Source organism: Phaethon aethereus (assembly GCF_964289735.1).
Source record: "Phaethon aethereus genome assembly, chromosome: 2".
Lineage (NCBI taxonomy): Eukaryota > Metazoa > Chordata > Aves > Phaethontiformes > Phaethontidae > Phaethon > Phaethon aethereus.
The window spans coordinates 117,089,211-117,233,389 of record NC_138582.1 but is presented as its reverse complement, the minus strand read 5'-3'; the positions used below and the strand labels follow the sequence as shown (position 1 = coordinate 117,233,389).

The window sequence follows — 144,179 nt, the reverse complement described above, 5'->3', positions numbered from 1 at the left end:
TTACACTTTGCATCATGAGAGAGAAAAAGTCACTCATTTAGACATTGACTCTTAACAGTTCACTTCTACTAGAGATTTCAACATTCTTTTGGAAGCAGATTCACACAGATTCATAGGACACTAACTGCATCTCTGAATTTGTTTTTAACACAGAAGAGTCCATCTGTGGAGCAACTGTAGCGTGATATTCCAATAACCTCTTTCAGCCATCTGATCTGCGTACTAAAGGACAGTTTCAGGCCCAGGCTTACAAAACTGGGTGCTTTCACATCACACAACCATCTTTTGGTGTTTCACAGAGCTGGTAAGATCATACTGAGTGTTGGGCATGTTCTGATCCCATTCCTGTTTTGCCGGGCTGCTGCAGCACAGGTCACAGTCTTTGCTGCCTGCTGTTGCCTTCTCCACCAATTGTTGCAGCCAAGTTTTATCTGTCTGCCCTTATGTTTAGGGTCCAGACCAAACATGCCATGCAATCTATGTGGGCTAAAGAAACACTCCATAAACGTAAAGCCAAGAATTAAATTATTTACAAATGAAAGAGTTGTTATGAGTCTGGTTACAATCATGCTAAGACATATAGTCCAAATTAGCCAATTATTGCAGCTCATTCAATAACGATATAATTAAAACTACTATACACAAACTTAATATTATCTATGCCTTTCTCTGGTATTGTGCTCACCCTTCCACTGGGCTCAGAAGTCAGTAACACCAGTCTTCTTTAGAAAAAGCAAGGGTTGGTTATAGTAAGGTGTCAGCATCCCAAGTCCTTTGCTGTGATTACAGTGCTAATATTTATGATTTCTTCTTCCTCTTTGTCAGGAGGAGAATGATGTTGTGCATTTCTTTCCCCTCACTTTAGCTCTGCTTGCAGTCATTTTTATATGTTTGCTAACAGTCTGTTAACTTGTCTGTTCTTTGTTGACCCACAGTTCTGTGTTATATCTCAGTTTACGTTACCAGTTTTACCTATGTAACAGACTTGTTCTTTGTTCTATTTGTTAATCCACAAAATCGATTGACTCAACTTCAAAGGCTTCATTTTTTTAGTGACCTGCGGTTGACAGTTTGTGGTTTGTGTCTACAATTTTGAGGCCTCTGGTATTGTCCTGTGCTTGAATTTTCAAGGCCTCCACTATTATCTTGTACTTGTATTTTGGGAGGCCCAAAACACTGTGTTTTTTCCCCACAGCTTTCAAGCTGTGGTTTCCAGATAATTTAACTGATGTTTTATTACACAGCCTAAGCATGTGGAGCCAGCATCTACTTGTTTTGGCACTATCACTGGTACATTATTAAAATTACTTTGTAACTGGGCAGACCACCTCTCATTTCTTAGTTTATTCAAGCATGACCGAAAAGTGCTGCCACAAGGCTGGCAGAAGAAAGCCCTATTAGAGGATGCTAAATTGATTTTTTTACACACTCTACAAGTGACATATAGGAGCACAGGCCATGCACAAATCTGCATAGATACAGACTGCACTAGGCAAGAACGTGTTTTCTCTATCTATAATGATATATCTATCCTTCCATTTCTTTATCTATATAGTCATAGCATCATAGAATCATTTAGGTTGGAAATGACCTTTAAGATCATCGAGTCCAACCATTAACCCAGCACTGCAAAGTCCACCACTAAACCATGACCCTAAGCACCACGTCTACATGTCTTTTAAATACCTCCAGGGATGGTGACTCAAACACTTCCCTGGGCAGCCTGTTCGAATGCTTGACAACCCTTTCAGTGAAGAGTTTCTCCTAACAGCCAGTCTAAACTTTCCCTGGTACAACCTGAGACCATTTCCTCTTGTCCTATCGCTTATTACTTGGGAGAAGAGACCAACACCCACGATGACAGCAACCTTCAAGCACAAGTAACTATGAGGGAGTGTTCCTGGATGTCACTCCCAGCAAAACTAGCATAATGGAATAAAAATATAAATGCTCCTAGCCCACCATTGGAAAACATTATTTTTGTGTGTTTGGCATGAGTTTCATCAGCCCAATATCAGACTGCCTTTCGCATTTCAGTCAGAGACACTCCTTGGTCAACATGCTTAACTAACCCTTGCTTCATTGCTGTATGGCTGCTACGCTAGTCTTTCTATATTAAACTCTTGAGAGGGGCAGGGAAAGAAGAAGGTCTAGAACTGTGAGTTTCCATTCATTTCTTTTCAGTTACCTAGAAAGAAGCTGTTGGTAACTTGACATACGGGAATTATGTTAAGCTTAAAGAGCTGCAAACTTTGGATAGTTTTGAAAAAAACTATGGTTAAGTGGGAACAGCTGTTTTGCACGGAACTAACAGATCAGCTACTTTAACGAGAGAAAGGCATCTTCCTGTTTAATGGAGGTGGCAAGCAGAACCAAGAATCTTTGCCTTAAACTTTGTAGACTGTATTTTTCATCACATCATTTCTGTAGTTTCTGTGACCCGCTAATAAACACTGGAGCCTTTTTAGGCAACCAGTGTTCCACTGGAAAGTTGGCAACTCGGAGGGGACATACCAAGGGCAGATGCTGGCACTGAAGCTGAATTTGCCTATTTTACTTGATACGCTGGGCATCGTTTAAATGGGAATTGTTTTATCAGTCACTATATTACGGAGGCAAAAGTCAGGAAAGGAATCTGCTTTTGTAAGGGAAAAGCTCTTGCAAATTGATCACTGACTTAAGAATATAGCCAAAGCTCAGAAGGAGGAATTTCCTGCAGCTATTAAAAAAAACCAAAAAACTGGCTACCAGGCAAAGAATCTAGCCTTGATCCCTGCTAAGTGAGTAGCAAAACTCCTGCCAACTTTGATGACAGTAAGACTATAACCATTAGGGGTTAAGCAGCAGTATATATATAGATTTAATACATGAGGAACGTCCAATCTGGAATAATTATCATCCCTCTAATAAGGGGTTCAAATTGCAGCAATCCTGACAGCCTCTCATCTGTCAAAAATAGATAAATAGAGAATTATGGATTTCATTGCATCTGGCTGTTTCTTATGAAACCAAAGTCCTGCCAACTCAGCTTGGGCACAAGCGATCCCACAAAGGGTGGTATGTTTTGTAAGAAGCTGGGAGACTGCCCAAGGGTTGTCAGCCAAAATCTCCCTTCCCTACTATTGTTATATAATGTGCTGTTAGCATCTCAGCACTCCTACTACTCACACAGTTTCCAAATACGCTCAGTCCTTACTCAGGCAAAGTCCCTTGAAGGCTACATGAAGCTTTGCCTCTGTAATGACATATTTGGGGCCTTCTATTAACAGAAGGGACAACATGTCAGTGTATAACTGGAGATACAGTGCTGTATCAATAGTGTACTACAGAAATACATGCCCATTCAAGAACAAGAGCCTGGTTCTTGAAAAAATGTCAATGGCACTTAATACAAAATGGGTGGGACTATATACAGTTATTTGTATTTCTTTATGAAGACTAGAAAGCAAAGGGCAAAAATGTGTGAAAAATGTAAGCTATTGAGTGATTTCATGTCTCTGAATTCTTACATGAGTGCAAGTAATGAAGAAAGATGAAAGACAGATTATTTTCACTCAATGGTGGCTTGAAGAGACAGTAAGCATTACACTTCTGATGGAATGGGTGACTTTACCATTACAAACTCCAAGTAATCAATAAGACAGTGTCACCAGAGAAGAAGGAGGGAGTTCATCCATGCAATCAACTATCAGAGGCTTGGAGGACAGAATTTACAGAAAGGAAGACTATCATTCCTCCTGTAAGTACCAGCTTATCAGATAAACCCAATAAAAAGACTTGAATGCTTAAAATGGGATGTAGCCTTACAAAAGGACTTCAAACTAAAGCTGCAGTTCAAATAACTTGGCTCAACTGCTGTCCAACCCTAACTGCCAAAGACACTTCCTTGATTAGCTGTAAAGCTTTCCTCCAAGTGCACATTTTTGAATATTCTGGGTAGCAACCTAGTCTTTACAGAAACAAACAATTCAATGCTTAGTTCATACCTGTGCTTGGCTGAGATCAAAAACTTTTATATTCTTCTGCCCAGTTTTCCTAAAGGCTTGCCCCTGTGGACATTTACAGCGTCTTGAACACTGACAGGATCAGGACAAAACGCAGCTGTAGCCATCATGTTCTCTCAGACATTTGCTCCCTCACTCCCTTTATGTGATGACATATAGCAGTAAACACCATGTTAAAGGTTCAGGTGTGTAGGAACACTTTTCACTGCTGAGCAGTGCCACTGTAAACATGAGATTAATCTGACAAACTTTTTAGCAGGGCGTCCTCTCCAGGGAGACCTTTTGCATCCTTTCAGTACTTAAAGGGGGCAAGATGGGGACAGACTTTTTAGCAGGGCCTGTTGTCATACGACAACGAGTAATGGTTTTAAACTAAAACAGCATAGATTTAGATATAAGAAAGATTTCGATTTAGATATAAGGAAGAAAAAATTTTTAGATATAAGGAAGAAAATTTTCACCATGAGGGTGGTGAAACACTGGCATAGGTTGCCCCGAGAGGTGGTAGATGCCCCATCCCTGGCAACATTCAAGATCAGGTTGGATGGAGCTCTGAGCAACCGATCGAGTTGAAGACTGAGCCCTGCTCATTGCAGGGGGGTTGGACTAGGTGGTCCCTTCCAACCCAAACTATTGTATGATTCTATGATTCTATGACAAGCCTGAACTAGGAGCACAATATTGTCGCCTGGTGCAATGGTGCTAATCAAGGCAGAAATGGGCTTGGGCCCCTGCTTACAGAATTGATTTTGTATCTTACAGAAAGAAGTACTTTTTCCAGTGTTGGGATGGGCATCCCTCTTAGTGTACTCGCAACCAAGTTCAAACACACTTGTCCTTCTGACCCCATGAATCTCAAATTGTTTTCTCTACTGCTTCCAAAGAGTGGAATACGAATGGTGGGTGGCCCCCACCAACGCAGCCATTAGCCTGATGGTTAGGGAATTTTTCTCCTGGTGAGACAGGAGCCACCATCACTGAATACCTAAAATGAGGCAGGAACCGAACCCAAGTCTCTCATTTTCTAATTGCTAAGCTAGTATACAAAAGAAATTGCCAGCACTTCCACTTCAAACAAAAATTTTCATTTCTCTGTAAGAAAGGATGTTGGCACCTCTTCACAGATGAGGTTCCCATGTGGTTGGAAGTGCCACTGCTGTTCTGAGGAAGGCTTCCTGGAGGTCAGAAATAGTCCAGATATTAGACTCACTCTCTTCTGAACGTCTCCTATCAGCTAGCTTCAGGCAGCCATGGGCTGGCCATGCTGGATTTAGACGTGCTCTGCTCAGCCTGCTGTGTCTTCTGGATTCCATTAGGAGGTGTTTAGCTTCCCATGGAGCCTAACACTGGTTCTGGATTCCTCTTCTGTGCATAATATCTGACGCATAATCAGAAACAGATCCTGGCCCAAACCTCTAGCCAGCCAAAAATGGACAAAAACAGATTGGCTGACATTCCACCAGGGTTACACTCTCACAGGCACACTGATGCCCATGGGATGACATAGATGTAAATTAATTTGGCCCCAGTATTATCACTTGTAGTTGAAACATTCAGTTGTTTATAACAAAAATAAAGTTGTAGTGGATATTATGAAACATACAGGCCTTTCAGATACTTCACACTGCGACAGCAATTAATGTTTCTGCTTAGATGTTTTGGTAAAGCTGGAATTACAATGCCATGACAGTCAGCTCTTATGGTAAGACAACATTTCCCCAAAAATGAACTTCTTGAAATCTCTGAAGCACTACATTGAAATAAAGGGGAAAAAACTGACACAACTTCAAACAAATATCCTGCTAGGTGCAAGGAACCAGATCCTTAGCTAATATAAACCCTTTAAAGAGAACAAATTTAAGCAATTTACTGGTACTGCAGATCTGCACTCCAGAAAAAACAGAACCGAAAATAGCGATTACTTTTTTCCTACTCCCTCCTTCTTCACAGTTCATTTTGTTTTGATCATTCCTAAGGACTAATACAAAAGCAATTTTCTTCTTGGGTAAGTGTGCAACAGTCCCAGGAATCTGGGGCTTTTCTCAGCAAAGGAGGAAAAAGAAATTTTCGAGCTACGTACAGCTTTAAATATTCTACTAAGAAAAATAGCTAAGTACTTCTGAGCTAGGTAATGAAGTGATAAAGTTCATTTCTATGATAGATGAGGAAATGCACTAGAAAATTACTTGTATCAAAGCAAAGAAAGAACACATTTAAGACACTGTGGCTGAGCAGATTTAGGTACCTATCTAATTTTACCTTCTCTGTGCCCCATTAATTTACTGCAGTAAAGAGTATTACACAAATGCCCTGATCTGCTCAGAAATTAGGGCCTGGACGTACAAACCACCAGGATGCAAAGAACGCAGCCAAGCTCTCATTGACTTAACAGTAAGAAGAGGGTAATATACCATGGTCTGTCCTTCTGCTTCCACTTGCAACCCTACATCTTCTTATCTTCTGATGAGACTATGCACTTAGTTCCTGAATTTGTGTCAATTATTCTGTCAAGGCTGAATTAACTGAATCTGAGGTCATCTAAGCCAGGCCCTTACCTGGCTGCAGACTGGCAGAACTCTTCTTACTTCAGCCAACCTAGGACAGTCTAGGGTGTACAAAAGTGAGACTGGTAGGGTTTCTGGAGAACTCCTATTCTCTTCTGCTATTGCACACATCCCTCCCATAGAATGCCATTCATAAACTGCAAACCTCCATCTTAGAATTAATTAGGTTTTCTGTCACTGTCCTAATGCAGTAGAAAGCTGTTCCAGGGTTTGACTACTCTGTTGGTTTGAAAACGTGAAGTAAAAAGGCACTTGAAAAAAATAACACTGGAATGAAAGGGGGGCTAAAAAAGTCCATTATATCACTTGAGTTTGCTGCCAAAATAAAGTCTCTATTTAGAAGGCATCAGCCCAGCTGGTACTTAACTTCTAGCAACTATTGCCATTTCTCTAAATAGAGTGAAAAATTTATACTGTGCCTCACAAGTTCTTTCAGACATGTAATTGCAACACCTCAAAGTATTTCTTCTTCCTTACTTGTTGCTTGAAGACACATGACCATGTAAGGGACTGACTGCAATTTGACATGTTACCACACGCTAGCAGTGTCACAGCAGCAAATCTCTTGGCCTCCAGCAAACATCAATTCATCTGCTTAACCTGCTCTATAGTGGAATACCTTAAATCACATTACCTCCCATTTGCCTCTTAATAAGCATATACACACAGATATTTAACTCAGATTAGCACATAAACTGATTTTGCTGCTGAGTCTTTAAACAGGAGGACATGAATTCTGCACCTTGGGTCAACTGCTGTGATCTGCCATTTCAAGAGATGGCAACAACTCTGCCTCTTCTTCCCAGGTTAGGCCCAGAGAAAGGCTACTAATAAAACTCACGAAAGGTCCACCACTAAGAAAAACACACAAGCTAACTACAGATCCATGGGATGAATGAAAAAGTTTTTCTCACAATTTACATGCCACCTCAGGACATCTCAGCCAGATGGGTATGCTGGAATTAGTATATGAAGGGCAGAAGTTGTTTTTTTTGAGAAGTATATTTGCAAGATTGTGTCACTTTGTGCTGAGTGTTGTTTTGTGGCAGAATGGTCACTGCATCCTTTCCAGTGCCAGCAAACCTACAAAATTTGGTGTGTGGAATAAAAATCTTCATCAATATTGTATATTAGTGGCAGGACATGCAAAAGCTACATTATTTTGTTTAAACCTTAAAATAACCACTAAATCCTTATGAAAGACTGTGATGGAAAGTTTCCCGGGATCTGAAGTTACAATGGCAGCCACCTGGCTGAATGCAAGTGAGAAATGAAGCACGTGCTCTTTCATCACAAGTAAGTAAGGCTTTACCAAGAAGAACATAAAATAATATTAAAGTAGCACTTGTGTAATAATATTACATTGTTAAATAAACCCTAAGATTGATATTTCCCTTGTAAAAGATAAGTTTTTTAATGACTGTGTTCATCTTACTGTACTTTAGAACCACAGGGTGCTGTAATAATAACTACCAGCAAACAGCATCCTTTGCCTTTGACACGCATTTTTGAAGCACTAAGATCATCAGTTAAAATCACTTTCAACTCCTGGACTTTTCCCTAATACACATTTTTTGCGTTTCCTTCAGCTCTTAAGCAATCCCAGAAATCTCACATGTCCTTGGACTTCAGCATGAGGCTAAAGTAGCGATTTAAGCTTTGCCTTCCCAGCCCTGACCTACCTCCATTCCACATCCTGCAACAGAAAGATCACGGCTGGGGCAGGAAACTGCAAAAACCTGGGGTTAGATTCGGCTCTCGAGGGGTGCTTATGTGCTGAAGAGGAAGGAGTTGCCCTTTGCTAGTCAGGCAGCTCTGGACATGGCAGTGTGGCCCTAGCAAGGCTTCACTGGGCCTGTGGCTAAACCCTGCCCCATAACCACCAACGTGTACCTCCCGTGGCACCAACCCACCTGTTAAAAAAAGCAAAAAAAACCCCAAAAAAACAACAAACCAAACCTGTGCCTTCTGGATGCTGCTAGAATCCCAGCCCTGACCTCCTCCTCCTCCCTCCATCCGCACATATTTTAGCCTCTGGCAACCACGGCCTGCAACCACCATGATGGGGGCCCTCCTTGCGCACCCAGCTGCCCTCCCCTACTCCCAGACGGCCCTCAGCTGCATCCCCAACCCTCTCCGAGGCCTCGGTGAGGGAGGCAGCCCCCTCCGCCCACCTCTCCGACCCGGGCCACCTGCCCCCCAGTGCCTCTTCGCTGGCGCGCCACCATATTCCCCCAGACCCATCCATACCCCACCTCAGCCCCGGTGTGTTAATGAAAGTGTCACGGAAGTGTTTTTCTCTTAATATCGGTGTTTTGAGGGCGCAACACCCCATACGTCAATTTTAAATCCCCGGGAAGGGTGCGGGGCGCGGTGATGCGCGCGGCAGGCAGGCTGGGAAGCCTCCCTGCTTGTCTCATGGCGGGCCGCCTGAGGCGGCGGGCTGCGGGAGAGGTGAGCGGGGCGGCTGCTTCTCCCGCCCGGGCCCGGGGAATGCGGGGGGAATGAGGGGAGGCAGCGGCGCTCTGCGAGCGGAGGGGGCGCTGCCCGGCCGGGCTGCGCCGCCGCCGCCGGAGGAAGTCCGCGCTTGGCCGGGCGCGCCCCGCCCGGGAGGGGAAGTGAAACCGAAATGCACAGCGTGGAAGGCGGGGAGGGGACGGGGCGTCGTCGCGGCCTGGCCGTCCGCCGCGCCGATGTCCCACAGGGCGCGAAGGGGGCAGGAGGAGGAGGAGGAGAGGACGGAGGAGGAGGAAGCGGCGAGGGTCAGCCAGGCGCGGCCCAAGAGCCATCCGGAGCCTGCGGCGAGCGGCGGCAGGACCCAGGACCGGCATGAGAGGAAACGGAAGAGGCAGGAGGCGCAGCAGCTCCAGAAGCTCCAGCACCTGGAGTCTTTGTAAGGAGCGGAGGAGGGGGAGGTTGCCCAGGGCTCCTGCCCCTGCCCCGGGGGGCCGGAGGGCGCGCAGGCCCCGCGCCCTGCCTGGCCGCCCCCCGCCCTGCTCTGAGCCCACCCCGCCGGCGTCTGGGGCTTGTTTCCAGTGCGGGGTTGGGGTTTTAGTAGTTGTATTTTGGTTTGGTTTTTTTGTAATTTTGTCCCTGGCCCCGCGCCAGTTCCGTCACCTTTTTAGAAACGTCTCCCGTTTTGATGCGTAAGCGTGCCCGCCTTTCAGTCGCGTACCTGTCGGGTCTCTCCGCGCCGTGCCGGGCAGCGGTGGCCGGGGAGTGTCTCTGGCCACCCGAAAGCCGCCGCCCGGTGGGTTCCCGCAGCGCAGGCTTCGGGGCCATTTCCAAACCTGCTGCTCAGTGACTTCTAACAATTTGTTGGGGAAATACGGGTCTCTTCCAGGTTCCTAGAAGTCTGGGAGTTGCGGCCTGGAGGCAGAGGTTGTTCAGCCGGTTTCCACTAGAGTCGATTAAAAGACAAAAAAAAAAAAAAATTAAGATAAAAAGGTTTGAGATCTGCTCAATGACTCCATCAGTAGCCCACGGTGCTCTGAAAGGTTAATGCTATTTCACTGAAACGGGTTTAATGGAACAAAGAGATCAGAAGGTTCACAAATACATGATTTTTTCCCTTTCCAAGTGAAAGTAAAAATCTGTTATAAAACACACTAAACAGCGCTCTTACAGTTATTGTTATAAAGACCACTTCATAGAGTCTTGGCATTCAATTCCTAAACACATCTGCTTTCTCAGTTGCTGGGCTGTATGTAGCACCTGCTTGCTGTTTGGATTTTAATAAATTTTACATCTACTCTTAACTCCAGAGGAATGCTGCAGGAAGGATGGTACTTTGGTCAATAAGGTTCAGTCTTTAGGTTTAAAACACAGAAGAAGGTGAAATTATTATTATATAATAGGTTTGGCTGGTAGAGCTAGATGTAAGGAACGGTCCGACTTGACATTTTCAGCTATGTCAATGATTTGGCAATGCTGGAGTAAAGAAATTTGGATCAGTGAGATCTTGAGGAGGGGTGCTACAGAAAAAGAGGAGAGAATTGTGCTTTTATGGTAACTGGAGCTGAATTGGATGTACCACACATCCCTGTAAAGCAGTGTGATGAAAGTTGTTGTTCCCCCCCTGGCCCAAGAAGATGAATCTGAAGAATGTTTGCAAGAGATGCCTGCGGTGATATGACAAACACTATGTCTCAGTCTGCCTGCATCCAGGTATTCATGTTCTGCTGATTATTGTTCTTAGTGATTATTGATTGAGTAAAATTTAAGGGAGAATGTGAGGTGAAGGTTTTAACTCTATACCATTCAAATACTGTATTTTCTCAATTTATTTGTCTGTGCTAAGCTGCAGAATAACAATATTTGTGTTGCTTTTCAGCTATGAGAAACCACCCCCAGGACTAATTAAGGTAAATATATTGCAATAAATTTTTAGCATTAGGAGGGATTGTCATACAACCTGTCTTTTAGCCATTTATCTTAAGTGTCTAAGTTACCTGTATAAATTACAGCAAGAAGTAGGTGCTTCCAGGGGAAAACTCAAAGCTCTTCAGTTACAAGCCAACCTCTTTGACTTGGTGAATCCAGAGTGAAATGCCCAGAAACAGATAGGATGATACCGGTTCTTTCATCCTCTTAGCACACAGACTTAATGCAGTATTTAAGGGTGCGGATAAAGGGGAGTCATTTATGGTAAAGCAGATTTTCAGTTTGAATGACACCTTTTCAGGATTCTTCTCCATTGCTTATCCTCAAATAATTGTATAAAAATACTTTCCTTTCATAATGATCATTGCTTTTGCCAAATTTATATACCTAAGCCATAATGTAGTGCTTTTAACCTAAAAAATACTGCTCTGTGTTGTAAAGGCTGTTTTTAATCATTATGTCTTGTTAGCAGGAAGAGGAAAAAGAAGTCTCTGCTTGTCTGTTAAGTTTTCATTTATATTATTTATTTAAGTTACTAAAATAAAAGAGAACGAATGGAATTAATATGGCAATAAAGTTCAGACTGGAAAATTCAAGGGTGAGGGGAAAAAGAAAATTACTCAATGCTGTTAGAAGGGTCAGGTATTTTGGATCTTTTATGTGTTACAAGAAAAAGAAATGTTACAGGGGAAATAGGTTCCATGTTAAGTGAATGCCTGCATGCTTGGCGTATTAATTTTTACAAAGTTTAAAAAAAAAAAATGATTGTATCTTATATCTTATTTACCGTTATCTTTTTCTGTAGGAAAATGAAACAAAACCAGAAGACTGCATACCTGATGTACCAGGCAATGAAAGTGCACGAGAATTCCTGGCACATGCCCCAACAAAAGGGCTTTGGATGCCTTTGGGAAAAGAAGTCAAAGTCATGCAGTGTAAGGCTGAAAATATTCCAGATGTCATTGGACCTTCATACAGCCATCTGTTTACTCTGGGGGAGGGCAGAATGTCTGGTGGACAGATGACAAGGTCCAGGTAGATTGTCATCAGATAGACTGATATAAAAGCAACCAGTACCCTGTAGGCTGTAATAAAATGCATTTTATAGACATTACATTTATCAACATAATACTTGTATCTATTTATTTGCTTCAACAAATTGAAAATATTTTCCATAAATATGATGCTTTTTTTTTTTCCCCCTCCTTCTGATCTGGCTCAGAGATGCAATTCACTGCTGCTTCTTTTTTTAAAGGTTGGAGGTGTAAACGTTATGGACACAGAACAGGAGATAAAGAATGTCCATTCTTTATTAAAGGCAACCAGAAATTGGAGCAATTTAGAGTAGTGAGTACAAATACTGTAGTATTATTGCTTGTATTTTTTAATATTGATGGTGCATAATCTTGCAAGTGAAAAGAAGCCTGTTAGGTGATGCTTTATTAAGGACTCTTCCTCTGTCTCTAGTATAATATAGATGCCGAAAGTCTGCTAATAAAGGAGGAGCTACAGATGTGGTTGGATGTTTGACTACTTTGTAGAAAATCTACTCTTCATGAGGAAAATTACTAAATTTTTACATTTCAATTGGAAATCTTCAAGAACCTATTTCAACCATTGTATTCAGTTTTTGTGATTAAAATGTCAACATAACAAAAAATGTTTAGTCAAGCTTGAGCTGCCCACGTTACAGCTGCTTCAAGCCTTCTGCTCTCACTGTGAACAACCACATCATGAAGCCTGTTGTCTAGGTCTGTAATCCAGTCATTGTCTACAAGTCTGATCTCTTGCTGCATGAGGCTCTATCTCAGTTCCACAGATTCTTGCTGCGTGACCTCTTCAATTTTTTCTGTTGCTCTGCATTGTTAAACTATATTTCAAGCTCTCATCAATTTGTGTCTTATAGCCTCATTTCTATCCTTGAAAAATGCAATCTGGACTTTGTCCAACTGGAATGCTACTGCAAAGAGTATTTTTAGCCCACTCCCGTGACCAGATTGCCTCTATTGTTCATTTTTCCTCAGGCTTCTTCTCTGTTGCATCAAGATCTTGCTGTATGTCCAAGGCCTTTCATGGTGCATTCCCAACATCTTTCATTTGCTACTGACATTTTAACTTCCACCCGTAGTCAGCATCTGATACATCCTCTCTGTTGAACTTCTTTGCTGAATCTTCCAACAGAAATAATCACTCCATTTTTTTGCTGCATGCTTGCACGGCATGAACTCACCTTAAGTACCGGCAAAGTTTATTTGCTGCTTTCCTTTGCAACGATTTTTTTCTGCAATGCCTGTTTAATTTAAAAATAACTGATCTAGATACCAATAATGATAGCACATAGTATGTTAGGACAACTCACAACTTCATTATCTGTTTTTCTTATGTTCCTTGCACCTGTATTCCTGTGTTTGTATCCAGGTTTTCAAAATATGCTGTAAGGGCACAGCCCATTATTTTGAACTTCAATATTCCTTCTATGTCTAGCTATTCCTATAGTATATGTATGGGGCTCTTTTAGCTAATGGTGATCTGAGAGGGAGAGAGGTAGTATATGTAAGGAGAGTCCACTTCATTGGTGATATAACTAGATAAGCTTTTCCTAAAGTAAAAAAACCAGTTAAGATTAATGATGTCTGAGACTATACTTGTGAATTAAGAGCTCACTAACTGTATTTCATCTTTTGATAAAAGCCTCTTGCATTGGGTTGCTTTGGTTTATTTTTTTAAGAAATACAGCAGTCAGTGATAAATACTTTTCTTTATCAACATTAGATTTTCTCTTTTCCACTTTAAAGGCACATGAAGATCCAATGTACGATATAATAAGAGAAAATAAACGTCATGAAAAAGAAATGAGGTATGTTTCTGTAGTAAACTGCATTTTCAATTTGTTTTTCATTTTGATGCCATGATACTAATGTATAGGTGAAGTTCTGATATAAGCTACCCTCACCAACTCAGAACATTTTTTTTAATGGCCATTTCTTTATGTTGGCAGACACTAATGCATTTCTGCTTTCTCAATAATCACACAGTAGTACTTCCTACCTCTTTAATTCTATTAGCTTCTGTATTTTTTCCCAAAACAAAGTTTAAAGGGGAGTCATATTCACTTACGCCATAATATTCAGGTACTTCAGTTTTGGTTTAGGCCTAAAAAACAGTTTGATTTTTTTTTTTTTTGTTCTCTTTTACTGACTTCACGGAGATACTTTCTAAAATTTGCAACATCACAGTGCCTTTGGTAGACATGAAGGAGTGGATTTAGAAAGCTAGTTCTAGGCACCTGATGTTGTTCCTTGTGTGAGGTCATTATTCAATATATAAAGCAGCAGAGTTCTTTAATGCTTTCTTACTTGAACTGCATCAATGAGATAACTGACCAAACTATAGGTAGCCCGTAGAGTAGTACTGCTGCTGTGGGTGCTCCAAATCTTCAGGATACTGAAGACAGCAATAAAATAAGCAGATAGTTTGTTCCCATTTGCCAGTAATCCATGAAAGTTCAATGGAATAGTGCCTGTCAAATACCTCTGCATCTAAAGTAGTCAACTCTATCAGCTTCTCTGGCATCATCTCTGTATCAGCAGGGCAATGAATTTCATAATATCATAATCCCAATATGCATCTGAGTATGGATAAGCATAGAACTTCTTATGATGGTCTGGCGATAGCTGTTGCCTCGTTATTTTGCACACATAAATATTGGGCAATAAGCTAGTCTGTCTTTGATATCCTGTGGGGTGGGAAGTCCCTGAGAACAGACCATCTGCTCATCTCAAAAGAGGTTGCTTTTATCAGTCTGTGAAAACTATAACAGGAGTGTAATTTAGCAAAAGAGGAAGTGTTCCCCTGCCCTTTGCATGCAGCTCCCATTTCTCAAGCTGGGAAGGAAACAGATGAAAGCTAGAATAAATATTAAAGGTAGAGGGAGAGCTAGAAAAGATTCTCATTCACATTTTTTAAACTCAGGATACAGCAACTGAAGCAGCTCCTGGAGGACTCTACCTCAGAAGATGATGATGATGATAGTGATGAGAGTGATGAGGATGATGAAGATGCCAGCAGTTCCACTTCCTCAGAATGTAGAGATAAACACAAGAAAAAAAAGAGAAAGAAGGAAAAGAAAAAAAAAGAAAAGAAAAAGAAGAAAAAGAGAAAGCATAAATCATCTAAATCTAATGAGAAGTCGGAATCTGACTGACAGCAGTCGCCTGTTGTGTGCTCATTGACCTCTACTTGTGAGCTGCAAGGAAAGATCCAAAGAACGAGGAAGAAACCACCAGAAAGGGCTTTATTAAATTCAGAACATACAGGTGGATACATACAGCATCGTACACTGGCTGTCCTCTTCTGCCCCTCTGCAGTGCTGCAGCCAGAAAGAGCCACATTAAACAATACTCAGTCAACCATAACTTTATACTGGAAGACCTGCAGTGACGGTCATCCGTCTTGGTCAAATTGGGCCTCTGCGTTGCCACATGTGACTATCAGCAGAAAGCAGTGACTACCAAGGTATTGCCAACAAATTTGCAGAATTCAGCAGACTGTCTATTGAAGTGTCTTTTCTCTATGAAGTTATTTTATTGTATACAATGCCTCATTGTAATGGGACTGCAGTTTGCACCATGTAGAGCACTGACAGTTCACTTAGAGTGCTTATAATAAGCAGGTTGTACTGTATTTTTTTTTTCTCTGCATACTGCCTATGTGTTGAAGTTCATTGTACTTATCCTGGTAGTGGCAGCTAGAGAAATAAAGAGCACTGCTGAAGGGGGGAAAAAAGTTAATCAAGGGGATTTACTTTAAGACAAAACTGCAGTGCCAGCAAGACTTGTTGGTTTGTTTTTTTGTGTAGCAAAATCTCAGCGTCATTGCCATTAATGCGCACAGTTCTGCAATACCTAAAGTGTTCTCCAAAGTGTGGGAGTGGGAGCCAAGTGGAATGATGTTAGATTTCAGCTTTATTGTAAAGAGGTGATGGTTTTAATTATTTAAAGAGGGGGGGTTCATGTTAGAAATGAAAGAAATTAATTTCTACATACAGTTCAGTATCAGTTGTTTTGATACATTTGAGTGTTTTTTTCCTTTTAAAAAGGCTTGGGGAAGTAAACTTCAACTTATTTATGTTTACTAGAATTATTTTATGTAATAATATTTTATGAATCATCCCACAAGAATATAAATGAGTAAGGCTTTCAAAACAGTTTTCAGCTATATGCATGTAAGCCACAGAACAGTAGTAAAGGACTTGTAAGCAGCAAGAAGGGAAAGTTTTGTGTACTTAACTGACATTGTGGACTGACCACACTTTTCTTTTAAATGATCTTGCACGGCAGACTTGACTAGAAAGATTAAGATAGATAGCTACAAACTGCACTAGAATAAGCATCTCTTCTTGAAACATCAAGGTATAGTGGTACAAAGCTGCAATGTGAGGACATAGATGATGTGTATTGGTACTCTGCAAAAGGAGGAAGGAAAATAGATTTGCTTTGAAAGGACTAGGAAGGACTTACACAGAACTTAGTCTCTGTGCTTATGCTTATATTGAAATAAAAGCATGATAAAGCTCTAACATTAGTAGAGTGAGCATTAACAGTGAAATCAAGGAACCATAGACTAAAATGAATTGAAGACTCTTGTTTTTTGAGAAGAGGACAAGGTAAAGTATACATTAAAATGTGTTTTCTCCCTCCTACATGTCTAAGTCTTTTAGTAAAAATAAACGCCCATTCCTTGCCAGTCATTGACAGAGTAGTCAAGGCTTACTTATAAAAAGGTTCTTTATCTTATTCCTAGAGCTTGAATGTGGAGTTGTGTTTTATCCTCCAGTATTATTTAGCAGATCTTCCAGTGATGGGATTTACTGATGACTCCTGATAGTTCCCTGTATCAGCATCATCATCAACAAATTCAAAGCTCCTGGCTCTTCCACCAGAAAAAGGTTTAATGGCTGAAATAGCATTGGTGATTGTTGGACAGATGCTGGAAGCCACAGCTAGTGGCATTCCAAGAGAATTCTCACTCAAGTTTGTCTAGAGCAGAGCTAACCTAAAGATATTTTCAGTTACTTTAGCTTTTGTCAGTTATTCTTCTGAAGTTCAGTTCAATAAAAACAAACTCAGTTTTTCCTTAGTCTGTCATCCCATTCCTTGTTAATGGGTCCTTCCCATTTTATCTACCAGGGTTTACCATTTGAACAATCAAGAAAAATACTGTAAGATACCATCTCTAACTTAGATCGAATGCTATTTAATAGTTTGTTTTAAGATACCAAATCACTGTTCTGTACCAGACTAAATGTCTGTTTAACCCAGTATCTTTTTCTACTCATGGTCAAGAGTAGATGCTTACACAGAGCAGTGCAAACTCTAGTGGCATTATTTCTGTGATTACACCAAAATGCTGTCTTGCTTCTACTGCTTATAGCACAGGAACTCTGAATCATAGGTTATATTTTAGTGTTTAGTAGCCTTGGATGTATTTTTTCCTACATCCAGTCACTTACTGTAAATTTTGCAGTTTCTTTCTTTCAGCAAGGAACTCCAGAGCTTAATTAATACTTAGTGAAGAAACATAATTTGCTTTCAAACTGCTCCCTACTAGTTTAATTTCATACACTCCAGTTCTTGTAATGGAAGGCATGTGAACAACTGATTCCTATTCTTTTTCCCCATATCATTACCAGTTTTATAGATCTCTATCCTATCCCATACATAAAGATTTTATTAGTTCTCTACTGAAACTCATAAAAGTAGAGCCAATTTCAAAATTAAAGCTAACAGTTCCAATAGAGTAAGATTTTGAGTAGTACTGACTAGAAGCCAGTGCTGGAGTGCTGAGAAGCATGATTCATTTCATCATTTAGCATTTTAAACAGTGCCAAAGCTGGCATTTAAGAGACTCCAGGTCTTTTAGAAATACATAAACTAGAAATACCAACACCCATTATAAATTAATGGAAAATGATTCTACATAGAAGTAGATCCAGCTGTATTCTTAAAAGACTGATGAGCCTTACTTTTTAAATCTTAACTATTGAACTATTTATGTTTTTGTTCAAAGAACCATTTTTTTTCCTAGCAATCCTTGCCTTCTTTGTAGACATGTGCATTTCCATTTAAAAGTTCTGTTGAAGCCTGAGTGATAGAAATCGCATAATTGTATAGTCCCATGAATCTAAATAAGTGTGAAATGCAGCTAGAACATACCTCATAGGCAAAACAGCTTAACAGATCTTTAGCTCCCAGGTCTGTTTATCTTAATATGCTAAACCATTCTTCACAGAAAGATTACTTCAGCAAAAATACTGACATCTGTGTTATTTCCTTGGCCACGAAATTACTTGGGGTTTATAGTTTTGTTGACTGAGATGACCAGTGGCAGCGAGTCAGGGGAATCTGAGGACTTTTTTTTTTTTAAAACAGTGGATTTTTTTTCTTGGTACACCTACAGTTAGCATGCAATGAGTGGGTTTTGCTGTTGGCTCCTGTCTTCTGTTGTTTTATTTTAATAGAAAGACCTGTAATTAATCTTTTCCAACACAAGGCAGAAATCAGGACATTGTAAAAGGGAAAGCTTTATGCCATGCAGATGCTACCAAATAGAAAATTAAAATATAGAATTAAATCCTGGCAAGCCAACATAACCCACTGGCTCCACTTCAGCGGTTACACTGCACCCACTTAGCAACAGAGGTTTTAGTTAGCTACAAATAATGATTTAGGAATTCCAAGTCGCAGACAGTGAGTCTGTCCAAACAAAGGTCCCAGTGTGGCAGTCTCAGAGGCCTCTGAGGTTTGTTACTGGTGTGCCACGCAGCTAATAGATTCTTCAGCTGCCCTGCAGTAGATGCTGCAGAAAGCATGTAAAAGTTTCAAAGGCGATGCAGTGCTGCTGCAGTTACAAGCTCATAATACTGCCAGCACTGCAGTTAGTTACTCATCACTGGGCAATCTAGCTTCTGCGGTAACAAAAGTTGACATGTATGTGCATCTGTAAAAATGAAGTCTCAAATGTCACTGCAGCTAGTTACCTGGCTGAATAAAGAGACTGGACTTTAATTCACAGCCTTTTAAAATGCAGTTTGTACTTCACAACCTTTCTGAACATTAAATACAGTAGTGAGCCAGTTGACTTAAGATGCAGTCCACAAATCCTCTGTGCTGCTGAGTGAAGAAAAAGCCAAGTAGAAGATTTAGTTTTAAGGTCACAGGACTAGTACAGAGTACACCACATATAACATTAAGGAGTATTTCTGGAGCACTAGAACACTCATGCATACTACTTTAAGCATTGGTGTGGATCCATAGCATGGGCACACTACAAGATTTTAAGCAATTAGTTTAAAATAGCATTTGTTTTCAGATAAAGAGCTGTCTAAACACTCCTATTGCTACTCCCTCACATTCTTGGGAGCTAGCATCACCAGGCCCTAAACTGCTGCTTACATCTGGGTGGAAAGCACTGACGAGTGTAAGTCCTGTAAAAGGATGACTAGTGTGATCGTGGGAATACCTGTGAAATATTAGCCATTCCCAAAAATAAGCATGCCATCTAACTGTGAGGTCATGAATATTCCTTTAGCGGATAAGCAGCAAAAGACTGCTTGTTAGGTCAGCCAGCAAATTGGCTTAGCACTCAATCCCAAAGCTACACTCAAATTCAGGGAACAAGAAAATCCTTACCCAAGAAGTCTCAGTTATAGCTGAGGATTACTCTTTTGATCATCACACAGTTTTCAGTTGAAGATATTCTGCCATTCCTATCAGAATAAAGTCCATCCCACTGTAAAAGCAGCAGATTCCTATATTAGATATTCAAGAGCAGGAGTCCTATATTTTCCAGAGTACTAAGAACCTCCATGCTTGAAGTAATTCTCTCCCTCATTTTATTCTTTGAGGTACTGATTGGAACAGGTTTTGTGCAGCACAAAAGCCAAATAAGAATTTGTATTCCTTATTGCAGCACTTAGGGTAGAGAAGAAATAAAGACTTGGCATCACAGTGTTAAAGTGAATCCTTTCCCCTAACAGCTTGGGGTTAAAGAGCTATTGTAATTATAGCCTTTACAAGTAAGCAAGTGCTATTAAAAATAGCAAGATCAAGGATCACTTAGGTAGGGAAACCTCAATATTCCTTACTGAGGTAGAACAGCATAACCTCAGTTACAGGTCAAGCTAGTAGTAGGTAAGTACAAAACTTGAATGCAGTCACAGGAAATGCTACTTCCATCCATGTAGATTATTCTAGGGCACAGACAGGATAGAACACTGGGAGAAGAGGCAGAAGGTAAGTCCTGCCTGTCCATTCCTCCCACCCTTTATTAAAGAAAAACTGGATTTGTTTTGTTGGGGTTTTTTTGTGTGTGGTTTTTTTTTTTACAGTTTCCCTACCTTTTTCACTCAAACTATCACTTTATTTGGGAATCATCCGAGAATGGCAGTATCATGTTTATTCTTCTCACACATTAATACTAGCTTTCATAGACATGAAAAAATATTACACATTTTTGAGCCAACCTCACCTAGATCAGTCTATTTCCATTATTCATAAGATAGCTCAGTAGAGACCTAGTTTTATCATCTTAGTTCTAGAAAGAGATTTTTCTGTAGTGAGTTGCCGGGGACAGCATTAACTGTAATAGAAGTCATCAGTAAGAAGTCAGGGAACAGGGCACACCACTGTTGTAAAAACTTCTGTTTCACCTTCAAAGTCCATCTCTTCAGTTCAAGGTCTCCATACAGGACTCATGAAAGTCTCCACAGAAAAAGAAGGGGAGGAGAGGGAAACATCACATCAACTCAGTGCTTTAGTTTTAGTCCTCAGTCATGAATTTGAAGAGAGTAACATCTGAGGAACTGCCTTGAAATTTCAACTCAGTACTTGACTTGATACAGCTTTAACTATATTCCTTTACACTTCAACAAAAACAAATCCAGCCAAAAATCCAGCTGATGGAAGGGAATCTTGTACCTGTGTCCACATCATATAGACAAACTGAGGATGAGATGACATTAACAGGCTTCACAATCCTGCAGAGCTCAAGAGCAGGGCAGCAGTAAATGGTATGCTGTAGTAGTATCGATGCACATACATCCCTATAAGCTCTTTTGCTTCCATGTATAGATGGAATACAAGAAGTCTCAAAGTGCAATTCTATTACATTTATTATTTAAATAGTGGATGTGCTAGTTGTAAAAAGGTGACTTTAGTGTTAAATACTTAATTCCATTTTAATAGCATCCCCAGTCTTTACAGTGCTACTCCTTACCCTTTAGGAGTGCACAGCAACTTACAAAATATACAAGAGAATAACAACTGAGTTTTGGATTTATGCAAAACTGATACATGTCTTTCCCCCACTCTTGCCCCAATATCTGCAGTTATCTTCTCTTAGAAAGGCACTTCCTTGTTCCACACCCTAAGAAAAAAAGATTAAGGTATGCATTCTCCTTGCACATAATATACATCAATTTGCTTCTAAAGTTCTATTACAGGAGAGGACACTGATGATTGATATTAGAACTATATACTCCACTTCCCAGCAAGGATAAATTCTGCAGGAATGGTGTTGGACTTCCGAATATCCCAGTTTAACAGATAGATCAGAGTTCCATATCAAACTCATAGCATACTTTCAGTCCGGACTTGAAACTACATTGTTGAATGCATCCAAGAAACACCAATTATTACTGGGGCAATTAAAAGAAACATTTTGGGATAATGCAAGTTTCGTAGATGCTTTTACTAAAAAGGATCAGCAATTAAAGGCTTAACACTGATGTTTAAATAATCTGACTTCAGGACTGACACCAGTTTTGACTAATAAGATGTTTCGTCTAAGTTTTTGTTTCAGACATTGCAAATACATGGAATTGTAATCCTTTGTTTAATACATGAGTTAAAGACCCTCTCTTTCTCATATATTTCCTGACTGCATATTCAAGTTAGCTTTACTATGCTAGTTTGTTCTTTTCCAGAAGGAACTCTGATCTTTTGGAACTTCTTGTATGTACTGACCCTTTTCAATTTATAACCTTTCCAGACTCTCCCACAAATGCATAAGAGCATATTCATTATTGAACCTACTAAACATTTTCCTCTCATTCTTTTTCCCTACCTTCCTCAAAAGCAGCAAGAAGTTCCTACTCCATAAAGTTAAGTTCTTAATTATCTACATGCATTTGGTGTTCTATCAAATTACAATATTTTGGCTGAGACAGACCTGTAGCTTAAAGAAAAGGATATACTGCAAAGTGACACAGGACCCAACATTTAAAAAAGAAATTGGAACAACAGTTTGAAAAGAGGCTAGACTAAAATAATGGGTTGTTCCCCCCCCCCCCCCAATAAAGGGAAGGAACTTAATCTGGTCAATGCTACAATGGTATTCATAGCAATGAGAGTAAGTTTTCAAAGTTTAGCTTGCTTTTTTTCCTCATCTTGTCTCCGTACATACATAGCATTCGCTATTATTTCACAAGCTATCCAATATCCTTGCAGTTCAAACCAAGAATCATTACTCCAAGACAGTAATGAAAAAATGCTTGTAAGTTTTTTGTAGCTCATCACTGTACTAACCTTTGCGTACGCTGCTTTTAGGCATCTCCCACACTTCTTCCACCTCACATCTTGTGTCTCTGCGTTTTGAAGGTGGCTTGCCTATTCTTTTCTTCTTTGGTTTAACCAAAGGTGGGTGCCCTAAATAGCAAGATACAACTGGTGTTATTTCTCCACAGCATAGTCTTAAAGCAAATTTAAGCTTGTCTTTCCCCAGCTGGTCTGTAGTGTTCCTTTTTCTCCCTTTCCTCTATGTGCCCATTTTAGTGGCAGATAAAACTGACATTATGTATATCAAGCAGTCTTACATGTCTACAATATTTAGTCACTATCTAACCACAGTTATGGATGCATTGTATTTTGGGTCATAACTTGGTTAAGTGTTAATGTGGCAAAAAAGAATTCAGTGAGTTGGATAATTCTGCTCTAGTTCATTTTTCAAGTGTTCAAGACTAGTTGATAGCTGTCCAAGTGACTCAACTCACCTGTTGTCTTTAAAAACCTCAATTCTTCAGACCTGTTAAGTTATGCACCACAGGTACACAGTTCAAGAAGTCACATTTAGCATGTTATTAGTGCTAAAGCAACGTATCATGTTTAGCCAAACTCCCTTACTTGCAGGGCACTTTAAGTTGAAGAAACCAGTCCTAAGATAGCAATATTTTTAAAAGGATGTAATTTTACTAGCACTTCTGAAGCATCCATTGGCATGAACAGCATTCATAAGAAACAGATTCCTTCTTCCTTATACTGAAGGTGATAGCTTCTTCAAACTACATAGCTTGGAAAAGGAAGAAGAGAAAGCAAGGAGTAACACAAAGGCCAAACATCCTCAGTATGCCACATCATCTATGACTTCAAAGAAATAGAAGGGACATGCTGAAAGTTAGAAGTAACAAAATTTTAAAACTATATTATTTTTATGAATTGTTGTAAGGAGCTAAGAATGATGCTGCTAAAGTAGAGTGTTTTCAACTTCTCTAGAACAGGCTAGCATAAAAAAACCCACAACATTTTGAAAAAGTCTGTGAATACAAAGCATAGAAAACCTCAGTGCAGGATGCAAATCCCAAACCCTGACATGCTCAAGCAGGAACACAATGCAGAGAGAGAACTCTAAGGAACACACTCTAAAGAATAGTCTACTGGGCTGTTGATACAGGAAACCTGATGTGTATTATCACTGAACTGAAGAGAAGCAAGTTAGTCTGTTCTGAAGGTAACTTCACATTCCATTATTTGATAGACTGATCCTGTGATTCTTGAAAGCACGTGACCCAGGAGAGTAGTAATACTCAGACTACCACAAATTCTATAGTTGTTCCAACAGCACTTACACTAAGAAACACCTTTGAAGGGTGTCTAGAAACAAAGCTGAACACCAAGTAGACCTTAATTGTAAAAACAACATTCTGCTTCAGGAGGAAAGAAAAAGTAAAAGGTTAGATTCCAAATCTTTGTTAGAATGACTTTGATTTGTTCATCTTTTTCTTAACCACATAAAGATGATTTGCACTCCAACATCTTTTAGCAGTAGTGTGGCAACAGTTGGTCCATGCTAGTTTCTCTGAACATTGGCCTATGTAGCAATCACACAGGACTTCCTATATGCTCTACTCATTCAGATTAGTAACTGCCACTGCATGTGCACTAAGCATTATCTGGGTAAAGAATTAATACTACAGTTTATGGCAGTGGCAACTTTGCACAAATAAGGGCTTTGCTTGGCCACATTAAAGCATTTGATGCTTTGATTTCCCACTATGCCTTTAAAAAAAGTAGCTATAATGCATCCTTACTCACATCCTTTGAGAAGGATATAAATATATCCAGATATGTAGTGACTGACCGGCATTTTATCAATACCAAAGCAAAGAAAATTATCATAGACTAGTTTGGGTTGGAAGGAACCTTTTAAGGCCATCTAGTCCAACTCCCCTGCAATGAGCAGGGACATCTTCAACTCAATCAGGTTGCTCAGAGCCCCGTCCAACCTGACCTTGAATGTTGCCAGGGATGGGGCATCTATCGCCTCTGGGCAACCTGGTCCAGTGTTTCACCACCCTCACTGTGAAAAAAAGTCTTCCCTATATCTAGTCTAAATCTACCCTCCTTTAGTTTAAAACCATTACCCCTTGTCCTATCACTAAAGGCCCTGCTAAAAAAGTCTGTCCCCATCTTTTAGAAGCCCCCTTTGAGTACTGGAAGGCTGCAATAAACTCTCCCCAGAGCCTTTTCTTCCCCAGGCTGAACAACCCCAACTCTCTCAGCCTGTCTTCATAGGGGAGGTGTTCCAACCCTCTGATAATTTTTGTGGCCCTCCTCTGGACCCGCTCCAAACAGCTCCATGTCATCCCTGTGCTGAGGGCTCCAGAGCTGGATGCAGTACTCCAGCTGGGGTCTCACCAGAGCAGAGGGGCAGAATCACCTCCCTTGACCTGCTGGCCATGCTGCTTTGGATGCAGCCCAGGATACAGTTGGCCTTCTGGGCTGCGTGCGCACATTGCCAGCTCATGTGCAGCTTTTCCTCCATCAGTACCCCCAAGTCCTTCTCAGCAGGGCTGCTCTCAATCCCTTCATCCCTCAGCCTGTATTGACACCAGGGGTTGCCCCAACTGAAGTGCATTAGTTTGATGATCTTCAAATCTTATCCAAATATCATAAGCTTGATGGTTTTTATCATATCCTTTTGAATGTTCCTTAAGAACAGAAACACATTAAGGAAACAAGTTGTACCTTGTTCTTTGCTCTCGGCTGAGGGTGAGAGACTACCATGTATTTCGCCAGTATATTTGGGTTTAGCACCACTTCTAATCCAATACTCTTCAGGTGGTATCCTCATGTTCTCCCTTAACAGCCTTCCTAATAAAATAAAGTTGATTTAAGGTCAGTATTTATTTTTGCTGATGTTAATATACTGTTTGATCCACAAATCAGAATGCAAAGCTAGCTACTGAATCTGATTCTAAGTCTATTAAAATAAACATAGTTTTCTAGAGACCACACTTGACAAAAGTTACAAGCTGCTTTAAGTTTACAGATTTTGTACAAAGAAAATAAAGTTTAAGAACACTAAGCCTGTTATTAGAAGTTGATCACCCTGTGTTAGACGCCTTCCACGATATAAGACTGTACTAAAACAGCAGCCACTTACTAAAGTACCCATGTAACCAGTTATGAACCCTGACTGATAACTCTGCTTATTCTCAGTTCAGGTGAATCCAATTTCTACCAATATATAACTTTGATTAAATAAAATGTTCTTTTGCAGATCATATTTAATACAGTTTCACACTGATTTTTATGAAAATACAGCAACGCTTTTGTTGCTAAAAGAGAAGCAGCTACAATAAAAAAAATGTTTGACTCTTCTGCAGAGGAGAGAGGTTGGACAGGGTATGGCCATCAGATTATAATGAACTTAGTCCTGTTTAATCTACCCAACACAAGTCTGTGATGGGAGAGTCAGAATGTTTATATAAATCTAAATGCAGAGTTCCCAAGATACTATTAATGGTAAATGGTAGTTCAAATGATCTTAAGCTTTTCAAACGAATAAGTTGCCACTAATGTCAGAAAGGCAAGTATATCAAACCTAACTCAAAGGAGAGTTTCTGAAAAACTCTGCTGGTTGTGAAGACACAGAATCCTCATGCAATAAGTAAAAAAAAAAGTACAGCAAACTCCCTCTGCCTCAAAGAAAATATTCTGCAGTACTTCTGGCTCTAAGCCAAACCTGAAGCTACAACATTATCCAGTCTTCCCAGTGGTTCAAACTACAATTTGAAGCTGCAATTAGGTAGTCTTTGTGTGTTCTATTAAGCAGCCCTCTGTCCTCAGCAATTAGCTTACCTCCCAAGAACTTCCGTAGCATTCGCTGGTGTTCAAGGCCTTTTCTTGCCGTCGGCTTTTTTCGTCCATAATACCCATAGTCACTGTATACAACTTCATCTTGTTCTGTCTCCTTTGGCTTGTAAACTACATCAATGTTTTCACCAAACCCACTCCTAGTTTTTATTTTCTCTTGAGCAGGCCAGCTAATTAATTGAGCTGGTATAGCATTTTTAGGTGGTTTCCAAAGCACCCTCTGGCCAAGTTGGTAGAAACTTCCTTTACTAGGCCTCAAGATTCCATATGGAGTGGCTTCTTGAAAGAAATATTCAATTTCATCCATGTCATCATCCTCCTCCTCCTCCTCCTCCTCTCCATCTTCATCCTCCTCTTCTCCCCTCACAGAGTAGTCTTCAGAGTCCTCAACTTCTAACAGACTCTTAACTGCTTTTTTCTTGAGAGAATTGATTTTTTTCCAACTAGAAGATCTATGAATGGCTCCCACCTTTCTACCTTTACTGGAAGCCTCTTTAATCTTCATGGTTGAAGAGTTTTTGATATCTTGGTCATTCAAGCCATTCACCTGCTCCCTTCCTACCATTTCATCTTCATTAAGGGACCCACCACTTTTAATTTTCTCTCTCTCTAGGCCCTCTGTACTTTTCTGGAAAGTATACATGCTTTTCTGAAGCACATAGTCAGGGACAAAATAAGACACTGGGGCATTATCAATTGATGAGCCTTCCTCTCTAGAGGACATGTCATCAGAAGAAAGACTGAGTACACTTTGACGTTTCCTTTGTGGCAAACATACATCGTAGTTGTAGTTTGTGTCCATACTGTCCAGACAAGTCAGCCAACTGTTAGAGGGAACATACTTCTCAATTGATTCTTCACACCAAATACTTTTATCTGTTTGACTTTCATTTGTCACACTGTGGCTTAGATTCATCTTTTTCTGCTGAAAACTCAAGTCACTCATTACCTCCATACTAGATGGAAGTAGTCCTGCTTGTTGAATAAAGTTGGGCTCTTCTTGAGAGGTTTTCGAGCCTGTGGATTTTTTAGAGCTAGATTTCTTGGCTACTATCACATCCTGTCTTACCACTGGTTGATCTATGCTAACAGATCTCGCCAACTCTGCAATTTGCACTGCCACAGTTTCACCTGGTGGGGTTTTTGCCCATTGACTCGTATTCACCTGCTTTTCTGCATCCAGCTTAATTTCATTATCTTGGACTTCTTTTTTTTGCACAGTTTCAATACCCTGTTTTGAGGGGAGAACAACTTTTCTCTCATCTAAGTAAGCTCCTGGCACTATTTTCTCCCCTTCATGAGGGCTATATATCATTCCTTCACATGAGCTAACAGAAAATAAGTCACGCTGCACTATGTTTTCTGGGACTGGTTTACCACTTGCCACATCATACAAAGGGATAGTTTCCTTAAAGGACTTCCACAGTTGAATAGCTGGAGAGCCACTTCCATATTCTATCCTCACTTCTTCCTTCTCAAAAGCATAGCTTCCACTAGGAAGATTTCTATACTGTGTAGAGCTGGAAGGGCTCTTGTTATGAAACTCTCTGTCTACGACAATGGAAGATCCAGATGAATCTTGTTTCTCTGAAGTACTTTCAGTCTCTGTACCTATACCAGAAGAAACACAGGCCATATTTCCTGCATCACAACCTTTCGTTTCTGTAGGGGTATCTTGATGCTTTTTTTGCTTGTTTTCAGGCTGTCTAGGATCAGTCTGTGTTTCTTTTGTCTCCATTTTTTTCCCAGAGGTACTATAGTGTCTAAATCTTGTTGCATGATAAAACATAGGGGAAGGTGAGGGAGCATTAAAATAAGGCCTTCTATTAATTCTTGCATGAATTGGCTGCTGTGGAACAAAATATCCAGGGTACTCATGGAGCGCAACAGAATAAAATGGAAAATATGGATTTCCACTTCGAAAGCCTAGACATTGGGGATACAAAAAAGTAAAGACGAGTATACCTTCTTTCTGAAATAAGTCATTCTGATTAATAATTGCTTGCAGACACAGGGACAGCTACAAGATCAGACTCATTGGTAAGTAAACCACTCCACCTGTCAATGCTTAGAAGCAAATCTGGTCAGAAACTGTTCCTTGTTATGGAACAGCTTATCTGGACAGCTACACTTTAACCAGAGCTTGGTTTTATTCCTTGGAACATACACCATTTAGCTTTCTGTACTTTTTTGCTATTTTATGGACTGTGCTATGGCATCATCTTGGAAAGAGACAGCTCCAGATAGAAGTTAACATAGGTATACTGTTTACAAGATGTATTTAGCAATATTGTTTCTCTGTGCATTTTTAAGCTTATATTTATCCATACCTCATGGATGCATGGAACTCATATATACACACATATTAATTGTTAGGTACATTCTAGAGCTCTCTATCTGTAAGATAACCATTACTTAATATTTTGCTTAGTTTCCATTCTCCAGAAACAAATGCTTTCCAGCACACAAGCTACACATTTAACTAACACTTCATAAATCAGATATTTGACAACTAAAACTTTACATCAATTCTACCTTAAACCCCCAAGAAGCTTGTTACCACAGATACACATTTGTTTCCTCCACTTCAGCAGTAATTTATTAAGCAAATCTACCACAGACAGTTCTTATTTACCTGGAGCAGGTACACAGTAAGGACTGTATGCATGACTGAGGTACCATGGATTTGGAAAAGGCTGTTGTGCTGTTGGCTGTGCATAAAAAAAGGGTCTTGTGTGGTTTGTGGAATATGATCCACTTTCTGAAGTTGAGGTAGTATTCATTTTTTTTTTTTAAACACTGAAAGAGATTAGTAGTCAGGATTAACCACTTTAAAAAACATGTGGCTTAATGATTTTTATGCTATGTCATAATTCAGCAGACATTCCTCTCCCAGCCCAATAAACCCAGATCTTTTCAGAAGAAAACTACCATCTTCCAAACAGGAAGTAGAAAACTGACATTATTATCAACATGAAAAAGTTTTTAATTTTCCTTTGCTAAGCAAGCTTTTGTATGCAGCTCTCTTTACTTCAAGCCAATCTTATAACACATTTTAAAGCCACAGGACAGTCACAGGACCAATAATTTTAATGCAGTCTGATATGCACACATCCATATTAGTAGTATTCCAGCCAATTAAAAACTATCCTTCAGTCAATTAGCCTTGAACAAGAGGCCTCAAAAAGAAAAAGGAGCAATAGAAGGCTTCACACAATCCAAAGTTTGGTGCTTCATGAAGAAAACACCTCTTAATGCCAACACATATGTTGTATTTGAGATGACAATAAGAGCTCTATTAATTCAGGATTTTTATTTTATAATATACTTAAGAACAATAACAGCTAATAAACCAAATATTTCAGTGACACCATGCTTCCCATGCTTAAACTAAATGCTGGGTAACAAAAAAAGCCAAATCCTTATGCATAAATTCACATTCAAAGCCATACAAAATTCACAAGACAGAACTTCCTCCCACACCAACATATTTCCTTAGTTAACTAATACACTAAGTTCAGTCCACTCCAACCCATGCAAGTGGTACAACCCTGTCACACACAGCTTACAAGCAAGAATAAAAGACGGCACAGAACACTTACCTAGTGATTGCACAGAAAAGCTGACAGCAGCTCAACTCTTTGGAGTTAAGCACTTCAAAGTTACAGGAAAAAAAATAATTTAATTCAAGACCTGTTACAAACTAGCACACAGTTGAGCCTAGAGTTTCAGAAAGCTTTCAGGAATGCTAGAGCCCTCTTCAGTTTCCATCTAGAATGGCTCGTCCAGCTCTTGTAAGCACTAAAAAGCCTACGAACTCCCCCTCCCTCACCTAGGCCAAAGCTCCCAGAATTATTTTGACCTTTGAGAGAGAGAGTGATGTTGGGGGGGGTGGGGGAGGGAGGGAGGAAGGAGGGAAAAAAAAAAAACACCTACAAAAACTAAGCTATTCTTTGCCCCATTAGAGCCCCTCAAAACTAAGGTCCATGCTGCTGCTGCTGCTGCTTACAGCCCAACAAGAAACTACCCACATCCTCGGCTCACCCTCTTTATGGCAGGCAGCTGCTACTTGTTCCCTCCCCCTTCCACCTGGGGCTCATTTAACAGTGATGCAGGAGCCATTTTCCATCCATGTGTGGGAGGGAGAACTGAAACACGAGGGCAGGAGTAGTGGTAAAAACCTTAAGCTTGTGTGTGGAGAACTAGCAGTCTCATCTTTTGCAGGTATTTAAGCTGTGCCCCAAAGTGAATCCAGCGTGGCCCTTTTGCAATGCTGGAACTTACGTTAAGAAAATCATGGGTGTCAAAGGGACGTACCCATCTTCTGCTTAAAACTACTGTTAAAGATGCTTTTTGTAGGGAGAAAAAAAATAATCTGACAATGCAAGGTGAAGTTTGCATACAATTTTAAAGTTTATCAGTTTCTCAGTACTGAGTAAAGGGAGCAAAGCTCTTCCATCCTAACACATCTAAGTGGACTGACCAACGTAACGCTCTTTCCATACAACAAGGGAAGCACTTATTTAAGTGAATTACATTATTGCAGTAAATTAATTGCATTAATGTAATTAATAGAACTGAAATTGATGACATTTATGTCATTAGTGTGACAGAAGTTTATGAAATGTGAGGTTGTAATGTGAGTCTGCCGTGGGTCTTTACAGGAGATGAGAATCGGAGTGGCCACTGTGCGACTTCCCATCTCTGAATGACAGAGCAGCGGTATTGGGGGAGATGGCCAGAGAGAAAAGCACAACCAACCTGCTACGCAAGTAGATGAGCGACTAGAGAAAAACAAAGAGGTGCGGATACTTGGAGACCACTTCTATTTCTAGCTCGGGAAATTCCTGTAGTTTCTGAGGTTTTTTTCTTTCTATAATGTTCGGATTAAACTTGTCCTTTGCACTGACACAGATTACAAAACGCCTGGGAAAGATTACTGATGTTGCTGTTCACAAACTTCCTACGTCAAAGCTTTTCTTTTCCACTGATGGCAGCTCTTGCACTTTGTGTGCAGGTCACTTGTGTGATTTTTTTTGTATGTTTTAAATCTTTAACTTCTGCATTTATCAGATTAAGCTTTCACTTTTTTAAAGTTAAATTCCTAGTCTTTCTCTTGGTGGATGGGCCCAAAGGGAAATAAAAAAAAAAAACCCCAAAACCTATTCCCTAGCTTTTAGAAAGTTGCCTGTCCTCAGGATTTTCCTTTCCCTTGGACCAGACTTAGTCTTCAGACGCTTCCCGCCTTCCTTGCCCCTGCCGCTTCCCTCCTGCGGCAGGCCAAAGGCCCCACGAACCTCAGGCGGCGTTTGCTCAAGGGGTAGGCAAACCTCGCCTCTGAGGCTCCCGCGTTTGGCCAAAGGCCGTTTCAGCTGCGTGGTGCCTCGGCCCACGGGAGAGCGCCCGAGAAAAAAGGAGGCGCTTGGCAGAAGAGCAGGACAAGGCCGGGCTCAGCCGCACGCCACCGCCGGCCCTTAACAGCCAGCCCCACAGGCCTCCAGGCTGCAGCGAGTCGCTCCTCCCACCAGGGGACGCTGCTTCTGGCCGGCGCGCAGGCGCACTCGCTCCTCTCGGGGGCCGGCCCCCGCCCCGCCCGCGCCGTCGGAAGGGGCGGAGCGGCCGCGCTTCCCCGGGCGCGCGGGCGTGGGCCCAGGCAGGGGAAGCTCGGGGGAGAGGAACAGGAAACGGGGGCGGGCCAAGGTGCCGGGCTCTGGCTCGCGGGCTTCGCCCCCGCCCCTCTCCCCGCTCTGAGCATGCGCAGGGGAGGCGGGCAGGCGCGGCAGCGCGGGGCGCATCGTAACGGCGCGCTGAGCGGCGGTGATGCTGTGGGGGGTGAAGAGGCGGAGGACAGCGCGCCTGCGCGCCTAGGGGCCGCCGCCTCCGCAGCCGGGGTGAGACCGGATCCTTCTCCTCCTCCTCCCCCGCTTCCCTGGCCCTCTTGCCCCTGGCCGCCCGCGCCCGGGACGCTGAGGCAGAAGAGGAAGCGGCGGTCGGAGGTTTGTCCGGGGAGGTGGGAGGGATGGCGGCGGCGGCTCCTCTCCCGCGCTCGCGCCCCACCGCACCGCGAGGCGGCGGCCGCCCTCCTCTGGCGCGGCCGTCGGCCCGTTTCCCGTCCGGCCCGACGCAGAGGGGCGGCCTAACCCCCGCTCCCGCCCCGCAGACAGCCCGCTGCCGGCGTGGGTTCCTCGGCCCCGGCGGCGCGCTCGCGGTGGGGAGGCCAGCGGGGGGGCCTCTGCGGCAGCCCGCCGCTCCCCCCGGCCTGGGCGCGGCTCCCGCACGCTCCGTTCGCGACCTGCGGCCCCTCCCGCCCGGGCAGCTGCGGCTCCGGGCCCGCTGGGCACCGGCGGAGACCCGCGGCGGCACCCTGAGGAACAAGGCGAGGTGGCGGCCGGGGCCGCCTCCGCGCCCTTGGCGGGGCCGGCTCCTGGCGCGGCGGAGCTCGGGAGAGCCGGGAGCAGGGGAGGGGAGCGAAGCGCGCCGGGAGCCGTCCCTGGCCCCCGGAGTGCGGCGGTATTGGCGCAGCAGAAAGGTGCTCCCTTCCTTAGGGCAGGCAGGGGGGCTTCTCAGAGAAGCGGGCAAGGGATTAAAGCAGCGGAGGGACGGGACGGCGCACCTGGCTGTCAGGAAGAGGGGAAGCCCCCCAGCCCGTGTTCCCTTTCTGGTGCTGTGTCGCTGCGTCCCGCAAGCAGGAGGGGACAGTAAACTCAGGCCTGTAATGGGGTGGGCAGTAGGGCTTCCAGCGTTCAGTGCACCTCTTCAGCTGAGCATCTGGGGTATTTGCAACTTTGGGGTATTTTTTTAGGGATGCTTGAAGGGCCAAACACGATGAAGTCTTCTAGGAGAGCAGGACTGTAGTGGCGTTGCCTTTTCTTATAATTGCCTGCCTTTCCTTGCCAATATGTCTTAGTTGTGTGTGTATGTATAGTATTAGTACCTACAGCGACCGAGGGTGGGCTTCAGTGTTTATACATGGATTTGAAGAGTCAAATTTCTTAGTGAACTTTTGTGGACTAAATAATATGCATTGTATAGCTTTGAAGTTAGCCATCTGCGTGCTGTAAGATTTTTCCAGTGTTTACTATTATTTAGTAGGTAGGTACCTGCTGGCTTTGCAATAACTTTAATTATGATTTAGAAATGGATTTGTGTTGTACTTAACATTTTTACAGGTTTCCTTGCAAAGCCACAGCTTGGCTTGCTACATTACTTCATGATCATAGTGGACCTGGGAGGCTGTGTTCTGCTGTGAGCTCACCTAGGGCTGTATCTAGATGAATTTTGTTACGGTAATGATTTAGGAGATCATTAAAACACACGATCAACTTAGTTTAGTTTCCCATAAATGCTCCAGGAGAAATAGGTAAGTTTTAATATTTAATATACTCAGATGTGTAAATCATATAGTCTCATGATCTGGGTACAAGCGTCACACCTCTTTCCTAATTATTTTTGTCTGTGGAGTGAAAGGGTCCCATTATAATTGGTGTTGTGTAACTAGCATCTTGCAGGGACAGACCAAAGCAGAAGAAAGGATGTTGCTGCTTATTTAGTTTTTTTTTTTTTTACTGCTTCTTGGACAGGTGGTTGTTGGGGTTTTTTTTTTTGAGGCAGGCATCTTTGTTTTTGTCATGTGATTATGAAACAGATCAGAATTGGTGCAAATCCTAAAATTGCTCTTCCTTAATTTAGTGGCTCTTGCATTTTTAGAATAAATTTCATATGCATGAATAAGAGAGCCATTATAAGACTTTTAACCTTTCAGGAACTAACTTATGGTTAAGCTACATTAATTATTAATCTAATTTATTAATATAGAAATGCTTGAATTTATAGTTGAGTATCATCATAACTTATAGTGAATGTTTGAGGGATTGATGTATACCTGTGGACTGGAATTTAAGTTGTTAAATAAAACAGACTAACTTCATTAACACACGAGAGTTTAGACTGAAAAACTTTTCTGTACATACATGATATATGGCTGGATCTTACTGGAGACATCCATGGCCCACTTTCTTTGAAAGATTAATTTTCCAAAAGAGGTCAAGTCTTTCCACAAAACAGAAACGCCCTTGGGGATGGAAACTACCTGTGCTCAGCATAGCAGGCCAGTTGCCAAGTTAAGTTGTTGGTTTATCTTGTGCTAATTTTATTTCTGAGCAGGTATTTCCTTAAGAGCAGAAAAACAGGAAAGAAACTGGTAATGAGGAGTGCATTGTGACCAAACATATTGTTAGCATGGAGTCTGACACTTCTAGTCTTTAGCTTCTGCATAGTTTCAGAAAGCTCACCTACCTCAAAGCTGTAACTCATCTCCCAAGCATAATATGGATGGAATAGTTTCCAAGTGAATAGTAATTTTCAAGATGATAACGTTGTAAGAGTGAATCAGTCCTTTGACCGATTTGTGAAATTTCATGTTGTTGCCTTATTAGAATCTTCTTGATGTCCCTGGCTTTCTGGACTGCAGTGCTGTCAAAGACACCTTTGATAGCTTTAGAAGAGAGGAAAACTTCCAAGTCTGGAACTGCTTCACCAATTACCTATTTCTTTTTTTGCTGCCAAGGTTGCAAATTTGATACTTTACTCAAGAATCTAGAGCTTCCAAACTCTTTTCTCTTCTTTGTTTCTTTCTTTCCTATCTTTGAGATCTGTTGGCTAGGTGTGTTGTTTACATAATTGATTTTAATCGTTTTTAGTACTTGTATTCCCCCTTGCTATTAGTTGGTATAATCATTTTGAAACATGTTGATTTGTACCTCAGCATATCTTTAATAGTAACTTAAGTATTAGAGTGCCTGAGCTTGGTACTTTTCATTGCTAGCTGGGAGGATTGCTATCTGTACACACGTGAATGCTTGTGTAGTTTGGCTTACGGTTGTTCAGTTCTTAATTCTGACGTCTTATTATGTTAAAAATAGTGAATGAGTCACTTCTTTAGACGTGTTTTTACTTGTGATTTGTATGAAGCTGCCCTTGGATAGAAATAGGAATTTGATTAAAAGTGCACAAAAGTAGTATTTAAAGCTTTTTTTTTTTAATTAGTTAAAACTAGATTAAACAAATTGAATGTTCAGGGAAAATAAGATTTGGTGGTTGTTTTTTTTCTTTTTCTTCCAAACATACAGGTTTATTGAAGTGTGAATTGTAGTTAGTGAAGTTAGAATTCGAGACATATATAGATGGCTGAGGATGCAGATAGGAACCTGTGAGGCTTTCGTAGATCTTTAAGTTTTTTCCCAGAATTTTATTGGAAGTTAGGTATCTAATCTGGCAGACTTCTTAATGAGATCTTCAGAAGAACTTATTTCTTTTCCTAGTATTAAAATACCTAAAAAACAAACCAAAGAATTGCATGTCTCTATATCTGTTTTGCCCTTCTTATGATTTGGAAAAAATAAAGCAAATTTGGTTTTGAATTAGTCCACTTGAAGAATATTGTATCTATATATCTTACACCTTTCCCTACTAATTAAATTTGAAATAGTCAATATACTTATTCCATGTAATACATTGAAGTATAGTGTTAACACTTCCATGTATGTAGTGCAGCATGTATCTCTGTTTATCAATCTTTCCCTGACCTCAGAAGATAAACAGATTCAAGGCAGGCAATTAATAGCCTGTCCCATAACATTTGATGACTAATTTTTGGAATGCACTCATTCAGATTTGGAAGTACATGAACAAGTGTTAAAAGCCACCTCATTAAAATTACTTAAGCTAAAAGGACTAATGACTTAAAAACAAACCCTCTTATCAACCTGTTACTTAATGTTGCGCTCCAGCTTGATAGGGAGTTACTTTGGATCACCCAGTAATAATTTGGTTTTGTTTGCAATCCAGTACTGCTGTGGCCTTCCAGCAGCTATCTACCAGTCCTGTTTTAGATAGCTGACTTCCAAGAAGTTACCCAGAAGAAAACAGTCGTTCCAGTGACGTCGTTGAAGGGGAAAGTCTTATTCATAGCAATTGTATTCAAGGATTATTTTTATTCTGTCAGTTTCAGTTCAGGATACTAAGCTAACATCAGCCATAGATCTTTTCATCCATAGATCAGAAATGTTCACCGCTGTGTAGTTATGAGAACTACTGGAGACCGTAGTGCATCCGTAGACATCTTTTCAAGTTCATAGTTCGTTTCAGTTAGCTGAGATCTAAGAGCTGTATGCCAACCAAGCACAGCATAGTGCAGTGAGAGAGATGTTGGGTTGCGACTTGGGAGAACCAAGTCTCTTACAGTCATCCTTTGGCAAGTATGTGGCTTTGGGCAAGCTGATTCTTATTTCAGTGCCTCAGTTTTTCAGCATCTAAGTGAGGAGAGTATCTCCTTTAAAACTGTCTTGAACTCTTCAGAGAGGTATGAGAGAGGTAGGTAGTCTTGCATGACTTTCCAGGCACAAAATGATGTTCCTACACCATATCCTAAGGTTTTGAACAGATTCATTTCTCTTGGGCAAATGACACTCTAAATGATGGTAAATTTAGACCAGAAATTCAGAGATCCTTGATATTTTTATTGTTCTCCTGAGGAGTATTTAGTATGGTGCCATTACAGGGATGCAACTCCTGACTTTGTGACAAATACAAAATTTTGTTCTTCAGCAAATGGTTATCATTAGCAACAAAACACAGTATGGATGTGGAAAACAGGAATTATGTACATCGTATGTTCCTGCCACGTGCACCGCCCCGGAGCACATCAAGAAAATGAGATTGTTTCAGATCAGCTGTAAACCAAGGACTCCAGCTTTGTAAATTTACAGTTCAAAGGTGGTTCACATCACATAAATGTTCTGCAACAAGACTCCTATCATCTCTTCAATCTTTTCTGCTACTGAGGGTCATACTCAAATGTTCCAGCTATTTATAGTAATTAATTTCACAGTTTCAACTTGTCTTCTCTTGAACAAGTCTGCTTTTTCAGTTATCGACTGTCAGCTGCATGCTGCCAAAAATGTCTTTAATCTCACTAGCAGGTGTATATCAATTTCTCCATGGGCTCCTTGACTGGTTCTGTTACCTAATGACTAAAACAGTGCGTATTAGTTCTGCCTTTTTTTTCCTGTTTCTGAAGATTTATGTTCTTTAAAATTGCATCCAAATAGGAAGTTACGATATCAATGACTTCTTTTGCTAAAGCTCAGTACTGCTGATGGTCTGCCTGAACAACATCCACCGGCTTGTGTTGTTCTTGAAACTTTACTCCTAAGCCAGGAAAAACAATGCTGTAGAGAGACCCAGGATACCAGTAGAGCCACGAGCTATTTATTTCTGTGGGCCTAACACACTTAGGAAGTCTGCGTGTCTCTGTAGCCATTTAAAGTTCAGTGCAAAATCTGTCAATGGATTGGGTTGCGTGTTAAGCTGTTACCAGATATCCAGGATAGTGGTCAGTGATGCAGAGACAGGATGCATGCTAATTTGGTGAAAAGAAGCTGTGACTTGAAGCAGAAGGTCATTGCTTTAGATGAGCAATCTCTTTGTATATCCTTGATATATTTGTGGTTTAGTGACTTCAGAGGTTAACTGCACCTGAAACTTCAAGGTCTGAAGTCAAGAGTTATGCTAATATCTGCCATTATAGCAGATAGTAGTCTCTCCTTCTTCCTCCCCCAAATATTAACACCTTTTTTGTTTTTCTTAATTAACTGGCTTTGCCTGAACAAACGGTGAACATTGGGTTTGACTATTTTGACTGTTACCCAGTTAAACACCCAGTGAAAACTAAGAGTTTGAGAGTCCTGTTTGTTTGTATTTTTTCACTGAAAAAGATAAAGATCAGCAATGCTAAATTAGTAGTAATTAAAGTGGCATTGATTAAGCATATCTGTTTCAAGTGAGTGAATGTTAAGACAGCTGTCTTTGAATTGTGTTACAGGCAGGGCTCTGTTGAAATAGCAGATCTTTGATATGGCTGGCAGGTATTTCTACAGCCTTCATCTTAGACTAAATTGTGTATTTCTGTATGGAATTTAAAGTATGCTGTTTCAAGTAAGGTATTTCTGCATTCACAGTGAACTGTGATGATAGTGATGTCTTAGACATTAGACAAACATGTCCCTGGTTTATTCTTTGATTTTGGAATGTGAAAGAACAGTGCAAGATTAAATAAACCTGGAAGTATTTCATAGATGTGCTACTCCGATGTCCTTTATGATGGGGATTTTACTCACAACTATCCCATTCTTAATTATGTTTTTGTGTTCACATGGAAGATAAGGTAAAACCTGATGCCATTTTTAAGAGGAGGAGGAATGTCCAAACAAGAAAGCAGACTTTGGTAGCCTGTGGTCGTAGCTTCATAACCACTCCAAAGTACTTGTTTTGACCCCTGCTATTCCAGCATTCCTTTGTTCCTATTATCTCCTTATTTTTCTTTCCTCCTTTCTGCAGCAGTCATGCTTCCCTGGCTGTATGGAAATGACTCAGAAGGAAAAAAATGGAATGTGAAATGTTAATGGGTGAAGCCCTTCTGCACAGACATTAATCAAATGAGCATTGGGAATGTAGGTTTTTTTAATCCTTAGCTCTGGTTCTGCTTGTTCTCTAGTAGAATGCCAAAGGTGAATAAATGGGTTTATGATGATGTTGAGAGTTTAGTTGGGAAATTATAAGATTGTTGAAGTAACTGCATTTATATTTTTAGCAGGCTGGTATCGATAAGCTTTAAGTAGACAAAAACACAGAGGGAGGAAAAAGTAGCTGTTTAATGTGGAAATGAAAAAAATGTTGCTATCATATCAATGGTTGAAGGAAATGTATGGATACACTCAGTGGGAAAACTGTGTAATTCTTGGAAGAGGAATGAAGGCTTACTGAACATCATTTTAACTCTCTGGCCTTAGAAGTTGAGTGGACAAAATAAATTATCTTAATTCATGAGTCTAGGTCTCGATGAGAATTAATGTACAAACTCTTCTGCTTTTCATTTCTCTTCAATACTTTTGTTTAATTTTTTTCTCTAAAAGAGTTTTAGTGCAAGCAATTAAGTACTAATTTAGAAATAAGTTTGTTGGACAATTACTTTTAAGGGGTAGCTATGAAAGCTTTTTGAAAAAAGTGCTAGTATGTAACTTAATTTTATTTTCCTGCTTTCAGTCATTCAAGTGCAGCCACTGATCACGAGATGTTACCACGGAATCTACCTCAGACTTCGCTTTTGCTTATTCATTTGCTGCATCGTAGATCTCAACAGGAGCTCTGCAGACACTCCTGAAAGTCTCTGAACAGATTGTGACATCAAGTCAAAGCATGATGACCTAATAGTAGGTCAAAGTCCGAAACATTGATTCCGCAGTCCAAGATAACACTACCTTTTTTTATTAGTATCACTTCTGAAGGATACAGACCTTCTGTCATTTCTTCCCTTCAGAAACATTCATCTGACCTTTCTCTGGTGAAAAGATCTTGACTTTTCTCTCTGGTTCTGGAAATATTAATGGAATACAGTCATGTCTACCCAGGACGAGAGGCAGATAAATACAGAGTATGCTGTATCCTTGCTGGAGCAGTTAAAATTCTTTTATGAACAGCAGTTGCTAACTGACATAGTGTTGATTGTTGAGGGCACTGAATTTCCCTGCCATAAGATGGTTCTTGCAACATGCAGCTCGTATTTCAGGTAAGTATTCAAACTAGGATCTGTTAATTCTAGAAAGTCTGTGATACCTGCTTTTGAGTATAGTATCACTTAATTGGTTAAGAATGAATGTGTTGCAGAGAGTTTTAAAGATCAATGAAGTAAGTAAGAAAACCCTAAGTATCATTACTTGCCAAGACCAAAAGAGTAAAATAAAATTCGCAGCATCTTGTGACTTACTCTGGATAGGCATTGTGGTTTTTACAGTAATTGGAAAAAAAAAAAAAAAATCACACTTGTGCTGGTTTGTTTTCTTTAGGGAGTTAATTGAGTCTGAATAATCAGTAAATTTCTTATTCTTCATACCTAATCTTTAAATATTTAAATTTTTTTATTTCCCAACGTAGGGTAGCAAGGGATTATTGAGACTTGGCTATGGGAGTTCCATTGTCATGTTTATTAGCTGTAGTTTCTTAGCAGAAGCCTTTGCTAAAAGTAGGGATTGCTGTGCAAGTTCATGGCTTCCTTTTCTGAAGCATCTGGTTTTCAGTACTCAGCAAAGAAGCCAGAAACTCTTCTCTTGCCAGAGAGTTTTGCTGCAATGCAACAGGTTTTTTTGTGTGCGTGGTGGTTTGGTTTTTTTTTGGTGGTGGTTGGTTTGTTGGTTTTTTTTCTCTTTCACCCCATTGAGATACTGTTGCAATGTTTAATTCAGTAGCTCCTACTTCCCAGGTGTCCTGTTTTTTGTCTCTTGAAAAGTTTTTGTTAATAAGATATGTCAAGTACTCCTACTTTTTGCAGATGCCTTCATAGTAAGTAAGAAGGTGAGGCACCGTGAATTTTCTGCAGTGATTAATCATTTTTTGTTGGAAACACAGTATAATTAATTGGCCTGTCTGGAAGGAATTTTGAAGCTTGAAACTAGTCTTGGTGACATCCATGCATGTTTTACCTTCCTGATGCATTGTGGCAGGATTATAACTTTTCTTGCCTGTATAATCCAGGGAAGGTTTGCAAATTCCGTTTTCTCATTGAGATGGGCTTACTATACAGAACACTTCTAAAAAGTTTTCTGTGTTTTTTCTGCTTTCTTGTCTAGAACTGTTCGAGGATTAATTTATTACTTTCACAGAAGTTTTTGTTGCTGCTGGTTTTTGTGTTAATTTTTTCATCTCAGATGAGTCTGGTACAATTTTTAGCAACAAGTATTGTGTGATCACTAGATAATGATTATTGCCGTTGGCCTTGTGCAGATGACATAGTTCCAACAGTCTATAAAATAACAGCCACTGGAAATGTGGCCAGATTTAATGTGGGTGGTTAATCATAAGGTTGGAAAACTGTCACAACTCCACGCAGTGTGCTGCATTAGAATATGCAGTCAGATCTCTTACACATACGTGTTTGTTTATTATTTATGGAATGAGTTTTTTGGCACTGGTTAAAAGAAGTATCAAGCTTATGGTTTTGTCGTGTTCTGTTTTTCTTCTCTAGTTTGGTTTACAGAAAGATGCTCAGCTTCCTACATTTAGCTGTATTATGAAAAATTGATAGCCCTGAAGGAGGCTATGGGGAGAGGGGAAAGAACAGAAAAGCATCTCTTGGCGTTATCCAGCCATTGTGTATGACTGCAGCCAGCCTACCTTGCATTTTTGTGCTTGAATGCTGTGCTGCAGCAAGCGCAGCGCCGGCACAGGCCGCTCAGCAGGGTGTAAGCATGCACTAATAGCTACTTCTTCCTTTCTATGGAGAGCAGTCTCTGCTGGCACTTGTACTGTCTTGCTTACCTTTAAAAGGCTGCATGGCAAGTTGATACTTACTTGGCCAGTTGGTGATCCCTCCTAAAATACAAGTTGCTGTGAGTTAAGAAGCTTAGAAGAAGACATAGAGGTGCGGATGGGGCAGGAGGGAATGGTGGTGGGGTGCTGTCTTTGTATCAGATGCTTCTTGCAATGCCTTTGCTTAGGGAGCGTACCTCCACGTCCCCTTTACCTCTGCAGCTGGAGGCAGGACTGTAGGGTGCACCCACTGACCCTTCTAACTTCTCCAAAATATAAGGAGCCTTGAGCTGAATTTTCAATACAACCATAAATACCAAACCTGAATTAATACAAAGCTCTTAAAAATCAATGTGTTCCATTTTAAGTACTTATGGCTGTCTTTTTTTTAAGACCAAGTCTGATAGTTTTTTCTGTCATCTCAAGTCTATGAACTTGAAGTTTACTGCGTATTATTATGAATGGTATATAAGAAATACTTCATGAGTGCTAGTCCTTGCTCCATTTTCTGAGCAAACTTTCTCCTCCTCCCAGAGGAGCGTGCTTTTTGATATGACTTAGCTCAGTCCATTGTATAAATCTGCTGCTTTTGTTTTAGAATCTAAAACGTAGCTGGGTATGTTTCAGCGGTATTTTCTGGGGGATGTTTCTTCCCTCTTATTGTCACCTAACCTAGAAAAAGTTATAAATTTCATCTTTAAAACTGTAAAATCATTGGAGTTCTGTGCTGACTAACACAAAAGAGTTTGTGTAAATATAAAATCTTCTACAGAAGGCACTGATGATAGTTTTTGAATGTTCTGTACAAATGCTTTATCCTAAGTACTAGATGGTAGCCTAAGGTAAATACTAAACACATGTAAAGAGGCAACCAAAAAGACTGTTCACCTTTTGGGGTGTAATCACTGAAGACTTACAGGTGACTATTTGAGATCACTGTACTTACTGTTGATTCTTGTCATTTTAATATGTGTATTTCTCCTCAGAGCCATGTTCATGAGTGGGCTAAGTGAAAGTAAACAAACACATGTACACCTGAGGAATGTGGATGCAGCCACTTTACAAATTATCATAACTTATGCATACACGGGTAACTTGGCAATAAGCGACGGCACAGTAGAACAGCTTTATGAAACTGCCTGCTTCTTACAGGTAGGAGTGCTTTGTTTTGAGTATGAAATAACGGCTTCTAATCTCTGAGTCATTTTTTCTTGTTAAATAGTCTTCTCTGTTTAGTCATTTCAAAATGCTCTTGTTCAGTTTGCTCAGTATAGAGAGCAGTTGCTTGCCAGATATGTTTCATGTACCCACCATCCTTGGAAGTCCCTATGGGAGGTGGAAGTCAAACAGTGCACTTAGAATCTTTAGAAAATGAGTTTCTCCAGCAGACATAATCACGTGATGTACTTGATCTGTATGGAGCAGTTGAGCAAGTCACTGCTGTATTTTTGCGTATATATAGTATTCCAGGCCTAAACTCTGTTGTTCAATGCTAAGTGCAGGTACTTTCACCTGCTGCTGGCACGTGAAGGAATAGATCGTATGCAGTAATACGTTCTTCTTTGCATTACAGGTAGATGATGTGTTACAACGGTGTAGAGAATACTTAATCAAAAAAATTAATGCAGAAAATTGTGTGCGTCTGTTAAGTTTTGCTGATCTCTTCAGCTGTGAAGAGTTAAAACAGAGTGCTAAAAGAATGGTAGAGCACAAGTTCACAGCCGTGTACCACCAGGAGGCTTTCATGCAACTGTCACATGACCTGCTGATAGATATTTTAAGCAGTGACAATTTAAATGTGGAAAAGGAGGAGACAGTTCGCGAAGCTGCCATGTTATGGCTGGAGTACAACACAGAATCACGATCGCAGTATTTGTCCTCTGTTCTTAGCCAAATCCGAATAGATGCACTTTCAGAAGTAACACAGAGAGCCTGGTTTCAAGGCTTACCACCCAACGATAAATCGGTGGTGGTGCAAGGACTGTACAAATCGATGCCCAAGTTTTTCAAGCCCAGACTTGGTATGACAAAAGAGGAGATGATGATATTCATTGAAGCTGCTGCTGAAAACCCTGGTAGTCTCTATTCTTCTGTCTGCTATAGCCCCCAGGCAGAAAAAGTTTACAAACTCTGCAGCCCTCCTGCTGACTTGCATAAGGTTGGGACGCTTGTAACTCCTGATAATGACATCTATATAGCAGGTGGGCAAGTTCCTCTGAAAAACACGAAAACCAATCACAGTAAAAGCAGCAAACTCCAGGCTGCCTTCAGGACTGTGAATTGCTTTTACTGGTTTGATGCACAGCAAAACACTTGGTTCCCAAAGACACCGATGCTCTTTGTTCGTATAAAGCCATCCCTGGTCTGTTGTGAAGGATACATCTATGCAATTGGAGGAGATAGCGTCGGTGGAGAACTCAACAGGAGAACTGTGGAGAGATACGATACTGAGAAAGATGAGTGGACCATGGTAAGCCCGTTGCCTTGCGCATGGCAGTGGAGCACAGCAGTAGCAGTTCACAACTGCATTTATGTAATGGCACACAACTTGATGTATTGTTATTTTCCCAGGTCAGATGCTTGGGTAGAAATGGCTATGCGACAAACAAGTAGATGTTTTGCTTCAGCTGCTGCTTTTGGTGATAAAATATTCTATATCGGAGGACTGCATATTGCCAGCAATTCCGGTATACGGCTCCCAAGCAGTACTGTAGATGGGTCTTCCGTAACTGTGGAAATCTATGATGTAAATAAAAACGAATGGAGAATGGCAGCCAATATCCCTGCCAAGCGGTATTCTGACCCATGCGTTAGAGCCGTTGTCATCTCTAATTCTTTATGTGTCTTTATACGAGAAACCCACATGAACGAGAGAGCGAAGTATGCCACCTATCAGTATGACCTGGAACTCGATCGCTGGTTTTTAAGGCAGCATATATCGGAACGTGTGCTGTGGGACTTGGGGAAAGACTTCAGGTGCACTGTAGGAAAGCTCTATCCATCTTGCCTTGAAGAGTCCCCATGGAAACCTCCAACGTATCTCTTTTCACCAGATGGAGCTGATGAATTTGAGCTGGATGGGGAGATGGTTACTTTACCACCTGTATAGCTCCCAAATGAGACTTGCACAACTGATTCTGTGCTCAGTTATCATGAAATAAATGGTTGTGAAAGAACAGGTCTGGAAACGGAAATGTCAAACCTGTCTTTGAGTTGTATTTTTATGCCCTACCTAACACTAGCCGCCATTCAGTATGAATCAGTGAAATGAGCAGATATGCTTCCATAATCTGAAATACTATTATCTGATAATTGAGAAACATATATGTATATCATGAGCTTAAGCATCTGACCTGTCTGAAGAATTAATTTCTAGTTCTCTGAAGTCTTGCTTCAGGAAAATTAGCTTCAGAAAAAAGTAGTTACTGTCTCTAGGACAATATCACAACTCTTTTGAAAGTATCTTCCAGTTATATTTGAACTACTTCTGGATATTATACTTTAAGTGCTAGTTCTATAATTATCAGTGTGGCCTAATTAAAGGACTGTGCTGCACTTACTTAATACTAATATCCATGTTGGTATAGTAATGCCATTAAAAGAAAAAGAAACAAATCCCATGGATCTACCTGTGGTAGGAAGGGTAGATCTTCCATTGTACGGTAACATGCAGGGCAAAATGACTGCAGGTTCAGTCAAGCTGTATTATTAGGTGCATGGATTCTATTTTCACTAACTTATACCTGTCTATTTAGAATACAGGTCTTCCAAGCAGCTGGTAGTTTACCAGGTGTGGACTTAAGTTGCTGGGCTTGCAATAGGAATTGTCAGCCCTCACAGTGCGGGTCTATGTGGAGCATTAATCAGTAAATGCCTCCACATTCTGTATTACAGTAACATTGGCTCATGTATATTACTTCCTGCTGCTGATGTATTTTTCCATTGTAAAACAAAGTTTTAGTGTGGATTAACCAGGTCTTTATTTTCTGTTAATTTAATAACAAGCATTACTGTAGTGTGATTGTGTATAGATATCCCTTAGCTATCAGGTTTTTTACTTTTGGGGGGGGGGGGGGCGGGTTAAGCAAACTGTTCAGGAATAGCCTGTGCTCTGTGTGCAGGAGAGCAGATGACTAGCGCTGCTCTGGCATTAATGCCAGGAACCACTAGCAGTAGCGGGACGCCGCCAATCTAACACGAACACAGGTGCTTTATGACAAACCTTACTAGCATGTTCAGCTGCATCATGTTCTGGCACTGTATTTTGAATGACATTAATTTATTAAAAAAGACTGAATCTAACTGAGTTTGAGTGTGCTCTCTGGGTCAAGTAGATACAGTTATGACTGTGAAAGCTGGAAATCAGGTACTGAAGTCAAACTGAGTATTATCTGGAACTTGAATTCCCGCACTATGATTTCTGTAAATCAGCGCTTCTCCCATCATGGTGTAAATTCTGCTCCACTGAAAGTGAAGAACAACAGGCACTAATGAGGTTAATTAGGTCTCCTATGCCTGAGAGCAAATTTATTTACTCAATTTCCATGACTTCTCCTTAATTCTGTTTCTTATTCCAGTAAACACAACTTTCAACAAAGGTGCCACCTATACATTTTTGTAGCTAGGTCTCAACTGGATTTACAAAGTTTTGTTTTGTATGATTATTAAAGGTTTTGACTGAAAAAGGGATTTTAGGTAAACATGCTGCATATAAAACTCTATGCTTTGGCATTTTGTACCATGTAAGGATTTATGGGACCCAGAATAATGATGGTTCCACTGAAAGAGGCAAGCTACTAGTTTTTTTAATGAAGGTGATCTAACATGTTTGCATTTACCATTACATCAACTTTTTTTTAAATACCTGAATTGCTTAGATAAGAGGGGAGAAATGACTCGGGGGAGCCTGCTGCTAGGTCTCTTTATATTGCTTTCATGTAGTCTGGGATGTGCAGTTCCAGGCCTGTTCAGGGGAGTACACATTAACAGAAAAACAGCGATACTATTTTACAATGTGATTTGGAGCATCACATACCTCTGGCAAAAGTATGAGTGGTATTCTAGTAACTCCAGCCTCAAGGGACTGCTTGAGCACAATTCTCACTTCAGTCTACTGTGTTCAGGCTGCATTAGGCAAGCCTATGTTCTTCAAGTGTAGATGATCCATAGCTAGTGAAGGAGCACAGAGGGTTTGTTCTGTTACTGACAACTTTCAACTGGAGCTTAAAGTCTTGCATGTCATTTATTACCAGAGAAGGGTGGGGGGGAAGGGTGACTAAATTGCAGTGGCTGTAAGTCACCGTTGCCTCGCAGAACTTCAAGAACTGTCCTTGATATTATCCATTCAGAAATCTCTTTTAAAATACAGACAGTCTACATGACTTCCTGCTAATCTGCATTTTTTAGATATTTTTATATTGTTTCTAGATATTATCTGCTTTTTTGTTACTTTATGTGGTCTGAAATGATGTAGTACCTTATTTAAAATTAATAATAAATACAGTACTTTGAGACAAGACTAGTCAAGTGTTGAACAGCTCTCTAAAGACATACATAGTGTTCGTTTACTTACACAACTAGTTGCTGCAGTCAGTATTCAACCCAAAGGAAAACACACCTGGCAAATACTATGCTCAAATCTGAATTCTTTCCTTGCATAATTCAAAAAGGAAACTGTGCAGGCAAAGTGTTGTCATGTGCCTGGAAATGGTCACTAGGGGCAGAATTAGAGAAAGACTTCTGTGGGAATGAAGACAACAGCTGAAAAAAATGCAGTTCTCATTTCCTAAGTAGAGCAAATATGATTAAGGCCTTCGCACAGTTCTAAACTAGTATCTTGCTACAAAGCTTCAGCCTAATACTAGCCTATTCAACCTGCCCTTGGCTTTGAAGTACATTTACATACAAGTTTCAATGGATCAACTGTGTATGACCTCAAGCTTTGCTGTATTTGCAAAAAGATTGCTTCTTTTCTGGTAGAACTGCTTTAAGTTAGTCCAATGTAGTTTCAGTTCCCCCTCCCTGAAGTAAACAAGAAGCAATCTGGTCTCTGCTAGTTTTTAGTGCATCCACTCATTTTTACAGTTGTTTAAACACATACCGAATTGCAGGTTTAATTTTTGTTCTAAGGGGGCCAGTCAGATCTAGGGCAGTGAACTGTGTCAAGCTTTACAGAGAACAGGGTCAGATGGATAGTTAATTTGGGGGGGAAATAATTTAAAAAAAAAAAAAGTCTTTAGAATTTTATCAAGATTCAAAGCACTACCTTTCAGAACAGTCCTCATTTCACATCTCAGTGCTTCTGTTTGGATGCACTAGCACCTGCCACACTGCAGTACAGCTAAGGACCAGCTGTGGACAAACCTGCAGACCACTGAACTTACTAGCAAGCTAGTGCTTTTCCTCCTCTGTTTCCTATTTACAGCCTCCTTCAAATTGTTTTCTCTTTTTGGATCTGGATTCCTACATGAAAGGAGCTTTAATTTAGGCAGACTGTGGAGTAGGCGCACCCTTAAAACCAGTTTCTTTCCACTTCATGCTCAACATGAGCCAAAGTTCTGTTTAGTTCCACTCCAGAATTATTTAAAGTATCTCACTCCTACAACATTGATCATGAGTACAACTCAGCAAGGCAGAGCTCTTACTCATAGAGCTTGTAGCCTGGAGGAGGAGCACTAGCAGACTGAATAAAATGCAGTGATGACTCATGATGCCGGGAGGCAGTCTATACGTACACCTGTACATCTTCACACACCTCCCAGGTTGGTAAATGGCCTGAACCAGCAGGTAAGAGCAAGACCTGGGTCTGTACTGAGTTACAGAAACTTTGACATAGGAGAAAGGACAAACAGAGAAGACAGGACAGGCATGAAGGTGAAAGAGTAATAGAAGTATGCGTGCTCTTCTCCCCTCCTGCTCTAAAACATACAGCTCTTCTGTGGCTTGGTCTAACTTGTAAAAGTAGGCACCTTTGTTTCCACAAGGAAAAGGTTTAAGCATTGTATGACTGCGCACCTGAAGCATTATGTGGCTTCATCTCTTAAAACAGTAAACTGTACTGAATGCATACATGCACTCTACTGCATTAAATGACCAAAGAGCCAGTAAGAAGGACAATACAAGGTACTAAAAAGGTATCTATGTAATGCAGACCTTAAAAGTCTATTCAGATTGGGTGCTAAACATAAAGCTAAACATTGATGCTGAGATTTTATTTACGAAGTGCAAGAGGTATGGCTAGCAAATTTAACTCTGAGCACATGTTTTTATTGAAGAGAAAAATAAAATTAAGAAACAAGTTCCACAATTTAAGAGCAGATATACTCTTCAGCCAGCTCGTTGGCACAGCATTAAACACATAAAAATACATATATACACAATTTATTAAGAGCAGCAGGGGTCAGTAACCACAGGTCATATTAGGCAAGCTCAGTGTGATTTTGTGCCACTTTCTGGTATGCCTGAACTTTTAAATTCTCCACTGTGTTTCTGTGTGCATTTCATCAATTATGTAAATTCAGGTATGAGAGACCAACTGAGTTTGCTTCTTCAGTATTTTCCATCTGTTTCATACAGTAGGCAAGCAATGTTATTCCCCATATTATTTTTAAGACAACAAAATACCTCTACCTCTGCCTTCACTTTAGATAACTGTTCTTCCTTCAGTCTAAACATTCTTACTCGAATTTCTTTCTTGCTCACCTGATCTAGAAAGCACTGGTACTTTCTTGGTGAGCTAGATTAAGACAAGAAAAGAAGATTTTGTAGATGTTCTCTGCTACTATCAAGACAAACAGTAATTATGCTTTCATCAATATTGGTCAGTAAATTCAGGCAGCAAGTAACAAAACCAAATCTTATTTTCTATCAGTTGATTTTGGAATAGTATTACAAGAGGACCAATGTACAGTTAGGCAATTTTGTGTACAGATGTTATGCACATATGATGTCAACTTATGGGAAATAATCTGAGTAAGGTTCACTATTTAACTGACTATTTAACCTATTTAACTGACAGAAGTGATCCATCTTCATGGTTTGTTGTGTGGGGGTTTTTTTGGTGTTTTTTTGGGGGGTTTTTTGGTTTTTTTTTGTTTGTTTGTTTTGTTTTGTGTTTTTTTTAATGAATCCAAACACTACTTCTAATGTTTGATAAAGAATGGGGTCAAGACCAGAAACATCACAGAACTAAAGCCCTGTGCTGGCTCTTTTAAAGTTGGTCTGTCCTCTACTATAGCATTAAAGACTCAAAACACCAGGAAGCAATTTGTCATACATCTTTAATCATAGTACAGTAATGTAGTGTTTCTGCCTTTAATGAATACTCTCCATTGTTGCCCTTTTTAATGAAAACTAAATACCTGCAAGAAAGTAAAATTACACCACATAAACAACATGATGTAAATTTATTTTCCAGTGTGTTTGCACAACTACTTGCATACGGTTGGAAAAATTTTGACAGATTTTAGAGAATTGCAACCGTTTTCTAGACACAAGCTTCATCTAATTCACATCTGAATGTTATTCAAGGCAATTAGTTTCCTCCTACTAGAAAGGGCAATTTACCAAATCATTCTCAGCTAGGTACAGTGACAGTTACAGTAGAAGTTTTAAAGTTTGAAATTAGCTCACTATGGCAGAGAACTGGATGTGCAGCAATTAATTTACTCAGCATCTTGATTTTGACCGGATGTCACAATCCACATGAACTATGTACTATTCTGAAGCTAAATCTACATCAAAATTTTACAGTCATACCTAAAGTTCTTACTGATGTAAGAGAGGTCTGTGACGTACTGAAGACTTCAATCAATTCACAATAAGCAGTACCCAATAGGGAATAAAAAGTCACACTAGAGGATCCTCTTGTCCTAAATTTGCAAAAAAGCAGCATCCACAATCAGTTTAGATGGAAGACAAATTTCAAAAAGGCTGTCAGTATATTACCAGCAGCTGCCAGAATCAAAACCAGATGCCTGCAAGCATCTGCTGGCAGGATGAATTTCTTAAAATAATATAGCTTTTTAAGCAGACAGAGCTTTAAACAGGCTGGATGTATTTATTTTTCAAGCAGCACAAGAAAAATCAAATACATTACTTGTATGTTCAATTATTAAGCAACTGTTTCTATGTTTAAAAGCTGCATTCACACCTTCACTTTTACAATTAAATACTGCCATATTAGTTTCTCTGCTTAGTAATAATTTCTAAGGAAATCAGAAGCTTGTTTAGGCAAAATACTAAATTTGATTACAAAGGTGCTTAAAACAAATGTACAAGGTCAAACAAGTGCAGTGTACTAGAACACTGATCTAAAAAGATAATTACACTGTGATATTTGAGGAAACTGGTGTCAGATGCGCACAGGAATTAAGGTTATGACATGAAAATGATTGATGAAAGATGCTGAACATTTTAGTCAAAAGAAATATTAAGTAAACAATACTTAGTCTTGTGGGATTTTTAGGGTTTGTATCTTGTATCTGAGACAACAGGCCATTCCTCAAATGCTAGCATATACAAAAAGCGGAGGTTGATGCCTTTGATGCCAGAAAGTGGAGAGGTGTGCTACTGTATTACCTGTAAGTCAGTTCATGCTGCACATTGACAGCCGGAAATACCTTTGCACCGTACATCATGAGAGCGCTGTAACAATAGCTTCACAGTTGACTCATTAGAGGCACTATCACCAAATTCATTTAGGACTCAGTTTGCAGTGCAGAAATGGATGTCAAGGTCTTTGAAATGGAAGTCAACTGCCTAAATCTTTCTGAGTAAGTAATAATGCTTGCACTGGAAATTTTAAAGCAGAGGGGAGGAAAATAACTTGCATTTGCATTGAATTTAACTAAAGAGGTTACAACCATTAAATTAAGAAGAGGAATATGCAAGCTTAAATTAACCTCAGTGGCTCGCAAGCCTCCATACAGCCCAAAAGTAAGTTTAAGCCAATGTCAGAGAGTTAACATACATGTTAATGAACATCACTCATCTCCACATGCTGCATGAGTCTTAATCACTGTATGAGTTTAAATCACAGTCTAACTTGCTAACAGGATGCCAGTTTTTAAAAAGATTGAAAATGAATACCAGTTTTTTATTCTATCATTTGTAAAGAAAGGAAAATACTCTTGATCAGGTTGTATGTTTGGCTCCACAAAAGAGACAGCTGGGACAGTAGGAAAAAGACTGCAAAGAAAGACCTGTCTGGTCTTCTTGCCTGTAAGAGAAATAGCTTAAAGTATCATAACAGAGTCCCTGTACAAAAGTAGCAAGCAGCTGTGCCTCAGCTTAGCACTGCAGAGGGCACCTCATTCTGCCTTTCCTCAGCTCAATATACCAATAAAAAAAAAAAAAAAGTCAGCTTTCTAATATCCCTGGCCCAGCAAGGGAGTCTGTGGGAGTAAGGGGAATGCAGAGAGCTAACAAATCAGTTATATACATTTGGGGCATAGGAGAATTCTACAGAAGAAACTCAGTTGAGGTGACAACACCAAGGATATTGAAAAGGGCTCCTTGAAGGGCCTGTTTCTATGCCTTGTACATGTAAATACCAAACACTTGCCTGGCTCCTAGAACTCACCATTGTGAGCTCCTAAGCCTAAATTTACTTAATATGCCTTAAGTTGCTGAAGTTAGTTTTATAGGTGCTTATGCACCTTTATTTAGTCTTCACTACAACATGAAGCCTGACCACTTAAATCCCAGACAGCAGATACGGTAGCCATTTCACAAAAGCAAGTGATTATTTTTGATTACTTTCTTATCTGCATGCTGAATCAGAAAGCTCTAGGCTCATCATGAATAAATGCAGCCCTAGTCTTATTTCACCACAGCTCTTCCTGCATATCAGGTATTACTTAGACTTTGAAAAGACGCAAATGTCTGTTACAGAGTTGTGGAATAAAGCAGATAAGAGCATCAGAAGTTTTAGGAGATGCACAAATACACACAGAAACCAGGAGCAAGAGCTGCAGTTCTATAGATACATTTTACTTATCTGTCAGAAGCAGTAGATGAGTAGAGCTTTAGGGGCCTTTTTCACCCTCCTGAAATGAAACTACTCAAACTAGCTATATATTCTCAGGTATTTTTTTTCTATCTAGTTTGTCCTGGAAAAAAGTAATGCAGGCTTTAAACCAGATCCTGTGTTTTTTAATTGCTGTTTGAAGCAATACAACTGAAAACTGAGTTGTTGGACAGTAACTACGTAATACAAGTGTGGTTCTTCTATTTGCTTTTCAAATGCATCTAAAGAAATTAGAACTTAATTTCTTAAAACAAATTACATTCAAGCCTTCTTGTTTATCTCTTGTACAGCTGCTACATTTTATTTGAGGAATAGAAGAAATAACCATGACTTGAAATCTTGGCCCAAAAAAGAGTATGGCAAAATGCTGATAGATACTGATGAGGCAATAAACTAAGCCTTTTGCTACAGAAAGTTGGAACATTTGATAATGTAATGTAGAACACATTAACAGCTATCATGTGGGGATGTTAGAAGGCATAGAGGCACACACATTGCAAGAAACAGGAAATAATCTCTCCCAGAATCAAGAAATGTCGGAAGTGAAATACACTTGCATACAGAAGACAACACGTGCATGTTACATATGAAATACAGCATTATGCCACATCTTTTCACACAAACTATTATATTTCTTCATACAAGGGCACAAACTGAGCCGTTTCAGTTACTCTCTCAATTGTAGTGTTACTTTCCTTATGAAAAAAAGTAGTTATCCAAACAGAACATTCCCTGAGTCAACACAGAAAATCGATATAGCTGATTTTTGTTTGGAAGAGTCTTCATAACTTCACTGGCCAAAAAAAAAAAAAAAAAAAAAAAGCCACGCACAGTTTGCTACTGTGCTAGTTTTAGGCATTCTTAGTACTTTGTATTCATATGTATGTAACTACATTGATGGTGTAATTACAACCTAATAGAGCAAGACCTCACAAAAGTGTCTATGATCCAATCCCAATTTGGGAGAATTGTTTTGTAATACTTTTCCTGAAGAATCTCTCTAAGTGGAAACCCATTCGTGTCCCAGAGTAAAACACAGCCAAAACATATGCAAAGTTATGAAGGCCTACTGCATAACATCAAGAAAATACTGATTTTGCAACTGTCACAAAGATCTGGGGACACAAAGAAAGCTAAAGACAGATTAATGCAAACAACTGTACATGGCTACAGAGGAGAAAGGAAAAAAAAACACCCAAACCCTTAAGTCAGCCACAGTCTTATTCTGCACCCTGCCAATTTTAGTTTGCAGGTAGAAGCGAGAAAGTTCCACCTGGCTTGTAACCCTTTAAGGGTTTCCACTGTATAGTTTTTGCAGAGATGCTCTCAAATCCAACCTGAAGGAGGAATCAGTATTTATACTCTGCTTACTTCTAACAAGAATTCACAAACATTTGGCTATTTGGATTGAAAAATATAACTAGTTTACATAAATACTTTCAACATCCAAGAAAATGTACAAATCTGAAGTCAAACACATTTGACTTGCAACAAGCCCTGTTTGCTAATGTCTTTATAAAGGCTCAGTTTTAAAGAAAAGTAGTCATTTCAGATACAACCAATATACTGCAAATGCCATCCCATTGTATGGAGACACTCACCATTCTTCTATACTTCTAGTGAAACCAAGTGATAACATTCCACATCTGCTTGCAACCAGCATATACCTTGTTTTGGTCCTGGGTAGTTAATCTCAACTCCTATGTTTTGGAGTGGTCTTTTTACAGCTCAGAGAAAGCATTGCACCTGGAATATTCAGCAGTATTGTGTAAAACCATCATTTAGTCCCCGAGGTTTTGGGTTGACTGTGTAAAAGTGGAAAACCATGATGACATAGCTGATTTTGCACTTGTGAAGGCTCCTCCAACTGACTGACCTGCGTTACAAAACAAAACAAAGAAGGTCAATAGTATAGTGTTATCATTACTAAGCTACTACAAATAAATATTAAAAAAAACAGATAAATAAAATCATGCCATCAGTTGTCCAATTTGGAATTTAAAATCCAAGTCCAGAGTCTCTTTCAGGAAATATTCAAAGAACTTGAACACAATAGCTCAGCAGAAATGGCCTCTGTTGTCCTTTTGCCCTGGAAGGCTTGCTAGACTTCAAGCCCAAAGGTGCTCCTTGCCGGAGTGTACAACAGCAAAAAGAGTAGAAAGACTCCAATGAAATAAAAGAGGAAGCTAAACAATTTTTGGCAAACCTACTGCAGAACAACTATCAGATTCTTCAATGGGTGAACTCACGTTATCTCGCACTTCAAGATGACAATGTGATGTTGCCCCTGTTCAAGTGCAACCACTGCTTTTCCAGAAAATTACAGACCATTGCAAAACCTGCACAAGGTCATCTTCTGATTTCAACCAGCTCTAGACAGTTTCCATTAAAGCAATATAAAAATGAGAATAGCTCAGTGAAGAAGGTGGTAGTATGGTCTAAGCATTTCCAGGTTGCATGAAAGCTTTTACCCGAACATCCCTCTTCCCACGTTCTTCTCCAGCCCACACTGGAAAAGGAATTTACATTAATTTATTTGTCTAGCTGCTTCTCTTTCCACTATTACATAATACACAAGGCCTCAATCAGCAGCTCTACTCCTCAAAATGTTGCTCTGTTTTGTATGCATGTTATAAAGTACACTTGGATTAAAACAAAATATAACTGAGATATAGGATGCTTCTTCAAAAAACAATATGGTTTAGATGCATGTTGTTTTAAATAAATTTCTTACCTACAGCTTTTCCCGTTTGTACAACATTTCGGCTAGTAGAAACCATCACGTTTCCAATCTTTTTTCCACGTTCACTGTTTTGCACTGAGCTAAACAAGAGCAATACTGAAGACTGTTAGTTGACTGACTTCTTTTTACTTCCAGGTGTAAATAGAATAGTTAAAATATTTATCAATATGCACACAGATTTACATAGTGTATATATATATATAGTTTTTATCTCTCTCTCTCTCTCCGCCCCCCCCCCCCAAAATCAAGCCCATAATTCCTGCATGCATCTCATCCACATAGATCAGTTAGACAAGCTTCTCAGAGGAAGAAAAGATACTGTCAGCAAGTCAGGAATCAAAATGCAGTGGTTCATTCTTATACAACACACTTTATACCTTTCCTAAATGTTTACCAAAATGCATTTATGTTCTAAATTACAAAGTCAGATTTGCAGTAGTTTTGAGAAGTTTTAGCTGTAATATATAAGCTTTAAACAACACAGTAAGTGTTCCTGATCAGTCATTACTCTTTTTTCTAAATAGGGTTTACTTTATATCTTGCTCTAAGATTAAATTTTTAATCAAGAACAGTTTACACTCATGCTTTTATTAAAGAAATGCAAAAAGACAACAGACTACCATCATTTGGAAAGAAAAGCACAAAAGCAATCAGTTGTACTGCACAAGTCTGATCACTTGAAAGTAATCTCATTTAGTTTTAAATTGTAACATTCAAGTCCACATTTCAGGCTTTGCAAACCCATTTATGTAAAACTTAACAACACAGCATGCCACATTCTTTTCCCACTTTCAAAATCTTCAATGTAGGTGCAAAAAGCAGAGAGTACACCAAGAACAAGTTTAGGCTTAGTTTGCAAAAGCAAGTAATTTTGATGAGTATCCAATAGCAAACTCACATCTGGAGAATAAAGGCAACTGTTGTAAAAATATTTATTATTAGAGACACACTAAGAACTACTGGTCCTTTTACATTGATTTCAGGCTACTCAGAAGAGTTAGTATCTCCTCTTTCAAACACAAAAATAGGGCAAGATTATAGACGCCTCCACATCTTTCAAATTAAGTCTTTGTAGAAAGACCATCCATTAATAATAAGAGCTGCTATCAGCATGCACCTTATTGAAGGCAATTACCTTGAGATAAATCTTGATTCATTTGCATTCTCAGTCACCATCCTGGAAATTTAAGCTGTCACTGGTCAGCAAAAGCAACAAAAAGATTCAGCGGGCTGAAGCCTGAACCTTTTTATTCCTCAAGCTGCTCTTCTATGTTAGCATGTGTTTTAGGTCTACTCACAGCGTACTGAAAGTAATCGTCTACAGTCAATGCAGGTGCAGAATCAGCAGCATGTATGTACAGGACAACGGGTAATGGTTTTAAACTAAAAGAGGGCAGATTTAGACTGGATACAAGGAAGAAATTTTTCACCATGAGGGTGGTGAAACACTGGCACAGGTTGCCCAGAGAGGTGGTAGATGCGCCATCCCTGGAAACATTCAAGGTCAGGATGGACGCGGCTCTGAGCAACCTGATCCAGTCGAAGATGTCCCTGGTCATTGCAGGGGGGTTGGACTAGATGATCTTTAAACGTCCCTTCCAACCCAAACTATTCTACGATTCTAAGATTACTGATTTACAGGCATCTTCAAGAACCAGTCTGTGATGTTTTATGGTCAACACAGCTAAGTGAGAAAACAATCTATTTTGCTTGGTGCATGAACAAGAAGAGATAGTGAACTGTAATTCCAACACTGAATTCTGGCTTCAGCTAGAACTGAACAGCTATGGGAATAAACAAGCACCACTGAGTTTTAGACTTGAATACTACAGGTAAGAGCTGAGACAAACTTAAAGTTCAGTTGAGTGTGATGCAATAAGAGGTTATTTAAAACTCATTTTAAACTTCTAAATTGAAGAAACTGAAGCATCTATTAGTGCATATAAAGTGAACTTCAAGAGTTTTGGAACAATGCTGTATTAAAAACCAGCTGATTTAAAAACCACACAGCTGTTTTCTCCTAGTAATTAGACCTAAAGTCAACATACAGAAGAATACTGATGAAAGTTTTAACAGCTTTAGTTTACAATTTAACAATAAATATACAAAAGCCTTATAATGGCAATGCAAAAAACCAGGACCCTATTACGTAAAGTCCAACACAAGATAGTGCATTAGCACTGTTTTTCCCTATTTCAGGCAAATGTTCCATCTTTAGATGTGGTGATGTTTTGCAAGAGAATATTGAGCATAGTTTCATGCACATGGCCAATTTAAATCATTATTTCGTTTAGTTCATCACAGCAACAGTTATACATTTATTAATATTTGACCACACTTTAAAAAAACATACGAATCAAGGTACTATATACTTACTGGGACAACCTTAACTTAACATCTGATACAGAGTACTGTCCCTGGAACGGGTGGCTAGAAGAGGAGGAAAAACCCAAGAAAACATTAAGTATTTATTTTTTCACGATGAATCCATATCACACAATTATTAGTTGTACTTCCCTCTGTGGCTTACAAAAAGAAATAAAATAAAGTCTTTCGTAGATATACTACTATATCAATTTACAGAAGGCTAGGTCCCAGTGACTATTCAACCTTAGATTTCTTATGAAACTACCTGTAAGGTGCCTTCTATTTACAGACCAGGTATTAACAATTAAGGCAGAAGTACCTCCTTCTGGCAGATGTCTTGGGTTCAGCTGGGATAGAGTTGGTTTTTCTTCCTGATGGCTGGTGTAGTGCTGTGTTTTGGATTTGGTATGAGAATAATGTTGATAGCAACAACCAAAAACATCAGTGTGTTAAGTAGTTGTAGTGCTTATACTAAGTCAATGACTTTTCAGCTTCCCATGCTCTGCCAGCGGGGAGATGCACAAGCAGCTGGGAGGGGGCACAGCCAGGACAGCTGACCCAGACTGGCCAAAGGGATATTCCATACCATAAAACGTCATGCTCAGTATATAAATTGGAGTTGGCTGGGGGGCGGGAATCACTGCTCTGGAACAAGCTATCAGTCACCAGGCGGTGAGCAATTGTTGCACTATGAATCATTTGGGTTTTTATGTCCCTTTATCAGTAATATTATCATTGTTGTTTCTTGTTCCTTTGCTGTCCTATGAAACTGTTTTTATCTCAATCCATGAGGGTTTTTTTCTGATTCTCTCTCCCATCCCACCTGGAGGCAGAAAGACAAGCAAGCGGCTGTGTGGTGCTTAGTTGCCGGCTGGGGCTAAACCACGACAACAAAGCAAATAAAAAAGAAAAGATCCCTTAAGTAGGCCAAGAGCTTTGTAGGTCTAAAGAAAAACCTTCTTCAGACTACAGCTGCTGACAAAGCAAAAGCGAACAAAACTCACTGCAGTAATAACCCATGCTAAACAAAACACATGCGTGGCCAACAGTGTTACTGAACCTGGCATCATCTAATCTTTGACTGAAAATATAGATAAAACAATCCAAAGTATAGAAGATGCAACATAAAACAGCCAGTTCCCCGCCAACCCCATCAATGACAACCCTGCACACAGCTATTCCCTGGACACCTGGAAGCAATTAATAATAAGCAGAACCACCTGAGAACAATTCCTGAGGAATGACAAATTTTCTATAGCTGGGAACAGCCAACAGTCAACTTGTTCAAGTTCCACTTCTCCTGACTCTGGATATATTTTTCTTCATAAAACTGTAGCCCAGAATTAGAGTAAGGTATTGAAGAACAGAAATACTCGGTTTCTGTACTTACAGAATAGGGGCCCCAAAGTTTCACCCTCAGGGCTTTATAGCAGGAACAAGGGGAACACTGTAATTCTACAAAATGGTGTGTCTGACTATGCATACTAGGAGCTCTCAGTGTTAAATGCTAAAAGAAAAAAAAAAAGTTTCCTTACCTAGAATTTACCTCTGCAAGAGCTGGATGCTTGTTGCTATTCCATACTCTGTAGTTGTGGGTATTTTTCCAGGCTGCTACAAATGCCGTACCAAAGTCTGACAAAGTCTTTTCGTTGTCTGACAAATTAAAAGAAAAATAAGCATCTGCAGCAATTCATTAGAGATGTAATACAAGACAAATTACTTTTTTTCTTGTAAAGAAAAATTAATTGTTTTCAGGCTCTTATCAAATCAAAGACAGTTAAAACTGTAATACTAAGAACTGGGCACTTCAAAAATGTTTTATTGATTTTAAACTGTCCCAAATATACAATACAAGGACAAGCGGGGGGAAAAAAAAGGCTTAAAAAAATACTTTTCTTGTTTTCAATTCATTTAGAAAGTTCTAAGTAAAGAGCTCAACTGGGAAAAAAAAAAAAAGATTCATCCAAACATAGGCCTCTCAACTTATATGCTGGGCAAAGACAGCAAAGACAAAGGAGAGAGAATAGCCACATATCAACTAAGAACAAAAACATCATTTGCATTGGTCTTGGTCAGATACACTGGGCTCTGCTGTACTATGTTATTACTCATTCACATTTAGTAAACCCCAAATTGACTCCGAAACCGCAGTATGAACTACTGTGGAATAAATTTATCATAACAACATCCCCTTTTAAACACTTAAGTAGTATGAGTTCCCAGAAAACCCTGATATTTCATATCAACCACGTAATCATGTTAAAATATTAATGTTGCCAGGCAAAGAACTTCACATCTTCCAGCCTTTAAAATCAAGTTCTCAATCCCATGTTTTCTCACAATTACCATGAACAAGATCTCATTAGTTAATTGATGTGAACAGAGAATAATCATGAGGAGAATGAAGTTAACAGGATCAGTGCTGGGCAAATGAAACACTTTCCACAAACACAGAATCTTTTAGCACAAAAGGTTGGAACATAGAGAATTCCCTCTGTGTTAAGACAAAAAAAAGTTGAGCTCCAGAAAATACAGGCTTATAAAGTCTCTAGCTGACACTTTTCACTTATGCGAATCCCTACTTAAGGCCATGGCAGGAAGGGAAAAGAGATGGAACAGCCTAAATAAACTTCCTAGGCAGTCATTTAGTTTCATGTATCCTTGAATCCATTTAGGTTCCCAAAATTAACTTCAGGTTGCAATAGAGTCTGTAAGACACACGTTTGTAAAAGTCTCATCATATATGGGGTTTCAGGTGCTTCTATTTATGAAGAAAGCTTAAAGAGAAGGAGACAGTCAAAAAAGAAGGTGTCTGAACAGCTGTGAAGTAAGAATTAGTAATAAGCTTGTCAAGGAATAACAAGGATAGGCAAGGACAACCAAAAAAGCAGCCCAAAATAAAATGTTAGGCAGAGGGAGATCCAAAGACGGGCCACAGGTTTAACGCAACACCGCAAATGCTTATTACACCCACCCTCATCTCGGTCCCTAGACAAGGTATCTGTTCTACCTGGTTGCAGCACAGCAGCAAGCAGTGCATGAAGATAAGCACTGAACTGAGCCCTGATCCACTCATCTCCTCCTTCCCATCCCGTGCCATCAAGGAAAACATCATCTCTGTTCTCAGTTACATGCTTCACCAAGTAATCTGCAAATCTTAGGTCAGCAGTTGTTGGGTTCAGGATCTTACGGAGTTCTGGATCATGGATTTGTACATGAGCATCTTCTATCTGTTTGAAATAATTCCAAGGGTAAACATTTATCTAAATAAAACTGCTTATATATACTACTATATATTGCTACCTAAATCCACAGTCCCCCAAAATATCAAGAAGGAACAAATGGCCAAAGAAATAATGAATTAATTGTTCTCAGGAAGTCAGATACTGCTCTGATACAATCAGAATCTTATTATCTTCCTGGCAATAGTAAAAGCTGCTTATTTGAGAGGATTTAGCAGGGGAAGTTTGGTGCTTACACCTATTTTCCTACGTGTTCAATTTATTAAGGTGGTTAACTATATGTAGCTATCTTAGGTTACCAAATGCTGATTATCTAGTTGTATCTATTTGCTAGAAATGACACAGTGTTTTCTTAGATACCATTTTTTTTAAACCTTTTTATTAAATCAGAAGGAAGTCAATAGCAGTGTGCTTTATTATCCCACTGCATCTGTTTCTCAGCTGCAAGCACTTATTTTTGAAGCTTTTATTACAAACTCATCAGAAAAGCCCAGGACATAAAAAGTAAAATTATACCAGCAACAAAACAAAAATTTAAGAAGTGCCCTGCAAATTCAAATATTGGCTATAAGAATATACAGAAAAACATGTATTAGTTTTGAACAGCCTATCTAATCCTATCCTAACAAGTGATACAAATTTAGTAAGCTTATGTATTTAAGAATTTATTTCATAGGGAGATAATTAAAAATTTGTGTATGAATGTGAAACTATAAAGCTATATTTAAAATGCAACCTCTGCTTCTCCCCCCCACGGTCCAGTTCAAGAAGTTCAAATGCAAAGATTCATACTTCCACAATTGCATCACTCAGGTGTTTCTGCTGACGGAACAGGATGTTGGTGGCTCCTGCAACATAGCCGCGGACTGTTACATCTGACAGGAGATGATGCTGCTGCAGTGCCATGTATGGCAAACAAAGGTAGCCCTGAAGTAATCAAGATATTTAGAGGATTAACATAAGGCAAAAAACAATTACAAAAAGGTCTATATTTCAGAGTTCTTCTTAAAAGCCAGCACATTCCACCCAGAACAAACCTTGGTTATTACAATTTCAGCCATGATTATCTATTGTTTTGCTACACTACATCTGCAAAGAAAAGCAACCAGGTTCCACATGAATTACGTTTTTCAAGAGGTTGTGTTGCCTTTCAGTCTCGGGTCTGAAACTGAAACACCATGCAAAGAACAGGAATCAAATGTGTTTATAAGGCAACAGTATAAAGCAGTATAAAACTAGAGCAAGGTCTTAGGTCAGTTCAGAGACAAGAAGTCAATGGAGATAAAGATTCATCTCTCCACTTGCATACCATGATGTCTTCTGCTAGTCCTGACACACATCATGCAGGAAAGCTACAGACTGCTATCCACATTTTGTAGGTGGAGATTCCAGGTTCCAGAGACAGCAATCAATTTTTGATAAGCATACGCATGCCCACTTTAAGAAAGAGCAGGATAGAAAGCAACACAGTGTGCTTTTTAGCCACTCCATGCTTGTAAATTAATCTACTATCCTCCATTACAACTAAAAAAAACCAAAACCCAAACATTTTTAAAAAAAGGCTTTGAGGTGAATCATTGAGAGATCAAGAAGCAGCTCTAGGTATTGTAATTTTCTTTTAAAATATAGGATCAACATACACCTGAAGTCTAATACTGATGTCTAATTCCAGCTGTTCAATTGCATAAAGCACAAAGCAATTTATTCACTAGTAGAAACCCAGAAGGGCTAACGGCATACTGGACAGAAACAAAGAGCACATGCACTTTATCACACAGTATGCGGTAATTGGAAACATATGGAAGAAAGGAGCACAACTATTCCCTTTTGTTATATTAGACACAGGGATGGCTTTCCAGATGACAAGCACTTATCAGTTGAAAACAAACAGCCTGTGTCAAAGGAGCAATGGTGCTTTGAAAGGAATCATCAACCTAAAAATGGAAAAATTTCAAAAAAATAAGGCTTAAGAAGATGGCAAAGGAAGGTTTAATTACTGTATGCTCAAGTAGCAAAGTCTTGGAAATCTTTCACTGTTTGAAGTATCAAGTGTCAGTTCCCAAATTCACATTTGTCTGTAAGTGCAACAACTTTTATTTCCATGAACAAGTTCCATTATTTTTAAAAGAGTGCAAATGAAATGAGTATTAGATGTTACAGAACTGGTATTAAAGAAACAAGTATCACAACCTATTCTTCCTTATGCTCAGGTGTACTTGGATAACGTATTATGCCATCTGGCAAAATCTTCCAATTCAGATTTGTCAGATTTATTAGTCCTTCCGTGACATGCATAAAACAACTCTGAGATGAGAGCTCTAAAAGAGATTTAAACTTTCCAGTAAGTGCTTAAACTATAACTTTGAATCACGTTTTTCTGATAACTTAGAGTTGTAAAGCCTTTTCTACTTTAATTACATTTGATGAACTCAAATAAAAAGTGCCTTTGTGGAACAGAAGGCAAACATGTAGAAACTGTCAGCTTCCTTAAAATTGTTTACTTTTCGGTTCCATGAGCTTAGTAGCAAACTAAGTTTGCACTTGTAGCCCCCTTATCAATTATTTTCTTCTTGCTTTCAATCTAGTATTTTTGATAGAACTAGACTAAATACAATTTACAAGCTATTCCTTTAATTAGACAGACCATAAGGACAAACACCAGACTGCCGATCTTTGTTGAAAAAACATTTCTAATAGTGACGTGAAGCAAGACAGGGCAATGACATCTAAGCTCCTCACTTGGGCCCATATAACGTACCCTTTCCAATGAAAGTTATTGTGAGAAGCTCAAACACGATCATCAAATACAATGTTCTGCCAGGAAATGCAAACAAGCACCTCCAAAGGAAGAAACACCACTTTGAACCTCATCAGCTTGAGGAAATAAAACTGAATCTTCTACCTTCTGGGCAAATGTTTATCTAAAAGGTTATTACATTAAAAAATAAAACAAAACAATGTATTGTATCACTTCTTTTACTGACAAAAGCATCTTTAAAAGGGATGCATTTGCCTTGTTTTTTTAATGGGAGACCAGCCCTAGTAAATGTATCTCTTGTTGTCTGATAATGCCCACCAGAGTCCTTAGAGACACTCTGGAATACGGAGTTCAGTTAGGCATCAGCACAGGCTTAAAATTCAGCAGCTCAGTACCCATGCACAGGAAAAGAGCCACAGACAAGCAGGAAGAGTTACCATGTAAAGAAGGGTGAAATTATATACTTATATTTTTGTGCGTGTGTATATATGCACACATTTATATACACATTTTGTGCATATATATACACATACACATTTATAAACACACATATATACAAAAAAATTAAGAGGAAAATATAGGCTTAGGTGTCAGCCAAGATATAGTTTTCAGAATCTTAGTTTCTAAACACTTCTTAAGTACTCTGATTTTGCCCCATATAGGCTAGATAAACAATTCTTCGGAAGAAAAGAAAACAGTAGTTACTGACACATACCACTTATTAACTACAGCGGGGCTGCAGGCTACCATAATGTAGAATTGCAAATAGTATATAAGTATATATATGAAAGAAAATGGAATGTATGTGTGTGTGGGCACACCCCTCTCAGACATGCACTCATGCTTTCCACCTGCCTAGGAACACAGTCACTTGCCAGAGACCATACTTACATGTTTTGTAGTACCCTACTGTCCATTTGGAACAGCTAACCAAAATTACTAGCCACTTCTGAAAAACAGATGTCTCTACGAGTTACCGGGTATCATGAACATTGTTTACCTTTGTAAAAATAGCCAATGGCATTCCATACTGGTCCTCTTCCAACCCAGATATCAGTCCTGGAACAAGCACCGTGTGTCCTGTATTTGCTTGGGGCTGCACAGTGATAGGAAGGCTTTCCGAGCTGATGCCTTCGCTTGGACGATTTTCAGCCTGTTCTGATGCTGTATTTTCACGTTCTCCTTCTTTCAAATTAGACTCCTCCAAAATGCTAGGATCTAAGGTCTCCCAGTCACTTTCAGAGGATGCTGGAGAAGTGCGGGAAGGAACTTTCAAGCGCTGCACAGTACCATTGGAGGACTGAGCTCCATTGCAAGTCTTCTCTGACTGGGAGAAAGGCACATTTGCTTTTTGACCTTCCAGTGAATGGTTTCCTGCCATCTTCCTGCCTCCCTTTTCCATTCCTAAGTTTGTATTTGAAGTATCAGCAGCAGACACAGGAACATAGTCATCTAACCGTGGTGTATTTTCCTGCAAGCCAACATCCTCCGATATGCTCTTTCTTGGTCTATACTGTGAGCAGTCAGTAAGACCATGTTCAATCATGCCTGGAAAGTGATAGCACGCATGAATATCAGCGTCTCAATAGAAATTTAAGTGATTGTTGTTCATTTTCTTAACAAAGTGCTCTTGTGTGCATAGTGGAAATCGCGTATTTTAAAACATTACTTTAGGGGCGAGGGTGAGTATTAAAAAAAGAACAAAACAAAACCAAAACCACCAACCAAAACCAAACCCCACACTTCCCCTCCTAAAGAATCTGACCCAACTTTTTTGCTTTGAGAAGACTGGTTAGAAGCTAAGAATTAGCAAGGTTAGGGGTTTTGGTTTTGTTTGGGGTTTTTTTGTTTGTTTTTTCTTGGGTTTTTTGGGGGTTTTTTTCTTTTCTTTTTTTGAAGAGCGCATGTAGAAGGAAGAGAGGGGTTTGTATTTTTGTTTTTTAAGGAACTTGACAGGAATGTGTGACTTATTCAGGGCCCCATCTATGTTACCCACAGGCAATACAGAAGATCCAATAGCTCCGATTAAGCATAAGAAATAAACCATAGAGTGCAAGTAGTAACTATTAGGAGATGTATACATATCCATGTACTATGTACGCAAGTCACCCATTTTTCAGGCAACACACCAACATAACCCTATTGTCACATAAGTTGTTTTCCAAATGAAACCATACAGCCAGTCTCAGTTATCACCAGAAAGTATATAGAAAGAAGTCCAAACTTCTCTTCTTACCAGGAAAGAGTGACAGGACAGTCATCAGAGCTCCCACCAATCTATTTACTGGAGAAATATAAAACAGCACCTGGTGGCAGAAGGGGAGCAGGTGGGGGGAAGAGAGCGTGCAAGAGAGGAAAAGGGAATTAGGGAGGAGAGAATGAGAAAAATAAAATTACACTTAAGCATGACAAAGATGGACAGGACACATGCAAACTATTCACGGCATTGCTTTTTATGTTATTTTATGAAGTCTCCTTACCAACAAAAGCTCTTGCAAGAGTTCCAAGTATATATTTAAATATGTCTATTGTATTCCTATATTTTATAATATCTGTAAAACATATACTTTATATACACACCTGTGTGTAATATGTATTTGTCAATCACTTGGATTTTTCTGTCAGTCTTTCAGATTTTTTTTCCCAGATTGCTCCTGGGAAATGAACTGAATGGCTGACAGAAAGAAGTTGTGCTTGGCATGCTGCATAAATTCTTGTTCATTTGTAGTGTATTAAAATCTCTGTTATATATCAAAGGGGCCAAATAATCTTCATTCCAGAATTCTGACAAAAATCTATGCAAAAACATCTCTTTAAGAAAATATATTAAAGATATGCAGATAAATGAAAACCAGGACAAATGCAGCATGCATTTATCACAAGTATCTTCCTATGATTAAAAAAAAAGAAAAAAAAGATTTTTGGAAACAAAAGACATGACTGATATTAACTTCAGTAAAGCACTTACGGCATAACATAAGCAAACTGAATTTCCTTAATTAAATCAGAGACTGGGATTAGTAAATTAGTAAGGAATTCAAAAGGGGGTGTCAAAGGCTAGCAACGAAAGAAGAAATACAAGGCAGACTGAATATTACTACTGGGGCTCCTCCAAGACAAGCCTTCAGGGGGTAAGAAAGGAAAAAAAATAAAAACAAAAAACTCCAACCCAAAATAAAAAAAACCCACAAAACCACAAAAGTCAACTTGTTTAACAATGTCATTTTTACATCCTCAAGCAGCATAACAGTAGTAAAAAAGAAAATACATGAGCATCACCAGGAATCAACAATGCGAAGGAGTGATCTAACTTAATGACTTTACAGGCCCATTTAACAGGTATATGATGAAATTAAAAGTGCAAGTTTGCAGATTTAGATTTAATAAAAGCTGTAAGCTAGGAAGACACTTTAGAAGTGACTGATGAATAGTAACTCATGTTCCACTAGTATGTGCAAGTCTACGAGCTACTGAATTGATGGAACCAGGAGAAAGACCTATACAGTCCTAATGCATACCAAACAATGTTTAATGGTACCTCAGCTAGGAATAGACTATGTATATTGTCTTGCACAATTTTCTATGTTCAAGATAGGTGAATTCAAACTGCAACAGCCACAGAAAAAGCACAATGAGAAGAACAAGCGGCTCATCTATGAAAGAATTTCATCTGACTCCAGTGGGAATAAAGAAGTCTAACTTCTTTTAAGATGCTGCTCTATATTGCATGCATGCATGAAAGATGCATAATATAATAGCAATGAACTACAACAGAAACCCTACAATAACCCTACAGGTTTAGATTCTCAGATACCATGAATTCCTAGCCAAACTTATTTTTAAGCCTACAGAAAAAATTAAGTCTATAAAGAAGTACCTTGTTTTCAAGAAATCTATTCTAGTTTAGGTTTTTGTTTGGGTATACCGCTTACTTCAGCCAAGTACTTTTCTATATTTGTTCCACCAAGTCCCCGTGCCATCTTTCCATCTATATGGGTGCACACTTCCTTACCCCTCACAACCTCATTATACGGCCTACAACATTTACATCAGCAAACTGGGTGGTCCTGGCAGCAGAAAGTCAAACGATCACCATCTGGAAGTAGTCTTCCAGCCTAATAACAGCTGAGAGGTGAAAAAAAAAATTCCTTTAGCCTGTGGAAAGGCATCAACCAAATTGCTAAGGATTAAAGGAAATCGGTCCATGGCATTCAGACATTTTTCAGCTCACGAAAATTTGCATTACTAGTGGCTTCTTGCATATTATATTTAAGGTCTTTGAACATACACATTCCCGCAGTTATTCTGGAACCTTAACATCTGCCACAAAACAGGCAGTGCCAGAAAGCCGTAACTCTTCCTTTTGAAATTGCAAGTGCTGTCTTCTTGTTTGAGCTTTGGAAAAAACCAACAAAGCAACCTGCAGGTTTATCCAATAAGCATCCAGTTATTTTCAAAACAATTTCATATGATTGAGTCACATGAACATGCTTGGGAAACCCTTCCTCTTTCCTCTTCCTGTGCATTTATGTCTTGTGGTTTGAGCAGCTTCAGAAAAGAATTGTAGCTCAATAAAGTGTTTTGTTTATTTATACCCAAATGCTGAACTGACCTGATGAAATGCTATCAGAAGTTTTTAAATAGATCAGTAGATAAAATGTTACAAAATCTTAACTGGAAAATATTTTTTCCACTTACGGTTTTAAAAAGAAAAACTAAAATAAACAAACAAATAAATAACTGTAGACTTTCAGAACATATTAAGTTATTTTTAGGAAAAAGCCTGCATATCAAGTCTTGATTACATACATTTCTACATGTGTACTCCTATTTTCTCGAGCATACCTTTTGCATAGCCTTTGATATAGCAGCCTTTAGCATATGGCTCTTTAATACAGAAACTGCATTTATTGTCATCAATAAATAATTAGAACTGTCAAGTATACCTAACTTACAGAATTAAGCCACAAGTGCAAAAGCTTTGGAGAAGCTGCTACTTCACAGAATCACAAAGGTTGGAAAGGACCTTCAAGACCAAGTCCAACCATTAATCCAGTGCCACCATGTCCCCTAAACCATGTCCTGAAGTGCCACATCCACATGTTTTTTGAACACTTCCAGAGATGGCGACTCCACCACCTCCCTGGGCAGCCTGTTCCAATGCTTGACCACCCTCTCGGTGAAGAAATTTTTCCTAATATCCACTTCTACTTTTAAAAGTCATATTTCTTGCCTCTCTAAAGATACCTAGGCTTTGCATATAGAATTAAAAAAACCCCACAACTGTTTTGATATCTGACAGATTAAGTCCTAGTGACTTTCCAGTTACAGCTAATAGGAAATTCTAATGCTCCTTCTCAGCACTCTCAAGCAGTTGGGTTTTAGCACAGCAGGTTCAGTGAAAAAAAGTGAAGCTTGGGAAACCGAAACAGAACTTTAAACAAAAATTTTAAAAAAGCAAAACAAACCAAAAAAAAGTCTGCATAAATGTGTCTGGGACCTTACAGTAATTTCACTGAAAGTTCTTGTTCCAGGGTATTAATATATACACAGAAGAAGAAAACAAATGTATCTACTATTTCACATTTGCTTGTACATTTTGCATATTCCATTTAAATTGCTAAGATAACATTGCTTCTGGGGCAGTAAGGTAGGCCAAAGAAAACACTGAGCCTAGAATTCAACAGTTTTTACCAATTTATAATGTGACTTCAGCCTGATCTAACGGATACGGCTCTTTAGATTGCCTCCTGCAGGTATCCATGCAATTCAGGTTTGAAGGACACTTCAAGCACTCATTTCCTTTGGTATACCTATTTAAAGTCCAAAGTAGAAGTTCTACTTACTCGTATCCTGTAAAGCTGTACGCTCCTTTTTAGGTACCAGAATTTCCTATCAGAAAAATTTCCTTCCTTCACGCGAGTACCTATTTGCATTACGTCTATCCTTTCCTATCTCTTATATGTTAAGCTTCTCCACTCACATTTAATCACATTTTACTTACTTTGGCTGGGATAGCTATTAATAAGGTAGAGTGTGGACAGAGTGGAGGCAAATTTGTATGTCATCACACAGCAGTTACTTTGAGCATAATTTCCCAATTTATATATGGATGCAAAGTTGTTGATATTACTTCAAATACTTTTATTTTACTTTAATTTGTTTTTCACGATTATATTCTACATAACTTCATATGAAGAAAATTTAACACTAGCATTTCTATTTCAATTACCTGCCTCAGCCTACAAAACGTTACCTTTTTCTCTAGAAGAATCAATTTAAAAAGGATCAAGACCTGAAAAACACAAGAAGGAAAAACAGTGAGTGAACTAGTGCCATATCAAAAATACTGTGCAAGCATAACCTCTTATTCAAGATTTCACGTTAATCACTGCATAACTGTCAAATGATCAAATGCATTTGACCAGTGAAAACCAGTGTTCCAATACTCCTTCTCTACCTCATCACTCTTTAAAAAAGCATTTGAGATGCACAAAGAAAAACTTGCACAAACAAGAATTGTGTAATTTGAACACAAAGCTTATTTATAACAAAGAACATGTTGTATAATTCCAGAATTTAAAAAAAAAACCAGTAAATCACATAAACATAAACTAGTTCCTCCACACAAATACAAAAAACAATTCAGCAAAATATCAAGAATAGCATTCACCTCACCTACTTTTAGGCAATCTACAGATGAGGCATCTAGATCAGAAGTGGCTGCTCAGACTGTCTACACTCAAAGAAAAACACAGACGCTGCTGGGGCATGACTGGCAGACATTTGAAGTTAAAAAAAAAAAAGTTCTAGCCCAAAAATCTACTGAGCAGGTGCAAATACACCATGAAATTCAGATTCTGGAGCTGATGCCTCTTGATGCCTCTCAGTTAATAAAAGATTCTAAATGCTATTTGTACCTTAGCTATAGGATACACATTCATTTTCAATAGTCTTTAGGAAAGAGGTGCAAATCCCCTCAGGTTTTATGATGGCAGGAGCTGCCAAATTTACAAGATACAGGGAAAAATGCTCCAACCTGTGTCTGCATGGACTTTAGCAATAATCTTCTATCGCATTCATCTGACAAGAAGCAGGAAATAGAAACAAGACCATAACTGAGATACCACTTGCACTTTGGGACAGAACTAAAGAAATGTCACACAAACCTGGAAATCTCCAGGGAATTCAGCAGACAGACAAAACTTCTCCATCTGGAACTTACTTCCACTGAAGTTATAAAGGCAGAAGGGGAAGGGAAATCAGGAAACCAGAAGGACTTGGGAAACAGTCTTCTTACTCCTAGCTCAGGTATGTCTAGACATGTTTGGCTTTTAGTTCCTCACAAAGCATTTTACTCCACAAAATAAGAGAAGGCAGAGAATGCCTACCTTGTGTCTAAAGTGAAGAACAAGATCCCGAGGAGACAGACCTGAGATATCAAAAAGGGAGCAATTATTACAGTTCAATAGCTAGTAGAGATATGAACTCACTCCTTGTCACCATTTTGCAGGGGGAGGGGGACATCCATTATGCATCTATGTGAACCTGGTTATTTCAATAGCAGAACTCATATCAAATTCTTTCTTTTGAGCAGGAGCAAGAGTTAAAGTCTACGATGGAAACAATAATAACATGAAGTCACACTCCGAGTAACTCCTGTTGGCTGCCCCACAACATTATGGAAACACTGAAGTAAATACTACACTGCACATTCAGGAAACACAGGAACGAGTCAGAGGTATCCCAAATAATGGGTAGATGAAAGCTTAAGCACCCCACACCATCAAATAGCTCCAGCTAAAAATTAAGATGATACTGTTTCCCAAAAGCTGCCAAGCAGGTGCTTGTCAGACTGTTAGGGTCAAGAGGTAACATGGCTTTCAACCAACAACTATTAGGCCTTCCTATTACGAAAGCAACACTACGTTTATTTGACATTGATTTAAATCCATTAATAAAGAAACACGTAACAGAATACTGTGCAGGCACACAGACTTCTGGTGCTTAATCTGTTAATGAACATAAACAAATTAGCTCAGGAAGGGAACATGTTGATTAGCATAACATTATCTCTGCTGCTTGTACAAAAAAGGTCACTTACCAAGATAAACTTGTGACCCTTCTATGAAAGTACTGCCCAAGGAGTTATTCATATGATCATAAAGTTCCTGTAAAAGTTAGAGCAAAGGCAAAAAAACCCAGAAGCCATTAATGGCACATAGTCCCACAAAATCCAGAAAAATAAAATTCACTCATTCAAAGATTTCAACATCTTAATCCATAAAGAAAATAAAATTTTAATAATGGAGTCAACGGAGATACAGGCTGACAATAGCACTCATTCTTGTATTTCATTACAAATCAGGAAGTTGACCCTCTGTCAGGTTAGGGTAGTTCATTTAGTTCACTTTAAGTTATTACAAGAGCTGAATAAGTGAATGACATATGTGAATGGAATATTTAAAACACTAAAGTCCACAGCCATACCCTGAAAGTTTTCTTCTGTGTGGCTAGGTAATCCTACCTTTAGGATTGAAATTTGTGAGAAGTCTTTTTCTTCAAAATACGCATGTGTAATGAGTTGCAGCTTTGCCTGAAGTAACCCATACAAAGGCTTGCAAAAAAAAGACAAACAAAAAACACAAAAACAAGTGAATAAAATTTACTTAGTCACTCATTTTGAACTTTAATCTTCTCCTGTTCTTATCTTGCAATATAGACACATTATCACACAGAGTTCATGGAGGGGCACTCCTTAGATGCTGCAAGTTAGCAGCATCTTTCTCCTGTGCTCATTTTAAATTATGATAATTCTATTTGCTTTCCATTTGCACATACCATACCATTAACTGAACATCTTTCTGGAAAAGTGCTTTCCTGCTTTAACACTGCTCCAGTGCAGCTCCAGTAGTAGTTCTTTCTTCAGCTTTAAGCACAGAAAGAATTTCTGTTCCCTGCCTATCGACCAGGCTGTTGCTAAATAGGTAGAAATAAAAAGATGTTCCTTCAAAACAAGAGTATGCTATATGTGTGACTATCTTAAAACCTCATTCATAGCTGTCAATAGCCACTCTCTCCAGTTATTATAATGACCAAACCCCTGAATCCTACTACATGAAGTTAGTAGCACTTAAGAATAATCAAAGTGCAAATAGGTAACCCGTTCCCTGACAACAGGCAGACACTTTTACAATTACTCTTACAAGGAGATACCAATTTAAGGCTGCTCACTCAAATGCCATAGCCTTCCAATTCAGTTTTACTTCAGTATTTTGTTACCCTCTGCAATGATTTAGAGAGAGATCTTTGGAGCCAAAAGTTCCAAGTAAAAATACAGAAAACAAGTAATTTTTAATATGTTATTTGAAAGTGCTTTGAGAGTTAAAACAAACATTCTTACCAGCTGACTGAGAACACAGACACTTTTCTGTACTGTTTCTCGGGTGATATCTGCTTGCCGTACTTTTAATGCCTAAGAAATAGAAGTATTACAGTATTTTTTCCCCACACACAATTTAAAAAAGAATTCTTTCATAGGTCTAGGTGCCGCATTACCACCCCCCTATTTAAACAAAATCCTAAAACTGACTGCCTTCAATAGCGGAATATCCAAACCATGTAACAGTATGCCCTTACCTAGTAAAAATGGTCATAACACTGATATGTCAGAGTTGTGTTCCCATCTCACTGTGCACAGCAAAGATCCAAATACAGCTGTGATGACAGGCACAGGACTGTTTAAAAGACACTAGCATAAGAAAAAGGCAATAGCCCTGGACAAGGCAATGGCATTATAACTCAGGGTAATGCAACAGAAGAGAAGCCACAACACATCACTCGCTCTTCTCTAACACTATTTGTGAAAATGGACCATGTTGCAAAAGGTTTTACCTAGAAATTGTTTGCTTTATACTTGAGGATTTTCTTTGAGCCACCCATAAAATAAAAGAGGTATCATCTGCAGAATCAACTACATTCTAAGTCAGATCAAATGGTCCCAGCAGTTAGCAGCAGACCTAGAAAAGGTGGGGGCAAAAATACAGGCAAGTGATTCACTTAATTGTACAAAACAGCAAGTGTGCAGACTGCAGCCCACACATCAAAAAGGACAGATGGACGGAGTGCTAGAGCTGTTATATGAAACACATTGTTCTATATTCTACTCGTTCCAATGAGTTCATTTTAAACATCTATTTATTTTCTTAATTGGTTACTAAACAGCATAAACTGGAATCAAGAGCACAATGAAGCCAAGTTATTGCATAGCATGCTGGTTTTGGCTAGGATAGAGTTAGTTTTCTTCATAGTAGCTAGTATGGGGCTGTGTTTTGGATTTGTGCTGAAAACAGTGTTGACAACATAGGGATGTTTTAGTTACTGCTGAGCAGTGCTTACACAGAGTCAGTGCCTCTTCTGCTTCTCACCCCACCCCACCAGTAGAGTAGGCTGGAGGTACACGAGAAGTTGGGAGGGGACACAGCTGGAACAGCTGACCCCAACTGACCAAAGGGATATTCCATGCCGTATGATGTCATGTTCAGCATATAAAGCTGGGGGGAAGAAGAAAGAAGGGGGGGTATGACACACTTTCAGAGTGATGGTGTTTGTCTTCCCAGGTAACTGTTAGGTGTGTTGGAGCCCTGCTTTCCTGGAGATGGCTGAACACCTGCCTGCCCATGGGAAGTGGGGAATTAATTCCTTGTTTTGCTTTGTCTGTGTGTGCAGCTTTTGCTTTACTTTTAAAACTGTCTTTATTTCAACCCACAAGTTTTCTCACTTTTACTCTTCTGATTCTCTCCTCCATCCCACCAGGGAAGGGAGAGAGCGAGCAGCTGCGTGGTGCTTAGTTGCTGGCTGGGGTCAAACCACAACACATAGTTAAATAGAGCAAGACTCTAATCACAGAATACAGTGAAGACTGGCTGCAAAGATAACGAGTGAACTAAAATAAACATGTATTTAGTTCAAAGAAACAGAATTAAAATCCGCATGTGTAAAATTTCTCCTGTAGCATAAACAGAAATTGAAATACAGTCAAGGTATGATTAACACTAAACAGAGCACATAATTTACATTTTCTGAATACAAGACTCATTCAAAACCCAAACCCGCATGGCATTCCAGATTCTTGGCATTCCACTGGAAAAGGGAGTAATTTTTTAAAAAGTTTGTAATAGCTTTTCAATTTTAAGTGCACAGATCACACTAGCATTACTACTTTTGAAAATATGGGCAGATTCTAGTTGATTAAGTACATAATTTCCTCAGTGTGATCAGGCGCACACTGTAGCTCTCATCAATTTTTCAGCTTTACCGCTGAAAGTTCAGTAAGCAGCTACAATGAATGGGAAGATTCTGGTCTATTCTGCAAGCGTACTTTTGGCAAAGGAGGTAGGTGAGGAGAAACATCACTACACTTGCATGGATCCCACAAAATACTCTAAAATTCTTCATGGTCATACACTGGAGAAATTTCAACTTTTTTCACCCAAGAGGCCTACTTCCTGGAAACATGACTTGGCTGCCTGACAGACTGTCAGCTTCATTTTGGTACTTGCTGCTGATGCTTGGATTAGCTCTCAAGAAGCAAAACATATTTTTCAATTGCCTTGAACATTTCAAAAGATCACAATATGCCTGCTGACATAAGGGAAAGAAATAGTTCAAGTCGTGTAGCTACCTACTGTGCATATTTTCATAGATTTTTAATGTATGCTGATCATGCAGTTTCACTGCTCGTGTAGTACAAGTCACTGAATTTTAGAGTCATTAATGCATCTAGTCTATTATCTCATTAATATAATTCACAACTTGGAAAGTTACCTTCGCTTCAATCTGCCTATAGCAAGAGACGCCATATACTGTGGTTCGTTCCCCACTTCTTGGTGGCAAATGGAAAAACACGGTATCTATAAAAAAACAAGACTGCTTCATAAGTCACTAACATGAGTTCAGTATTTTTATTTTCAGCATCACCTATTTATAAAAGGTTTACTGCTGAAAATACCAGCACACTTATTTTCTGAGACTTTAAAAAAAAAAAAAAAAAAATTAAAAGTCATCTATAAAGCTATGTCTGCACCCAAATTAGTTTCCAAATTGCAAGATGCTTTGTGTAAGAAGCTCCAGCTGTGCTAATATGGATATTCTGACAAGAACCTCATGTTTAGCCTGACCAAGCTCCTGTAAGCCCAGAAGCAGCTACTGACAGCAGAGAAACACCACTGAAACCTACAGGTATGCTGCTTTCCCAGTTCGATACGGAGAAGCAAAGACAAGGCACTATGAGGCAAGGTATACAGTTAGAGTGTGATGCTATTAAGATGGTAAATGCAATGAAGACAGGGGGGAGGAAAAAAAAAAAAAAAAAACCACGAAGGAGGACGTATACAGTTGAAAGATTAGAGTAGCTGCTACCACTGCCAAGGTAGATATCCATGCAGCAGCACCACTCTGCTAACAAAAAGGATTTGTGAATCCTAGTATAACACAAAATAATTACTGTCTCTGTGCAAGTGTGACATTAAAGAAAAAAATCTCTCTAAAATCTGACAAGAGAAAGGCTTTTATATTTTGAGATATATACATACATATACACATGCACATACACATGCTAACACCACAAAAAAGTTGCTAAATTCTAAGTAAAGGAGAGGACATGATAACTGTTTGTCTTTCAAAACATGAGAAACCTGTGTTAAAACCAACTATTAATTTTTTATTTGCTTCATAGTAAGAAAATGAACAGAAGAGACAATCACATACGCATTAAATCCAACAGAAAGATGGACTGTTTATAACAAAGCTTAGTCCATTAAACAAATTTATATTATGGAGATCACCTAGGGTTTTAGAAAGCCTTTAAGACTATTTCCTGTACCATGTCATCCTCTTTGCAAAAATGCAACTATCAGTGGGAATTAGTGTAAAACCCAAAAAACAGATATCTAATAAAGTTAATAGTTATGACACATTTACTATATCTGAAACATATGTGCCTGTTTCAAGTTCCTGTGTATTCTTACCTACAAAACACAAAGATATATTATCAGTTTTGTTGCCAAGCTTTGGGTTTTTTTCTTACCCAAAAATACACATTCGTAATCTTTTAGTGCAGCAATAAAAATGCTCAAAGTTGAGCACTAGCTGGGATGGTACTGAGCCAAGAGAGAACAGGTAAGTGCAGCTGCATATGATCTTCCCAGCTTTGAATGTAGCTTACTTCTTGTTATGTATGTAACAACGCAGAAATTGAACAAAAAATCATGACCCAGAGCAGAGTCAAAGAAACTGTTATTGCTGCTAGGAAGAAGATTATTATTATTTTGATACGACTTCCTTTGCTTCCAAATGAGGTCTCTGGAAGCTAGAGAATTAGGAAGCTAAGTACATCAAGTTAAAAAAAAAAATCTTATTAAAAGTAGCTTTAAAAGGGTTTCTGTGATTTTGCTGTTTTAAGTGACATCCTTGTTCACTGCTCTGCAGAAAAAAAGATGAAACAACTGAATATGCATATAAATGTCAAGGCGATGAACTGAACTGCTGTCAAATAAAGAAATAAATGCAATACTAAACAAACAAACAAAAAGCAGTAAACTTGCTGGTAACTACCTGGCAAAGGAACCATTCTATATTTATTCTGCTGACAAATACGCTAAAGCTCCTGCTCCTGCCCTTTACATTTGCCGTTTTTCAAAAGATGTCATTCTACAGACATTGAACGACTTGCAGGTCATTCCGAGAATTAGTGGAGGAAAAAAAATTCATAATGACTATATACATTACAAAGTTGAATTTTAGAGTTTCATTTTTCCCTTACTTCAAAACTAGATTAGGTTTTGTTCAAGCGTTTATTCCCCCTTCAAAGAACTTCTGAGAAAGCCGGTAGCCTTGTTTTGTGATAGGACTACACACAAGTAATCCTTAAGCTTTTATTCACATCTGATGTCTTGATGTAGGAGGTACACCTTTATGATCTACTTTCACTTTAAACTCTGAAGCAACATGTCATTGCCAATGTATTTTGCAACTTAAACAAAAAGTCCAGAAAGTCTAATAGTGAAAATAATCATTGATAACTGTTCAGATATCAGGATTTTTCATCTGGTTGCAGCAGAAGTAGTACATACAACTTCCTCTCTCCTTACCTTCCTGATAGTTGTGAGCACCATCCGGTAAGGCAAGAAATGGCAAGTATTTCCATTCCTCTGGTAAACTGTGGCTGTCATGTCCTTCTCCAGGCTTCAGGGGAGGATAAGAGAATTCAACCTAAACAAACAAACAAACACAGAGGGGAGACAAAGAAAGAATATGTTACTGTTACCAAAGAAGCAAGCCTCTGTGATTCAGCCTAGCACTTTTTCTTCAGCAACTGTATAAAACATATTTTTTCTTCCTACTAGCATTCCCTGTCTCTTCCTCCAAAACACCCACTGACTCATCTGTGGTCTGACAGGCCCCGAGCAGATTTGCCTTCCAGAGTGCTTCCATCCAGCCTAGTATCTTTCCCTCAAGAGAAATATGAAACAGGTCTTCAAGCGGAAAACATCACCCAGCAGCTGAATACCTTCTCCCCGGTATGCACACAGCCAGCAGCACACTGCTGCGCCTGGAATGTCAGCAGAGGTCATTGCTGAGCACACACACCCTCAAATCAGATTTGGCTTCTCAGCCCCTCAAGTGCTCATGACTAGGTAACACTCTAACACATGCAAGCCTCTGCTGTACCCTACTGGATGTTGAATAATCTCAGAAACTATGCTAACAGGAAAATACTGCTTTTAAATATTTTTATGTCCTTGACCGCAATGTGTTCTACACATCAGCCTGAAGTACCTCCTTTTCCTTTCCCCAAGAAATCCTGCTTTTCAATTTCACCTTTCAATTTCACTTTTCATTCACTTGCCATTTATCTCTTTTTCCTAGAAACAGGGACAACCTTTCTATTCCTTACGCTACACTGCATGTATACCACATACCCTCATACCCAGCATCTTCAGAGTACTATCCTTTCCTCTTCTTTTCCTATAGAGATCCTTCTGGGTTTCCAGCCGCTTTCACCAACTATTTTTTTCCAGACCTGCATTTCTTAAATCACTGAACAAAATCTAAACACAAATTTATCAGTAAAATAAACTGTTTAAAGATATTGCAACTTGTCTTGAAGGACATTTAGCTATAAACTAGTGAACTGTAAAATGTACAAATGGAAATTTTCCATGTATGTATACATGGAAAATGAAAAAGCATGACAAAGCAAGCATACAGAAAATCTTAACATTGAATGGATGATAAAATAAAAACACGGTAAAGGATGAGAGTACTGAAGAAGAAATGGGAAGTAAATCAAGAAAAGTGAAATTCTTCACCTTAACACACGGTGTCACTCTTTCTACAACTGTTGCCAACTTGGAAAAGCACAAAGGACGACAAAATGCCACCAGAACTCAGCCTTGCTACTTGCTGTACCAATTTCAAGTTTTCTTATTCCTCACGTTATAAAAGAGATCTTTAAAATATGCACAAAAAACCCCAAACAATCCCGGTGAATGACCGAAGTCCTGAGCTAATGGTAAGTAACCCACAAAGAATATTTAAGCAAGGGGGTGGGAAAAAAAAAGACATGCAATAGAAAAAGGATTAATTTTTTGGCAGGGGAAGGAAGAGGAAATCCAGACCTTGATTTGTGGTTATCAAGAATCCACAGAGCTTTTTAAACAAAATATTCCATTAAGCAAAACAGAAGAGCATCTGACTTCTAAAGAAGAGATGAACACTGGAATTGGTATCCATGCAAGGAGTAGAAACACCGCCTGCCATTTAGTACACATACAAATCCTGAGAATTCCCTGCTATCCTTTTCAAATCACAGATTATAAGAAAATTAAAACGTTAGAAGCTTCATGTAAATATCTGCAGTACAGAAGAGGATTGTACCATACAATTTGATGCCGTCCAGATTCAAACTGGCTGGCTGAAAACACTATTTACAGAATTATTACTGGATTCTTGCAGGAGTAACATTAGCAATAAATAAAGCACAGTTCCTAAGTTTTAAAACATAGACAGTCAAGGAACATCTACACTAACATCCTGAATCAGGTATTTCATTTCACTGCATGGGCAACAGAGAGGGATTTGGATTCACTCTCTGCAGGAGCTTCTTTCCATCAAATACAGAGGAAACCCTGGGTCCCTTAGACTTCAGTGAATACATTCAAAGCATTATTCCTGACAGGGGAATACTGTAAGGAAGGATCTAAGACATCATTGCTTCCAAGCACTTACAGAATTACAATTGTATTTTGCATTCCAACCAAAATAATGAATTGGAAGACATATTTTAAGAAAAGAAGGGTAGGACAATTCAAGCTATACGAAAAGCATGTATTCACTGAGGAATGCTCCTTTTAAAAGTCCAGAATAAAGCTGAGAGATCTGGCTCCTGTGTTCTTTTGACAGTGTGAAATTTCCTGAAGAACAACTTTGTTCTAGCTCACAATATGCCACCAACACCTCAGCTGCTATCAGATAATCCCAGCAACAGGGATTTCTGCAGGCTCTGAATGTTCCAAATTCAACAAACTGAACAAGCGTTAGTGACACTGATGATAATCTTGGTTTATATTAGTCTGCTTCTTTCCAAAATACGTGTTCTAATTTAGAGACTTCTGTATGCATGTGTGTGTCTAAGTGAGAGAAGATCACAAAACTCTGATAAAGCTGAACTGAGATTGCTTAAGTGGCCCTAAATAGTCTGTTTTACAAATATACTTTATGATACACCTGATTTACATTCTGACATACTATTCCTCCCTCTCCCCATGAAGATCCATGTAGGAAGCACTGTGGTTTCTAAGAAGGAATCACATTTGTGTAGTTTAAAAGATCACTACTTGAAGGGGTACCACCTCATATTACAGAAGCTGAAAGGGTGGAAGTAACAAAGAAGCAGGAAAAAGGACAATCCAACAGCAAGGACAGCATGCAATGCCCTGGAGAACTTCCTTCCACTCCTCCTCCAACTTAAGAGTTCCCAGTGATTTCATTTCAAAGAGTTAAGACAAACTTTTTCACAAGTAGTTATTGCAGGTGGGGTTCATGTCAGCTGACGACACGCCATAAAGCACGATTTCGGAGCCAGTTTTCCCAAGCGTTCTGCATAGTCAGAGAAAACAGACACCTGCAGAGGACGATTCATCCGATCTGTTTCTTTCCATCATCTCTGAAAAGAGCCAGCTCAGACTTCTGAGTCTAACTTGCAGGTGACAGTTAACACAGATAAAACTCACCCTAACTGTTCCTCATCTTCTAGACATTCTGCTTGACTTCTACAGCTCAATTTAGAGACTTACATCAATTGCAGCTAGGAATCCTTTGCACAGAAAAAACCCCATTATTTCAAAACCAAGGTATTACAAGTACATTTAGTAGTCTTAAAAAAAAAAAAAAAGCCAAAACCCCACAGTTCTTGAAGAACTTGAAACTGAGTAGCACACATGTACAGAAGTGATAGCAACGGTGTAGAGAGAATCTCAGTTCTATCACTTCTGAGTTTTTGAACAACTGGAGCCTCAGTAAAATCCTTCTCTCAGCCTGTATGTGCAAACTGTACAGTACAGTGTTCTAGTTAGGCAACTTTAAAAAAAAAAACAACTGCTAATTTTTTTTCCCCCCTCATCTTCCACCTTAAACCCAGGACCAACCATTACAGGGGGATGCGACTACAGAAGAGACCTGTCTCAGCTCTTTTTCTCCCTCTTCACAGAATGAAGAGAGAGGAGCTCATTTTTAATTTAAATACAATGGATTATATGTAAATCATACATATATGCATGTGCATGAATAAACATGCACTTCAATTTCCATGTTTGTCATTAATACATATATGCATTACAAAATAATGCCCACAAATATGAGAAATGAAGTATTTTAATAAACCTCAGTAATCAATAGGAACAAAGAAATATATGCAAGTTTTCAGAGCTGACTGCTGGACAGATTTTAGAGGTTTTTGTCTCCACAAGTGAATTAAGACTCCTCAACAAAATGAAATTCCAATTCAAAGCTGAACTCCTCAGAGACTTGAGAATAAACTACATAAAACATGAACTATAATCTCCACTCATTTCTTACTCTTCCAAGTGTCAGGGATCTTTATTATAGCTGGAAATATTGATTATGCCTGTCAAGGGGTTTTGATGGCAACACTATCTGCCTGTTCAGATTGTCTTGTTCTGTAAGCTCATGGCTCTTGATGGATTTCAGAACTAAAATTGATACAGAATATTGTGTTGTCATTTAGTGGAGAAATAAATAACTGTGCTCTTCACTACACAAAGTATTTCAACTATTATGGATTTCCCAGTTAAAATAAAATACAATTTAAAAAAAAACTCCCTAAAGTACAACTGAATTTCTGGAACTGACACTTTTATTTTTCTGTAATTCTGCTGCATTAACTAACCTTTTATATGCAGTTTGTGCTGAATCTAACAGTTTGGATGCAAAGCACCTACTGATACACAGTCCTGTCTTGTTTGTGGAATGAAAAAAAAAAGTCCAGGCAATCTGTTTTGGTTCCTTGTCTTTAAAGGGACTTCCTAGCCAGAATAAATTTACTAGACATTCATTAACTCACAGTAAGAAAAGATTAATGCAGGCAAGGAAAAATACATTTCATTTCCTACATTTAGGAATTAACATGATAGTTTTTCTTTAAAAAAATGCATTGATATTGTCTTCTACTAAATTACAAGTACACAATCAGAAGAGAGGTTAAAAAAGGACATTAATAAAAGAGGAATTTCTAAAAATATATGTGCGTGTCCACCCAAATTATCACAGTCAAACATTAGACAGGTAGTTGGCGTTAGTTTTTGATGAACTTTATACTCAGGTAAGGTTGTTTTCCTTATCTGAGAAAAGCGTTAAGTGTTAGCAATCACTGCAAGAGTGAGATCCTCAGTGAACACTAAACAGTCATAATTTAAAACATGCTGGCAAGTCAGTATAAACTCCCCATTGTCCCCACTCCATGTATTGTCATGTTTGGATTACTGCACTTACAAGTTAACCACCCCCCTTGCTCAGCACAGTCACAATACAAGCTCTACTCTTTAATATGGTATTTTGCAATATTTCTTTTCAGGCTAGAAATTAAAAAAAATCTGGACCCATGTAAGTTTTCCCATTGGTTCAATGGAGAGAGGATTTAATCTCAAATCCCAGAAAAAAATCTGAAATATTTAGAATGACAGCATTATGTTAAAGAGAAGGATGCTTTCAGTAAGTTGCAAAATATAATTTACAGGGAGGAAACCTATGCCATTCTTTGAACAATTGCTTTGATGATCTCTACCATTGCTTGTACTGCAAATGGGTAGAATAATTGCTTCAAATGAAGAAAAGGAGATCAGCAAAACCCACCCATTACATTCCTATTTAGAAAACACATTTTCCCTTCATAAATCATTTCAGCACATTTCATTTTGAGGATATCAACTCTTCCTCTCTCATTTAAGAAAGAAAAGCAGAAGGATGTTGAGTACTGAGTATAATGCTAACAGCAGTGACCAAAAAACCTCAACAGATTAAAATTACACCTAAAACTTGATCCCTCATTTCAAATAAGATGGTATTTGTTCTTCACTCAAAGTAGGGATTTTTAAAAGATGTTTTCTTGATATATTAGTCCTAGCATAGCCAGATCCAGAGAAAACCAGCACACCAATGGTTTTATCTGAATCATCGTAACAACTGCAGCATGCAGACAAATGAAAAATCTAATAACCTTGTTATCAGCACTGAGAACAATTTATTATTTAAATCACAACCTGATCAGATTTAAATGACAAACTTTCCCCACTGTTGTACGGCAGAACCAACAGATCAGGATTTACAAGTTGAAGAGCCCATCCATATAACAATAATGACTGTGCAGTAATATAATGACCTCTAACAACAGATTTTAAAATAGGTTATATATTTATATAAATATGTATATGTGTGAGAACTATGTATGAAATATATGTTTCTGTAAATATGCATATGTATGTAGAATATGTATGATACATTTTTTTAAAAAATATATTTATATATCCATTACATACACAGTAACAGTAAAGGAAATCTATGTACTACAAAGAGGTAGGGCATCGCCTTTTCTATCCTCCCAGTTCCTGAAACTGGAACTTCCTCACGTTCCCATATCACTAAAGCTACACAGTGGCCACTTACACAAGTTCCAAGACACCACTTATATTGCTACAGTTTGCTTTGAAAACTTGTGACTAGGTTAGTAAAGTTTTGACTCTCAGGCCCTTAAAAGAGAAAATAACCTGAGACACTGCAACGTTTGTAGTTATTTTCAAAGTCATGCTAGTATGTGTTTTGGACACTCTTTCCAATTACTTAACACTTTATTTTTATAGTCATACAGTTCAAGTCAGACATAAATCCTGTGCTTTGGGACATTTGCTCATATCCGTCTCCTCAAAGAAAGTAAATAACAACAACAAAAACCCCAACCAACCAACTAAATCCCAACCCTCCCATCTCCTTCCGGAAGACGAACATAATACTACTGCAATCATTCCAGCCTAGGGGACTTGCTAGGGAACTCTGTGCCCTTAAGTTAGAATTCATGCAGGATGAACTCTTCAGAAGATAAAAGGTACCAGAGAGGGCAGCTTCATTAATGAAACAAGAGAGGGCAACCCTCAGCTCTAATCCTACCTGACATCTGCCCAACACAGCAACTAGTATAGACTGGGGTCAGCAGCAGCCTATTTTTTACCCCCACAACCTGCTGCACCCATTGGCTCTTAATGGACACACCAGCTACAGGGACTGGTGGCATTTCCTCTCCTCCAGGACAGCACCCAGACCTCATCACACACGAGACGCAGACATGCATCCTTTCCCCAGCTCTGCTGCATGCCCTGATTCCCAATGGGAAGGAGCCCATGCAGGCTGGCAGGGAGCTGTCAAATGGCACAGCGAATCTTCCTTTTCCTGGGAAAATGGAGGACCAAGACTGTAGGCACGCTTTAAAGCACATTTACCCGTCCATTTAGAAACGGCCTTTGTGTATAATTCATATACCATATATTGCTGAACTGATGCAGTCCAAGCAAGCGATCGCCTTCTCCTGCGAGCCAACAAGCACTGAGGTTCTTTACCATGGGACATCTGATGGTCCCAGAAAAGCTCTCAGGGAGCATGCTCCTTCCTTCCAGTTTTAACATTAGACTCACTCCTGAAAGCCAACAAATCTGGCTCACTACCAAGTATGAGGCTGAGAAGCTACACAAAGACGGTAACATGATGAAGTACAGAACATGCTCTGCTCTGTCCCCCAGTGAAGCAGGGGGCTCTAAACCCCAGCATGTCAGAGCAGGCGAGGAACTTGTTTTCACATCTTGTATCCACAACTTTCTGACAACGCTTTTAGAAACAACATGCATGCCTAGGTGTAATAATTCAGTACTACATACAAGGTATGGGACGGATTACCAAACTTAGACACTTATCATAAAATAAGGCAATATTAGGACAGGGACACAAAGTTGAGATTTGCAAGTTTCAATTTACTCCAACTGCAGTGACCTCTGTTCAGTGATTTTATAGCTGTGAACCTCCTTCTGTTATACATGTATGTAAATTACGTTGCCACCTTTATACAAGTGCTGACAGCCCAAGTTACTATTTGAAAGCATTCTGAAACAGGCAGATAAAAGGTGTGACAGAGGTACAGAAACACGTATTTTATCAATTCAGCATTCGTTCATTTATTCAAGAGAAAGGTCAAGATTCCTGGTACAGAATGTTTAAAAAACTACTTGGATGTTATGACACATAAACAGAGAGATCATAAGATGAAAGTTAATGATGATGACTATGGGAGGTGATACGTAACTGCAGATAGGTAGTTAGGAACCTTCTCTCAATACACACATCAGGGCAACTATGGAGAAAATATCCAGTATGGAATCCTCCAAAGAAATACTTTACCTCCTGTCCGGGACTTCAAGGAAGCAACTGCAAAATTATCAAAGCATAGCACTCTTTAAAGCTTGAAAAACTAAACAAAGAAACAAACCAAAGATCGACCATACCTGGGAGTTTTTCTTGAGCAATGAACACAAAATACTAAGTGGATTACACAGACATGGAAAGAGTGGAACCCATCATTAATTCTATACACGAGATCAGAATCTGTGGTATTATTTACAGAGGTGTGAGATAGCAATTAGACTGTGTACTCAGCAATGCACTGTGTATTTAAAGTGATTAGCATTAATTTGAGTAGCCTTTCTAATAAAACTAAAAGCTTCTTTCAATGTTCCAACCTGTTGAACATAAACAAATCAATATACTTTACACAACAGACTAATCTTTGATACTCGATGTATGCTATGATTAACTTCATCAAGAGATTTCATACTTATAATGGTCCTTTAAAGTACTTAAATAATATTATTACAAGCAGGGAACAAAAACAAAGGAATTGTGCTAATGTTTACAAGTTATCAGCAGTAAAGCCAGGAACAAGGCCCTTTGGCTTGATTCCAGCATAGTTCCTTTCCAAGTTATTTTTTGTTTCTGTTGTTCCTTTTAATAAGATCTTGCTTAATCACTAGAGAAGATTACTTATTGCATAATACCTGCCTACTGTGCTCCCTCAAAACAAAGACACAAAAACGTTAAAGATAACAAAGCATACAATTCACTTACATGGTTAAGAGCATCAAGTACATCTAACAGAATCACAGCAACTACTGGGTTGGCAGAGACAAGAGAAAAAAGTAGCTCTCCAGTAAAGCAGAGTCTTAGAAGAAAGTAAGCAAATGGGGACTGAGTCAGACTAGAAGTGTTCCCCTTAACGAAAGAAAAGAAGGATGCCTCCAGAAAGGCTGCCCATGGAACCTACTGAAGACAGCGACTTCAGTATCTCCCTCTTGGAAACAAGTGCTACAATCGAGGAGGCAGGATATCCAGAAACGTAGGCAGTTCTCAAGAGTTCATAAAAAGAGCAGACTGAACTTGCCTTAGGCACCTCCTACTTCTGCAAACAAAGTCAAGCCCAACTTGCCAACAATTCTGCTTGAAGACATACACTCCCTAGGCACAAGTGAAAAAGGCCACGTGCATGGATTACTCAGGCCATGTTACATGCTGAACTCCGCAGGTTGCAACAAGCATCACCTTCCGGAGCTCAAGTACTTGAAGCTCTGAAATGACAGGAGAAGCACATACACAGTTCAGGAAGGGGAGAAGTCCTAAAGTGCATTCTTCCCTCTCAAAGATCATATTCAGGCTCTTCTCTAAAACTTTGGTGTCTGCTGTTTCATTCCTGATCTTAAGTTTCCTTTACATGTGAGGAAGAAAATCTATGGTCAGGCAAGACGGGGGGATTGGCCTTCAAACACAGTCCACACAAAAACATACCCACACAGACAGGCAGCTCAGACACTCCTTGGGAGAAAGCAAACATCATATTTACATTAAAAAGTTAAAGTACTTTGAAGATCCTTAGGAGAAACTTTGGCATTCCACAGGAATATGCCTTTCAGTATTTACAATAATCCACTCCCACGTCTGTGACACCAAGTTTGAAATGTCATTCTCCACTGGAGCACAGTGAAGTGGGTCAAGATCAGCTGCCATTATTTTACAGAGCAAGGGTCCCAAGCAAACAAAAGTGACCAGTAATGCAAGCAGTCCAGGAGACACAAAGCGCTTTCCCCACCACCTGCACTTTAATTTTTTTCCACAACACAGTAAGAAATGTGTGTTTAAAAAAGTCAAGGGCAATTTGGAATATATTCAAATTCACTCTTGAGAGGATACATGAGACAATGGCCACCCATTGCACAAGGTCAGAGGCAATTTGCAAAACTGCTCAGGACCCTGAGTGCAGAAAAGCTGGGCCTTGCCACAAGTGAAGTGAGATTATGTATGGCCTGACTGGTGATGACACAGGGCTCGAATTTATTCGGATGTAATAGCCACAAAGCCTCATAGCATCAAGAGAAGATGGGAATTCTTGTGCCAGGTCAGACAGTACAGTAGTAAAGGGACCATCTTCTGCTTCCAATAACCAGCCCAGGGGCTGACAGGGACTTGTGCGTAACTCCTTTGCCTGCAAGTTTTTCTAACTTTGCTGAAACTTTCCTCCTCTCCTTTTTGAATAAATCAGTTCTTTTAACTTTGCCTTCAAAATGAATGACTTTTAGAGTACTCAGGATATTTTAAGCCTTCCTACACCCTCAGAGATTATCATCTCTCTGCCTCCCCATGTAAATAAAGCTTGGAGACAGAGCGCTCAAATAAGGATCACAACACAGAGGATCACTAGTGGAGAGCTGCACCTCGTGGCTCTCAGTATTCCACTTTCACTATAAAGTAAAGGTGTCTCTGTGTATTTTTCAACACACAACTTGCACTTACTAGTCAAGTTTTGTTCAGGTTACGATAGGGGTCTTTAGCAAAAATGTAAGATAGATAAGGACTTTCAACACCATTCAATGCTTTAAAAAATTAAAATGTTGTAAGGCAAATTAAGTGCTTCGTAATGAGAGGAAGCATTGCACGATTCTGAAAAAAACCCCCAACTTTCCCTTTATTTGCTCTGAAATCACTAGCCACTTACTGCTACTGCTCCTGAAAACTAATGAGGAATTTTTTATCAGCCACTCCAGAAGAAGGGCACAAACAGCCCTGAAATCCAAATCTTACCACCCTATACAGCAGCAGATCAACAGAACATAACAAGAGCCAGGGAGCTAGACAAGTAACTTGCTGCAATAACTAATGATACAGATACAGATATTCCAGAACAGATGACACCATTTCTGTGGCAGGCTTCCCTTATTATCAATTTATGCCCCAATACTTTCGTTACTTGAGTCCTGTAGAGCCTGAAAAGCACGTAGAAACTCACAGAATCACAAGGTTGGAAAGGACCTTTAAGATCATCAAGTCCAACCATTAATCCAGAACCACCATGTCCCCTAAACCATGTCCTGAAGCGCCACATCCACACGTTTTTTGAACACTTCCAGGGATGGCGACTCCACCACCTCCCTGGGCAGCTTGTTCCAATGCCTGACCACCCTCTCAGTGAAGAAATTTTTCCTAATATCCAATCTAAACCTCCCCTGGCGCAACTTGAGGCCATTTCCTCTTGTCCTATCACTAGTTACTTGGGAGAAGAGACCAACACCCTCATCGCCACAACCCCCTTTCAGGTAGTTGTAGAGAGCGATAAGGTCTCCCCTCAGCCTCCTCTTCTCCAGACTAAACAACCCCAGTTCCCTCAGCCACTCCTCATAAGACATGTGCTCCAGACCCCTCACCAGCTTCGTTGCCCTTCTCTGGACACGCTCCAGCACCTCAACATCCTTCTTGTAGTGAGGGGCCCAAAACTGAACACAGTATTCAAGCTGCGGCCTCACCAGTGCCGAGTACAGGGGCACAATCACTTCCCTACTCGTGCTGGCCACACTATTCCTGATACAGGCCAGGACGCTGTTGGCCTTCTTGGCCACCTGGGCACACTGCCGGCTCATATTCAGCCGGCTGTCAACCAGCACCCCCAGGTCCCTTTCCGCCGGGCTACTCTCCAGCCACTCCTCCCCAAGCCTGTAGCATTGCATGGGGTTGTTGTGGCCAAAGTGCAGGACCCTGCACTTGGCCTTATTAAATCTCATACAGTTGGCCTCTGCCCATCGATCCAGCCTGTCCAGATCCCGCTGCAGAGCCCTCCTACCCTCCAGCAGATCAACACTCCCACTCAGCTTGGTGTCATCTGCAAACTTACTGAGGGAGCACTCAATTCCCTCATCCAGATCATCTATAAAGATATTGAACAAGACTGGTCCCAGAACCGAGCCCTGGGGAACACCACTCGTGACCGGCCGCCAGCCGGATTTAACGCCATTCACCACAACTCTCTGGGCTCGGCCATCCAGCCAGTTCCTCACCCAGCGAAGAGTAAACCCGTGTAAGCCACGAGCCGCCAGTTTCTCCAGGAGAATGCTGTGGGAGACGCTGTCAAAGGCTTTACTGAAGTCCAGGTAGACAACGTCCACTGCCTTTCCCTCATCCACTAGGCGGGTCACCTGGTCATAGAAGGAGATCAGGTTGGTCAAGCAGGACCTGCCTTTCATGAACCCATGCTGGCTGGGCCTGATCCTTTGGCTGTTCTGCAGATGCCCTGTGAGCACTCTCAAAACCAACCGCTCCATAATCTTCCCTGGAACAGAGGTCAGGCTGACAGGCCTGTAGTTCCCAGGATCCTCCTTCCGGCCTTTCTTGTAGACGGACTCTTACTGCACCAAAACTGTGTGTTTTACATTAACAGACAAAACTATGAGCAACTACATATGACAAAGGGCTGTGGTTGGTGTTCCTTTCTCCTTGGGCCACTCTTCTTACCGGTAGCAAACAGATACCAAAAAAGCAATTTTATGGGGAATACTGATTAAATGCTTGACATTTCATTTCAGATGAATGAAAATCATGATCGAGTGAATACTACCCACAAGCTCTGCCCACTTCAGGACATTTGCTATTGATTATGTGCTGAGAAGGGTGCCCGTAACAAGTCAGCCGATACATACAGAGCAGAGAAACCCATCACGATGCCTGCTTCACGCCAATTGTCGTTCTCTTCTTTAACAAACCCATTGAGAGCGTGTCAAATACTAGGTGGACCTAGTCTCCAACCAAGCTTCCCCTCCCATTCTCTGAGCACTCCGCCGTAATTACCTCTTCTCCTTGGGAAAGAGATAGAGCAACCAACACTTTTTGAACATCTCATCGGTATCACTATGATGATTGGTATCATCAGTAGCTAAGTGGTTCAAGCAAGCAAGCTGGCAATCTGCTCGTGTAAACAAAGAAAAGCCTACTGCTTCTCCAAAAGCTTACTTCATACTTGCTAGAGAAAAATCCTTCCAATGCATTCAGGATTTTAGTTGGCAAATGCAGCATGCTGCTTTCACACAGCACAAAGTCTTCCTAACAGTGAGCTGCAACTCCAAGTTTTTAACAATTGCCCAGGAAACTGCATCCTCCAACTAAACAACGTACGTTGGGTAAACCTTCGTGTTGTCTCTTCCATAATCCTGCTTCACCCAGCAAGACGACCCACGGTTCAAGAGCAGGCCCTTGCAAGGAGCATGTGGAACCATCATTGCATCATGCTGTCAATCAAAAGGCACACAGACACAGACCAATTCCTTGACTCTCCTTCTCTTTTGTAAACAAATACATATGTATCGTTTGTCAAGTCTATGCAAGAAAAAGATGTTCCCATCCATTTCCAAACTGCACATAAAAGTCTTTGCTCTACAGGTTAAACATTTCTTACACTGTAAATTAATCACCAGGAAGAGCTGTACACTTCAGACAGCAGGATCTAACTGGAACAACACTTGTCTAAGAACGTGTAAGAATCCAATTACGTCTGTTACCAACAGCAATCCCAGGCAAAGAACCCACAACGTCAGAGCTCAGTTTCAAGTTACACGCATCTGTACACATCAGCTTTACATTACACGTATATTTCTATCCCCTTCCTTCCATACTACAGCTTCAGAGGGAAAGTCAGCTAATGAAAACATCTAAAAATCAAGAAACTTGTCAAAACATCTAACTCCATATGCATTCACTAGTATTTGAGAAAACAGAGATGGAAACACAGAAACTGAAAGGAGCATTCTCAGGCAAGCCAGGTAAACTCCTGTTACGACAGGCAGGCTAGCTGTATGATGTCTCAATCTTAAGCTGCCCAAATTCATTCAGAGTTACTGCCATTTGAAAGCTGCTTTGGAACTTTGCTTTCCTGCAATTAGTAGTTTCTCGTATGCAATATGCAGCGCATCTGCAAATGGTTCATATCCACTTGTTCTTGTGCCAGCACTGTCTTTCAGATTATTAAACGGTTGGTTTTTCCTCCTTGTTTTTCCATTTTCTGACAGTCTCTGTGTCAGACTGCATGTAATGCAGTGGTTAAGCGCATCCTCCAAACACCATGAGCAGACATGGCAAGCCAAAAGAGAAGTCCCAAACTGCCACTTTCATGAGACTCTCTTCCACCCCGTTGCTGCTCTTCTCCTTGTGCCCACATAGCTGACTTCTGCAGATGTCTGCTCGCCAAACAGAACCTGTGAACCAACCGGCTCAAAACCAACCCACCAAACCAAGGCTTACTTTTTGGTCACCTCAGTTCCCTTTTTCAACTTAACACACACCTGCCTCTGCTTTCCAGTTGTGAAGAGGCAGGAGAGGAAAAGGGGCGAATGTTACATTTGCAGAGGTGACTTACAGTCTTCATATGACTACAGCCTCAAAATACATTTTGTTAACCTACCTAGCCAAGCTCTTGAAAGTTCCCCTTGAAAACAGACTGCCCAAGGACTATCTCAACCATCCCTGGAAGTGACAAAGAGAATCCAAATCCATTTTTCTGAAAGGTGGTTCAGACTTTTTATGCATGAATAATCATATCACTACCTTATAGGACTTCATTTGTTGCCACTCTCGCCCCCCAATCACATCACTTCTGTGACTTATCCTTCATCATATATGGTCTCTTTTCTCTACCAGATGTCTCCGCATGTTAATTCCCAAGCCTATACTGTTATTACTCACTCCTTATTGCATGACTTCGTAACGTACCCCCATTTCTATCATTCCAGCATTCCTTATTCAGCTCTTGTACCACATTCCAGTCTTCCTTTGTAACACTGATTTCTCAAGTTTGCTCATCATAGTTAGATTTCACTGTGTAAATGATGCCAGCACCACTTCCGTGGGCCAAAATTCAGTCTCGAGAAACACCCCTTGCAAGCACCTTTCAGACCAGCAGTTCCCTCTTCTGACACAAATGTGTCGCTGCTTCCTCTCCTTCATACTGTTCCTTACCCAAGTACCAGCTTTTGTAATAATTCTCCAGTATCTCCACTGTAAAAAAAATAAAGAAGAAACTTTTTTTTTTATTGGTAGTGCTGTGTTATCCATTATCAAGTTCCAGGCAGATTTGAGCTACTTCATTTATTTTACAGGGAAAGTAAAGCAACTATTTATTCTTACAAAAGATGCAGGTCAGTCAGGCATGATCTATCTTTAGCAAATGCCCGTAGGACTCAGTCTACTTAGTTTCATGTTGTTAATTAATTCTTTCCTTCACAAATTCTCTAGAGCCTTGCATACTACTGATGTCAAACTCATTAGGTTTTAGCTGTGCAGCTCCCTGCCTCCAGTTCTTTTAGGAAACTATTTTTATAGCTCAGTAACAAATCTGCTAAGTCAGAGGTAGAATATATTTAAAACTAGATTTCTGGCTAGATTTCCCTTAGGAAGCCTGGCTGTTTGTGGTTCTACCAATTGTCATTCTATTCCTGCAGTACATCTCCCTGTAACACAACTACCCTATCCCCTTCCCCAAGTATCTTCCTCTCCAACTTCTCCAGTTCATTTCTTGAGATGCATAAAGAAGACTTTGGTTCAGAGGTATTCTGACACAATTTTTGACAACACCTGAAAACATACTTCTACAAACATTTTACTGGCAGCAAGATAAAATTCACTGCTACTAATTTATAGTTTGTGGGGTTTTTTTGGGTTTGTTCTTTTTTCTTTTTTTGCTTTGCATTAACACTGCATAATATTACAAGAAAAGAAATACAGGTCCCAAAAGGAGAACAGAAGCAACAAAAGCCACCTCTGCTTTTGTGTCCAACTTATGTCTTTTCCAAGAGGCCAACAACAAGGTGAGAGCAAAAATGCGTTCTTCCTCCTACAGGCACCCAACTAACACTCATCTTCTAACAGTCTTTGACAAGAAAGTGGCTGATAAATACCACAGACCTTGCAACCTAGGTGATCTAATTACTTCACAGGAACTGATCCTGTGAACATCCCCATGTGAACAGCCCTTAGACACCCTGAGGAGAAAGGATGTGTTACAAAACCATGCAGATCTTTCAGAAAGACATGGAAGAACACCTACAATGCGTTACTGCACTTCCACTGCAGCCTCTGTTGGTATGAGGAATTGTTTTCCATGTTACCGTGCTCGTGTTGTTTCCTGAAGCATTAACAAAGATTAATTTAACTCCCTGGTACCTTGTATGGAACGCATTCATGTCAAACTAATTCTTGGGTAACACCAACCATCACATACATGAATTCTTCTGGCAATTTCTGTAAAGACTAAGAACGCTCCATGGAAAAAGACCCACTGCAAGTCCAACATTATATCTATCTGCTCTTGCCACAGCAAAGCAACTGCGTGCGCAGCCCAGCTGGGCAACAGCATCTCCTGTTTTGAGGGTTAAATAAAAGACAATAAAAAAAATCAGAGCATAAAATACCTATGAAATACATAAAACATAAAATTCTTCTACCTTACAGGCCACATGAAGCAGTCGAGCATTTGCGAAACAAGGGAACAGACATGCAAAGAAAACTTGTATCAGGGGTGGACTTATACCCTGGGGCCTTGTTTGTGTACAAGTTGTACCTGTCAAGAGTTCAACGCGGTGCTGCCTGGCTGGGCCGGCAGGAACAGAAGGTAAATTTAAAAAAAAAAAATTCCCTTAATTCTCTACCTGAATGCGTTAAATACGCATGCCTCGCAGTAGATACGGGTGCCAGGATTTGAGCCGCCTCCCCGCACTCACGGGAGACCGGGGGGGGGGGGCGGCCGGCGGCGGGGAGCTCGCCCCGCCGGCCCTCGCTCCGCCTCGCCCCGAGGCAGGACGGGGCGCAGTCACGTAGGCAGCTCAACAGACATCGACTGCCCGCAGCGGGCTGAGTCACGGCCACGACAGGCATCCCACGCCCCGCAACCCCCGGGCGAGGGAACCCCCGGCCTAGCCCGGGCCCCTCCACGGGGAAAGGGGGAGGCCGCTTCCAGCCGGGGCCCTCTGACGCGCTTCGCGGCGCCTCGCCGGTGTCACACTACTCCGCTACCCTCCCCCTTGAGCTAAAGCAAAGCCCCCCCCGGGCCCATCAGCGGCGCCCCCTCCCGCAGGGGGCCCAAGACCCCCCCCCCGCCGGGCCGCAGCCGGGCGGCCCCGCTGAGGGCAGCAGCCGGGCCGGCGCCGCTCAGCGCGGGGGAGGGGACCCGGGTGAGGGCAGGGAGGAAGCGCAGGAGCGGAGGTGAGGAGGGAAAGCGGGGGACGAGAGGCAGTCGCTGGCGGGCGGCAGCCGTGCCCCCTCACCTGGCAGCCCTTCTTGTGGTGGAAGCCCACCACCACGATGTGCAGCACCGGTCCCCGCGGAGGGGCGGCCGGCGGCGCGCCCGACTTCTCCATGGAGCCCTGGCGATGGCCGCTCTGGAAGATGCCGCCGTGCCCGGGCTCTCGCTCCGCCTCCTACCGCCAAGGGTCCGACAGGGACGCAGTCCCGGCCGCCTGCGCTTCCGCAGCGCCCAGCCGGGAGGGCGGGCCGCCGCCGGCAGTGCCTCCCTCTTCCCACTCCTCCCTCCCCACCGCTGGCGGGGTGGGGTTTCGCCTCGGCCCGTCCCCTCAGGGGATGCCCTCGGTCGCGGAGGGAGGGCGGCAGCCGGTATTGGTCCTCTCGTGCTCCGCGGGGAGCTCTCCCGGAAAGCTCGTTTCATCGAAGGGACTCCCAAGGAAAGCGGCATCGTCTTCTCCCGCGGCCAGGAGAACACACTGCGGCCGGGCAGTAGAGTCTCCCAGGATGGGGCGGAGCCGCCGGGCCTCGGCTGAGGTGTTCCCGCCAGTCCCGGTGCACCGCAGCCGGCGCTGCCCGCGGGGAGCCCCCATCAGACCGCTACTGCTGCCGTCCGCGGCGGGGCTGCGAGCGGGGGCGGTAGCGCTGCCTCCTTCTTCTGATCGTTCTTCTTTTCTGAGAAAAATCGTCTCTCAAGGCGCCCCCCCCCCCCCCCACCTTGAAGCGCAAGGGACAACACATCCTCGGCTGCGTCCTTGCAGATTAATGGCAGCAGCAAGTGTAATCAGGGATGGTTTCGGTCCAGGTGTGTCAGATTGGTTGCTGAAGGTGAAAAATGAGAAAAATCAAGTTAAGGCTTCTTCACTTCGCACTGTTCTGCAGCTAAACGTACGTTCTGATACCCTAGAAAGACAGTTCAAAGACTTGTCCAAGAGCACTGACAAATTTAGTGTAAGAGAAAAAAAATGTAAAAAAATCTTTATCTTACTGCACTCAGATCGTGCTCTCTCTTTAACCTTTGTTATGATTCAATTCTGGTTATTTAAATCAATAGCATTTGCTAGAGACTGTATTCTTAATAATTAAGATTCTCTGTGGAAATCGGAGGGAGAGATTCATTTGGAAAAAACTATAAAAGAATAGTGCTTAAAGAAAATCTCATCACTAAAACAATACCCAGAGGCTCAGATTATAACAATAAAGCATGTAATTACATATTGTTCCTCAGCTCCAACAGAAGTGCCATTATAGAAAAAATATACTGTAGGGAACACAGGATAAGCTACAAGGAACAATCCAGCTCAGGCAACTGAATGATTACTTATTAGTTTTAGTCCGTAACTTAATGTTTAGTATCATTTCAAAAACAAAAAAGGTATGAAATATTGTGCATTATCTCCTGCAGTAATGAGATATCCCCCAAAAGATGCATGGGAGTGTTTATAGCTCATACTCAGCTCACTGAGGAGAGTGCAGTCTGGCACCGCTCTTACTGCTATGGATTTTGCATTATAGAAGTATCTCGGTGATACTACTTGATAATTGTGGTTTATTGCTTCTCTGAGTAGATTATTGGATTTTTTTTTTCTTGAAATTTTCTTTCCCGCTAAGGCAATAAAAATGTTGGACTGACAACACGCACCTGCTCTAGGAAAACTAACTGGCTGACATCATCTATGTTTTTTTTCACAGTTGACTCTGTGTGTATTTATGCGAAAGAAAGGAAGGTAAGAGCTATGAAACAGAAGCTCTTCGAAAAGCCTCATTTGGAATTTTCTTTCTCAGTGCATAGCTGACAAATAGCAATGAAAACTCAGCCCTACAGTTCTTCTATTACTCAGAGGTAATATTTTACTTAAGGACCACCAGTTATTATATCATTATCATAGTAATCATAGTTTGTTAGTCATTCTGCATTTTATAACAATCAGAAGGCGTTCTCAACTTGGCTTACGTGTAGTGAGATTTCTTGAGATGGATAAGCTTTTCCTGGCCTGTATAATAGTTTATGTCTGGAAGTAGCATCAGAGGTGAATAGTGCCTGTGGTAGCTTGGTACCTCTGTTCTATTTGTTAGGTATAGCCCAGCTTCCTAAGGAACAAAATTGTGAATTTGTGGAGACAAACATGTGAATAAAAAATTATCATTCTGGGATTTCTGTTGAAGAAAAACGTAAATGAAGTCCTGGCATGGATGTGAGTTTTGTAACTATTTCTCCTAGATGGCAATCTCGCTTGGTGTTTGGACTAGATTTTTTTCTGAAGCTCTTGTCTGAAATTTTAGAAAAACTGAATTGTGTGCACTAAGGTAGGGATTATGATGTCTCACTTGGAAACAGTAAAAGAAATAGGAAAGACTACAGAAGTTTTGATGGGACATAAATTTGATGAATGTCTCACAGTATTGAAAAGGAGGATCTAAAACAATTATAAGGTTTCAACATGTGTCACTAATCAACTCTAAGTTTTGCAAATTTCTTAATATATGGAAGGTTATTGATTACATGGTTATTTTGACTTTAATATAGAATTCTTTAGCCTGATAACTGTGTGATTATGTTTAACGGCCTACTCTCACAGTCCTTAGGCTGTATTTGCCTCAATGCTAACATTGTAACTATGTGTAAACGGTTAATCACGACTAAAGCAGGCCTCATCAAAATTAAAACAAAGAAGAGTTAAGAGCAAGGACTGAGAGATTAAAGAGAATGGAGAAGATATCTTAACCTTGAGTGTAGGGACAGACTGGCAGGAATGCTCTAACAAGGATGGTAAGAAGGAACCGCTTGGCTGGAAAACAGAAGGGGCGAACATCCAAGGAGAAGAAATTATCCTCGAGAGACCTGTGACTATAAAAGGGAAAAAGGAGTAGGGGGCTGATCCCCAAACGACCACCGACGACCACCCGAGACCCCCGCGCATGCGTAGTGTAGTTTTGCAACGCCAGCATTATGTAATAGATAAGCAAGGAGGCGGTGATTTCTTGGAAAATGTGTGAATATTTATGTCTTTAAGGTATATAAAGGATGAACTTTTGTTTCAGCGCACGCATGTTAGGAGGAGATATCCCCCATACGTCCAGCGCTGCAATAAAGATGTCTGCTTAATAACACTTTGATGTTATTGAGTTTAAATTTCTTAAGTTTGTATTTTTTTGATTCAGTATTAAAAACTAGAGAACATTTTACAAAGGTAAAAATCTTCGATATGAATATAAAAAGATAGGAAAATACCCATTGGTTAAGTAAATGACAAAAATAACACGAATAACAAAGTAATTTATGCGAAATATGTAAAAAAACAGTAAGACAAGAGGAGAAAACACTGCCATGTTATGGGCCCTTCACATTCATTATGGTGAATGAACATGCACGAGGATTTCCTTAATGTAATGATTACCATAAGTGTACACGTAAAATGACCGTAGAGGGTTTTGCTCGTTTGTGTTCAAAACCATACCCAATTGCTAATAGCCTGTTGAGTTTCAGCACAACTGGAGTTTTGCTGCTTGTGCAGTGTTGTTTAGCTTTTCTTTAATATTTTCCTCCACAGTTTGCCCTCACTGACTACATCCATCATCCCCATGGGGAAAAATACTTGGTGGAAGTTATTTTGGGGTAGCTTGCGGGCTGCCCTTCGCTTCTCTGGGGGGCGGTAGCGGCCGCACAGGTCGGGGTGTAAAATGGCGGCTAACGCGACCGCCAGCTCGCCTCAGCTCCTGTTGCCCGGCGGGCGGCGCCGCCGCTTGGCGGGAAGCTTCAATGGGGTCGGCGAGGTTGGAAGGCCCGGGGCGGGCGGGCGCGCGCCTCATGTCAGGTGAGGAGTTCCTCGCCCAGGGGTCGGTGGGTGAGTGAGTGAGTGAGTGAGTGAGTGAGTGAGTGAGTGAGTGAGTGAGTGAGCGAGCGAGCGAGCGAGCGAGCGTGGGTGGAGGCGGTGTGAGACCAGGGAGCGCGGTGGCGAGGGGTCGGCATGGAGGGTCCTGGCTGCGCCCCCGCTTCTGCTAGGCCGGCGGGGAGGGGGACGGCAGGCGAGGTCCCAGGCCTGCGCAGCGGGGGTGAAGTGCGCGGGTCGGGCAATGGCCGAAAAGGGAGACATCCTCCCCCGCTCCGGGCGGCTCTGCCTGAGGCCCCCGCCGCTCGGGAGCCGCGCCCGGGCCCGTCACCGGCGCGGTCCCTGCCTAGGGCAGCGGAGAGGGGCTGGGTCGTGCCGGTGTTCGGCACGGGCAGCGAGCGGGGCGGCGGCTCGGGGCCGTGGTGTGGGTGTGGGGGAAAGGCCGGCCGGCAAGTGTTGGTGCTGGGCCGTCCCGCGGTAACACACCGCACAGCAGCGGCACGCAGGTGTTCTTGCTGAAGGGAATGTGTTGCTGCAGCCTGTTGCCTCAGAAACTTGTATATGGACTAGCAGCAGGAAAATGTGCAAGGGCATTAAAGCAACTGTCTTTTCTCCCCACTCTTGCAGCATGTAGACAAGTGGTCCTTCGGTGTATTCGCACTCAGTGATGCCAGTGGGGATACACACTGAAATTCTTTTTTCGGTGAACTTCTCACCAGCTATAATGTGATCAGCCCTTTCAAGGTCAGTAGTTAGCAGATGGCTTTTGTTGAGCGTCTTCTGCGCACTTCTTCCATGTCAGGTTTTGTTGAACTTCCCTCTCATCCTGCTTTGTTCCATTCCAAATGCAATTTTAGCACTATTGGAAGGCTTTGTGGGCGCTGTAGTTTCCCTAGAAGTTAAAAAAAAATAATCTTTTTTTGCAGTAAGCAGGACCAACTGTTATTTGAGTAGTGCATTTAATTGCAGTTGGGCACCATGAAGTAGGTGGGGTTCCAAACAGGCTTCCCAATGAGAAGGACTGCGTTTGATTCTGTGGGAACAACGGTGTCCTTCTCCAGAGGTTCACAGGACTCTCAAGGGTGAAGGCTAAAAAGGAGACCTTGGATTGTTGCAGAGGTTTGTGGACACAGAAGTGACATATCTTCTCTTGCAACTTGGAGCAGGCTTAAATTTGGATGGCAGAGACATTGCTTGCAGACCTTGACTGTTCTCCCCACCCAAATCCTCCGCTGTCCCTCCTTCCATTGACACTTGCGCTCCCTGGAGATCCCCACACACTTTGGCTGGAAAGGATTTACAGATCTCTGGCTCCTGCACTTCTTGAAGAACTGCCTGTGTCTGATGAGAAATGTTTGCAGAAGACAACTGGCCAGAACTGTTTGCTTAGAAAATCTTGACTGTGAGTAGTAAAGCAGAGAGATATTTCGGTTGGTTGTGAAGGGAGCAGACAGGCTGGTGACCTCTGGGTGCAGGTGCTAGCCATTGAAGGTGACCGTTTGTGCATATGGTCTGCCTTTCTGCAGCCCCTGAATTGCCACAGTATTGTCGCTTTCAATTCTGAGGCCAGCCCTGGATGCTCTTCCCTGAGGAGCAACATGCTCCAGTGCCTCCTGTAAACATGTCCCAAGTCTCTGGTGTTGAATGTAGACTGCACCTGTGAATTGCAAGGTTCACTCAAGACACATTTCCATAAGGAGCTGAGCCCTGTCTGCCTCAAGACCTAATCCTGACTGCCTGGTTCTGATTGAAGTTGTGTCAGTTGCTCCTGATGGGGTCTGAAGTCAATAGGTGTTAGGTCAAATTTGCAACTAATATTGATGCAGACTCAAAACCTCCTGTGAGATCCTAAATTGGTGTCTGCTGTTTTTAGGGTCATGAGTTAATGAAAATTCACTGAAGGCTGTAGTCAGTAAGAATAATACAACATTGAGTAATGCAAATTGTGTTACAAAGGGAAGCAAATGGATCCCCTTTTTCTCCTCAAAAGTGATGCAGAAGTGCAGTTTTCATCTGGGGCTACTCTGCTCTGAAAAGTGGCTGGATGGAAACAGCTGCCCAGGTGCAGCAGCCCTCCTGCCTGGGTGTCTTCAGAACCACCTTTCTCCACCTTGCTCCTTCTTGGTCTGTTAGTGATTTAGCTGCAACTCATCTGTGAATGAATGAGTGCTGTTTGATTCTAGCCCGTGTTACCACGGTGCTGAATGGGGTTTCATAGTCTCTCTCTGAGCACCATAAAGGTAGGCAAAGAGAGAACTGAAAGAACATGAAAATACATGACTAAGCGATGCAATAATTTGGATCATTTTGCTCTAAAAGACACATTCGCAGGCGGTTCATTTCCACTTGTTCTTGTGCCAGCACTGTCATTTAGATTATTAAACGGTTGTTTTTTCCTCTTTGTTTTTCACTTTCTGACAGTCTCCGTGTCAGACTGCGTGTAATGCAGTGGTTCAGCGTATCCTCCAAACACCATGAGCAGACATGGCAAGCCAAAAGAGAAGTCCCAGACTGCCACTTTCACAGAATCACAGACAGAATGGTTAGGGGTTGGAAGGGACCTCTGAAGATCATCTGGTCCAACCCCCTTGCCAAGGCAGGATCACATAGGGCAGGTTGCAAAGGAACGCGTCCAGTTGGGTGTTGAAGGTCTCCAGAGAAGGAGACTCCACAACCTCTCTGGGCAGCCTGTTCCAGTGCTCCTTCACTCTCACAGTAAAGAAGTTTTTCCTCATGTTGAGGTGGAACTTCCTGTGCTGCAGTTTATGCCCATTGCCCCTCGTCCTGTCACTGGGCACTACTGAAAAGAGACTGGCTCCATCCTCCTGACAGCCACCCTGCAGATATTTATAGACATTGATAAGGTCCCCTCTCAGCCTTAACTTTCAAGACATTCTCTTTGACCCCCTTCTCCTTTTGCCCGTGTGGCTGTCTTCTGCACATGTCCACTCGGCAAACAGAACCCGTGAACCAACCAGCTCAAAACCAACCCACCAAAAAAAGGCTTACTTTTTGAAAGCCTCATGTTGTTAGGCTGCCTAGCCAGGCTCTTCTAAGTCCTTCTCCAATCCTGGAAGCAACAGAGAATCTGAATCAATTTTTCTGAAAAGTGGGTCAGAATTTTTATGCATTGGTAAATATGTTATCGTTAGGCTATAGGACTAGATTTGTTGCACCCTTCCTGCAGACCACAGCACTTTGGTGACTTACCTGGATTATAGCCACTCTATTTCTTGCACCAAGAAAGTCAATATGTCATTTACTCTGGCAAAAGACGCAGGTCAGTCAGGCACGGTCCATCTTTGAGGAATGCACGTAGGACTCAATTTAACAATTTTGTGTTAAGCAGACTCAATTTAACATCCACTAATGTAAGTTAGAAGCTCCAGATAACGAAATTCACTTTTGGTCGTCATGGGATAACAACGGAAGATTGGCAAGGAGGATTATAAACACACTCAAGTGACTTGCAGCTGGAGTGTAGAAAAATACATATATCATACTAATTGTTTTTGAGCCTTGTGGATTTGACAAGTACAGCCTCTGTGTTTAGATAACATAGGCCTGTGATAGACTTAGAGATGCCCTATGGGACACGCTTGAAATTCCTGCCCTGATACGGAGAAGATCAAGCACAGTGGTAAATTGTGCCTGTGCGAGTCCCTGATAAAGAGGTGAAAACAGCAGGTTCCGCGATCCTTTAGCATAGACTGAGCTCAGCGGTGTCTGCATCCCCGCTTGTGTGCGTGCTTTGAGGATGCTCCGGTTGGTGAGGCAACGGAAGTAAGTTCACTCTTCGCATTTCATCCATGACTTTATGATTGTTCCTGCATCCTGCCTGTACCGGCTCACACAGCCATTGTAACTACCCCAACCAGCACTACATACACCCTCTGCTCGAGGGCGACACGCCAGCCCCATGGTGTTGCAGCCGGTCAAGTCCAGCATTACACCCCCCTGCTTTGATCACAGCGAAGCGCTCGCGTGTGGACCTTAGCAGGGCAACGGCATCTGCCAATGTCAAAGGCTGTATGTCATCAGAGGAAAGTAAGTCCAAGCGTTCAGAGTTACCTGGGAACTAAGCACATTTAAGAACCCAGCCAGCAGCCCTGTGACGCCAGCAGCTGCTCATCCTTTGAAAGGCACGTTTCTGGAGGCAGGACCACCCTCCTAGGAGGAGGACAGAGTTTATTCGGGCTCAATTCTTCTGGAGCATGCCCCGTCACAAAACGTGCAATGACTCTAGAAGCTGAAATACCAGTTTTATTTAATGCTGTAGCAACAAGCAAGCAAAGAGTGTTGGAACAGCTGGTGGTTTTTTGTCTCAAAGACAAGTTATGTACGTGCAACAGGGGCTTCCAAAAATCCTTCTTGCAACAGCCCTCTCGTGAATTAATGAGCAAATCTGGGGGGCGGGGGAGTAATAAAAATCAGCACGTAAAAGAGCACTCCACACCGAAAGAGGACTTGTCTGAAGGGCGGACTGACGCCCTGGGGCCGCCGCGAGGCTCGGTACCGGCTGCTACCGGCGACATCGCACGGCGGCGCTGCCCGGGCGGAGGAGAGAGAGAAAAGGTTTTTTTCCGCTTTAAATGTCTACCTGGGACGCATGGAGCGCGCGCAGCTGGCAGGAGACAGGGGTGTCACCCCGCCTGCTCGCCCGGCATTTACAGGAAAACGGGGGAGGGCCCGGGGCGAAGCCGGAGCGGAGGGGCGACGGCTCTGGCATCTGCTCGTCGGGGCTGCTGGGCTGGTCCTTCACATTTGTGGGCGGTGGTAGCGATTGGTCAGGTCTGGATCCAACATGGCGGCTAACGCGACTACCAACCCTTCTCAGCTTCTGCCGCTCGGTAACCAGCGACGCTTCCCCGCTCTCCCGGTGTTCGGGCGGGGATCCCGTTTTGTGACCGGTGGGCGGGGAGGGAGAGCCCGTTTTGCGGGCACCTTTGGGTGGTGCGAGCGCCGCCGCCGCTTGGCAGAAGGTTTGAATGGGATTGGCGAGGCTAGAAGGGGCGGGCAGGCGCTTCACGTCACGCGTGGCTTCCCGGGCGCGGCCGTTAGGGGAGCGGGGGCGAAGGCAGGAGGCCCGAGGTGAGGGGCGGCGGCGGCGGCTGGGTGGTGCGGAGGGGCCGGCGGGCCCCTCGCCTTCGCAGCGAGGGTGAAGTGCGCGGGTCTGGCGGCGGCCTCCGGGGTTATTGACCGAAAAGGGAGACATCCTCCTCCTCTCCGGGCGGCCCTGCCTGAGGCTCGGGAGCCGCGCCCGGGCCGGTCACCGGCGCGGTCCCTGCCCAGGGCAGCGGAGAGGGGCTGGGCCGTGCCGGTGTTCGGCACGGGCAGCGAGCGGGGCGGCGGCTCGGGGCCGTGGTGTGGGTGTGGGGGAAAGGCCGGCGGGGCTTAAGTGTTGGTGCTGGGCCGTCCCGCGGTAACACACCGCACAGCAGCGGCACGCAGGTGTTCTTGCTGAAGGGAACGTGTTGCTGCAGCCTGTTGCTTCAGAATCTTGTATATGGACTAGCAGCAGGAAAACGTGCAAGAAAGCCTTTCCCCCCCGCCCTTATTTTTGTGTTTTTTACCAGCATCCGTGCCGTTACTTTTTTTGCCATCGCAATGTCAGTGTTTTTGTTGTAAGAAATGCATGTTCTATAAAATAATCTCCTGTACCTTTCAATTCTTTAATTTTTATTTACAGAACTTGTGGACAAATGTATAGGTTCACGCATCCATATTGTGATGAAGAGTGATAAAGAGATTGTTGGAACACTTCTAGGATTTGATGACTTTGTCAGTATCCTTTGATGGAAATGTTTAAGGCCATCCACTTCATGTTTTGGCTCAATTTATTGCTTTTGAGAGGTTTGAGTTCACTGGATAGAACCTTTCTGTATGGATTAATTGCATTATTCTGATATTTTTCTTTTACAGATAAAATCGCAGTTCAGTATAAAATGAAAATAACCTGAAATATTTTTATTTTTAAACTTCGGGCCTTATTTTCCTTAAGACTGGATTTTCAGATATGGTGTTAGAAGACGTTACAGAATTGTAAGTATTGTTGCTGTTTAATTTTTGTTTTTCTGATGCCTAATATTGTGTAACATCTGTAAGTAAAGTGTTTTTATTTTTTTTAATACTTGCTAGCTGAATAGTTTATGGCTTGGACTTGCATGATAGTTGCATGATTTATACTTGTAATCAGATTCCTAATTTGTAGCCTTAATTTTGCATGTGTTTTGTGTTGAACTTTCCAGTAGTTTGTTTGCTTTCACATTTCCTGAAGGTTTGGGCAAAGATTTTAGAAGTTAGTAGACTTAAGAATAAGTATTTATTACTTTGTTGTACTGTGCTGCTATTTGAAACCTATTGTGAGTATTGGTGGTATTCAAGAAATTGACAAGATTTAGAGGGTAAACCTATATCTTTAGGTAGTGATCAGAAAAGTACAATGGATCTTTTTAGTTGCTAGGTAGCTTTCTTTACCCAGGTGGTCAATTTATCAAGATTATGGTGTGGTGTAGTAAATTTATTTGTTAGTTCCAACAAATGTCACTTTAATGCAATCAAAACTGTAATCATTGTCCCTGGTTATGTGTTCTTATTTACTTTTTCTAATGCTGCTTCAGTGAGATTACACCTGAGGGCAGAAGAATCACAAAGCTAGACCAGATTTTGCTAAATGGGAATAACATAACAATGGTAAGTCGTCATTGTTGAAAGGCTACATGCATTTATTTTCTGTACTTGTAAATTGATCACTAATTGAGTTCAGCTGCTTTAAGCTGAGCTTTCCAGACAATTCCATTACATAAACTACTTGTAAGTAGCTTCCAGAGCACATGCGTGTATGAATGATACTAGAAAAGTGATTGTATTGCCTTAGTTGGTACATGTTACAGTTAAAAAAAAAAAAAATGAAAAGAGCATGGCCTTAATTTTATTTCAGTGAATGCTTTTCTGTTTTCAGGTGTGCAAGGGAATCACTGGCTTTGTTATCAGCTCTGTAGGCTGGTTCATATAGTGGCTTTTAACTCATGAGTGTTTGCCTATATAAGTATGTAGGTGGAACACATCTACATTTTATCCATTAGCGTATGTATAAATGCGTTTGCAACAGTTCGGATGCTTACAAGCTCGTCATTTGACAATTACGATAGCACGTGATGCCCAGAGAGCTGTACCTTTACGTGCCTAAAAAAACATGGAGATCTGTTGGATTATACCAAATCAGAAGCACTATGATTTTTAGTTTATCACATGCTGATGTATGTAGATCAGTACCACAACAGTAATTAAATATTGTGATTATGCATCCCGAAGCTGATTTCTGCAACTTTTGAAATACCACAAAAGGAGATCCACAGTAGTTTTTTGCTTGTCTGCATAGATGGCTATAAAATCTGGACTTCCTATATAAGGACATTCCTAATTTTGTGGGAAGAGAAGAGGAAGGTTGACTTGAGTCTAAGTCAGATCTATGTGAACGAGGAATAATCTCCATTTTGCTGTCTTGCCTACTTTGCACCTCCTTACTGTGTGTCTGAGCAAGTGCCATCTTGACTTAATTAAAAAACCTTTTTCTGCTTTGGTTATTGTTCTGCATCCTTAAAGGATAGTGCATGTTCTGACAACTTCTATGGGGTAAAATTACTACATCCAGTTAAGTTGGTGGTATACTGCCCTTGAAGCAGAAGCTGGCAATTCTTACAGTGCAATTTTGAGCAAGACACAGACATGTTTCTTTATTAGCTCTTGTGTCTTTTGGGGGTCTGTCTTTCCATGTCAGGAAGACTATGCTTTAGACTACTTCTTATTTCAGTTCCAAAAGCAGCAAAGCTTTTTGTCTTTAGAAGTGCTAAGCTAATTATTAAGAATATATCAGTAAAAGGAATGGTTATCGTAATCTTTTTTCCCTCATTCATGTGTTTTCCTTTTGTATTTATTTTTCTGTTGTTCAGTTCTTTACTTTCTTCACAGGAAAGTCACTATGCTGACTTACTCCCTGCTGCCTGTAGAAGGGTTCAGGCTATTTATTTTTTGGGCTCTGCTTGGCAATAGAAGATGGAACAGGAAACCAGCTTCCCAGTATAGTTACAGTCTAGGGAGGAATCAGCGATTGGAGAAATGCTTCATGGAAGAAAGCATGTTTTTTGTCCTTTTAAAAATGAGCTGTAGTGTTTCTAGGCAGAATCATTTTCCTTGAAGTGAATAACAAAGACAAAAACCAAAATGTGTATTGTCTAGGAACTTCTTTGTGTTTTGTGACATGTTCTTCATATTTTGGAGTTGTTTTTTTTGGCATGTGCTTCTCTGGCAGTAACTGACTTCCTCTGTTGGTAGAGGAAGATAATATTGAATCTGAAAACCACTTTTGTGGTCTACCATGAAGTCTCCATCTGCTAAAATGTTGTAAAGCAAGAACTGTCATGTATGGGTTTGTAGAACTCAAATCGATACCGCTAACACAAAATTGTCTTATTCTTTTATAGCTGGTTCCTGGAGGAGAAGGACCTGAAGTGTAAATTGATACAGTTGTCATCTATGAAGACATGTTATATGTATATATAATCTAAATAGAGCTTTTGGGGTATGGGTGTGTTTTGGTATGGGTTGGTTGTTTGGGGTTTTTTTTGTTTACACACTCTTGCAGCTGATTTTTGATAAAAGACAAGGATTTCCTCTTCAGGAAAGGTGCATTTTTAATGATAATGCTGACTTTGTAAGTTGAAATCATGACTTTCTTGTAGAGACGCACTAATCTCTTCTGAATAAAAAGCTGTCTTTTTGTTAGTTGCTGTCTTCTGTTATGTAAGTCCACAAGTTAGATAGTTTTATAACTGGTTGACGGAATGGAAAAGTAATAGTTATGTTTCAGTTGCTGTCAGTCTTCAGTTTTTCTACATCTGTTGCATTTGTTTATGGCCCAGGTCTATATAAAACACAAGTTGTGAGCCAGGAGATTGCTATTCTTTGGAGCACAGGCAGATACTAAGCTGGATCACTTGTTTAAACACTGCTGCAGTCTGTGTCACCAGGAACCATGTGGTAGAGTGCTGTAGAATTCTGAAAGCTCTTCAAAGTGGGCGCATCTGATGCTCAGCAGCCTTTGGTACTGCTGGCTTTGAGGTTCAGCTCTCTTGGACTTCTTTTGCTTGGTAGATACACTTTCTTATAGTAAAGGCATGGTAGTGGTATTTGGCAAGTGAGGACAGACAGACCAGACCTAGTTTATGTTCAGGGCATAAAAAACCCAAAATCAAAACACACCCCCACCCCTTCCACCCTTACACCCCAAACCCCCCCCCCCCCCCAAAAAAGGCTTATGTTAAAACTTCTCATTCATGTCAGTGGTGACTCAGCTCTCACCACTGAGTGGTGCTGTGTATACTTAAAGTGGGAGCTGCCCAAGCGTGCTTGCGTAGTTCAGAGCAGTCATTTTAGAGTAAATGTTCTTTTGGCTGCATCTGTTCTCCTGTGATAGAAAAACTTGACAGATACTGGGAACAACTACTACTTTAGAAGAAGTTCTATAAAGTAAGGAATTGCTGGTATTATTTTACCATAATGGACAAAAAAAATAACTGATCCTACATCATGTCCACTGCAGCTTATGCTTCCATAATACACTACTCAATTGATTTCTATGGTAAATGTCTTTTTGGAGAAGAATCCACAAGTGCCTGCTGCTACTATAGACAAGCAGGGTACAGTGTGGTCTCATAGGGACAGGACATGCTTTGCCCTGTCACCAGAAGAAGAAAGAAGAGTTGAAGAAGGGCACAGGAGCAAGAGACTGCAAGGAAGTTGCTGTAGTAGATCCTTTTGCCTTGCTTTATCTGACAGAAAAGCTGCCTTCTGCTAGCTGGGTCTTAGCTAAAAATAGAATCACAGAGTCATTAAGGTTGGAAAAGACTTCTAAGATCATCAAGTCCAACTGTCAACCTAACACCACCATGCCCACTAAACCAGGTCACAAAGTGCCACATCTACATGTTTTTTGAACACCTCCAGTGATGGTGACTCCACCACCACCCAGGGCAGCCTGTTCTAGTGTTTGACCACTCTCGCAGTAAAGAAATTTTCCCTAATATCCAGTCTAAATCTCCCCTGGTGCTACTTGAGGCCATTTCCTCTTGTCCTATCTCGTGTTACTTGGGAGAAGAGACCAACACCCACCACGCCACAACCCCCTTTCAGGTAGTTGTAGAGAGCGATAAGGTGTCCCCTCAGCCTCCTCTTCTCCAGACTGAACAACCCCAGTTCCCTCAGCCACTCCTCACCAGACTTGTTCTCCAGACCCCTCACCAGCTTTGTTGCTCTTCTCTGGACACACTTCAGCTACTCAGTATCCTTCTTCTAGTGAGGGGCCCAAAACTGAACACAATATTCAAGGTGTCCTGCTACTGCTCAGTGTCAAGAGATTGAGAGAAATACAGAGAATTTGTACTAAAAATTATGGACTTTTTTCAAGATTTTTTTTCAAGTCTGAGGCACACTGAAAGATTTCTTTCATATGGTGCTTGTGTTTGGTTTCATTGACTTCAGCAGAATACATTGACTTAAACTAGCTGAGAATCCAATGATAAGACTTTACACTCTGCCTAATGCAGTGTTGTGATGACTTGACATCTGAAATCAAAAATGTATTTGATCATCTTAACAGGAGGCTGGATCTTTGATCTGGAAATGATACTGGTGGTGACGTTACAGAATCCATGATCGTAATTTCACTGCTTTCTTGCAGTGCCTCAAGTTCATTAAGGACAATAAAGACCCATTCTTTTTTGTTACAGCACTATAATCAGTGATGGAAGTATTACGTTGTCACCTGTAAGACGTGCTTTAACTGCTGTTGGATTCTGCTTTTATGCCTGAAAAGCCTGTTGATTTAAATGGGTTTGCACAGTTTATGCTAATGATATGGCCAGAATGAAACAGGATCCTGTATAGTCTGATGCAAGGACTGTATACTGTCGTGGTTTGTAGCTGGATGAGAGGGATTGGTTAAAGTTGCTTCTTATTTGTACAATTTAGTATCTTAAATATCAGTGTGCAGTATAGCTGGAACAGTTTCATTTTTACAGGAGGAGATTTATAGATCAGTTTTATCCTGTGTTAGAATTAAGATGCGTATTTTCTGAAGACAATGAGTCTAGCCCAAACACTGAAACACCTCAGGTTTGGGTACACTATTAGAACCTTTGTAAAATTTTCAAATCATAACAGTTTCTCAGTTTATGCTTGTTGAGTCTGAGACATTACATGATGCTCTATGAAAAGGTAATTATTGCTAATAATTGATATTTGGTTTGTAGGCTATGACTTTTGTATGCTCTAAAGTCACATATAAATAACTTCTATTGTTTCCTTTTTATTTATAAAAGTTCTGTTCATCAAACCCTGTAAGCACAAACCTAAATTCATTGTTAAACCTCCTGAATTGCTATAAACTATTGTGTTGCTGCAAACTATTTTGGCTGATAAACTGAGCAGTCAGCTTTGTACTCCTACGTGTATGTGTTGTTAATATGTAATAGCTCAGAACAAGTTACCAGGCAACTGCACACTCCAGCTACATGGGAGGCACAAAGCACCTGGCCCGTTCCTGTTAATCAGTGGAAAAGTACAGGTTCTCCTGTGACCACGGTCACTCTGTCTAACATACAGATAAGAGTATTTTTGTACTCCTCTCACAGTGGGAGAAACACGCCTGCAGCGTGAGAATGACTTTACCAAGATTCTTTTATTTCTAAAACACTTGGGAAAAACCAAAACAAAATGCAATTTTAAAACTAATTTAACCCAAGGCAGATTTCAGGGTTCTCATTCTCATAAGTTATTTTACGATTGTATAACCTGTCCTGAGAATGATTATCTTGTATGCGACATATTTAAAGCTTTCATTTTTGGTGTCCTACACACTTCTGCTGTTCGTAATGCCTTTGTTTGCTAATGGCAACTGGCAACAGACAATGCACATTGGTTTCAAGGCACTGTGGAACAGAAAAGGTAGTTTCCCAATGTTCTAACTGCTGTTGCAGACAGTGTTTCAGTGGATTGCAAGCAACATATTCCAAATACCTTTTCCTACTATTGCTGAATTTTTTTTTTTAATCTGGAAGAATGTTTCTGTGCTTCCCTTCCGCATAGATGCATGTTGATATAGGTTGCATGCTACTGCAGAGTCCTCAGTCAACCAGTTACAGATTACTCCTTTCAGCTCTTGTGCATTTATGAATGTGTATCTACCTATATACCTACTAAACTGTAACATTTACTCAGACTAATATGCAACTGCTACAGAATTCAGCTATTTTGTATTTTGCTAGTTATGGTGTTTGCCCCCAGTCAGTTGTTTTAATATCTAGTAAGTACCTGATGACAGAGAGGTGGAATGTCAGAAAATAGATCAGTTAGGCTTTGTATTAGAAATGCTTTTTGTGAGATTTTAAGAGAACGCAATTTTGGAATAAGGATTTACATACTGCTTACAGTGATCTGTTGGGCTAATGTTTTGCAAGAAACTGAGGTGTTTAACTTTCAAATGCTGTTTATGTAAATTGGCTTACCTATGAGTAATCTCCTTCAACTGTGTGTAACAAAGAAATCTGCATTTGTGGACTTGTGCATATGCATACATAATTGTAGGTGCACAGCTAGGGATTATGCTTGTGTTTGATGACTAGAAATACACAGAGGGCCAGCAATGGGGAAAGAAGAACCTTTAAAGATGATCTAGTGTTTCTTTCATCCTAAAGGTGAATGATCAACTTTCTGTATCAATCTTGACAAATGCCTGTCTAACTTACTCTTAAAATTTTACTGTAATTATTATTACTGTTGCGAAGATTGCTACATACCCTAAGTTTTTCAGGTTGTAATTTAAGCCCCATTATTCCATGTCCTACGTGAAGTGGATGTACACAAAGGTTTTTTTCTTTACAGCTATGTTTTAGGTGTTTAAGCATTGTTATTTCTCTTCAGGATTGCCCTTTCCAGGTTAAGCAGCTGTTTTTCAGTTTATACTTTGAAGTCAGACTTTTGTAGATCATTGAGCACTGTCGTGGTTTAGCCCCAGCCGGCAACTAAGCACCATGCAGCTGCTCGCTCACTCCCCCACGGTGGGATGGGGGAGAGAATCAGAAGGGTAAAAGTGAGGAAACTCATGGTTTGAGATAAAGACAGTTTAATAAATAAAGCAAAAGCTGCACACGTAAGCAAAGCAAAACAAGGAATCCATTCATCACTCCCCATGGGCAGGCAGGTGTTCAGCCATCTCCAGGGAAGCAGGGCTCCATCCCACATAATGGTTTCTTGGGAAGACAGATGCCATCACTCCGAACGTCCCTCCACCCCTTCCTTCTTCATCCCAGCTTTATATACTGAGCATGATGTCATATGGTATGGAATATCTCTTTGGCCAGCCTGGGTCAGCTGTCCTGGCTGTGTCCCCTCCCAGCTTCCCGTGCACTCCCAGCCTTCTTGCTAGTAGGCCAGCACGAGAAGCTGGACTGTCCTTGACTGCTTAGTGACAGCTCAAAACACCAGCACGTTATCAACATTTTCTCATCCCAAATCCAAAACACAGCCTCACACTAGCTTCTGTGAAGAAAATTAACACTGAAACCAGGACAAGCACCCTCTTGGACTCTCACCAGTTGCACTACACCCTTCTTGAAATGCAGTACATCATCTGGAGGTTTCAGCAGCTACTCTGTGCAAATATAATGCTGCAAAAATAATGCATGGATGTACCAACTCAAGTGTGATATGTGACAGGGAATCTTTGTGCCTTTTAAATAGTGAGAAATAGTACATGAAAACTAGGTGACAGAAACAGGACATGGGGCTGGCATGCTGGTCTTCCAGCTTGTAGTGCAGCTCCGTGGGCTTTGGATGACTAAAGAAAAGCATCAGGCACAGGAGAGAACTGCTGCTGGATCATAGTGAAAGACGAAAAATGATTTGGAGAGAGGTTTTCAAAGTCAGAAATTGAAGTCAGGTGCCCAGTTCCACATTGCTTGTGAAATCATTGTGTACTTCCCTCCCGTGTATAAATTTACATTGTGTATTGTCTAGCAGCTTTTATTTCAAAGTTAACAAAGTTATGCATGCATGATAGGTGATGTAACGACCTCATAATAATAGACATAATCCCAGTCATGGAAAATGTCAGCATTTCAAACAGCCATGGTAAATTATTAATGATTTATACAACTGTTGCTTACCATGCCTTCCATATTACAGCTGTCTGAATCATTGATGCTGTTTCCTGAGACTTTGAGCTCTAACATCTGATTTTTGTTTCAGGGTGTGTTTTGAAGTTGCTGATGGCACCGCCTTAGCCCTTTGGCTAAAAAGAGTAGCAAATAATTTGTGGATTATCAGTATGAGCAGCAGTCACACAGCATTCTTTTCAAATCAATAGGGAAGAAAGTTGCACCAGTTTGTCTGGATTCCCTAATACCAAAGATCATTCTCACTTTTATTGATTCTTTTGTATTTTCCTCCTTGTTTGGGGGTCAGTTGATGACTGCAGCGAACTGTCATGTCTTTAAAATTGCTTGTAACTATGGAAAAGAGATTTGTTGACTTCCTTGTGTGATAAGAAGACATTGAAGAAATTGTATGCTGCTCATCTCAAAGTCAGAGATAGGAATTAGATAGGAATTTGTTACTGTAAAATAAAATAGAACTGGGCCCACTGAGACAGAAATGTGTTGATGAAATCATCTAGTATTATTAATCAAGACATAGTGACTGTTTTATCAGCTAATGAACAGATCCTGTGCTAAAATAATGTTTGTTCCAGGTAATTCTAGTCAGTCTCTCAAAGCAATGGATCTGCTTTGCAAATGAGAAAATGTGGACCTGAGTATTACAGAATCTCAAAATTGTTAAGGTTGGAAAAGACCTTTAAAATCATCAAGTCCAACCATCAATCCAACACCACCATGCCCACTAAATCATGTCCTAAGTACCACGTCTACAGTAAGGGCTGTTTTTCTTCCCCAGTTCAAAATTGGCACAGCAGAACCTATATAGTTTTCAAAGCGGTAGCAGCTCCTTCACCTGCTTGTTAGCATACAAAGCAGAATCTGTGCTTTCTCCTTCTGTACGGCTCTTGAAAGAAAGTTGGTTGCTCTTGTTCACTTGTTGGAAAAAATGGGATGGTGATCAAGTGCAACTGTAGCAAATACTTACTTTGCTTAGACAATTTAGAATTTTCCTCTGTTGATACTGATTAGAAAAAATCAAAACTCAAAGAAATTTCTTTAAGGATTAAGCTATAAGATTGTTTTCAGAAAAAAAGATTAGAATAATAAACAGAACATGGGTTTAGAGAAAAAGTAATTTTCATAGCACTTTGAAGTGAGGTAAAATAGCTGTCTGTAAGCACAATGATATTTGGTCTCTTTGTGATTCTTTTTATGGCCTTCTAAATGAAAAGCGTGACTCTGTGAGCCCTAGTTATCTGTGTTATGGAAAACTGATCTGCTTTGCAAGCTGAGATGGTTCTGAAGCAGAGCAAAGTACAAAAGACATGGTCTTGTGGTTTTGGTTGCTATCACGTGTAATTTAAACAGACTATATAACAGCCAAATCTTTTTTGTGATTGAAAAACTTCACTTAACTGCATAAAGCATGAATGTGCTCATGTGTTTATGCACATTGCCAATGTTTTACTGCTGAGGGAAATCCTAGCAATTGTGCACAACTAGGTAATTCATCAGAACCTCAAACACAAGTGTGTATCAAATAATTTTTGTGTCATGGCTAGTTTAATGCATTAACTTTTTACTTCAGGAGCTCTTCCATAATAATCTATTTCACATTTTATGGGATAGACAATGAAATCATTTCTTGAAATATCTAAAAGGAAATGTTGGATGAGAAAAGAGGAGATACAATGGGGTTTGAAGTGTCGATGTGATATATAGACTGTGTTCCACTTCACAGAGGAAAGGACTATTTTGATTATGATACCAAAATATTTCTTGTCCACATCTATAAGGTACACTAACAGTAATTATTTCATACTTAGAAGCTTAAAAGATTCTGAGAAGTTAATTTCAACCTCTTAATGAAGGCTACTTGGCTAACATGATATTACTCCATCTGTGTGGTCTAGATTAACGCGTATCTTTCTCAGTTGACAACTATTGAGCTGGAAGTTTCTTTTCACATATCCTGGATATCAGGAATGATAGGACTAAGTAAATTGTCAGAGGTTTGAATTTATAAGTCTACTGAAGCTTTTAAGTGCCTGATTAATGTTTAAGAGGAGAAGAAACCCTACTGAATTCAAGTGGGACCATGTGTTTGTGAAACAGCATATCTGTTTCTGTTCAGAAATGCTGTACCTACACGATGCAAAGCAGTCAAATTATATGAAGCTGCTTTTCTAATTTCTTTTATAAATACATTCTGAATGAGCAATTTATCCTAGCAGATTCTGTGATGGATCATGTACTGTTTCCTCCCCCATAAAGCATTAAAGCTGTCGTAAGTGTCAGATTGTAAGTTCTGGCTCAATGAAAAGAAATTTACTTACACCTCATCAAGAGGAAATTTCAACTTCTAGGTGATCCAGTACTGCGCAGGTCTAATAATAATGAAAACCAAACTACAGCTTCTACCCTTTGTTGAACTGAAGCCAGAATGTACAGTACCTTACATATGCAAACTTAGCTGTAGCCAACTGTTTTTACCATATTGTAAGTATTTTTTTTTATCCTGTGTTCAGTTTCAAAGTTATTGTGAATACACACACAAAGCTGTGTGTATGCCATAATGCAGTATGTTTAGTAAGTTGAAATGAATGTTTCTTAACAACACAGGAACCAAATGACATCTGGCATGGCATTATAATTTACCCCAAAACCATGGCAGGAGAGTTTTGCCAGGAAGTATCTGTAACAGAAATCCATGATACTGCCAAATCACCTGTTTTCTTTGCAAGTGAAGATGTGACTTGGCAGTAAGATTTAGCTAAATGAAACACATAAGCAAGGAATCATCTATTACTGAACACAAAGGAACTAATATTAAACTGAAGTCAAGTTTTCATAAAAATTCACTGTGCTTATTCTTGAAGTTTCAGATTGGATAAAGAGGGAAGGTATTTGTCACATTAAGTCAACAGGCATTTTATAAGGTGTGTTCTGCAAGAGCATGTGCTTTTTGCTCCAAGGTTAAATTAGCAGCTTATACAAACAGCAGGGGCAGCTTTAAAAGTGAAATCCTTCGCTATTTCCTGCTGACGACATCAATCTGTTAAGCCTTATAAATAGTTGAAATTTACACCAAAGTTAAAGCTAATAGTTTCCTCTTGCAAAGGTTTAACTGTATCTTGGGGAACAGTTGCTTCTCTTTGAGATTAAAAGGGAATTACTCCTAGGGAGAATAGCTGCAGATACTACCAACTTCTTCTATGCTAGCTGTAGGACCCATGCTAGCCTAAAGAAAAGCAAACAAATTCAGCAAGTGTTCTCTACTGACCACAATTATGTGAAAGAGTAATTTTACAGAGGAATGACATTTCTCAGCTACCCATAACAATGTTTTCTATCTCACGTTAAACATTTAGCTGAAAGTCAGCTGTTGTCCTCTGCACTTAGAGTGGGGTAAAGGGTAAAAAGTGTCTGATTCTGGAGCCTTGGTCAGAGCTGTGAATGTGAAGCTCTTAGGGAAGAGCTGATTTAACTTAATCTGTGTTCCTGCTTAACAAATGAGATGACACTCTGCTTGCTACTGATTTTTGTGATACTTCTTTTCTCTTTACTTTTCTGACATGCTGGAGTCTCCCAGAGGATGGGGTGGTGTCATGAGCGCTCAGCCACAGCATATCCCCTTTAGTTCAAACAATTGGCATGTATTTCACAGAATCACAGAATCACTAAGGTTGGAAAGGACCTTCAAGATCATCAAGTCCAACCATTAATCCAGCGCCACCATGATCCCTAGACCATGTACTGAAGCACCACATCCACACGTTTTTTGAATACTTCCAGAGATGGCGGCTCCACCACCACCCTGGGCAGCCTGTTCCAATGCTTGACCACCCTCTTGGTGAAGAAATTTTTCCTAATATCCAATCTAAACCTCCCCTGGTGCAACTTGAGGCCATTTCCTCTTGTCCTATCACTAGTTACTTGGGAGAAGAGGCCAACACCCTCGTCACCACAACCCCCTTTCAGGTAGCTGTAGAGAGCGATGAGGTCTCCCCTCAGCCTCCTCTTCTCCAAACTCAACAACCCCAGTTCCCTCAGTCGCTCCTCATAAGACTTGTGCTCCAGACCCCTCACCAGCTTTGTTGCCCTTCTCTGGACACACTCCACACCTCAGCATCCTTCTTGTAGTGAGGGGCCCAAAACTGAACACAGGATTCAAGGTGCAGCCTCACCAGTGCCGAGTACAGGGGCACAATCATTTCCCTACTCCTGCTGGCCACACTATTCCTGATACAGGCCAGGACACTGTTGGCCTTCTTGGCCACCTGGGCACACTGCCGGCTCATGTTCAGCCGGCTGTCAACCAGCACCCCCAGGACCTTTTCTGCCAGGCTGCTCTCCGGCCACTCCTCCCCAAGCCTGTAACGTTGCATGGGGTTGTTGTGGCCAAAGTGCAGGACCCTGCACTTGGCCTTATTAAACCTCATACAGTTGACCTCTGCCCATCGATCCAGCCTGTCCAGATCCCGCTGCAGAGCCCTCCCACCCTCCAGCAGATCAACACTCCCACCCAACTTGGTGTCATCTGCAAACTTACTGAGGGAGCACTCGATCCCCTCATCCAGGTCATCAATAAAGATATTGAACAAGACCAGCCCCAGAACCGAGCCCTGAGGAACACCGCTTGTGACCGGCTGCCAGCCGGATTTAACGCCATTCACCACAACTCTCTGGGCTCGGCCATCCAGCCTTTTCTTTACCCAGCGAAGAGGACACCTGTCTAAGCCACGAGCCGCCAGTTTCTCTAGGAGAATGCTGTGGGAGACACTGTCAAAGGCTTTACTAAAGCCCAGGTGGACAACATCCACAGCCTTTCCCTCATCCACTAGGCAGGTCACCTGGTCATAGAAGGAGATCAGGTTGGTCAAGCAGGACCTGCCTTTCATGAACCCATGCTGGCTGGGCCTGATCCCTTGGCTGTCCTTCACATGCCCTGTGAGCACTCTCAAGATGAACCACTCCATGATCTTCCCCAGTACGGAGGTCACGCTGACAGGCCTGTAGTTCCCAGGATCCTCCTTCCAGCCTTTCTTGTATATGGGTGTCACACTGGCAAGCCTCCAGTCGTCTGGGACCTCCCCTGTTAACCAGGACTGCTGATAAATGATGGACGGTGGCTTGGCAAGTTCCTCTGCCAGCTCCTTCAGTACTCTTGGGTGGATCCCATTAGGCCTCATAGACTTGTGGGTGTCCAGGTGGCTTAACAGGTCCCTAACTGTTTCCTGCTGGATTATGGGGAGTTTATTGTGCTCTCCATCCCTGTCTTCTAGCTCAGGGGGCTGAATACCCTGCGGATACCTGGTCTGACTATTAAAGACTGAGGCAAAGAAGGCATTAAGTACCTCAGCCTTTTCCTCATCCTTGGTGACAATGTTCCGCCCCATATCCAGTAAGGGATGGAGACTCTCCTTGCCTCTCTTGTTGTTGTTAATATATTTGTAAAAGCATTTTTCGTTATCCTTTATGACCATGGCCACATTGATCTCTAGCTGGGCTTTTGCCTTTCTGATTTTGTCTCTGCTTGACCTAATGAGATCCTTGTACTCTTCTTGAGTTGCCTGCCCCTTCTTCCAAAGGTGATAAACTGTCCTCTTTTCCCTGAGTCCCAGCAAAATCTCCCTGTTCAGCCAGGCTGGTAGTCTTCCCTGCCAGCTCATCTTACGGCACATGGGGACCGCCTGCTCCTGCGCCTTTAAGATTTCCTTCTTGAAGACTGTCCAGCCTTCCTGGACCCTTTTGCCCTTCAGGACGGTCTCCCAAGTGACTCTCTCAACCAGTGACCTGAACAGGCCAAAGTCTGCCCTCCGGAAGTCCATGGTAGAAGTTTTGCTGACACACCCCCCTACTGCACTTAAAATCAAGAGTTCTATTATGTCATGGTCGCTAAGCCCAAGACAGCCTCCGACCACCACATCTCCCACCAGTCCTTCCCTGTCTGTAAACAGCAGGTCAAGCAAGGCACCTCCCCTGGTAGGCTCACTCACCAGCTGTGTCAAGAAGTTATCTTATCTTCCACACTCTCCAGGAACCTCCTCGACTGTTTCCTCTCTGCTGTGTTGTACTTCCAGCAGATGTCTGGTAGATTGAAGTCCCCCACAAGAACAGGGGCTAGCGATTGCGAGACTTCTGCCAGTCACTTATAGAATGTTTCATCTGCCTCTTCATCCTGGTTGGGTGGTCTGTAACAGACTCCCAGCAGGACATATGCCTCGTTGGCCTTCCCCCTCATCCTTACCCATAAGCACTCGACTTGGTCTTCACTTGGTCTTTCTATACAATCAAAACACTCCTTAACCTACAGAGCCACCCACCGCCTCTCCTTCCCTGCCTATCCCTTCTGAAGAGCTTATAGCCATCCATTGCAGCAGTCCAGTCATGAGAGTCATCCCACCATGTTTCTGTGATGGCGACTAAGTCACAGCTGTCCCGCTGCACAATGGCTTCCAGCTCCTTCTGTTTGCTGCCCATGCTGTGTGCATTGGTGTAGATGCACTCGAGCTGGGCTATCGATTTCACCCCCAACTCCGGCATGCCACCCCTAGGCTCACCTCTAGTTATCCCCTTACCCCTTCAAATCTAGTTTAAAGCCCTCTCGATGAGGCCTGCCAGCCCGTAAGCGAGAATCCTTTTGCCCCTTGGAGTCAGTTGCACTCCATCTGCTGCCAGGAGGCCCGGTGCTGTGTAAACCGCTCCATGGTCAAAAACCCCACATGATTAGGGATGAGCCAAAAGTACATCATGGCTGTACAAGTGTAAAGAAGTAGCTCAATTTCCGTGGTCTGTTCATACTGGATACACATTATTTGATGCATATGTATAGCTAATATTCACATACTTTAATGAATTGTCCTAGCTTGTGTGTACAGAATGTCAGATGACTCGATGCTGGATACTGTAAATATTTGGAGAAATTAGTGCTGAAATTCTGAACTTGCAGAAGAGAGCCACCACCTTGAAATATTTCTTTTTTTCAAAGGAAAGACATCCACTAATACTACCAGTGCTGTTTAATCAGAATGTTACATTATGGCATTTTCTTTTGATATCATAGTGTAAGATTAGGATGATATTTCAGTTTTTCACAGATATTTCACAGTTCACAAAGAATGGCAAGCTCAGGAAGACAAAAGTGCAAAAGCTTTATTTTATAATACGAACATCTATAAGAAAGCAGTAGGAAAACATCCAATGATAAAACTGTCTTTGCAACATATCTTTGCTCCTCTTTGGTTATTTACCCTTCTTCTGTCCATTCTCCAGACCCTTCCAATCATTTAAATCATCTACTATGTCTGTGTGTTGGTTTGTGTGTTCTTGATCTAAAATAACATGTGCAGAACATAGATTCGTTTTGTCTTATTTGAGGCTCATGTAGCTAAATATGTAAAGGATTATCTCAGATCTAAGAGCTGCAATATGGACAGTTCACTTTATGAGCAAAGATTTATTATTTAACCTATGCCATTGTGTTCTTGGGGATTATGAGTCTCTGATCTCATGAGTATAATATGCATCTAGATAGCTCACAGCTATTTGTGTTAGAGGAAATGACGGTTCATTGAGATCACCATTGCTTCTGAATTTAATACAACAGTGGAAAATACAGCAATAGCACACATATGGATGAGATGTTGCAGGACAGCAAATGGGCAGAGTACATACATCATAGTTTACAACCTCCTGATTTAGAAACTAGGAGTCAAACTGAAGTATCAGAAGATGCCTTTTAAAAAATCCTGTTAGTTATCTAGCCCCACTTGTTTGCATAAGTGGCTAACGACTTTTTTTTTTTTTTTTAAATACCCAAGAACTGCCTCAGCCTATTTTACACGTCTAAATGTTGCTCCTGCTGAGAAAGTGGTGAGTCCTGCTGCCTTCTCATGGTGTCACAGTGAAGGTATCTGGGCGTAAGGGAAATGAGAAATCGTTGTCTTGGAGAGGGGAACAGGGGCTTGGAATGTGGCCTGCAGCCTCCTGGAAAAGGACTCCTTAAACTACTCAGATCTAAAAAAGTCTTGAGTTCAACTGTTTTTTACCATTTTTAACAAATTCCAAATTTGGAGATGGAATTAACTTTTCACTCTGAAACTTGTTTTACAGTTCATGGGGGAAGGCGCACAATGAACTAAAAATCAGGTGTTTTTCTAAAAAAAACACTTCAACATCAGTAAGGAAATGCTCTAAATAAATATATTTCAATTGCTTGGTTTGTGAGACTGTAAATGTTTGTTGCCTTCCAAATAATTCAAATTTGCCAAAGGCTAGAAATCATGATTTAAATAGTTTTGATGTAAACAAATTTAAAAGTTAATCCATGTAAACAGATTCCATTTGTTGAAAAAATTAGAATAGTGGGTTGCATAACTTGTGAGTGTTAAAAGGCTGCTAGCTGTAAGGTGGGAGTGCTACAAAGATGTGCAGTCCAGGAAAATGGTGCGGTCGAGAGGATTTGTTTCTGTTGAATAGCGCAGTTGTAGGTTTACTGCTGAGCCTCAAGGTTGGTAGTGGAGGAGGGCGAAAAAGGATTAGCCTCAGGGTGGAAGATGCAGTTTCTGTTCTTGAGGACAGAGAAAAGCAGCAGATGGGGCAAGAAGGCAAAGGCTGTATCCACCCTGTGTTGTGGACTAAAGCCTATTTAGTCAAACACAGCCGCCGTACTATATACACTGTATATGTTTTAGTACTTCTCCAGGTAGCTGTAATTGTAATGTTTGGGCTGCTGGTGGGAGCAGAACGTGAAGTGCACGTTCTTCTCCAAATAGCCTTCCTCCCCCCTGCTTGTTCTTTGTTTGCTGAGCAATGCTACTTTCTCTGTCTTTGTATCAGGGGCAGTTCTGCTGTCGTCCATCCTGCCTCCACCAGGGATGAAATATCAATAGCTCCCGACAGAAAGTCTGTCACCTGGCCGAGGGAAAGGGTACCCGCTGGCAGCTCGCATCTCTCCTCCTCTGCTGGCAAATGTCAGTGCTCACAGGGCACAGCCCTGGCAGCTGGCTGGGGGGAGGCAGGTGTCCCCCATGTTAACTGTTCCATGAACCCGTGAAACCTCATTTCCTGCCAGTTTGGGACTTGAATTTAGAGGTATTGATAAGAAATAAGTTAATGCTGCAGTCTTTCCCACAGTGGGGCAGGAGTTCTTATTGCTTATTCCTACAAATCTTTTCACAAAACTTGCATTAGCTTTGCATCTTTAAGCACTTTACCCTTTTAGATACAGGCAAATCTGACAAAGAGTTAAAAAATTATGAGGAAGTCAGTGACCCTATAAGCCTTATTTTCCTTTATGCTGAACTACCGCAACAGAAAATCCTTTCAGGCAGAGGCAGAGACAGAACTCAGGTCTGGTCTTGTGACAGACCCCAATTTCATCCACTTTGCTTTTCAGAAAAATAATTGACTCTCAGGCTTTAACTCTGTAATAGCTGCTCCTGCCGATACATTGGCATCGAGACTGTAAGGCAGCTTTTAGCTGGTGATTCACCAAAACTGAGTATTTTTCATGTACCCCCTGAAAATCTGAGATGGCCCAGCTCAGGAGCAAATTGTGTGTTATTCTTTAGGCAGTGTAGTAGGAGTCTGTAGCTGTCTAAAGGGACTATATGGAAATCCTGTATTTAGAGCTTGCTGGTGATGCCGTGAGGAAAAAAAACCCCAAAACCCACACATAGGATCATACAATTAAAGACAGAATTATGATGCCTGTGTGCAATCTGGCTTCATGTTGGGCTGGCAAGTTTAATTCTCACATTTCTTAAGATGTTGTGGCTGTATTTCTTAATTCTACAGTGCATACATCATTGATACTTTTACTCTTTCAATTTAAGGAGATTAATATTTAAATAAAGATTAATAAGATTAATATTTAAATAAAACAAACTGACCCTTACCACACACCAAAATTGAGGAAAATGGGGAAACGGGGTTGTTCTATAAGAAAGGCTAATACTTTTTATTTCCAGCTCCCTCTTCTTGTGCTTATGGAAAGTCCTTCCTGACCAGGTGACATCTCCAGAGAGCCAGGCATTCTCAACCTGACATGCTACTTTGTGCTGCAACTCTCTTCCCTGCAGGGAGAATCAAGAAGAAAATACGGGCAAATAGATGGAGACCAAAAAAAAAAAAAAAAAAAAAGTTAAACAATTACAGAGGGTTAAAATGAACACACTGCGTGTGCCGTTGCTTTCTTGCTTTCCGATGCAGTAGTGGCACTGTTTTCATCCAAAAAAAGGAAGACTGCCCTAGCAAAGGAAATTCCCGTTCACAGATTACTGCGTCAGCGTTGAGTTACTTTGGGATCTGGCTGTAGGAGCACAGCAACAGGAGAGCGAGGCAGCCAGCAGCAGTCAGCTCGGAGGAACAGAACTGCTTGGGAACGGGGCAGATTCTTTCCAGACAAGCCTGGGATGACAGGCAGCAATTATTTGACTTCTTGGTAGCGATGCAGCCGGTTGTTACTTTTGTGTTGCTAATTGGTATTGCTGAAGGGTTGTGTGAAGAAACGGAGCCAATAAGCCCAGGAAAACGTATCTGTATCCCTGTCGTTTTAAGCATCTAAGGAAATAACGTATCACAGTCCCAACTCTTAAGGGTACTGAAGTGCCCTTGCAACTTGCAGTGCCCTGATGAAGTTCTGTGATACCTGTAAGCCAGCTGTGGAAATCTCCAGCAGCTGAGAACTGCCACCAGATTCTGCAAGACCCGTGCCAGCGATGCTGCTGTAGTTACAGTTGCTGACTGTACAGTAAACTCCGCAGTCGCACACGCTGTCAATACGGTGCGGGCGGCGACGCTGTAGCGGTTAACACCGCAGCACGGCTGAGGTTGGAGGGCGCCTCTGGAGATCACCTCGCCCCACCAGCCCGCGGAAGGCAGGGCCAGCCGGAGCGGGCCGCGCAGCGCTCGGCCTCCCCGCGCTTTCCTTCCGGGAGGGGAGCGGGGCTCCGGCCGGGCCGGGGGCCGCTGCCGGCGCAGCGGCGAGGCTCGGCGGGGCGGCCATGGGCTCCGTCACCTCGGCCCTGGGCCGGCGGCGGCGCCGCGCCGTGCTGCGGGTGGGCGCCGGGCCCCGGGCCGCCCCCGGCGGCCGGGCCCCGCCGCCGCTCTCCGCGGTGCTGAAGCTCCGCCGGGACGAAGAGGAGGAGGAGGAGGAGAAGGAGCGGGGGGCGGGCGGTCCGGCGGAGCCCCCGGCGCCCCGCCGCAGCCTCGGCGCCCGTGAGTGTCTGTGGGGATGGCGGGGGGGAGGCGGGGGGAGAGAAGGAGGAACCGCCGGGACGAGGGGTCTGGCCCGGCGGCGGCGGGTTCCCCAGGTTGCGCCGGGGAAAAGCCCACCCTCGGGCATCTCCCCCCTTCTCAGCGAGGAGGGGAGCGCGGGGGCTTGTTTGGAAGCGGAACGCCGTTTGCTCCAGGGGTGTGGGATGGGGAGAGGGAGGCATATCTCTGGAAATCGCGTTAAGCCTGCCCGTTTTCTCCTTGCAGGCGCTCGTGTATAGCTTTAGGTAAGCCCGGGAAGGGTTAGGAGTTTCTTCCTGGGTGTTTGAAATCGCTCCCTCCGTGTCAAAACTTCCTCAGCTGAGATTTCCAGTCCTACCGAGCGTGCCTGGGCAAAACTTTTCCCACTGCTGTGCTTCAGCTTCAAAACAGCGCACCACACTTCTTGGGCAATTTAAAATGATCCGTGTGTTTTACTCAGGAGTAACAAAAGCCTAAGTCTGGATCCTGCATTGGTTAAAAAATCCTTAATATGTTGCAAAGAAGGCAGAGATGATCAGTTGCAATAATATGTTGCAAAGAAGGCATTTTCTCACATGAAAACAAAGTTACATAGTTAGCGAAGTAAATAACCTGCTTTTTATGCTGCTTAGCATCAGCTTTCTGTTGTTCATACATCCCTGGTTACATTAGGTGGTACGTGAGTGTAATTATTTAATGAGGCTTGCTTCGTAGCTCTCTTTTGTTGTGTCTGCTCTTTAGACCATACATGTAGTAATTTGAAATCAATGATTTAACAAAGCTGAAGGGTACTGACCTAACTAAATGCAAAGTGTGGCTCCTCACTTTTGAGTGCAGGATCTCTCATGAGAAGGCTTGACCATGGGGACATTTTCATTCACAACATCCTTCCTTTCTTCCTATTTTAATATCTCCTGTTTATGACGTTATAGGAGTTGGAGCAACTGGTTTGATGTCCCATCAATTTTTTATAAGTGACTGACTCATCGTTCTTTTCACTTCAGGTCCTGTAGTTCTGTTTTCAGTGCAATGCACTTGATATGTGATCAGCCTTATAATGCCAACATCACAAATTCCTCAAAAATTCAGAATAATATGGTCAGATTCTGAGGTGTTGTCATCCCTTGAGACAGATGTAATGATAGTGGTTGATACCAATAATTTGCCATTAGTATTTATCTAGTTATGCTTTCTTTGCTCTACAGGAGAAAAAAGTACATACAGTGGAACATGCAATCTACTGGGTCTAACTTTCTTCTTTACACCTGGTGGTCAAGATGATATTTACCTGGAATTTGAGTTCAAGGAATTAATTTGGAATTAAAATAGGTTTTAGAGCACTCAGCATTTTTTTTTCCCCCGAGTGGTTCATAGGTACACTTCAAATACTTTAAAAATCTTGCTAAAGTGCATGACTAGTGTTGCAGTCATTTCAGTTAAGGGCTATTACTGTGCTAAGCCTTGAGGCAATCGTCTGCTGCTGATACTTCCAAATGAATATTTAAGTTCACAAGGTGTTTGATGTTGCTTAGCCACACATTCTAGATCTAAATATTTCTCAGGATTGTTATTCTCCGTGATGATAGGGAAGTAAATAACCTACTTTTTATGCCACTTAACATCAGCTTTCTCTTGTTTGTGTACTTCTGGTTATGTTAGGTGGTAGGGCATTTTGTCCCCTTTCTTCTGTTGCAGTCATCTGAAGTCTTTTTAAGGTATTCTTCTTGCTTATTCCGGGAATGTATACAAATATTAGCCAAGCAGTGTCAAATATAAAAGGAAATAGATTTTCTCACTTATATTGTAACACATATAATTAAACATGGGAGTGATGCCTTATGCTAGCTGTGAAATTAAACAATTAGACATGATAATGTGTTTTGAGATTGATTCACTTTCACTGAGGGAGGCTATAGTCAGGAACTATTTGACTTGATTGAGTTTTGCTGGCATCCAACTTAGAGGCTCAGTTTTAGCCTGGGCTTGACTCGGTGGTTGGGGCAGCAGTGCAGTGCTCTTGTGGGAGTCTCTGGAGACACTGTTCCTCAAGGGACTTACCTGGCGGCTTCCTGCACTCTGGGGATCATGGGTACAGGGAAGGTAGGAAACGAAATCTGCTATTTTGCTCGCTTCCCATCACATACATCAAAGAAAGGGTCTGACACAATTAATTCTGAATTGCCTCAAGTACCAGCATGTGGCCTTTTTCTCACTTGCGCACATTTTCATCCACTTAAGAGCGAAATATATTTCCATTACAGTCTGCAAAGTGGCTTCCAATAGTTTTATTGATCTCAAGGCCTAGTCTTTAAGTGACAGTAGCATAATGCAATCATTTGCATATCATGTGATTGCATATGATTGCATTATGATGCTATGATTGCAGGGAGACTATCTGTTTAGAGTGTGGTATATGAATAAGACAAAAGGCATACACATGAGTTACTAGCGACTTCTGATCACACAAGATAAATGTATGAAAACAGTCAAACCCTCATTTATTAATCAATGCTAGAAACTTATGAATTAATTCCTTCATTCTTCCTCTTTTCAAGCACAGGATTTTTTTTACTGAAAATCTGATTCATGTATCGTTATCAATGACTGCTGGGCCTCCAACTTTGCCCTGCTGATTTCATTGCTGTTTCTATTTGCTTGACGTCCAGTCACTGGTTTCTCTGATACCTTTAGAGCCCTTTCCCGGACTTCAGTCAAGCAACCTGAAAAGTCCACCTGAGACAAGAGTGCTCTTTTCCACTCCTAGCATGCAGACAAACATCCCATGTTGTCTCCTAGCAACCTAACCATCCTTTATAGAGCCCTCAGATGTTAAATTGCTCTTTCATGTCCAACCACAAATATTACACCTCCCACCTCCTCCATAAAATGATGAGAACCCGAGACATTATCCACAATGAGTATGAAGGGTGAGAGGGCTCATTGAGCTGCTTTGTTTCTCTGCCCAGGTGCCAAAGAGTCCCAGTCCTTATAGTCGGAGAACACAGTTGTTAGTGAGGTTCTTGTTAGTCATCTTTTGTTTCATGCAGTGTGGGAGTGCATCAATGATAGACTTTTCTGCTAGATTAATGAAAAAGGCTATGTAGAAATATTACTGTACTTGGGAGTATGTTATCTGTAGTTAGTCTGTAGTTGAAATATGATATATTTGTTTTGGATACTTTTTTGATGTTTTTTTTAATCCATAAAAATTTCATCTAATCTGTGGGACACATTATTAAGCTAGAGTCGTGCGTACATATGTTATAACAATGGGCATCACTTCAAAGTCCTAAAGAAGGCCAGTTATAGGGAAGTAGGCAATAGTTTTAACGTCATGTTGCCATCCATTGGACTCTGGGACATTATTTTTTAGCCGCATCATTATTTTTACCAGCTCAAGGAGTGATTTACATCCCATGCTACTGAAAGAACAGGAGTTGAGGGTGGCAGGGCATTTTGACTTTTGGGGAATTTGAGCTGCAAGCATAAGCATACAAAACAATTTCCTAAGATCAGCAAAAATACTTAAAGGTTTTAATTTGGCTTTTAGGGAAACAGCATTCTTTGTATCGAAAACTTTGAAGCCCTTCCTCTATAAAAAAGACAAATTTTGCTGGACATCTGCTGTTCTTTACATGCTATGTTATTTCCATGGATGTTTATTGATTCTGGTTTTGTCTACATCTCTGCTGTCTTCATTCATGACCATTTTCTAAGGCATCCAGACCTGTATCTTATAATGAATGCAAATCTACAGAAAGTGTCTGCCTTCTGGCAGTATGTGGATACCAAAATAGTTTAAAAACACATCTATATTAATTACTTACTTATAGCGCCTCAGGGCTCTAGTGCTGGCTGTTTATGGAAAAAGGAATAATTTAGGAGGCTAAATTTGTATTAAATGAGTGAGATATATGTCTCTAAATTGGGCTTTTGGGACTGTTTCAGGGTAAGAGCATGCAGTGCTGATAAAACTTGCTAATTACTGGCTATGGTTACTGCTATGAAATATGAAAGATCAGAATCCAGTCCATCTTAAGTAGCTGAAAATGAGTAAAACCAGTAAAATACTGATTTGATGTGAAGGTTTTTGCTAGATAAGTGGCTAAGGTATTGCTGTGAAAAGCTAAATGGCTGACATTATGTCAAGGTGGCTCAGAGTAGCGGGGGCATGTTGCCAAAATGCTAATAAGGGATTTTCAGAAAACATACCATTTAGTCAATGTTTGGTGTGCCCACAGCCTTCTGGTCCAAAGCACAGACCTTTGATATTTCAGCTAATGGAATAATTAAAGCAGCAGTACAAGACTTTATCACGCTTTTGAGCATATAAGATGCCTACTGCCCGTAGTTTCTTAGGTTAATAATTTATGTATAACAACATATTTGACAAGCTTATAAAAGAGATAACAGTTGTTAGTAGGACGCTCACATTTTATCTTGAAGGTAGAAAAGGTTGTGGCTAGTATCATAGTTTGAGAAAGCAGGTAGTCTAAAAGGCAGAATATAGATAGATTAGTTTTGTGGTTTAATATGAAACTCTTCCAGTTCTTCCTACTGTCTCATATAAAAATCTCCTGATACTTATAATACATGTGAATACAGTTATCTTCTTAGTAGTAAAGACTGGCAATGAAAAAGAAATATTGAACACCTTCCAGTGGAGGAGATGGAAGTCATAGTCCAGGGGTTTTCAGGTCAGCACTGCTTCTCTTTGGACAAAAGATACTTGGATAGGGAACCTCTCTCCCTTTCTGAAGACCTCTAGATTCGTCCTCATGCTCTGAGGACCTTTGAGACAGCCCTTACAATTTATCAACTGCAATGCACAAACCACTGTAGAGCACAACTCAACACCCTAGGCAGCCCAAGTACTGCATCCAACAGCAACCAGACAAACCTGGGTGCCATTTTTTCTTGTGTCCCAGGCATGAGGATCTCACCTATTCAAGATATTGTTCAAAATAACAGAGTGGTTGAGGTTGGAAGGGACCTCTGGAGGTCATCCTGTCCAACCACCCCTGCTCCAGCAAGGCCACCTAGAGCTGGTTGTCCAGGACCATGTCCAGATGGCTTTTGAATATCTCCAAGGAGGGAGACTCCACAACCTCTTTGAACAACCTGTGCCAGAGCTTGGTCATCCTCACAGTGAAAAAGTACTTCCTGATGTTCAGAGAGAACCTGCTATGTTTCAGTATGTGTGCATTGCCCCCTGTCCTTCACGGCACCACTGAAAAGATCTTGCCTCTGTCTTAATTTGCACCCTCCCTTCAGGTATTTATATACAGTGACGAGATCCCCCTGAGCCTTCTCTCCTCCAGGCTGAAGAGTCCCAGCTCTTTCAGCCTTTCTTCATGTGAGACGCTCCAGTGCCTTAATCATCTTTGTGGCCTTGTGCTGGACTCTCTCTGTCCCTGCCTCTCTTGTACTGGACTCTCTCTGTCCCTGCCTCTCTTGTACTGGGGAGCCCAGAAGTGCACCCAGCACCCCAGATGTGGCCAGACCAGCACTGCTTAGAGAGGAAGAAGCACCTCCCTCAGCCTGCTGGCAACACTCCTCTGAATCCAGCCCTGGATCCAGCTACTGTCTTTCTTTGCAACAAGGGCACCTTGCTGGCTCATGTTCAACTTGGTGTCCACCAGGTCCTTTTCTGCAAAGTCACTGTCCAGCTGGGTGGCCCCCAGGATATATTGGTGCCTGGGGTTGTTCCTCCCCAGGTGCAGTTGTGGTCTATTAAATCACCTGTGCTTAGTGAAAAAGATCAGCTTTGCTCCAGGTGGTTTAAGGAGATAGTACTGGGTGACCAGGAACATTTTGTAAGATGAATGCAACCAGTCCTCTTATTGTACTTTTCTAAGTAATGTTCAATCTGTACTTTAGAGGTATCCCACATTTTCTGAGCACTCAAAACTGACAGGCAGATTTCCTGCAGTTACTCCTGAAAGCTCTGTGAAAATATATTCCCTGCTTAAGCTTTTCTTAGATGCTGGCCTGCCCATACTTTCTTTAGGAGTGCCACTTGGCATGCTGATGGTGGGGTGAGAGGGACTTTGGGTTCTTCTCACAAGTTTGCAGGAATTGGAAATGAGCTTGATCTGTCTGGGCAAGCAAGGGCCTTGCCATTTGTAGAAAGGAGATTTCATGTTATACGTTTTATTTTAGTTCAGTATACAGCATCCAATACCTGTTACATAAAGTAGGGTTGCCTTCCTCATAGTTAAATGGGAATATTTTTCCATCTTTTAAAACACTACTTCTTCTCCGTGGGGAACCTTCAGTGCCAGGGCCTGAGGGCAGTAACAGCCTTAATTACCCTAATCAGCCTCCCCTGGTGTTTCCACCCAACCTGCCCACAGCCCAGGAGCTCCATTTAAGCTCTGCCTGGGGCTGCTCTTTCCTACTGAAGCAGTGCTGTAGGGGTGATGGTCTTTGTTGCTCCAGGCTCCAGCATGCTGGTTGTTTTCCTGGCTGTGTTATCACTATGGACTAGCCTGGCTGCCGTGGGACTGTATGTGGCTTTTGCTGCTGTCACTGGACAGGATCCTGACTTAACTTCCTGGTTTGGTATTGGACTTGTGTTGTCACCGTGGGCTTGCCTGGTGATTTGGACTTGTAGCCACCTCTGGGCCTGCCCCAATACCTTACTCTAGAGGTGAGAGAGGTCCTGCTGGCCTGGAGATCCCCACCCCTTGAGAAGCAGCCAGCTCTCACTGTGCCTGGACTGGTAAGCAATCTTTCAGCCTGCTTCTAGATCTGGCAGAAAGCAATGTAGATCAGCCCTGGTGTGTCAATATGATGATAGGCAGTTTTTGTTTTGGTGGGGTTTTTTTCTTTTATTTTGTTTTTTTTTGGGGGGGTCGGGGGGAGAAGGTTGGTTGTTCTTTGAAATCATGTTTTGGAAAATCAAGGTCTCTAGTTTAGCACAAAGATCTGAAAATAGCTGTATTATAAAACCTATTGAAAGTATTGGCATCACCTTGCTTGGATAGGTTGGAGCCTGAGGATAAATACTGTTTAAGTGAAGTCTGTCTTTTGAGTCTTGAGAGGCTTAAGCTGTATGCAGTAACAAATCCAGAATCAAGTGTGCTTGGCTAATTATCTTAGGCTGAATTGATTACACTGGGTACTGTGCTACCCAAACGCAACTGCATCCGTTTGGATGCAGGCTGGCAGAGTCAACACAGTACGTGGTCTCACACCACATGTGCTGCCTGGCTTAGGCCACGTGCCCTAGACGTGCCCTCTGTGGGGATGACCAGATATTCCCAGCAGAGAGTGTTCTCGGGGCCCAACAGCGGTTCAGGATGCTATTTCCATGTTTCATGGCATCTTTTTCCTTGTCTCCAGTTCCTGAGATACAGTTCTTTGAAACTACTTGCTGTGAGGGCAGGCTGGGGTGGAGGGGAAGGTGCTCTCCATCGCAGCTGTACGCCCGGCTATGTGACCCGGCACAGCAGGCTTATCAGCCTGTCGCACAGTCCTGTGCTCTCACTGTGACCTCGCTTTGGTCCAGAGTAGTGTTTTAAGAACAAAATGCTTTTTCTGGTAGTCTGTATAAGAGCACGTATCCTAACTTTGAGCAGTAACTAGATCTTGGAAGACTTTCTAAGGAAAGTATAAGTCACTATGCCTGCTCGATGGGTGAGGAGATGAAAGTATAGCACTGAGCTGACAGGGAATGAGGGACTGTGCTGTAAGGAGCTACCATCTGCGGCTGGACAGTAGCAGATATGCATCTCCTGGGCCTCAGGACTGAAGCAACTTGGCCAAGATTTGTGGCAGACAGGCATAGAAATCCATTCTCCCGTGTCTTATTCAAGTGCTGCATGTAGCCCTTCATGGAATCTGGGATATTATGGCAGATCTGCATATAGATGGCTTGGTGCCCCTGGCCGGTAGTGGAAATGCTCTTGAGGTTGTTGCTAAGCACTTAGTAGAAACAGACAGTGAGGGATGGCTATTGATTGCTCATGAGTAATAATTCCAGCGCTTTATTTGTAAAATAAAATACACCATTTTTCTTGACGGTGCCTTCAAGCTTGCAGAATCTGCCCAGACACTCCTAGTGACTATTGTCAGCCTATGATGGTGTGGAGTTAAAGCTGAGCTGTGAGGGTGGCAGGTGCTTTATGTATTTTGTGATTTATTTACTTTTTTCCTGGTATCTATATTTAGCTGTCTATGCATTCTGGAAAGACACAAACACCACAAGGCTCGCCCAGCTCTCCATTGGCAAAGTTTGGAGGCATTGAAGTTTAACTAAATGCTTGAACCTTTTTTTAGAATTTAAAAACCCAGAGGAAAAGAATAACAAAATCCCTACCAATGTAATTGTGACATTTTTCTTGTTGGTGAACCAAAACAACCAAAACAATGTAATATACACACAAGAGTATTTCACTCTAGTAAATACACAAATAGGACTTTGCTCCTTATCTGTGCAGCAGAGTTATGTTCTTGGCTTGTTGCTATTCAAATGCTTCCTCCTCTCAAAGCCCAAAGATCACAAGAAGACCTGGCTGGCTGGCTGCATAGCGTATGGCTATCCAAGTTTCAGCTGCTCCAAACCAATGTACGTTGAGTTCCTGTGGTAGGAAATTTAGCTTTATTCTGACTGAGCTTTTGGAGAGCAGGCAGGTTTGTAGACTGTGTGTGTCTAGCGTAAGCATAAAGGTAATGCTTGCACCTCTGCGTTTTTGTAAGCAAAAGTTTCAGTCTTCTTCCTGAGTAAATAAGACCTATCCTATTTTATTTAACTTCCGTGATCTGTTTTCAAATTAGTTTCTGGCAGGCGCAAAAAGCACATTGAATGTTGGGAAGCTGTTCTGAGGAGGTGATAGCTCGGCACCTCTGCTGATATTACCCATTTTGGGGAGAGCTGTGCCACTGTCGCAGTGTACTGAGCTGATGGGATTTTTTGGCAGACTTACTGCAGTGGCTCTTGTGCTGTGGCTTGGGGAAATCTTTCTTTTGGTGCCCTGGGGCAGGGGAAGCAGGTGATGAGACCGACTGCCATCAGCACTGTGTACTGGCGCAGCTGCCTGTAACTGTGTGGGCTTTCACTGTTGGGAATAAGTGTTAGGGGGTGACAGGTTGAAGATGAGGATTTTCTTCTGTATTGGATTTATGTGTTTCCTTCAAGTGTTCATGTGGAATGTGTAAAACTGCGTGAGGAAGGTTATGGGCATACTCTGGTGTCTGCATTTTCTCATCCATGTCTGTTTCTTCCTCTAAATTACGGAAGTCCTTTTGGTCTGCTTGCCTGTGCCACCGCAGAGAGGAACCTGCTTTTTTGTAGTTGCTGTCAACACTTTGACTCATCCTTGCTTATCTAGGGCGTAATGACATGAAAGCCTGACACTGGGATTTTCACAACACGAGGCATGACTAAAGATTATTGTTCTGAGCTATAATTAAGCGCTCATCTTATTGCAGTGGGTCTTGAAGAGAACTTGATAGTTATTATTAACTGTAAGTGTGCGTATGTATAGCTGCAACAAACAACTGTGGCTGTTACATCATTGCTAATGCAACATAAAGCTGAATCCTCCTTCAGTTTGCTTCCCTCCTAGGATTTTTCCTATACCCTAGATACAACTGCGTGCTTCAGCGTATGTTGTTCTCCTGTGCCCTGTGTGTAATCATCTGGATCTTGGTTTCTCGTGTTTCTTTTGGGCTGTTCCAACTACCTAGAGGAGAAGCCAAGCTGCTGGAGGTGCTCATTTTTGCACAGGCTAATGGATCTGTCCCATTTTGAGGCTTTTTTTGCCATGTGACCCCTACAGCCCCAGTTGCATCAGTGTGCAGTACCTAATTCAGCCTTCAGGGTATTCTCAGTGCTGTACTTCCTCACACAAAGTCCCCAGGTACTCTCAGACTGTGCCTGTACTGCTAAATGAATGAGCTTGAATGCTGCTCACCCGTTCTTCTGAGCCGCTGGCTTGCGTGAGTGTCTGGATGCGGCTGGGTGGTGGCATGCAAGGGACTGTTCTCACCAGCTGGCCAGGTGTGGGTCGCTTCACGGGTATCCCCTGGGGCCACTGGGCCCTGCGGGGGATCAGACAGGCCAGCCCGTGCCACTTGGCCTCAGGAGCAGAAACCCACCTGTGACCCTGTTCTGTTCAGCCCTGTAGATGTAGCCCTGAAGGCTGACCACCGTTCTGCCGTTTGACATGCTATGGCTCTATAAGACGAATTTCTTAATAGTAGTATTTTGTAATATTACCCTGGAATGGGGATGAGAATCTGGCTCCTGTTGCCACTGTGGGAGGGGGAGGTTGGTTTGCTTGCGGCCATAAAACTCCTTTGATCCTATGTCCCCACCACAGGACCAGAGCATTGCATCCACATTGAGCTGGCCAATGGAGATGTTGAACATTGTTCTTAATGAGAGTAATGAAATGAAATTACCAGCTGAAGACAGGTTTTTTTTCCTCAGACTGCCAGGTTTTTATGTGCAAATTGGGGATGGTATAAAACTATCATCTGCAGAGCCTAGCAGTCTCTTGTTCCTCTTACATGTACCATGGACTTAGACAATCACTCTTCTTAAATGCTTCCTCATATGTGTTCAGAATAAAACTGTCTATAAGTTAGAAACCTGCTTTGGTGAAGGGAAATGAAATTCAAGACAGACTTCTGAAAATGTAAGCAAGATGAGAAGTAAATCTGATGTATGGCATTGCTCTGGTTTTCTATATTAGTGTTAGTAAGAGTTCTTTGATCTTGATTTGCAGGTATGTAGTCTGTTATCACAACAGACTCAAATCATTTGCTTCAATCCAATTTTATTGACTATCTGAAGTATGGTTTTGAAGTTGTTGACAAAAACTTCAGAACCGTATATCTTGAGGGAACTGAAAAATGAAGTTATAGTTACACTGAAAATTTTTGATGCTTATAACCTGCTTTCCAAGAAGAAAACTTTTACACCTTCTCAGTATTCCTAAAACAGAGATCAACCAGCATCTCCATGCTTAATGCCAGTCTCTCTAGAGAAAGTTTGTGTTTATCAGGAGGTAACTCATAAATGCCTGTTTCCATGCAAAACCAATTTCCCTGATAATCCCTGCCTCTTCTGAGACCATATTGTATGACTTCTGCCAGTTGTGTCAGATTTTGTGGTAGTTTTATCATGTCTGTGTCCAGTTATTTGTAGACTTTAACATTCAAACAAAACCCAAGTGTGTCAACCATGATTTAGAAGATGGTGTTGTTTTTTTCAGAAGGTACAGAAGGGCACTGGAGTTTCACTGAAGTCGGTAAGCGTGCTTTTATTTTTGGTAGGGCTGAACACAACCTTGAAGGTGGTGTTTCTGTGCAGACCAGGAGTTCCTGAAGGAAAAAGAATTGATCTTATGCCACCTTTTTTCCTCTTCTATCCTGTCCCTTTTGGTTTTGACAGATCCAAGCATATATAGCCCTTCAAGTATTTGTCTTTCTATTTTAGTGTCTCAGTGGCTCCCGCCTTCTGTTCCATCTGGCAGGTACCTGTTACGTTGCTCTGAGGGGGTCTGTTGGATTCAGCAGCCGTCGTAGAAGCTGTTACTGCCTGTAGCTCCTCTCCCTTCTGCTGGAGGTTGTCATCTCAGCAACTCCAGCAAACAAATGCTGGCTCCTCAGCTCCTGCAGCTTGAAGCTGGCTAGCACAATCCAGTATATTAGTGCTCTGAACTTGGGGTGGATGAAGAAACATTGCACAGCTGTCCTTGTTGACTTTTTGCTTCTGCTGTTAAATCTCCAGCAAAACAGAAGAGATGGAGGTGATAAATGTTGCTCCTCTGCCAGAGCCCATGGGACAGCCCTGAGCTGCAGGACTTGTGTTGAGTGAGAGCCAGGCTGCATTGAAACCAGCAGGAAATTACCTAATAAATTCAGTGGGGTCAGTGTTTGGAGGCTGATGTCTCCAGAGTGTTAGATGGGTATCTGTTGCCAAAGTCATGGACTAAGGACCAACTTTCACTTCAGGCCATGAAAAATGGGCACTTAAGGTTCCAGTGAAGTTGAAGCAAGATAATCTACTCTCGCAACACTGAGTCTATCCAGCAAGCTTGGTAGCATTTGTATACAAAAAAATAAATTTTGTAGCAAACTAACTTTGTACGCATCGTGTATTTTGTGTAGGGTTTTTCTGAAAATGTTTTCTCTCATGTTTGTGAGAACGTGTGTATTTTTGGGGGTTGTGGTAGTAAGGGGGGGACTGAAGGTGAATTTGCAGTGTTCTGACTGAAGACTTGTCATTAAGCCTACAGATACATTAATTGCATATGATTCCCTTGGCTGTAAGGAGCCGAGGGGATACAATGCAGAAATTTAGTAATTTTATCAATTATTTACAAAGTGTTCTGTTAACAAGAAAAATGTCACTTCTAATTTTAGACGAATGAGGTCCAAAGGAAGTTGAAAACACCATCACCAGCAGTTGGCAAGTCTTTTGTTCTGAAGGGCCAAGCCCGTGTAAAAACCAGTTTTCCTTTGTCTTAAACAAAAATAGAGTGAAGGAGAAGCAATAGCTTATATGTTCTTGTGGACATACAGTTATAATCTACATCTGTATTATGACATTAATTTGGAAAGATCTTACAGTAGAAGGGCACCATCAGCACCTCAACTAGACCATTTCAATACGTGAAAGTAGGCCATGGTTTTCAAATATAGTGGAGGAGTGCTTGGGGCATTTGTATATTTAAATATGGATCCTGGGGTGGAATTCCAGGTGCACCTCCAGAATGACACTGGCAGCAATGTTTTCTGCATCCAGTGTTTTGCCTTCCTTTACCACTAACTGCATCTTACTGTTTCTCATAGCACTAGTGTTGAGGATCTAGATTCAGCTAAGCTGCTGCCAGTCCTGCCATGACTAGAGGAGGCCTTTGGGCACCTTCCCAAAATCCAGGCAGGGATCTTTCTCGCAGGGTAGTGTGAGAATTGGGATTTCTGCCTGCATCCCAAACATAAACACACGGCTCTGTGCGTGTTGGGGGTGAGGTGGGTGGATGTTATGAGTATGGAGGCAACAACAGTATTATGAGTTGCACTTTTTAATCTTTTCCGACTGTTAGCTTTTTGTCTTTCATTGTGGGTTAACCCTGGAAGGCAGCTAAGTGCTGCACAGCTGCTTGCTCACTTCCCCTGACCCCCAGTGGGACGGGGAAGAGTAAAACCAAGGAAACTTGTGCATCGAGATAAAAATTGTTTAATAGGCAAAGGACAAGTGAAAGAAGAGAGAAAGCAAACAGAAGAGCAATCGCTCACCAGCTCCCATGGGGAGACTGGTGCCCACCCAATTCCTGAGCCAAAGATGTCTAACCCTCCCCAAATCCCGTCCTCTCCCTTTTTATTGCTGAGCATGATGTTGTACAGCATGGAATCTTGTACAGCATGGAATCTCTTTGGTTTCTTTGGGTCGTCTGCCTGGTTCTGTCCCCTCCTGACCTCCTGTGCACCCCCACTCTGTTCACTTGTGGAGGGCAGTGAGAAACAGAGAGTGCCCCAATGCTGTGCAAACACTGCTCAGCAGCAGCGAAAACATTAGTGTGTTATCAGCGCTGTTTTGGTCATTTGCCTAAAACACTCAGCACAATGTGATAAAACCGAGGGGATTGATTATTCTTTTCTGTAGCAGAATAAAAAAATCCTTCACTGTCAGATGTAGCCTGTGACTGGATCATTAATAATCTCTGCTGCCCTTTGAAACTAGGATAATATTTGCAAATGATTGCCCAAATTTGAATGAGCTTTTGGTATGCCACAGTTCGTAGCTAATGGGGAGGGACGTGGTTAGCATGTTAGCTGGAGTACTGCTGTTATTTAGCTACTGAATTATATTATTAATACTGTTTTATCTTGTTACCACAGAAACAACAGAAGCAGTGGGTTACAGTCTTTAAGGGCTTGAAATACACAGCTGTTTGTGGGTTTTTGGAAAGTATTAGTAATCCATCAAGGCAGGACTATTGGCAAGATTATACTGTGCTCTGGTGATGTCTGCCAACTTGCCCACCTTGCTACATAGCTTCTGGTTTGGGCAAGGGTCTAAAGTGCTTAGTCTGATGCACCTGCCCTCTAAGTGTAATCAGTGCTGTATTACAAACAGAAACCCTCATCTTGTGAGGATCTGGAGAAGGACAAATATTGACTGAAGCAACATTAACCTTGTTTGTATATGTAAATAAGACTTACACAGAAAAAAATCTCACCCTCAAACTGTGGAGAGAGTATCTAAAAGGTTGGAGTAACTTTTTTGACTGTCCAAATACATCCTCTAACAACAAAATTGGAGATGTTTAGGCTTGACATTTGGGAACAATCAGTAGCTATGTGGAAGAAATCTGCATGTGATTTCATTTGTTTTACTTCAGCAGCTTCTTTTGTTTCACTGAGCCATGCTCAAAAATAAAACGTACCAAATGTTTAGTGTCAATAACTCACAGAAAACAGCCACTCTCTTCAAAAGAACGCCCAAACAGCAAATGATGCTGAATTGCGTTGCTGCCGCAGTTGCCCCCAGGCCTGCTAGCAGCCGGGATATGTACAGAGCTTGCCAGGAAAGGACAGGTTAGCACTGCTGGATGAGCACGGCACACGCTATGCTGCCAGCCTCTGCTGCAGAGGTGCCAGAGAGGGGGGGAAAAAAAAAAGGAACAACGAAAGTGTAAGAATTTGACCACCCCGCCAATCCCTCATTTTCTCTGCATGGTGAAAAGCTCTCAATCCGGGGCGGATTTCTTAATCGCACTTCACTAGCACCCTGTAGGTAAATAACGGCGTCTGCCTGTAGAAACAACACATGACTTCAACGGAGCGCGCTTCCCCTTAGCCTTTCAAGTTCCCGCGGAAGCCCCTCTCGCCGCTTCCCTCGCCCCTGCGCCCGAGCTGGTGGCCTTTTCTTTCTTTTTACCTCCATCTAGTGGCCACCGCGCTCCGCTCCCCGCCCGAGCCAAACCCGGTCCCTACCTACGCGGTTGCCCACGTTAGGAAGTGTGCCTACAAACCCCTCTCGGGCCACAGGGAGTGGGAAGTGGCGGAGGGAAATTTTTAATTAATTTTTTTTCCTTTTACTTTTTTTTTTTTTTTTTCACCGCAAATACTACTCTCGACACTCGAGCGCTTTTTAAACCTGGAATTGGTTTCCTATCAGGAGACTGGAGAAACAGAATCTCCTTCTCCTTTTTTAATAAAAAGCTGTAGCCTGCTTAGTTATAAAAAAAATCTGGAAAACTTAATGTGGTTGGCTCTGAGGCTTACTGCAGTTTAAGACAGCTGCAAGCAGAAACTCTGGGAGATGTGAGTGCCTGCAAATTCCTCCAAAGCATCCTAACACTGGCTTGCAGCAGGGAGCTTGCCTCACCGGGGCGGGGGTCTGCATGTAGATGTGCTTTTGTCTACCTCGATTCTAGCTGCTGGGTACGGGTTTGAGTGCTCCTCCTCCTGTGGCTTTTCTTTTCCTAGAAAGTGGTGGTGACCTCTTACTTGACCTGGGAGGAGAGAAAAATCTTTTATTACAGCCACATCAGAGGATGATCCTCAGAAGTGGTGAGCACCTAAGGCTCCTGATCAGCTGGGTCAAGTCTTGACCTGAGCTGTCGTGAATAGCTTGGATATTTTTACTTGGAATATTGCAAACGGGTATGTCATCCTTATAGATATATACTCCTGAAAGCATTTTTAGATTGACACTGAGCTTAGCAGCAGAGCAGAAAAAAGCAGAATGCTTAAGAATAAATACTTATATAGGGGACCCCCTATTTTCTTCTAGATTTTTGTATTGCATCGACTGTGTAAAGGGCTGGAGAGCCATTAGCAGGGTCTTCTGAGACCGCTTTTCCTTCCTATAGTGTCTGACAGAAGAAGAGGGTGTAGTAGGGCATTACATGCTCTGTTTATTTTAGCTTGCTGTATTGAATCTTTAAGGTCATTGCTAAATCTATTCACTGCTAAATCATTGCTAAAAAGTATCCTTTATTTGAGGCTGACTTCTTCCCTCTACTCTTGCATGCTTTTCTGTTGTTGCTCCTGTTTTATATAAATGATTCTAAGATGAATCTTGTTCAAAATGTTACCTGAACTGTCTTTCTTGGTAGAATTCAATCCAGTAACACAGTTTCATGAGGACTTTAAAATCTTGTATACAATACAGAATTCAGTATTTGACTAATCCAAAACATCAGGAAGAGCGTTAGGTAGGATGAAAAATTAACCTCTGGGCACTTATGTCAAGTAGCTGGGTATACGGAAGTTTGATGCATATGCTAACTGTGAAATAATGCATAAAAAGTTGACAGTGAATGAACCTGTCACTCACTGTGTCTTACCCTGACATATAGAAATAAACAAAAATTGTAGAAGAGCCTTGCTGTAGAAGACTGATTTTTTTTTTTTTTTTTTTTTTTTTTCTCAGAGAGGCTAAGTGTGGGAGGAGAGGCTGCATCTCAGTCATGACCTAGAAAAACAAATAATGTTTTAGGGAACAGAAAATGCCACAGGTTTTTCTTCAGTCAACCTCTTTCCTCCTCTTGTTGCTTGACAACAGGACTTTGGAGTCATTGATGTTGTTTCCCTACCAAATAGCAGATGATTCTGGAGTTCATGGGTAAATTAACTCCTTGCCCTTGCAGACCTGGTCAAGGCTGCACGTTGAGCAGGATTTTGCACATTTGACTTCTCCCTTGTGCTACCCTGAGGCTGGGGGCATCTGTTGAACCACTAGACTTTTTCTGGCACCCTGGAGGAGCGGGGGGGATGCAGACACTCGGCAGAGCGGTCGACCTGCCACACGGGTCCATCTATTGCGGTACTAGTCTGTCAAGAGGTGCGAGAAGAGAGGTCTGAGGCCATCTACCCAGCCTGACTCCCTGGTGTTTAACATAATGGTTCGAGTCACCAGTTGCAATTGCCTGATTGCAGGGCAGCCATCAGTGCTGTTACATGCATTAAAAACACACTGGCCAAAATTGCCCTTGTATATCTTCTATGCTGTGCGTAGGATTAGCTAAGCTCTAAATTGAATAAAAGTGCCTGGGCTGCCCTTAAGAAATTTTTTTTTCCTCCCCATTGAGCTTTGCTATTCTCTCTCTCTGCTCTGTCATTGGTAATGATGCTGAGTGACAAAATACCTCTTGCCTTTGAAGTCAGGTCTAATAATGCTAATTTTCAAACCAGTTTGAACTCTTTTGTGAAAGAAGATAGGAAAATGATAGGACAATCATTATCTTCTTTTTCCACCCAATCTGGTATAACTTGTCTTATTATAGCCTTTGATAACCTCAACCACAGCAATAAATAGCGATGGATATATTGCATTAGAGTGTCATCTCAGTAATCATATTCTGCATCCAGATGCCTCACAGGTCACCAAGTAAATTAACATTCAAGAGCAATACATCAAGATGCTGCATAAAATTCCCTCCGCCGTTTCAGAGAGACGATCCAGGTTGTTAGAGACCTTCGAGCAGTAGCTGACTTTTCCAAGCAGTATCCCAACTTGACAGTTACTGCGCAGGCTGCTGTGTAAAGGTTAATGAAATTGCCTTCCCAGATTAGTTGGAGGGGTTGTACAGGAATCAGCAGGTGGAATGAAATGCAACAGATACCAGCAGAAGAATGGGAAAGTAGCTTAAAGGGACAGGGTGTGTTTGAGCTGTGGTATTTAGGGCACTCTCTGCTGAAGGGTTGAGTTTTTCTTAAACCAAAGGCCTTTTAAAGTCAAAAAGGTTTGTATGAGTTATATTTCTTTGCAGCGGTTTTGCATTCCAAATGCTGGCATAAACAGCATGGGGTGGCATGTAGTGCTTTTTGAGAGTATTTATGGTCCAGTCACAGACGTGAATGTTAACGCTAATGTGTCCTGTGACCGGGGGGAGGTGTGCTGGTGCAAGAGGTCTTGGGTGAGCGTAAAAGCAAGTGTGATTACAGAGGAAGTTAACATCTCCGGCTCCCCTCCCCACCATCTTGTAGGAAGGACTGAAAACAGCAGCAGAAGCGTTGTACTGGATGCAGTGGAGCACGGCTGTACCTTGTATGAGAAACGTGTACTCGATCCTTACTTGAAGGGTTGCTAAAGTACTTTTGGCCTCTCAGAAATGAGGAAGGTACATGTGACCAGTTAAATTTCACATTTGCTGCATACATAAACAATTTTAGAATAGTGGGTTTTGGCCCAGCCACAAGACGTCCTGAGATCAGTATTAGATCAAGTGGGATAAATTGCTTCCAAGGAGTGTCTGTCACTTCCTAAAGAAGTTGAAAAGACATGTCAACTTTTACATGTCTGAAGTCAGAAGAGATCTCAGTCCTATGGGGAGATTTTGTAAAGCGTTTAAGAGGATGAAACAGAAGAGCAGTTAAACTGATCTGTTGAGTTACCTACTAAAATTGCATGTATGTGTGTTAAATCTCTCGGGCACTTGAGAAAATAATATCCTTCTCAGAAGGTACTAAGCCAAATAGAGTTCCAGACAGTCATACCACATAAGGATGTAATACTTATAAGGAGAAACAGAATTTTCGTTTACACTATTCAACAAAGTTGCCTATCCTACTATTCCCCTGTGACTAAAACTATTATTTTTTTTTAACAGTTCACAAATATGTCAATTCTGTTGTTACAGAAATATATAAAAAATAAACTGTGCTCACAGATATATTAGGAGAAACCAAAAGCATTACACTTGAATGTTAAAAGGTACATCTTGGACACAGCATCTTTATACAACAACACAGATTTGACTGAAAAGAAATATTTATGAAATTGGCTATTTACTTGAGAACTGATGTCTTCATGTCTTGCTGTTTGTTGATACTACCCTGACACTCTTAGGAGGATGCAGGAAAAAAATAATAATACTTTTGAAAGTCATTTGTGTGTGTTTATGAAGTATTGATTGATCACAGCTCAAAATATTTGACTTTACAGTATTCTGAAGTTATGCAGATAGAAATATCCTAGTTTCTCTGGTTTTAGGAGGATTGTGTCAATGCTAATAACTAGACCACTTAGCAATGGTCTTATGCTTTGCAGCATGTACTTTCTAGCTCCTCTGTTAAAAATATATAGCAAATCTCTAGGGATATTCCTTCTCTTCCTGAAAATAATTGCACTAGAATTCATATTTCTACCATGCTCTATTATGTATAGAAATAATTAAATCCAGTAAATGTTAATTTTTCTACTGAAAGCTCTCAGGAAGAAGATATTCCAAACATGCTTTGTCTTGTTTGGGAAAGACCTCTATTCTTTTTAACCATATTGAGATTGTTATTTTTGATGATGTAGCGCAGTTGCTTATAAACACAGACAAATTGATACAGGTTTCATGTCTGACTGCAGTGACACTACAGCTGTTGCTGCTGTTCCAGTTTGTGGCTTATGGTGGAGGGTGCCGCACAGGCACGTTGGTATCACTGGTTTGATGCGTCTGTGCCCTTGGCCGGTCTATGCTGCCCAGTGCAGGTATGATCCCTGCTTGAAATGGTAGAAAATGTTGCAACTGGACTGTGGTGGTCAAAGAAATAAGTAGTACAGTGAGTCCACCAGCAGCATGTGTGGGGTTTTTGGGGCGCTTCTATAGCTAATTTAGACCCTTGGCTGTTCCATGGTAGTGCTTTTCCTGCTACATACTTCCAAAGAAGGTTTGATGAACAAAACATTCATTATATATTTTTCTATTAGCGCTGACAGAACTAGTTCTGCAGATGTGAGTGAGCTGACTTCCCTTCTTGCCCCCCAGATGGAACGATGGGGTGCGGACACCCCATCCCCGGCTAGGAGGGGGTCTGTGCCTCCTGCGTGTGGGCTGGCC

General features: G+C 41.2%; 4 protein-coding genes across 4 annotated transcripts; 3 read left to right on the top strand and 1 right to left on the bottom strand.

Moving 5' to 3' along the window:
• Positions 1–9,032: 9,032 nt before the first annotated feature.
• On the top strand, positions 9,033–15,718 carry RP9 (RP9 pre-mRNA splicing factor). The gene is made up of 6 exons (XM_082014697.1): positions 9,033–9,461; positions 10,902–10,932; positions 11,757–11,886; positions 12,207–12,298; positions 13,747–13,808; positions 14,924–15,718. Exons 1-6 carry the CDS (start codon positions 9,073–9,075, stop codon positions 15,153–15,155), a joined length of 936 nt encoding a protein of 311 aa, XP_081870823.1. The 5' UTR covers positions 9,033–9,072; the 3' UTR covers positions 15,156–15,718.
• A 24,118-nt stretch (positions 15,719–39,836) lies between these two features.
• On the top strand, positions 39,837–44,851 carry KBTBD2 (kelch repeat and BTB domain containing 2; the record flags this gene model as incomplete). The annotated part of the gene is made up of 3 exons (XM_082015018.1): positions 39,837–40,006; positions 42,729–42,894; positions 43,316–44,851. The coding sequence occupies 3 exons, from the start codon at positions 39,837–39,839 to the stop codon at positions 44,849–44,851; spliced, it is 1,872 nt and encodes a 623-aa protein (XP_081871144.1).
• Positions 44,852–54,552: 9,701 nt separating this feature from the next.
• AVL9 (AVL9 cell migration associated) lies at positions 54,553–95,215 on the bottom strand (the record flags this gene model as incomplete). Its single annotated transcript, XM_082014946.1, has 16 exons — positions 54,553–54,647; positions 55,506–55,594; positions 57,891–57,944; positions 59,417–59,534; positions 60,892–61,111; positions 61,916–62,050; positions 64,882–65,429; positions 66,118–66,187; positions 70,138–70,176; positions 71,273–71,313; positions 71,986–72,052; positions 72,409–72,498; positions 73,285–73,356; positions 75,708–75,793; positions 78,032–78,152; positions 95,123–95,215. 16 exons carry the CDS (start codon positions 95,213–95,215, stop codon positions 54,553–54,555), a joined length of 1,938 nt encoding a protein of 645 aa, XP_081871072.1.
• Positions 95,216–103,730: 8,515 nt separating this feature from the next.
• LSM5 (LSM5 homolog, U6 small nuclear RNA and mRNA degradation associated) lies at positions 103,731–107,442 on the top strand (the record flags this gene model as incomplete). Its single annotated transcript, XM_082014914.1, has 5 exons — positions 103,731–103,776; positions 104,616–104,711; positions 104,941–104,968; positions 105,547–105,619; positions 107,410–107,442. 5 exons carry the CDS (start codon positions 103,731–103,733, stop codon positions 107,440–107,442), a joined length of 276 nt encoding a protein of 91 aa, XP_081871040.1.
• Positions 107,443–144,179: the final 36,737 nt, after the last annotated feature.

Excerpts from the sequence above, each read along its gene's own strand:
- RP9 (XM_082014697.1), top strand. The coding sequence starts at position 9,073 with ATGAGGGGAGGCAGCGGCGCTCTGCGAGCGGAGGGGGCGCTGCCCGGC. Across the intron at positions 11,887-12,206 it reads AGAAGTCAAAGTCATGCAGT|GTTGGAGGTGTAAACGTTAT; the intron begins GTAAGGCTGAAA and ends CTTTTTTTAAAG. Across the intron at positions 12,299-13,746 it reads AATTGGAGCAATTTAGAGTA|GCACATGAAGATCCAATGTA; the intron begins GTGAGTACAAAT and ends TCCACTTTAAAG.